This window comes from Mus caroli, unplaced genomic scaffold (genome assembly GCF_978045245.1).
Source record: "Mus caroli unplaced genomic scaffold, Mus_caroli_1 scaffold_9, whole genome shotgun sequence".
NCBI lineage: Eukaryota > Metazoa > Chordata > Mammalia > Rodentia > Muridae > Mus > Mus caroli.
The window spans coordinates 3007629-3151807 of NW_028227264.1; the positions used below are offsets into that span (position 1 = coordinate 3007629).

Below are 144179 nucleotides of genomic sequence, written 5' to 3' on the forward strand. Positions count from 1 at the left end.
TTTACAGAGAAACCCTGTCTCGAAAAACCAAAACAGCCGGCGTGGTGGCGCACGCCTTTAATCCCAGCACTCGGGAGGCAGAGGCAGGCGGATGTCTGAGTTCGAGGCCAGCCTGGTCTACAAAGTGAGTGCCAGGACAGCCAGGGCTACACAGAGAAACCCTGTCTCGAAAAAACAAAAAAAAAAACAAAAAAAAAAAAAAAAAGAAAAACCAAAACAACAACAATAACAACAACAAAAAAAAACCCAAAGAAATCAACCAGGAAATTTACAATGTTGCAGTGAATGTTGCTTCTTAAGTATTACCGTGGTTTGTTTTATACTCCTTATAGCAGTACTATAGTAATTTCTATAGTGGAATCTTCCCTGAGTCCTAGAACTTAGGGAAGTGAAGAAAAGGGCACTAGTGTGGGATGCAAGCGACTCAGTGCCTTGGAGATGGCTTTTGGATGTAGGGCCTCAGGGGACTTAAGAGGTAAGGGCAAAAAGGCCCAAACTTGGAACCATCTGCTTATCCCTTGTCTAAAAGCTTTGGACACCTTCCAGAAGGTGTAGGTCCACATACCTACTCGCTGAATTGGGAGAAAGTTTTCAGTTCCTGAATTTGGGAGGATACATTCAGACCACAGCGTATGGAGAAGTGTTGTAGGGTACAGATAAAAGGAGTCATTACTTCTATCTTGAGAGTAAAGTATCCTTTGGGATGGACTTTGACACCTATCTGCAGAAGTTTGAAGTTTCTAGATTTAGGCAGGTAGGAAAAGTGTGTGGCTCATAATGAAATGGTTGTGTAAACCATTCCAAGGATCTCAACATGTTATGGTTCTATTAGGCTTCTATTGCTTTTATACCGCTCTGCCTTAACTTTTTATTGACTTCCAAATCACATCTAAACAACTAGGGATTCCTTAGTGAATTCACAGATGGAAATCTGCCAGTTACTTTGCATGGGTTGATAATGCACGAATGGTATCTTACTTTTGTTTGTTTGTTTATTTTTGTTTTGTTTTTCGAGACAGGGTTTCTCTGTGTAGCTCTGGCTGTCCTGGAACTCACTTTGTAGACCAGGCTGGCATTGAACTCAGAAATCCACCTGCCTCTGCCTCCTGAGTGCTGGGATTAAAGGCATGCGCCACCATGCCTGGCTGGTGTCTTACTTTTAAATCTATTATTTTTGCAGTCCGGAGTATTGAGCTGAAAACCTTCAATATGATCATAAGCACACACAGTGCCACTGAGCTGCACCCAAGGCCTCTGACACATTTTATGCTTATATTGTTGAAATAGCTGCATAAGCTTTGGACAGTTCCTTTCTAACCAGCTATGATAAGCTATGATATCCTAATGCACAGGTAGTTTAAAACTTCATCTAAGTTTTTTTTTTTTTTTTTTGCTTGTAATCTATAGGTCTCATACCTTTCTCTTCCCAGGTACTCTTGGGAAGGTTAACTGTTTTTCCCTTGTTAATTGAATGAAATCCAACATTTGGTTTTGTTTTTGAGACTGGGTCTATGTAGTCTTGGCTGTCCTGGAACTCACTATGTAGACCAGGCTGGTCTCAATCTCATAGATCTGCCTGGCTATCCATCCAAGGAGTGTGCCACCACTGCCCAGTAAAATCTAACATTTATTATTCTTCACAATCCATCTTAACCGTCTTTTGGATCAAGGAGAGATTAGGTAAACTGTAATTACTTAATATAATTGTAATGTTAAGGTTAAAGCAGAAATAATAAAATATGGGAGACTCTGAATACAGTTTGAATAATCAGTCTTGAGTTGTGTGGGTTTTTGAAAGCTATTCACCATCTTAAAAATGTAAAATACGGCTCCTTTAATCCTAGAACTAAGTAGGCAGAAGCCAGCTTGGTCTACAAAGTGAGTTCCAGGACTATTACAGAAAAACAGTCTAGGGGTTGGGGTGGGCCAAAAACAAAAAACAAACAAAAACCCAACAACTGCAAAATAAGGGGCTGGAGAGATGGCTTGGTAGTTAAGACCAATGGCTGCTTTTCAGAGAACCTAAGTTCAATTCCCAGCACTCTCTGGGCAACTCACAACTGTCTCTAACTACAATCCCAGGGGTCAAGCACCCTAGTCTGGCTTCCATGGGCATAGTGGACAAACATACATGCATGAAAACCACCTATGCATATAAGAAGCAGATTAATATACACATCTGAAAGGTAAAGTCCCTTTCATGAGATTAGAAGGGATACTGTTCATATAACCTGGTTTATGCATTAAGCACTGTAGGCAGCTTAAAAATCCTTGCCTATCATTAATAGTTTTGTGCTACTTTCAAATAGTGAGGCAATAAATACTCAGTATAAAGTACACTGCAAATTACAAGCTGGGTTTTCAAGGCTAAGAATACAGCAGCATGGACCAGTCAAACCCTCCCTCTTTCAATACAAATTTTTGTGACAACAGTGCCAAGTCACAAGAAAAAATGGAGGTACTTTAAACTGGGCAAGTCTCATGTGTTAATGCCCCATAATGGCTGAACAATTCATAGTATCAATATCTACTTTGATTTTCATAGATGAAAATTCAGGTCTCTAGCTGCATATGAATCAGAAGATGGCCTAGTCGGCCATCATTGGAAAGAGAGGCCCATTGGTCGTGCAAACTTTATATGCCTCAGTACAGGGGACCACCAGGGCCAAGAAGTGGGAGTGGGTCGGTAGGGGAGTGGGTGGGGAGCGTGTGGGGGACTTTTGGGATAGCATTGGAAATGTAATTGAAATACCCAATAAAAAAATATGGAAAAAAAATTCAGTGCAGTGCCTTGATAAAGGGGATTAGAAGTCTATTAAGGGAAAGCCACTAGATAGTATGTAATTGGATATTTGTTTGAAGAAGCCAACTCTACCACATCTAGGGAAAAAGGAGAGAAATCTGAACTATTAATTTATCTGAATAAATTACTTGGGATTTACCATAAATTTTGTCATGCAATGATATTTAAGTAGGATTGTGTCTAAGTGCCAGATGATATGTATGAGAGTAAAATGTCATGTTTGTAATGTATTTCAGACATTGAATGTATGAAAACATCACTGGGCAGTGATTCTGGGTGTTTGATAGTTTACAGACATTAGCCCCATTCAGAAGGGACTCTGAAAAAATTAGTTGTGGGCTGGAGAGAGATGGCTCAGTGGTTAAGAGCACCGACTGCTCTTCTGGAGGTCCTGAGTTCAAATCCCAGCAACTACATGGTGGCTCACAACCATCTGTAACAAGATCTGACTCCCTCTTCTGGAGTGTCTGAAGACAGCTACAGTGTACTTATATATATTAAATAAATCTTAAAAAAAATTAGTTGTGACACTATATACTTAATATGATCACATTAGTACCACCTCAATTTTAGAGGGGACACATTCAAACTATTGAAGTCTTTGCTGGTAGCACATGAAGCTTGTAAGCAGTAGGTGGTGGAGAAACACTGGAGGTTTCATTTCTCCTCTTCCATGGCACAGCCTCAAGGGGTACTCCTGGACACCATAATGGTTAATTTTGTAGACTTGGCTAGCCTTGTGACTGTAATGGCTAGTTGTCAACTTGACTATATATGGAATGAACTACAATCCAGAAATGAATGTTACACCTTCTGGTTTTTGAGGCAAGAAGACAACATGCCTTTGGTCCAGATCTGAAGCTGGGAAGATACCTCTGATCTGGGGCCACACCTTCCGCTAGAAGCCTCTGTAAGGACAATGGATGAAAGGAAGTTTGGTTCTTTCCTGCTTGTCCTTGCCTGGCCATTACATCTATTCCTTCACTGGCCTTGAAATCTACTTCTTCAGATTCCCACATATCCCAAAGACCAGCTGAGGCACCAAGTCCTGTGGGACTGAGCAACTACTAGATTCTTGGACTTTCCATTCACATAGCCATTGTTGGATTTGCTGGACTGTAGACTGTTAAATCATTCCAATGAACTCTTTTTACATTTGTAGAGGTGGGGGGTGGGGGGTAGGGGGTGGGGATTCATTCCATAAGTTCTGTGACTCTAGAGAACCCTAATATTTGTTAACATTATTTTGGGTCTCCTCAAGGTTTGGAGGTTTCACTGTCATTTAAATCAGTGAAATATCAGTCATGGTAACATGTTTTATCCAACTGGAACAAAGGCCTGAGTAGAGAAAATCCAACCTCCTCTAACCAAAAGAAATTTCCCTAGCAAACTCCCAAGTAGAGTTAACCATGAACTCTTCTTGGTCTCCACCCAGCTGCATCACACATAGACTTGGACACATGGTTCTCTATGTGGGACCATCCTTATAGTGAATTTGTGTAGACACATCTTATTGGTTCTGTTTTTCTGGGAAACTGATATAGAAGCCCACCAGCGCTTACTATTCAGTAAAGCTCACATCTTGATAGGAGACGTTTGGCTTACCAGCTCCCATGGGCTTGAGGTTCTGTTTGCAAGGCCCAAGCTACCAGTTGCAGGGTAAGCCAGGAACATTTCCATCATTGAGGGGCTACCCTTACAACATGCCAGAGTCCATTCTAGGGAGGCAGCACCTCGTGTAGGTGCTCCCTTTCCCTAGAACTCTGTGTAGGCTGCTCTCTGTACTATCAGCCCTAAGGTGCTTGCCTGCATCGCTTCTTGTTAATTCCACTGTCAGCTTCCGTTGCCTTCCGCCATATTAACATGAACAGATCTGCTTTATATTTGAAATTTCTGATTAAATATTTTGCATAAAACAACTGTCTTCCTTTGTGTCTAATTTTTTTTTTAGAGAGAATTGTCCAAGAAACTGTTAACATTCCTCAAGAGAATACTGGTTAAGTATTTGCACACAATGGGTTTGCACTAGAATTTTCCTAGTTTACATAAAAATATATCTTTACAAAGCAGCTTAGTCTCTTCCGGAAATCATTTCTACTAGAGCTTCATAATCCGAACAGTCCTTCAGTGACTGTATCATGTCATCCAGAAGACAGTGTCCTTGCATGAAGCTCTCCAGGTCATGCAGTGACTTGTTTATTCTGTGATCTGTGACCCTGTTCTGTGGAAAGTTGTATGTTCTTATTTTCTCTGATCTCCCTTTAGTTCCAACCTGGGGAAAAAAAAAAAATGGGAGAGGTATAAGAGATGCATTTAGATCCAGAACAACTTAAACCAACAGCAATGCAAGAACCAAGTATAAACCCTGACACCCCAAATAAAATAGGGGTCTGCTTCAGAGAAGAAAGATTTTATAGTCAAGATAAAAGTATCTGAGTCCTGCCTCTGCCCTTTCAATGCTCTATGACTTAAGGTTAGACTCTAATTTCCAATCAGAAAAATATTGGTTACATAATGACAGAATCTGGCAAATGGCTGATATTTAAACAGTAGTAGCAGCCTATGTATGTATGCATTATGTATATTATGTATATGTTACCTCTAGGAATTAAAGTCATCCTTTTGTGGCGATAAGGTGATGAGTATAATAGTAAAGAAGTAATGGAAGGACTGGGTATGACATAAAATCTAATACACAGCAGGAGGTGTAAGCCTCTAGTACTTCTGCTTCTGTACGTGCAAAGGGTTAAAACCTGCGCAGGGACATGGTACACTTTCACACATCTGAGAAAACCCCCTGGGACTATAAAACACGGTAAAGTGTACACAGATACTGCCCTTACAATACATACATAACGAAGTAGTAATAACAAAAATGACACTGCCTATAAACATGCTTGTGCTTCTTAAATTGATTTGTACCTGGATCTTCCGAGCATTGTATCTTTTAGCAGTCTCTTCCTCCAGATGCATGCTATATAACCTTGCACGTAACTTCCTCATAGCCAGCTCCCTGTTCTTCAGCTGAGATCTCTCTTGCTGGCATTCAGAAATGATACCTGAGTAATGTTATGAAAAGTAAAGAGTTTTAATACAAAAATCTTCTTTATTACCAAGGACTATTTCTTTTCTTTCTTATCCTTTTCCTTCTTTTACAAGGCAATAAAAACAAGAATCAAACAGAAGACTTTAATTTTGTTTTTTGTTTTTTTTTTCTGAGACAGAGTTTGTTTGTGTTAACAGCCCTGGCTGTCCTGGAACTTGTTTTGTAGACCAGGCAGGCCTTGAGATCCACCTGCCTCTGCCTCTCAAGTGCTAGGATTACAGGCGTGCACCACCATACCTGGCAGACTTTAAATATTTTTAATACATACTTTTTTCAGAGCTTCACTTTTTAAGAGACTTATAGATATGAACATATATAGAAGCTACAAATCCTATTATTAGATAAACAGATTAGAGTTGAAGATTTCCTGTTTCAACCTATTTTTATTTATACACCCTGCTCATCACCGCAATATTTAACATTTTTCTATATTTAAAGGACAAAGTCTTACCTGACCACCAGACTTCATTACTCCTGGTTACCAGGAACTATGGTAATTTAAGACCCATGTGTGTGGTAGTCAAAGATTGCCTGAGCTGTATTAACTCGTTGTCCCTTGTCACTCACTCACAGCCATTCCAGTAATACTTCAAAACACAGGTCTACTAAGTGGACAGTTACTTTGCCCAATTCTCTAGATTTTAAAGTCTCAATGGAAAGATGCTCCTGAAATTGTATCAAGACTGTCCATGTGTCAGGCTTCTGTGTAGGAAGTCCAATGCTTTTATTGCCTTCAGGGCCCTTGTTACTATCTTAACCCTACAACTAATAACTGGTCATTTAAAACATTTTCTGATAAATAATTCATATAATACTGTCACTGAGGTTTTTTGGGAAATACAAAATCTACTAAGTATATATTCCATAGCTCAATTGGCAAGACTGTTCTCTTCATAATGACTAACATGGAGATTCCTGTGCCCCTCCTTCTTCCTGGCTTTGTAATTATCCTCAACAGCATCAGCTACAGAATCCAGTGGTTAGTTATGAGCTCTTAATGGCATAATTTGGTATCTGGAGATCTGCTTCAGTGGAAAACTAGTCAGCCCCCCAGAAATTCATCTTGACTCAAAGTTTCATGTTGAAGAAGGACACACATCCCTGTAAAGAAGCAAGCACATACCTGTAGGCAGATGAACTATCCGAACAGCACTGTCTGTGGTATTTACGTGCTGACCTCCAGCCCCACTTGCTCTTTTAGTATCGATTCTCAAATCTTTAGGATTGATCACCAGTTTAATCTATACACACACAAAAAAGGTGGAACTTTAAGAAACAATTACACACACCAATTGTTGTAACGTGAGACCCACACCATGTAAATGGATGTCACCCATAGAACTGCATAAAATCTGAAAGATTTAAGAATAGACCAGAGGTAAAATATCATTTTAAATGGTTTGCTTTTTCTTTTAAATGAATGGAGAAAGCAGCAACACTCCCTAATCCTCAAAAGCTGAGCTTTCTGCCTCACAACCAACAGAACTAGGGACTGTTAAAACAGGAAATTTGGGGCTGGACAGATGTCTCAGTGGTAGAGAGCACGTGCAACCCTTACAGAGGATCTCAGTGTGGTTAGCATGTCAGGTGACTCCCAGCCTCCTTGGACTTCAGCTCCAGGGCATCCTGGCCCTCTTCTGACCTTTATGGGCCACATGCACAAAGATGCACACACATAAATGTGATTAAAAAAACCCAGAAATCAAAGATTTTAGGAAACAAAAATAATAGCAGTCTGAGTACATGAAACTGTTTTGAGGAAAAAGGGGATACTGTTTTTAAAATAATATAACCATAATTTGGAGGCAAAGACCATAAAGCCAGGTTAGGCATTCCATGAACACTGGAATCCAACAGGGTGAAGCACGGTCCCAGGAGAATCCATGAGAAGCACTATGTTTAAAGATGTCCGTTCCATGAACAACTAGAGACTGCTCTCTATGGTGTGTCAATCACCCTGCAGTCAAACCCCCCTCAGAGTTGCTAAAAGAGCTAGACAGAACCTGGAGCATGCTCTATGTCTCAGGAGCTAGCAAGGCTCCTGACATCGACTCTCCTGCATTTCTTCTCTTAGCTCTTCTGATCTCACTCAGGTTCCCCACAGAAATTAAACCCATCAACCCTACCTACAACTAAATAGTACTTTCTCTTAAAATTACTAAGTAGAAACCCTCAAATCTCTCATATTTCACCTTTTGTCACTTTTAGCAGAGGAGAAATTAAATTAACAAAACAGGTTGTTTTCTTACACAATGAGGTCTTGCTTTGTGAGGCAAAGCACACACTCCGGGCCTTTCTAATACCTCTGGGTATTAGAGTATCATCTGTGCTGAAAGATCAGCCCTTTACTGATGGCAACTGGAGCACCCATCCTGCAATGCAAAGCGAGGCAGGCAACCAGTGTGTATATTACCTGCCACACTAGGGAGACTTACAATGTCCATTTCATGGGCAAAAAAAATATCCAGTGTATATCTAGACAGTCTAGAAACATTTTCATTCCTACTATCTGTTGTAGAATTACATTTCTTGAATTAAATATTCAAGAGCAACTCAAATTATGGAAGGAAGACCAAATGGTAAGGTTACATAGGTGCTGGGAGAGGAGCGGTGTGCCAGCCCCATTGCTAGGCTTTACCTCAGTCGGTTGGGGCAGAATCGCCACTGTCATGGTGCTAGTGTGGATGCGGCCTTGCTTCTCTGTCTTTGGCACCCTCTGGACTCTGTGCACTCCTCCTTCAAACTTCATGTGTCTATAGGCTTCCGGGCCTCCAATGCTGGCTGACGCATGTCGAAGGCCACCTAGAAAACAGAATTGAATGATTGTTATCATTTCTGCCATGCGGAAACAATTGACCATCACATGTCTGTAACACGTGATGCAACTTTTTCTCAGGAAGTTAAAAAAAGCTACAATGTAACTGTTAGTCAAGAGTGCAAGCACATTAAAAACTTTATGAAGTTTGGTATCTACTGTTTTAATACATAGTGTACATATGTGTATATATGTGCAACACATGTGCAACAGGCGCATATGGAGTCAGAAGACAACAGTAGATCCACTGGAAATGGATTTAATACCCGTAAGAGGGTAGTTGAGAGCCACATCTGGGTGCCGGGAACTGATCTCCAGTTCTCTGCAAGAGCAGCAAGTGCTGGGAACTGCTGAGCCGGCTCTCCAGCCCTTACTGTATAATTAGTTAACCTCACTTATTAATCACAGTGCTGATGAATTCACATGAGCAATAGCTGAAGACCACCTTTTTGGTTTCTTTTTGAGACAGGTTGTCCTGAAGCCCAGCCTAGTACTGAATGTAGTACAATTCTCTTGCTTTAGCCTCTTGGGTGCTAGGATTAAAATGTGAGGCCAGAGTATCCTAAAACTACTTTTTAAAGCTAGAAGTGCTTATCTTGGAACAGCTTTCCACCATACTTTACAGGGAATTTCAAAATTGTCATTGTATTTAAAATCATTAGGTAAATAATGAGCATATCACTACTTAGTCCTTACAAATAAGTTCTGATCATCAGCTTGCGAACCCTTTCCCCAAGACATACTGTATGTAAATCTATGCCTTACGAAAACTAATCTATTCACTTCCTGACTGTGCTGGTTAGAATATTCTAAGGAGCAACTTCAACTGAAAAATGACTACACAATAGTAATGTGTAGGGAAGTCTGGGAGACATTTCTTGATTGATGGATTGGCCACTGGATTGGGGTAGAGGGTGATGCTACCCCTGGGCAAATGGCCTTCGGGTACATAAGAGAGAAGGCTAAGCCAGGAGGAGGAATCCAGGGAACAGTTCTTCTGCATGACCTAGGTTTCAGTTCCTGCCTCCAGGTTCCAGCCTGGAGTTCCTGCCCTGACTCCTCTTCAAGGTACTGCAAACTGAAAGATGAAATAAATCCTGTCCTCCCCAAGTTGCCTTTGGTCATGGTGTTTGATCACAGCAATAGAAACCTAACTAAGACACTGACCTAGTTCACTGGGGAAATATTCCAGTGTTTCAAAATGCCATCTTTTAAATGCAGCGTACTGCTGGTACATGTCAAACATCTCAGAAGTGAAAAGCATGGCTTCCTGACCACCCACACCCGCAGTCACCTCCAGGATCAAGTCACTCCCATCCATTTCTTCCGAAGGAACCAACAGTGAGATGATCTGCAAACAAAAGACAACATCTTCCTGTAATTAACCACTACCAAGACCATTGCTCAAAGGTATGGATCAGGGAACTTAAATATAGAACCTAAGTTTCTCTAAACAAATGAGCTAATATTGCTCTTTGATACACTTTGACCATACTGCTAAGTAAAAATGTATAGTGCATAATTTCCAGTAAGGTATTAATGCTCCAGTATTATAAAATGCATTTACTTGTGATAGGTTTGTTTGTATTTCTTCTTGGAATTCTTAGTTTTGTATTTTCATGCTCCTGTCTCCACCTCCTCAGTGCTGGGGAACAAGAGTGTACAGCACCACAGTAGATCTTATGTGGTACTAAGGGCTGCACTCTATCACCTCCCTGATCAGGTAGCTGGGAAGGAAATGTCTGGGAGCAGGGCGTTACGCTACATGTCTTGAAGAGCAAGGCCCAATATGGAAGGAGAAGAAAGGTGCGCATCCTGCATTTGTTCACTTGGAAGAGGAAGCTATTGATTTTGGAAGTTGAGGACTGGCACTCTCTGGGTGCTAACATAAAATTATGTTCTCATCCCAGGAAATTCACTTTGGCTCCAGTCTACAATTGTCTATCCACAGTGAAAAGGAAAAAAAAAGAAAAAAAGAAAAACAAGAAAAAGAAAGAGCAGAGCTGTCTGTATCTGTCTGCCTTTGCAGTGAGAAGAGCTGGTACAGGAATTTATCAGTGAGACTTGCACAGCATGCAGCTCTTGTAGCCTGAGAAATTCAGATGGTAAGCAGCATGTCCTTTTCTGCTTTAAGATCCTCTCTGATGCTGGTAACTCCTGCATGGAGTGAACAGACAGGATGTGACGGGTCCTTCCTTCTTCTGGCCTCTAGAAGTACCAGGCATGCTTGTGGTTCAGACACACTTGCAGACAGAAACACAAATCAAAAGAAAAATCAACAGCAACAAAGAAGTTCTATGTCCGTAGCAACAGGCTCCTTCCCAGGACCCCCTGCTAAGCCTGCAGTGATGTGAGAAGGAGGACGGCAGAAAGGCTTTATTCTTCACATATATAACATACCTGATGCTTCAGCTCAGTTATTTCTTTTTGACACAAAGCTATTTCACTCTCTGCAAGTTTCTTTAAATCTTCATTCTCATCTAGGAAAAAAAGCAGCGGTTACATTTTGCTTAATTGCTATTGAATTGCTAATAGATTTTCAATTAGTGTTAACACAGCTGAAGGAAAAAGGAAAATGTTTTTCTTGTTCTTTTCATAATTGCCACTAATTAAAATTACTGATATAATGGTTTTTATAAGTATATAGCTATAAAAATGTTTTTTTCCTGAAGATGAAAGAAAGTTAAATTTAAAATATTCAATATAAACATTAAGACTAAAGTTCTCTATATTTTTACCTCTAGAAAAAGCAGTAATAAACAGACTTTAAAAGAAAAAAAAAGTTAAGAAATGGCTCAGCAATTAAGAGCACTTGATACCCTTGCAGAGAGTCTAGGTTCAGTTGCCAGCACTCACATGTTGGTTCACAATCATACAGTTCCGGTTCCAGGGGTTCTGTCACCCTCTTACTTTTCGGGCATCAGCACCAGACATGTATGCTGTGCATTCATGCAGGCAAAATACTCCTAAGTATAAAATTCGATTTCAAAAATGTTTACTGGTTGTACTTGCTGTGTATGGGCATTTACCTGCATGTGTATGTGTGTAGCACACGTATTTATGCCCTCAGAAGCCAGAATGGGGTGCCAGATCACCTATGACTGAGTTACAGTTGTGAGCTGCTGCTACCTGGGTGCTGGGCAGAAAACCTGGGTCCTCTGCAAGAGTGCTCTTCACAGTTGTGCGTCTCTCCAGCCCCAGGAAACACTTAGTTTACCAAGTTAGGTTTTACATCAGCAAATGGATGCATTTAACTAGTTAGAATGCCCAAGCAGGGGCACAGGAGGTTTAAACGATTAAGCAAAATTGAAACCTACAGTTGAAAGTTAGTCTTAGTGAATGTTTCCTTAGGATAAAGTATCCAACCCAAAACATTCAATGGAGTCTGTCCAATGTTTATATAAATATTCCTTTCATCTCTCTCTTTTATTAAAAAGGTTTACTTATTTTATATAAATACAGTGTAGCTGTCATCAGACACACCAGAAGAAGGCATCAGATCCCATTACAGATGGTTGTGAGCTACCATGTGGTTGCTGTTCTAGTCAGTGCTCTTAACCGCGGAGCCCCATCTCTGGTTTTATGATTATTTTATCTTTGAGTTTTCCCTTTCTCGTTTTTTCTCTATGGACATTTGCAGCCTAGGATAGACGGCAATTACATGCTGTTTTTGCTCTGAAACATCAAATGTACACAGAGCTCAAATGTGTGTGCTTATCTATTAAACCTTACGTCAATGGGAGGTGGGACAGTGCGCAAACAGGACCTCTCTTTGAGCAACATTTTACAGCTCTAAGTTCAATGGCTGCCCTGCTTCAGAGGGTTCTGTTCTCTCTGATTCTTTAGGTAATGGCTGTTGTCATCAATTCTCCACCCCAAATAAAGCACTAACTTGATAACTGGAAGTTATGTTTAGATTTCCAGATTACAATAATCAGACTTCTAGTTAAAATTCTCATTGGTAAAATTGCCAAATTTAGGGCTGGTGAGATGGCTCAGTGGGTAAGAGCACCCGACTGCTCTTTCAAAGGTCCAGAGTTCAAATCCCAGCAACCACATGGTGGCTCACAACCATCTGTAAAGAGATCTGGCGCCCTCTTCTGGAGTGTCTGAAGACAGCTACAGTGTACTTGCATATAATAAAAATTAAAAAAAAAAAATTGCCAAATTTAAATACGTTTTCCAGTATAAACTGAGAGAGTGAGCTTAGCCTTTCTAAGTATTGGCGCACTCTTGTTTCTTGCAACTGGTTTCTACAGGTTCATTTAGGTAATTCAGCCCCAGTCCCGTGGGTCTGCCAGTTCTTTCTGGAACTCATGGTTTTCTTCTCCCCTCCCCCCAGATATACTGCACTATGCACTCCTGCCTTGTTACTGTCTCTACATAGTTCCATCTGTTAGTACCTACTCTGATCTCTCTGACCATGCAGGCACAAGAGCTTTCTTCTACGTCAACAGTGAGCTTTCTCTAAATAATGCCACTTCTTTGCCTAAAATGTGAGGCGCTGCCCTCCCTCGGTCTATAGAAACAATGATAATCCTTCGTCTATCAGGTTGCCGTGGTTTGAATAGGAATGACTCCTCTAGACTCGTGTGTGTGTGTGTGTGTGTGTGTGTGTGTGTGTATGCTTGGCCCATAGTAAGTGGCACTTTTGGGAGGTGTGGCCTTGGAAGAAATAGATCGCGGTGGGGGTGGTGAGCTTTGAGGTCTCATATACTAAAACTATGCCCACTGTGACACCCAGTCTCCTTCTGCTGCCTGTGAATCAGCTCCATCTCCAGCACTAAGTCTGATGCATGCTGCCATGCTTCTCCCCTTGAGGATAATGGACTAAACCTCTGAATGTTTTCCTTGCTAACACAATGTTTCTCTTCTGTCGCCATCTCCCATACCTATTCTACACTTCCACCATACAGGACTTCTCAAGCTGTACCTTCATCCATGTTGGTCACTTCTGCCTCCTAGCCCTTTCTCTGATCCCACCTAACCACCTCTTCCTTGACTTAGTGATCCATTGTAAAGCTACTTTCTGCTTTTCAGCACTGCTTTTTATACTGAAATTAAAAGTCCTTACTCCTTATCTGTTTCCATTTTCGTACACATGAGAGTACTCAAGCTTGCAGATGTGTGAGCCAAGAGGTTGATCTCAGTAACCAACCTCAATCCCTCTTCCCACTTTCTTCCAGGCCGGGTCTCTGAATCAAGCCTTAAGTTCCCAAGTGTGTTCTACTCGGCAGACGTCTCTGGAGGCTTCAGGAACGCAGACACTTTGGAATCTCGAGGGAAAAGTGCTGAGAACTTGAATTTCCAGGTCTAGAGTTCTAACCATACAGTGCATCGCTCCTCTCACACTGCAGAGGGTCAATGCCATACACTCACCTGCGGCTTCAGTTCCTCTGCTGGGACTAGCGAGTCTTTCCTGTGCAGCTGAGCTGCCAGTGTGAGACCCCGACTTAGAGCGTTTCTCCCTAGAAGGTAAAGCCCCTGGATGTTCCCCAAGCTTGTTTTCCCTGATCTCTAAAAATACATCCAGAAAGAAGCTCTTTGTTCTCTGTAGCCAGCAAAAAGCCTTTTTGTTTCTATACTTTACAACCAGAGATGCCTACCTTCCTGTGCTGAGGACACCTAGATAAAAATTCAGAAAGAACTCACTCCCCACGCTTGCCTTATAAATTTCACCAAGGACACCCAGAAGAGAAGAACTCTCTTCCCAACTCCTCCCAATTCCTTAGCTAGCTGTTAAAAGCCCCCTACTGTCACTGGGGTCGAACTCCCCTGCCCGGCAAGGTGGAGGGGCTTCGTCCTCAGCTAGCTGATAAAACCTCTTGCAGTTTGCATCAGGTGTGGTTTTCTCTCCGGTCACTGGGGTGCTGGCCAGCTCATCCCGGGACTTGAGCGGAGGCCCAGCTTCGGGGGTCTTACACCAGGGGGTCGAGGATGAAACCGAGAACCTTAGTAACTTCTGAGGACTAACTTGGCAGAGCACCTTGCCCAGGGACTGCTCTAGAGAGCCCAATGGAGGATTATCAGCACCCTAGTGACAAGATCTGGAACGCAGATGGCTTCCGAACCCACTGGAGCGGGTGGCTTACCGTGCAGCAATGACTCCGTGTCCCGCAGCTCCCGCTCCTTCTCGTTCAGCAGTCGGGCGGCCGCGGCCAGCTGGGGGTACCCAGCGTCCAGACCACCGGCCTCCGAGCCCACCCGGCGCTCCAGGAAGGCCCGCAGGGGCCCGCCGCGGGCGAGGAGCTCCTCGGAAGGCTGCGGCGTGCGGCTGAAGGCGCGGCGGGCCCACAGGCGCCGGGCACCGCTCAGAAGCCCGCTCCGCATCCTAGCTGGGCCGCCCACCTATCAGAAAATATACAGACAACACTCTAGGAAGGACTCCCATGCAGAAATGCTCTGCCGGAAATGTTACGAGAACTTCCGGCAAAGCGTGGGACAGCGGGGAGGGCCTCAAAAGTCAAAAGGCAAGTGGGCGGGGAGATCTGGACGCGTTTGCCCCGCCTCCAACCCGAGCGCCGAAGTCTCCGCCCTACCTCAGGGCTCCGGATTCTCAGCTCCTCCTCCAAATGGGACAGGTCTGGGGCTTCAGCCCCACCTCCTCAGGGCGGAACTCCACTGTCTCAGCCCCGCCTCCATGGGGGCGTGGAAACCACCCACGCCTGATTCCCGCTTCTAGTGGGCGAGCTCCGCAGCCTAGGCGTGACCTTGAGATGGCGAGTACCTCCAATGCCTCAGCCCCGCCTTGAGACAGAACTCCACCTCCTCAGACCCGCCTCTAGGGAAGAGCTCCAATGCCTCAGCTCCGCCTCCTCGGCCCCGCCCCCCAAGAGAAACTCCAAAAGCGCGGCTCCACCTCCTCAGCCCCGTCTCTAGGGGAGGAGCTTTAATGCCTCAGTCCCGCCTTCTCGGGCCTGCTCCTGGAGGAAGCGCTTCCTCCGCCTCGTCTCTAAGGGTGGAGCTCCACCTAGCTCCGCCTACAGGCTGAACTCAGAAGCCTCAGCCCCGCCTCCAGACCGACTCCGCCCTCAGACCGAGCTCGGCTGCTCCCCAAGCCCAGTTCCGCAGCCAGCCAGGCTGGAAGTGAACAGCAGGTGTCTGCAGTCTGAAGGTGAAGGTTTGCTTCTCAAGGCTGTGGGGACTTGAAGAGACTTAAGGATAGTCAAGCGACCAGCAGACACAGAGTCCACAGCCACAAAAGTCATCTATCTCCAGTCTCTAAGGCTTAATTATAGGGTGGTCATCTGACATAGGTTCCTTTCAAGGGCAGGCATATCCTACAAAACCTCCCAGTGACGCTACAATATCTATGTTTTCCTATCGTCACCCACCGCCCCAAGCACTAGGTTTTTCCGTTTCCTGCCTCACATTCTGATCCATTCAATCCGACTTTCCATTGCTCTCTCACTTTCTTGCTCTTGCTCCCTCCTCCTCCAAATCCAAGTTAAAACTAACAAACTACAATACAATGAAGCATTTAAAAACTTTCCTCATTCTGCTCTGAAGTTGTAACTCGCGGGGAGTACTTGCTTAGCTTGCTCAAGGCTCGGTCTGCAGCCCTGCAGTTAAAAAAAGAAAGAGAGAAAAATCAAAGGCCTCCCTCTAGTGGACATCCACCCTCCTGACTACTAACGGATGCATTTGCAATTCAAAAGACCTAACCACTGCCTACCAGAGAAGTGGGTAACAGGATGTGAATAAACACAGACAAGCCACTCCTGAGGATGCAGAATTTGAAGCTTAGTCTACTTGCGAATTCTACTGGATTACTAGCTGTTTTTTGGACCATGGTGGTTCACTGCTGATCAAACTGTTCTCATTTTAGAATCAAATGGGTACTCTTATCATTAACACTAATCAAAACTATTAATTTCAAGATTATATAAAATGAACTTTGCATCCTATCTAATCAATCCTTAGCATCACATACAAGGGCACTGGCATGAAGAAATGAAGCGGCTCTTCAAGTGATAGCAAGGAGTTCCAGCATCTCAAATGTCCCTTCCCTTTTGGCACCCAGGTGACACGATATGCAAATGTTTAGCTATAAGATAGAGGTTGAGACCCGTTTTGTTTTGATTCTGACCCGAATATAGAAAAGAATTGTGGTGTGTTTTCTATCTCTACCAGGAAAAGTTATTTCTAACCCTAAACTCATTTTGAAGTTATTTTCCTGCCATAGAAATAAATGGTGAGGTACTTTAATTTTAGTGTGAGAAATCCCTCCACTGCACTTTTAAGACACCAGCAATTTCAAGAACATATTTTATTTCTTATAAAAAGATACTCTAATGTTACATAACAATGTGAAGACTCCACCCAGAAGTTGTAATACTCAGATAAGCATTACACCAATAAGCAAACAATAACTTGTCTAAGGATACATGGGAGAATTCTTTATTAGTTCAAAACATGTTAAGAAAATCAGTGTAATGCATATGCATTTTACAATAATACCCATAAATTGCCACAATATAGTCAAATGAAAACACCTATTATTTGATTTCCTTTGAAAACTCAGACATATTTAGAGACTTCTGTGTTTTCTTACAGTATTGTCATGCTCAAATCTATTACATGGTAAAAACTGTAGCACTTTCAGGAAGTCTACTATTGTACATAGGGAAATGACGAAATCTGTTCAATGGAAGAAAAACCCAGACAAACTTGAGCTGCAAGAAAAAGAATCTGGAGTATCTATTCAACTATGAGTACCCACAGGTATTTTGGTATTTTAAAATAGCCAAGCAGGGCTACTCTTGTATTCATGTACTCGGAACCTTTTTGTGGTCCACTAATAAATATATTGGTAGAATACAAAATATGGAAATAGATCACTAAATAGAATGAGCATGAAAGTAAGAAATTGTACATGTTCAAAATGATGTATTTCACAGAATCAAAATCATTAGAATACTTTTTTAGTATTTTGCAAACTCTTTAAAAACACACACAAGAAACACTATGACAAACGGGTTAAAGCTTGAGGAACAACATCAAATTTTCTACACTTCAGCATTGTATACATTGCTCAGTGGATGATATATAGAAAGGCATTAAACACGAGTAATAAATAACCTCTTGCTAAAATCGTCAAATCCAGCATGTGTGCAGGAACTAGATAAGTATGCAGGGTGTTTCAGGGAAGAGAGAGCAGTTGCACTTTTATTAAGTAACACTGCTTTGGACTGACTTCACTTCCTAATCCATTGCATTTTCTTTATAGTATTTATTAGTAATCCTTTAATGGAGCCTAGTATTCATGCTAAGAAATCGGCCAGAGTTGTTTTTTTTGGGGGGTGGGATTGGTTGTTTTTCTTGCTCAATGTAAATGCAGGATCTAGTTCCCTCTAAGACACCTTCTTTGCACGTGGATCACTTGGCAGCAGAGGCTGCACCCAACAGGCAATGCTTAAATCAGGTGACAGGGTGAACAGCAACAGCAATAGGAAGGAGGAGCCCACAGCAAGAGTACTTACCCTAGTGGCATGTCCCTTTGAGATATCATGTAATAAGGTTGGCTATTCGGGGCTGGACAGGTGGTTCAACAGTTAAGAGAGCTGAAGACCCTGATTCAGTCCCCAGAACCCATATGGAGGCTTAAGACCATCTGTTGCTCCAATTCCAGAGGACTCTCTGGTCTCAAGTGCTGCACACATGTGGTCACATACATACATGCAGACAAAGCACTCAATCACATAAAATAAAAACAAACATTTATGATAGAAAGAACAGAATAACATTATTCCTTCCAGAAACTAAAAACAAACAAACAAACAAACCCCCCACTCATATAAACAGGAGAAGACATCATTTCCACTCACAACTGTCAAGGTTTTGAAAAAAATAAGAACATTTAGAGAGAGTCACAGCTGAAAGAAACACAAAGAGAGGAAACAACAGGAGGTCATGTGGTTACAGGATGGGAAGGGCAGAGAGAAGACAGGAGGTAAAGGATGACGATGGAGTGGAACACAGACTCGATGGGTCAATTTTAGTTATTATTTGGAAAAATTGCTTCCCAGACACATAGAACACATGAGGGCATTCTGTACTGCCTTTATCATTTTTCTATAAAGCTGAGAATATTCAAAAGTTTGGTGAAACTGTTAATGAACACTTAGCCACTTGTATTCATCTTTCTATTAATAGTTTCATGATAGAATCGACAAAGTCACACGAATATTGAAGGAATTATTTTTCAATAATAATTTATGACATTGCTTTCAGCTCTGTCGCCCACTGGCATACTTGGCATACTGGTAACTAACTTGACTCTATAGTATTCCCATGCACAGGGATGGTCATTTTATTGCCTATGTTTCCACCTTTGAGTGTATATTTCTATATGTGTGTGTGTCTGTGTGTGTGTGGTGTGTGTGGATGTTTTAATGTGTCTGTGTGGATGTGTGCTTGTACATATGTCTGTGGGGGGTATATCTGTATGTCTGTGTCTGTGTGTATATGTGTCTCTGTATGCGTGCGTGTGCGTTTGTGAGTGTGTGTATGGTGTTTGTGCATACCTGTGCATATTTTAAAGTTTCAAGTATGTTTAAAAAAAATAAGCAAAGAAAGTAGAAGACCCCGGGAAAGGCAGTGAGGAACAAATGAGAAGAAGATATCATAGACATTGGTATGAAAATGTCATGATGAAACCCTCTTTGTGTGCTAACCTAAACTTTCCAAGGAAACATGAGGAGAGAGTACAGTGAAATGACACCAACTACAGACCTTCAAAAAATGTTATTATTACTAGGCTGAAGAATTCCGGTCAATTATTATTTGCAACATTACTGTTCCCATGGACACCCCATAGTCAATATTTTAAGACAAAGAAACAGATTCAGATTCAGAAAGGTTACATGGCTTTCCCTACCACATCTGGATATAAATACAACTCGAAATCAGCTGTCATTTCAAAAGGAAATTTGCCCACATCTTAGACAGTTTGTTTAATCATTGGTTTAAAGCTCACATATTTCTGTTTAAAAAGCTGAAAAGGCTGTGATGAAGGCACAAATCAATGGGAAACTTTGCAACAGAAGACACATGATATGAGACGTGCGGAGGGGACTGAGTTTCAGATTTCATGCATAACATTAAAATAGTACATGTGGCTGTCATCATGAGTGCTTTAGGTCATGGCTTTTTCTCAACTTAGAGCTTTATGTCATGAGAATCAGAGCCCACAACCCCATTTGCCCAACGAAGGCAACACTCCATCTCCCTGTTTTCTACAGAATGATGGTCTGGTAGAGTCTCTTCAACCAGTGGGAAAGAAAACATGTCCCTTATGGCTGCTTAGGACTTTATTTGTAAAAGAAATATTTTTTAACATCCACAGAAATCAAAGCCAGTGCTCCTCATGCACTGTGTGTGATACAAAGATGTTATGACGACATTATAATCTTGCAGACATGCTCTGAAGGAAGGTCTGGTAGGTTTTAGTGGTAAGTATTTGCAATTGTGGCAAGTGGAGAATTGCTAAGATTATTACACATGGTATGCTCCTTTCTAGGGACAGCATTTTATGATCATCAGAAATTTAAGAACAGAAAAGAGTACTCAAACAGACTTAACAATAGATACTTTGGAGATTGGTGATTAACTGCCAATCTAAATAGATAGGTAACCCAATCTTTTGACTGTATTTCCTATTCAAAATAATATGTCAATATATAAAAGCTGAAAGTATTCAAAAATTCACGTTATGTCGGGTTCTAGGTGTATCTTCTACCTGTTTAAAAACAAATTGATGGTTCTTCAAAAAGTTCATCTTTCTATGCTTCATTTTCATTCCTTCCACTTAAAAACCTTCACCAAAGCACCTGAAGTTTTTTATTTGTTGCAAGTGTAGTTTCCACAATTACAATATGACATTTTTCTGAGACTATTAAAAAATTCTAGAATAAAAGAATGAACTTAAATTAAGATTCAAGTATTTTAAATTAGCATAATGGGAAGAGATGTATATTTGTTTTCAACAGATAAGCCTTTATCTATTTCTACAGTCCTTTGACACTTAACTATCAAATAAATATAGCACATTCTGTATACTAGGAGACATTGAAGGGCACTAATAAATGTTCTAGGCACAGTGACACACTGTTAGAATTGGTCATATATAAATATTGTAAGACTGTTTTAAAGGCCATATTCTAATTTTTACTTTTACATTTATAACTTCAGTATCAAAATCCTGTTTTGCTAACATTCATATGCCCTTTTCATGCCATCAGAGCATCGGTGCTAACTTTGGATGATGTCATAATAAGCCAGAAAGAGAAGAGTCACCCCTTCAGCATTAGCATGTCTATGTGTAAGATCCACCTATGAAGATATCTGTCTTTGAGTCACCTCTGTATACATCACCTACACAAACTCCTTTTCTTTCCACAATAGATATGCCTATAGACAGGTACTATAGAAAGTGCGTTATCCTCTTGTGTGTGCATTAACAGATTCTGACAATATGCAAAGTTATCTTGGCAATCGTAAATATAAGGTGCTTCATTTAAAGTGCTAGGGTCTCCCCAGGGAGCGATTCACCCACGAGGAATTAAATCAAACTTGACTATAGCAAGTGTTGTGCTCTTGAAATGGTGGCAGACACCAGTTGTGGGCTTTTGTTTGTTTATTATAGTTCTGTGACTTAAACAGAAGAAACCACACCATATTTTAAAGACTGGAATAGTCACAAGTCCACAGACACACTCTTCAAAACTTGGAACATTCTCAAGTGAAATAAGAAGCCATCCCCCTGAAATATGAATTTAGCATAGAACTGCTCACATAGCAATGGCTAATGACAGGGACTGTGCAAAGCAGCTTTAGGAACCTCCTTTGCACACAGGTTCCAAAGACACAGCAACTTTGAAATCAAACACTGCAAATGCCTAGGTTAGAGATGAGGACTCTCTAAAGGAACCTTATCTCTTACATTTGGTAAAATATTAAATGCATTGTCAAACAGACAGCTCGCCCAATAGTCCAGAGCATATTGTAAAGATCACCTGTGACAGTAAGTCACTAGCATCCACGGAACAGGAATATAATAAAGTCTACATCGAAAACAATCATGCATGCACGGTGTGGTAATATATTACATTTTTCCTGGTCATGTGCACCAATTCATTGTGCCCCAAACACAGACCGAGGATGCTGGTATACTATATATGTGTATACATCCTATTAGCATAACCAACACTAATCAAGGACAGAATCAAACCATTCAGAACAGTGGGACTTCACAATAGAAGCCATGATGCTTTTACATTTTCTTGACTCTTTAGGAAAAAATAGGATTATATTTTTGTAAACATCTTCATAACTATCTTTTTTCTCAACAGATTACCAAAACTATTCAAATAGTAAATATCTAGGTGACATAAGCAAAGCATATCTTAAACACACTAACACTTTCAGGAAAAAAAATCCACAGGCATTTGTTAAAAGATGAATATTATAAATATCTTGCATTTAAACTACATTTTCATAAATAATGTATTTAAAAGTGCTGAGCGTGGTAGGATAGTCAGCGGCGTCAGTGTAAACACAACGTTTTGTTTTTCCACTCTGCAAATTGTTTTTTTAAAATCCCATTTTGTCAAACATTGCAACAGTTAAAATATTTGCATAGGGAATATGTAATAGCCCTTTGAATCATAGCTCCTGAATTCTATATAAATTAGAAAATCATATACACTTAAAAAACAATTCTTGAAATGTTTTAAATTTATGGAAAAAGAAACATGATGCCAACCTTTCAAGTAAAATAAAGTTAAAAAGAAAACTCCAAACTTGTGCTTTAAAAAAATATGTTTAATAAATTAAAAATATGAGAGGTAGTTAAAAATGACAAATAAAACCTATAATTTTAATATCATCCTTAATATAAGGCCTGTATTCTCAGTGGATATAAATCTTTTTAAATCTTTCATTTTTAAAGGTTACTCAACATATACTCATTGAGTTTAAGATTAAAAAAATAGGCTCCAGGGGATTTTGATATTGAAAGGTAAGACCTTGATATAAATATGACATTGATTGTAATTTTGGTTTTGTGTACAAGACGATACTGTTCAGAAGGTCAGAAATACATGCTGTGGTCAGGTATTTCATGAAAAGAGTTAATGTAATTATAAAAACATAATATTGGCAGCGAGAAGGTTTGAGCACTGTACTGCCTTTTAATTATGGATGAGGGTGAAAAGATTGTTTTTAACAATGTTAAAATAAGTCTTTCTTGAGAGACTATGTGAAAACAGTTAAGGTCTGACATTGAAGATTTTCTTCTTTATAATCCTTTGTAAAATGTGACTTAGGAAAACCTTAAGCTTTTCACTGGATTATACGTTCAAGGTGAATACGCCACGTGCCAGATGCAATTCCTCACGAGGTTTTTTGACAGTGCTACATGTAGGCATTCCTTTACTAGTTCTTTCCCTTTATATTCCCAAACTGGATTATTGAGCTTATTATTGTTTACCTGCAGACATTCATAGGTTTGTATCACTCTTTTAGAACTGAGGAGCCATTCTTTAATAACTCAATTATAGTACTGGACATTTGATATATACATAGACTCTTTTCTTCTTTCAGACCTAAAAACAGTATCACTCTTGGAATTTTCAATGAGACAGGATATCTGCAGATTGTTTTGTGCTTTTTAAAATTTTTCTTATCATTGTTAATTAGTTTTGTCTTCTCTCTCTCTTCTTTCCTTCTTTCTTTTCTCTTCTTTTCTCTCCTTTTCTTTCTTCCTTCCTTTCTTTCTTTCTTTCTTTCTTTCTTTCTTTCTTTCTTTCTTTCTTTCTTTCTTTCTTTCTTTCTTTCTAATATAGTAAACTCTTCTGTAACAAAAATGCCAGAATTTGGGCAGTGAACAACCAGAGGGCTCACACAGTAAGATCCTTTAACAGCTACTTTTTTTTAAAACATGTACAGAAAAATTGGCTTCAGAGTCGGTATACTAAACACAGTATGTAGCATGGTTAAATATCACTGTTACATGTTTAAAATAGCCTTTGTGTGTATTGGATTATGCTTTTAAAAAATGCAAACCACAGCCAATTTGTTGGCAATTATTTCTAAGAGACCATATTGCACAAAAGTCTTTAAATACAGATACAAGGTATGCTACTGATTTAATAGCAACAAGTAAAGGGTAGACGAAGCAGTTTTACTTTGCACATGCGGCCTGTAGAGATGCACTAGGGGATTATTCAGAGGACTAGGAACACAATTTGCTTGCAAGTAGAGCAAGTGTTGAATCAAACAAACTTAATTTGGCAATTCATTGTATCATATAGGCTTTTTTTTTGTTGTTGTTGTTGCCCCAAACAGAATCATGGATAACCTTGATAAAAATGGAGACAAGAGACCTTCCTCATTGTCTTTCCCCAGCAGCCAACCTGTAGTTTTTCAGGAACTCAATTTCTGATGGTATTTAATTACTTTTATTTCTCATCCCAGCCCTCTGAAATGGATTTTTTTTTTTTTTTTTGCCTGTCAAATGACAATTAGGATTCAGAAGTACAGCTGGTAGTACTTTCCACAAAAGCTTTATAGATCTGTGAGTTCAAGAATCTTGGGAAAGAATCTCTGTGCATTAGGGTGTAGATCTGAAGCTGGGCATCCTCATACATATGTGGGCTGGGGTCCAGCAGATTCCTGTTAATCACCTCTCTAACTCGAGAATCCAGGCTGACCTAAAAGGAACAAAGGCAGATATGTCCATGTGGTTTTTTCAAATAAAAGATATTGGTTAAGTAATCATGACATCTCAGAGAGATTTCATAAGTTCAATCTCACACTCACAACACTCACACCCATAACACTGGAGATGGGCCTTCCAAAGGCTAAATAATGCTTACTGATTCCCCCTCCCACTTCTAATGCTGAATTAAACAATGCGGATAAAAAGAAAAAAAAAAAAGAAACTAGAAATTTGGTTCACAGATATCTTGGCTCCTTTGTGTTGATCTTCTCAACATATTATAGAGTTCCAGAGAAGAATCAGGGGTTGGAGAGATGGCTCAGCAGTTAAGAGCACCAATTGCTCTTCCAGAGGTCCTGAGTTCAATTTCCAGCAACCACATAGTGGGAAGGGCTAGATTTGTCCAGAAATGAAAGTCAGCAATTAATTTCCTCAGTATGACCCAACCAACTTAAGCTAAGAAAAACGTATTCATCTTTTAACTGAACTATATATTCTTCTTTGTTGGGAATTCTCTTTTAAAAAAGATGATTTGGCTTCTGGTTTCCACCTTCACCCAGGAGCGGGCCCTGTTCTACAGTCCTCTGCACTCCAATCCCACCAAGAGAATGCTTGTCCTCCAAGAGTGCTTAACACACCCAAGCTAAGAGGTGAGACCACTACTACTGCCTTAATACCTGGCCCAAGTGTGACCTGCCTGGGGCCCAGTGGACAAAGAAGCCACAGTGCAGCTGGGGACACCATCATTCCAGTATCCTTCTCTGCGTGGGAACTGACCCAGTGTTACAGCCCTTAGCACCCTAATCCCACCCAGAGAAATCTTGACCCTCAGGACTGCTGACACACCCAGGCTCACAGGCTCACAAGACGGACAAGCTTCAGTCAGAACATAAGCAACAGAAACCAATGCTACTTGGCATCATCAGATCCGAGTTCTCCCATCACAACAAGCTCTGAATACCCTAACACAGATGAAAAGCAAAATTCTGATCTAAAATCACATGATGATTATAGAGGACTTTTAGGAAGGACGTAAATAACTTCCTTAAAGAAATACAGGAGAACACATGTAAATAGGTAGAAACAATTAAAAAGGAAACATATTTCCTTTTTAATATATTTCCTATATTAAAGAAATATAGGAAAACACAACCAAATGGGTAAAGGAATTGAAAAAAACCACCCAGGATCTAAAAATGGAAATAAAAATAATAAAGAAATCACAAAGGGAGACAACCCTGGAGATAGGAATCCTAGAAAAGAGAGCAGGAGTCATAAATGCAGTTCTCAGCACACAGAATACAAGAGATAGAAGAGAGAATCTCAGGTGTGGAAGATATCATAGAAAACATAGATACAATAGTCAAAATAGAAAGAAAAAGAACACTACCGAATTGGTTCTATGAAGCCACAGTTATGCTGATACCTAAACCACACAAAGACTCAACAAAGAAAGAGAACTTCAGACCAATTTCCCTTATGAATATCAATGCAAAAATACTCAATAAAATTCTTGCAAACTGAATCCAAGAATACTTCAAAACAATCATTCACCATGATCAAGTAGGCTTCATCCCAATGGTGCAGGGATGGTTCAATATAGTGACATCCATCAACATAATCCACTATATAAACAAAATCAAAGAAGAAAACCACATGATCATCTCATTAGATGCTGAAAAAGCATTTGACAAAATATAACACCCATTCATGTTAAAAGTCTTAAAAGTTGAAAGATCAGGAATTTGGGGCTAGAGAGATGGCTCAGAGGTTAAGAGCACTGACTGTTCTTCCAAAAAGTCCTGAGTTTAATGCCCAGCAACCACATGGTGATTCACAATTAATTATATGTAATGGGATCTGATGCCCTCTTCTGGTATGTCTGAAGAGAGCAATGGTGTACTCATATACATAAAATAATAAATCTTAAAAAAACCCAAAGAAATAAATATCAGGAATTCAAGGCCTATACCTAAACATAATAAAAGCAATATACAGCAAACCAACGTCAAACTAAATGGTGAGAAATTTGAAGCAATACAACTAAAATTAGGGACTAGACAAGGCTGCCCACTCTCTCTCTATCTATTCAATCTAGTACACCTAAGTTCTAGCCAGAGCAATTAGACAACAAGAGGAGGATACAAATTGGAAAGGAAGAAGTAAAGATATCACTATTTGAAGGTGGTATGACAGTATACTTAAGTGGCCCCAAAAATTCCACCAGATAACTCCTCCAGCTAATAAACAACTTCAGCAAAGTGGCTACAGATAAAATGAACTCAAATCAGTAGCCTTCCTCTACTCAAAGGGCTGAGAAAGAAACTAAGGAAATGATACCCTTCACTGTAGTAACAAATAATATAAAATATCTTGGTATGACTCTAACCAAGCAAGTGCAAGATCTGTATGACAAGAACTTAAAGTCTCTAAAGGAAGAAATGGAAGAAGACCTCAGATGATAGAAAGATCTCCCATGCTCATGGATTGGCAGGATTAACATAGTAAAAATGGCCATCTTACCAAAAGCAATCTACCATCTACCCATCAAAATTCCAACTCAGTTCTTCACAGAGATAGAAAGAGCAACTCTCAAATTTGTCTGGCATAACAAAAAACCCAGGATAGCAAAAACTATTCTCAACAATAAGAGAACTTCTGGGGGAATGACCATCCCTGACCTCAAGCTGTACTATAGAGCAATAGTGATAAAAACTGTATGGTAATGGTACAGAGATAGACATGTAGATCGTGGAATAGAATAGAAGGCCCAGAATTAAACCCACACACATATGGTCACCTGACATTTGACAAAGAAGCCAAAATCATTCAGTGGAAAAAAGACAGCATATTCAACAAATGATGCTGGCTCAAGTAGTGATTGGCATGTAGAAGAATGCAAATTGATCCATTCTTATCTCCTTGTACAACACTCAAGTACAAGTGGGTCAGGACCTTCACATAAAACTAGATACCCTGAATCTAATAGAAGAGAAAATGGGGAAGAGCTTTGAACACATCAGCACAGGGAAATATTTTCTGAGCAGAACATCAATGGCTCAAGCTCTAAGATCAACTATAGACAAATGGAATCTCATAAAATTGCAAAGCTTCTGAAAGGCAAAGGACACTGTCAATAGCACAAAACAACAACCTACAGATTGGGAAAAGATCTTTACCAATCCTATATATGATTGAGGGCTAATATCTAATATATACGAAGAATTCAACAAGTTAGTCTCCAGAGAGTCAGGTAATCCTATTAAAAATGGGGTACAGACAAGGAGCTGAAGGGGTCTGAAGCCCCATAGGAGGAACATCAATATGAACTAACCAATACCCCCAGAGCTCCTTGGAACTAAACCACCAATCAAAGAAAACACATGGTGGGACATGTGGCTCTAGCTGTATATGTAGCAGAGGATGGCCTAGTCATCAATGGGAGGAGAGGCCCTTGGTCCTGTGAAGGTTCTATGCCCCAGTATAGGGGAAGGCCAGGACTGGGAATGGGAGTAGGTGGGTTGGGGAGCAGGGGAAGGTGGGAGGGGATACAGGTTTTTCAGGGGGGAAACTAGGAAAGGGGATAACATATGAAATGTAAATAAAGAAAATAACTAATAAAAATGGGGTACAGAGATAAACAAAAGAATTTTCAATTGAGGAATAATGAATGGCCAAGAAACAACTAAAGAAATGTTCAACATCTTTAGTCATTAGGGAAATGCAAATCAAAATGACTCTGAGATTCCATCTCACACCAGTCAGAAAGGCTAAGATCAAAAACTCAGGTGACAGCAGATGCTGTCGAGGATGTGGAGAAAGAGGAACACTCTTCCATTGCTGGTGGAATTGTAAGCTGGTACAACCACTGTGGAAATCAGCAAGGTTGTTCCTCAGAAAATTGGACATAGTACTACCTGAGAACCCAGCTATACCACTCCTGGGCATATACCCAGATGCTCCAACTTATAACAAGGACACATGCTCCACTACATTCATAACAGCTGTATTTATAATAGCCAGAAGGTGGAAATAACCTAGATGTCCCTCAATGGAGAAATGCATACAGGAAATATGGTACATTTACACATTGTAGTGCTACTCAGCTATTAAAGACAATGACTTCATGAAATTCACAGGCAAGTGGATAGAACTAGAAAATATCATCCTGAGTGAGGTAACCGAGTCACAAAAGAACACACATGGTATGCACCCACTGATAAGTGGATATAAGCAAAAAGCTTGGAATACCCAAGATACAACTCACGGACCCTATGAAGCTCAAGAAGAAGGAAGACCAAAGTGTAGATGCCTACTTAGAAGGGGGAACAAAACAATCATGGGAGGTAGAGGGAGGGAGGGACCTGTAAGTAAGAGAGGAGCAGGAGTAAAGGGGGACTGGATCAGGTGTGGGAGGAGATGGGGAAGAAGTACAGAGGGTCAGGAACTTGAACAGCAGTGTATAGCAATGGGTTATGTGGAATGGGGGTAACCATTAGAAAGTCCCTGATGCCAGGAAGTCAAGAGGACCCCAGGACCCAAATGGGATGACATTAGCTGAAATACCAACAAGTGGAAGAGAGAACATATAGATACCATATCCAGAAGTTAGGCATGACCCCCAGTTGAAGGATGGGGGTCACCCATCTCAAAATTATTAACCCAGAATTGCTCCTGTCTAAAGGAAATGCAGGGACAAAGAGTGAAGCAGAGACTGAAGGAAAGGCCATCTAGAGACTGCCCCAAACCCCAACACTATTGCTGATGCCCAGAAGCACTTGCCAAGAGGAGTCTGGTACAGCTGTCCCCTTAGAGGCTCTGTCAGAACCTGACCAATACAGATGCTTATGCTTGCAGCCAACCATGGGTCTGAGCACAGGAACCTCAATGGAGGAGTTAGGGGAAGGACTGAAGTAACTAAAGGGGTTTGCAACCCCATAGGAAGAACAACAATATTAACAGACCCCCCCCCCCAGCTCTCAGGAACTAAATCACCAACCAAAGAGTACACATGGAGGGACCCATGGCTCCAGCTGCATATGTAGCAGAGGATTGCATTATCTGGCATCAACAGGAGAGGAGTCCCTTCGTCCTATGGATGTTCAACGCCCCAGCTTAGGGGAATGCTATGGTGGTGAGGCAGGAGTGAGTGGGTGGGTGGGGGAGCACCCTCATAGAAGCAAGGGGGAGGGCGATGACATAGGGGGTTTGCAGAGGGGAAACCTGGAAGGGGGATAATATTTGAAATGTAAATAAATAAATAACCAATAAAAATATTTTGTGGGGCTGGAGAGATGGCTCAGAGGTTAAGAGCACAGGTTACTCTTTCAGAGTTCAAGTCCCAGCAACTACATGGTAGCTCATAACTGTCTATAATGAGATATGGTGCCTTCTTCTTGTCTGCAGACAAATATGCAAGCAGAATTCTGTATATGTAATAAATAAAATAAATCTTAAAAAAAAAACTGTTGCATGGTTTCTTTAAAGAAACTTGCTTCCTAAATGAACTGTTTACATTTTTCATGCCATATGATGTCATCATAAACTACAAAATAATAAAGCACGTGCAGCCTTTCCCTAAGCCTTTTATCTTCTTCAAATACATCTTTGTCTATTTCTACCCAACCACATGGTGGCTCACAGCCATCTGTAATGGGATTCGATGCCCTCTTCTGGTGTCTGAAGGCAGCTCTAGTGTGCTCATATACATGAAATAAATAAATCTTCCATAATGATTAGCATTGGAGTTTCAATGGATTCATCTTATTCTGAAATGTCACTGTCATGTGACATCCTGCCACACAGCACACCTCCACAGTTTTGCTACAGTTCTCTTGCTTTTACACTTGAGAGAACTCTTTGTTTCTGTGGAGAAAGAAACTTAGGATTCGTGGCCAAGAGAGGTTTAGTTTCTTCCTAGAGGCAAAAATCTAGTCTATGAAATCTAGTCTAACAGATTCTAGTAAATCTAGTCTAGTATGTGAAATCTAGTCTAACAGTTGCTTGTGGGTTAGTTATTTATGTAATTGGTGTCATATTACTTACCTTAGGACTAATAAAATCACTTTGATAATTACATGGATCAAAACCTAACAATATATATATTTTTAAATTAACACTAACAAGGTAGTGTTAACAAGGTAAACACAAGACAGTCCAACATTTGGTACCCTGCAACAAGAATGTCATTTCATTGGTCTTTTGGGAAATGAAATATTTACCCTTTCCTCTCTCTGGTTGCTTTTGCTCAGTTTTTATGGAGAGCAACAGAAAAACAACTTGGATAGAAGGTTTATCAATTAGCAGAGAAAATGCTGCTGCAGGCTTCTGGGAATACTGGTAGCATTTCAATACAAAAATGGAAGTGACTTAAGAGGGGTTCATTAGAAGTGAGACAGTTGGCCACAGTTACAATTTAGGGAGTGGGAAAGAATCTACATTTTACATGTCTTGAAGAAGTGTGGGTAGAGAGGATGGCATCCCATGGAGGAGAGCTTGTCAAAGCACTGATGCCCACAGTCCTGTTCTAGGGGACTTTCGGCCAGGTAATGCTCAAGAGTCTAAACTCTGGGAGGAGAAAATACCAGGCCCAGACATTAAATCATGCAGGTGAGCATCACAGACCGAAAAGGCAAGACAGGGCAGTGAGGAGAAGGGAAAGCCTTCTTAAAGCCACCGTGTTTCTGGGGAGTCTGATACCCAGGATCCAGGGGACTGGGCTAGCACATTATTCTAATCCCTTGATGGGAATGTTTCTCAAGAGCAAATTGACATTTACAGATTTAATATGATGGCTAGAAGTTCCTATGGATAACAAGGAAAACAGGCTAGCACATCTTAGAAAGTGTACAGGAAGTAAGATAATTTCTATTGTCCATCTCTGTCTAAGAGTTAGTGGTAAAGAAAGGTAGGAGGGAGACTTTCAATATTGGGGGAAAAAATACCAGCCTAAGAGTCAACACTGATACCACAGGGTTTTATTTTTGTGTGTGTTTCTTTTGAGTCGATACCCAGAGAAATGTTTTCAAACGAGCATTTAGGCCAACAGCTAGATAAAAACAGAGAATCCTGGGCTCAGTTTCCAAAGGTCCAGATGAAGCAGTACTTGGTGGGGGTGCCAGTGTGGGGGAGGCTTAGCAGTTAAAGCGATTGCCTTGCAAGCATGAAGACTAGAGTTTGGATTCCATTTCCAGAAACTGATAGATAGAAAAGGAGAAGAAAGCAATTACGGGGGGGTGGGGGTGGGGGGACAAAGGGAAGGAGGGTTGGACCTGGGTGGGAGAGGGGACAGTGAGGGGAAGGAGGAAATATGATCAGGTATTGGGGGGGGGGCAGGACTGAAGCCCTGAGGGCCAGCAGAAAGAATCGAAACAGGAAAACTAGTGAGGTAGGAGGTGGGGGAACCCTCTAGAATATACTTAGAGGTGAGAGACTCTCAGTACTCAAAGGGATGGGACCTTGGATGAAATGCTTTACAGTGGGAAGGGGGAACTTGTAGAGTCTACCTCCAGTCAAAGGGACAGGACATCAAATGGAGGGATAGGGTTGACATCCCACAATTAAAATCTCTGACCCAGAATTGTTCCTGGCTGAAGGAACTGCAGTGACAAAAATGGAGAAGAGAATGAGAGAAAGGAGGTCCAGTGACTGGTCCAAATTGGGATCCAGCTCAATGGGAGGTCCCGGGGCCTGATACTGTTATTGATGCTGTGGTGTGCTTGCAGACAGGAGCCTAGCATGGCTGTCCTCTGAGAGGCCCAGCAAACAGTTGAAAGAGCCAGATGCAGATACTAGCACCCAACAAATGGATGGAAGCCAGGGACCCCTGTGGTTGAACTAGGGAAAAGCTGGAAGAAGCTGAGGAGGAGGGTGGCCTCATGGGAAGATCAGCAGTCTCAACAGACCTGGACCCCTGAGATCTCTCAGACACTGAGCCACGAACCAGGCACCAGCTGTCAAAGGCCCCCACACATACACAGCAGAGAACTGCCTAATCTGGCCTCAATGAGAGAAGATGCACCTAACCCTCCAGGGACTTGAGGCCCGAGGGAGTGGGGAGGTCTGGTGAGGTGGGGTAGGGGGCTGGCGACATCCTCTTGGACATGGGGAGGGGAGAGAGGGAGGGAGGGAGGAAGAGTTATGGGATGGAGGTCGTTCCAGGGGCAAACCAGGAGGGGGATGAAGACTGGACTGTAAAAAAGGATTAGATAACAATAATAATAAAAATAAAATAGAAATGCCTGCTGGGTGTGATAGCCCCTTGTGATACTAGCCCCAGAAGCAGGAGGCAGAAAATCCTCAGAGCAAGCAGTCTGGGGAGCTCTAGGTTTGATTGCAGGATCCTGCCTCCATGAACAAGGTGGAAGGGGAATTAAGCATGATTCTGAATGCACATGCACCAATAGGCATGTGTACACACACACACACACACACACACACACACACACACACACACACACACAAACCGAAAAGAAACAAAGAATTCCTGAGTAGGCTTCAAAGATTTGCCCTTTTAGACAAATGACTCATTCAGGTGATTCTCGGGCACATGGCCTGTGCATCTTGTTTTGAAAAGCATCGCCCACTTTAAAACATAGTAAGTTACTTACTTCTGCATGGAATTAATTATGGAGAAGAAGTACCTGTCACATACCATTTAGCCAGAGATAAATGACCGAAGCACAGTGGGGAGACCTAGCCTTTAACATGGCTGGGAAACTCTGAAGGGAAGTGCCCTCCGGCTTCTCACCTCTTTCGGTGACAGTATAGAAATGTAATCCTCATATATCATCCTGGCCTTTTCTTCAACAGCCTTTTTGTTCTGCTCTTTCTTTAAGTCTTCACAGGCTAGCCAAAAGAGTAGGTTCTCTTCACTGTACTCCGTTCGGAGGAACTCTCGGAAAAGGTTTCTTCCTGCAGGAGTCTTCATCATCTTGTCAAAATTCTGAGACCAGGACAAGACTTCATCTGCAGTGGGGTTTTGGCTGCAGAGAGAATGAAGCCATTAGGAGCAACATCTATGTGTACATGCTGGCAGAAATGTGTAGTCCTGTGCTGCCCTCTACTGGTCCGGGTTTTGCTATTCCGCCTAAGTGGTGATCTAAGATTGCTTTTCACCTTAGAAAGACTTAGGCCAGACAGTGGTGGGGCATGCCTTTAATCCCAGCACTCCAGAGGCAAAGGCAGAGGAGGCAGAGGAGGCAGAGGAGGCAGAGGAGGCAGAGGAGGCAGAGGCAGAGGCAGAGGCAGAGGCAGGACTACACAGAGAAACCCTGTCTCAAGTCTCAAAATACCAAAAAAAAAAAAAACAAAAAAACAAAAAACAAAAAACCCCAAAAACCAAAAAACCCCCAAAACCCCAAAAAACCCAAAAGACTTAGATGAAGTCTGTTCTGATGGTTACAAAACCAGGAGCTGGCTAACTGGGTGTTTTTATGTATATACCTGTGCATGTGTGTGTATGTATACTTGCCCATGTGCATGTATGTGCATGTGCACATGTGTGTGCCTGTGTGTTTATGTGGTGTTCAGATTCTTCTCCAATAAGATGAAGACACATTTTAAAATATTTCCAGTGGGGCTGGAGGAATAGCTCAGCAGTTAAGAATACACACATAGGCTGCTCTTCCAGAGGCCCCAGGTTCAATGCTCAGGACCTGAACAGCATGAACATGGTGCACAGACCTATATACAGGCAAAAGATGATTAATGCATTAGAAGTATTTTCAGCCAACAAAGGTAAAATCAAGGCTTTTCTGTGATAGTTCATGCAATAATCTTTATTTATTAGCAGAGAAAGATCAACTTAGGCAATGTACCAGCTTGGAAACCTAGTAAAAACTCATTGCAGCCACAGAAGAGACCTTCCAGGCTGAGTTGTTTTTCACGTCACAGAACCATTTGCGAGAGGACCATAGAGATGATGCTTGGGCACTGGGTGGACACACATGGCGTTTAAACACAGCAATGACTCTCCTTGCCCCGACACTCACCATTCCTCGAGGACCTGGATGCTCTCCATTTTGGTGGTATGTGGGGATCTCCCTGAAGAGTCGCCTCTTTCCTCATTCCTGACAGTGAGGCTGTAATGTAACACACTTTGTCAAGGGAATTGCAAATAGCCAAAGAAAAGCATCACTTTCGAAGGAGAAACATGTCTCGGGAGATTTCACTGTTGACCATGTGGGGTTATTCAACAGACACAGAGAAAGGAGTCACAGTTTTAGATGGTGGCAGAGAGTGAGAGTTAGTAAGTCTATACCAGCTTCTAAAAATCATAAAATAAATCAGAATCCTCAATGGATATCGCTGTCTACTCTGACTCCATGACTTAAGTTACCTAAATTCTTTTTTTTTTTTTTTTCCCGAGACAGGGTTTCTCTGTGTAGCCCTGGCTGTCCTGAAACTCACTCTGTAGACCAGGCTGGCCTTGAACTCAGAAATCCACCTACCTCTGCCTCCCAAGTGCTGGGATTAAAGGCTTGCGCCACCATGCCCGACACCTAAATTCTTTTATGTAGTTGTACCTTTATAGTTTCAAGATTGGACATGCTTTGATATTTGACATATTATTGTGTTACTTTTAAAAGTAGAGAGTCATTTTGAATTTTGCTCAGTTGTATTCATTTATTTTCATTTACTTTTCCCCTATTAATAGTTAAGGAGCTAGAATATATCAGAAGTCAATACAGACCTTAAGCCACATTTTTGTCATTAATATTATCATTCCTCCAGTCTCTAGAGATTGGGCAACTGGGTTCTATGTCAGTCAATCTCCAGTGTCTCCTTGGCAGAGACACGGAAGCAACTCCTCCCAGTCTGGGTGCAGTGGCAAGATGGCTGGTGTAGAGTCTCTGGGGACATAAACCTCCGAGGAAAGGGGCATAGTTCAAAGGCTCGAGAAAGCAGAACAAACAGTGAGCTGGTTCCAAGAGGCACCAATACTGCCAATACTCCAAGGAGAGCCCCGGGAGAGAGCACCACGGCAGGGCTAGAGAAACAAAGACTTTATAATGCAGAGCCAGAGGAGAGAGACCCAGAGAACAGCCAGGTTTGATTCAGTCTAAGCAAGGAGGTACTGTGACTGCACTTGAACTCTGGGGTAGCCTACGAAACCACAGCCATCTATACCTGCAATGCATTTAGGTATGGCATGTGTCATCGATGGGATTTGTCGGTTTCTCTCTGTGGCTTTGAGTAAAGGTATTTCACTGGAATTTGAGTGGGTGAGATACACGTTGACATTATGCTGTCAAACTTCCCCACATACATCAAATGCACTTTTTTTCTTTTTCTTTTTCTTAGATATTTTCTTTATTTACATTTCAAATGCTATCCCAAAAGTTCCTTGTACCCTCCCTGCATGCGGCTCCCCTACCCACCCTCTCCCACTTCTTGGCCCTGGTGTTGGTCAAGGATGAAATAAAGAAAGAAATGAAAGACTTTTTAGCGTTTAATGAAAATGAAGTCACAGCATACCCAAACTTATGGGACACAATGAAGGTGGTCCTAAGAGGAAAACTCATAGCTCTGAGTGCCTCTAAAAAAACAAAAACAAACACAAACAAACAAACAAACAAAACTAGAGAAAGCATACACTAGCAGCCTGACAGCACACCTAGAAGCTCTGGAACTAAAGGAAGCAAATTCACCCAAGAGGAGTAAACAGCAGGAAATAAGCAAACTCAGGGCTGAAATCAACCAAGTGGAAACAAAAAGAACGATGCAAAGAATCAACCAAATCAAATGCACCATTTGTAACTTTCACAAAAGCTCTTACTGCAATAGGAAGCCACTCATTTCCACTCAGTGTCCTAGAGAATGTACCACACAAAACCGAGGTTACCTCTCATCTCAGGCAACCTGAAATCCCTTCCCTCTGTGCCTCTGCTGTAGAGCAATAAATCTGGAGTCCACGGGCATGATTCACACAATTCTGAGCATAAAATCTGGCTCCTGTGTCTGTTCCTGTGATGTTTACAAACATCACAAATGCTACCATATTAGAGCCATCAGTATAAAATATTGGATTGTGTTTACATCTCTCGTTTCTACAGATGGTAAAATATGGGCACACATTTGGACTAAAACTAGTTATGACAGCCATTCAGTACATGCTTAACTGTTTACCACGGGTGCCGTTCTTAATTTACTATTGAGCACAGTCTTACCCTCCAATAAAAAAACTGAAATTAAGCAGTGGTGGCCTCAGAAAATAGGACAAGGATCCCCAGAGGCAGCTGGCTAGCAAAACTAGCCAAATGGGTGAGCTCTGGGATTGATTGAGAGGGTCTGTCTCAAAAAGTAAGTTGGAAACTTAGACATCTGACATCAATCTTGGGCTTTTAGTGTTCATACATGCAAGTCCTCTGTCATGTAAACAATGATGCACACATATGTGCACCCCTGACAGAGAGAAGGGGGAAAGGAGAGAAGAGAAAAAGATGAGGAGGGAGCAATCATACCTAGAGACTGAGGTGGAGAAGATGAGCAAGGAGTTGCTGCTGGTCTGCCTGCCTGATGGGATCCAGACCCAACGGCAATCACTTTTTCTTGGCGCTTTTCCAAGGATCCCCAGGCTTAGAGCTGCTTTTGATGGTAATAAGTTACAACTCCTATTGACTCTCAACATCACAAGCATTCTATGTGTTTGAAAGGTTGAAACTGAAGGCACCAAACATAAGAGTTGTGAGTTCTCAAAATGATATATGCCATCATGTTGTCAATTGTCATAATGTTAATTTGACAGAATTTAGAACCACTGGGGAGATGGGACCGTGGGCTTGCCTGTGGCGGGGTGGGTTGTATTGGTATTATTAGTTAGGATAGGGAGACCTGTCTTGATTGTAGGTGGGACTACTTTTGGGCAGGAGATTGTAGATTATAAAAAATGGGGAAAGTGAGTTGAACACTAAGACACATTCATTGCTTCTTCTTGACTGTGGATGTGATATGATCATATGCTCCACACTCCTGATGTCTTAATTTCCCTTCCATGATGGACTGTATCTTGGGAGCCAGAATCAACAGTTCCCTCCTTAAGCATGTTGTTGTTGTTGTTGTTTTTCTACTTTCAACCTAGGTAACTGTGTAACTTTCTTTCTTTTCTTTTCTCTTTTCTTTTCTGAGACAGAAATTCTCAGAAGTCCTCTGCAGGGTTTCTCAGGAATTCTCTCTGTAGACCAGGCTAGTCTTGAACTCACAGAGATCAGCCTGCTTCTTCCTCCAGTGTGGGGAGTAAAGGTAGGTAGGTAACATTGTAAGTGAACATTCCTATCTCCCAATCTAAGACACAAAGACAATGACACACATCCAGTGTTCACTCTGGGAATCTTGATCAAAGGCTAAACACTTTAGGGAGGAGAAACACCAACAACTCAGGCTAGAGTTAGCAAAGCAAGTGTGGAGATGCATTAGAGCCTGGTGAGATGAAGAGGGAGGAAACGTGTTTTGTCCATTCCAGAGAATAAGGACAGTGGGCTCTGTCTGTGGATGGTGGACTGTTTGTAGAGAACACTGTGGATTGTATCAGGAGAGAAATGTCTGAAGCCAATGATGGGTTTCTTCACTCATTATCAGAGCCAGTGCACAGTCCACTTGGAATATGGTCGATCGTTGTAAGAAAACAATCAGTTCTTAGAAATGTCACTAGAAGAGAGTGGTAAACAGCTCAAAACCTTTGCAGTAGCCATGGTGATGTGGGAGTAGCAGATGATATACTTATGTAACATACATGTGAGGAATCAGTAAAATGCACAAACTTAATCCATTTCAATGGCAAAACTCAAGAAAGGTACCACCCTCCTTGGGCAATAGGGACTAAATTACTAACCAGCACCATTTCATTTACAAAGACATAGAAACTCAGGTTGACTCATGCAGTGCCCACAACTGTAGCAGGCTGGGCCTGATCTCCTCTAACTTCTGGCCTCATGCAAGCTTTGCTTTGTAGCATGACCACCACCTCTTGTTATAAAAGCTGTCTGGGATGTTTTTGTCTTTTTCATCAGTCACAAAAGTGGGCTGATCTTAAAGCTCTGGGAGGAATACCTTTGATTTCAGACACAGAAAAGTCAGTTTCAAACCTAGGATGCAGATATCACTGTTTCCAGATTTTGGTAATATGACCTGGTTTTGAATGGCATCTATGCACCAAATAGTTTGTGGAATTTTTGTCTGGAAAATTCAGGCAACACAAATGTATATTTTTAGTGTGTTTAATGAAATGCTAAAGAAAACGAAACAGCATTCTGCTGGGATTGAGGGTGTAGTGCAGTTGAGGAATATGTACTTAAAATGCATGGATCCTTCAGTTCAATTCAGTGAACCTGCTCGAAACCACGTGTGCTGGAGCAAGTTTGTAGTCTCAGCACTGGGGACATGGAGGCTAGAGAATAAGAGGTTGAAAGTCAATGTTATTAGCAAGTTTGTTCAAGGTCATTCTGGGCTATGTAGACAAGGTCTCAAGAAAATCAACCAATTATACCACACCACATCACAAAGATTTGGGTTTTACAATCATATGTCAGGTAAGGAAATAAGAATGCATTCACTCTTTGTTAAATCCCTACAGTAAGAGAATCTGCTATTAAAGTTCTCTCCACTAGATGGCTGTGTTACCTTAGAAATACAAAGTTAAGTCGGTAGAAAGGCTGAAAAATCTGAGTATAATTATCCTTGTTTGGAAAAATAAATATTTTCTTACGTGTAACACATTTTGGAAATTCTGTCTTTCCAAGGACTTTGAGAATAGTTATCCAGTTTTTCTGTGGATCTACTAATCAAGGTGGAATGGGAGAGTGGATTTTCACCTTGAGCTATGTGCAAACCTGCGGTTATTTCCCTCTTTGGGTTTTGAGAATGAATACTCTCTGGCCTCCAGTCACTTGACTTGGGAAAACAAAGTCTTAAAAAACACTGACATTGCTGGGTGTACTTGTGCACACCTTTAGTTCCAGCACTCAATTTGGGAGGCAGAGAAACGTGCATCTCTGAGTTCCAGGCCAGCCTGATCTAAGAGTGAATTCCAGGACAGCCAGGACTATATAGAGAAACCTTTTCTCAAGAACAAACAACACCAAGAAGAATAAAACAAAACAAAACAACAAAACAAAAAATTATGCTAGCAAGATCTTATTAACATTATCAGTACGAGAATGATCTATCTATCTATCTATCTATCTATCTATCTATCTATCTATCTATCAGTGTTTTGAAAGAGCCATTGTGATAGTAGATTCTCTACTTTACTACTACATTACTACATTTTCAGCTTAGCTTGGGCAGAAAGATTTACTTTGTGCCAGGCATAGTAGCATATGCCTATAATTCCAGCACTTGGGAGGCAGAGGCCAGCCTCATCTACAAAGCTGACAACCAAAGCTACATAGTGAGACCCTGTCTCGAAAAAACAAAAACAAAAGAAACAAAAAACCATTTACTTCTTTTTAATACATGGAAAACAAAAATACATTTTTTTCCATCTTGATTCAATCTCTCTTTGTTCTTGACTTCCATGCATGCATGTATACATACATATGCTTTTAAAGATAGGTTCCAAAAAATATCCTTTTATTCTATGTATTAAATTTTATTCCCAACCCTAAAACAGGTATTTTAGGCTCATTGACAAGCTTACTAGTTTTCAAATTTCTAACCTTATTCAACAAGAAAGTACATGGTTAAAACCTAGACTTATTTAGGCTGATGTTCAGCTAGAAGATCAACATTTCTTTTTTATTTTATTGTTATTTTTTAACTTTTTATTAATAAGGAACCTATGTCAGCTCTGCTATGTAAACAATGACAAAGATCAAGGGAAACACATCAGGGATCGTAGACAGTAATATACCTTGTCCTTTATATAATCAATGTATAACAGTTAAAGAGAGTTTAATCATTATTAAGCAAACATTTTTTGCATACACGGCCTTCTCTTTATCTTCCTGTGCCTTTATCATTTGTTTGATTTTAAGCAATTCCTTTATCTCCTGGGGCTATCTCCTGTGCCTTCTTAAGATCCGCCAATGCTTGATCATATTCCTTCAATCCTTGCCATCCTTGCGCTTTTCGGTACAGTGCTTTAGTATTTGAAGGGTCCATTTCAAGAGCCTCCAAGCAACTGTCAATTGCCTCCTGCCAATTTGACATCTTCAGCTTACAAGCACCAACATTCAGCACACAACTTAAGGCTATAGGTTGCAGTCTGGATGCATCTGCTTTCTCAATGGCAGCCTTTGAACTAGCCACGTACCTCAAAACCTTCGCATATTTTTGATAGCCATCTCCTAGTTCTGAGACTTGAAAAAAGTATTTCCAATGTTTTTTAAGTCTTCAGATATTAATAAAATTTTATTTACATCCTTTAAATATATATCTGCAGCCTCGGGGAAGTCTGGATGACTATCACCAGAGCCATCTTTGGGGAATATTCCCCAGTCGTCCCCTTCTTTCAATTCTCCACATTCTGCAATAACACAGAGTTTGGCAGGTTTTTCACCATTCACTTCTACATTTTCAAGCATCCTTGCCACACCTAGTCCTTTTATGACTTGACCAAATACTACATGTTTCCCATCCAAATGAGGAGTTGGAACTGTTGTGATAAAGAACTGAGAACCATTCGTATTGGGGCCTCCATTTGCCATGCTCAGCAAACCCTCCCGATCATGCTTATAATGAAAATTTTCATCTTCAAATTTTTCACCATAAATACTTTCTCCACCTGTCCCATTCTGATTTGAGAAGTCTCCACCATGAATCATACATTTCTTAAAAATTCAGTGAAAAGGGCATCATTTAAAATGGTGAGGCTTCCCTGTTGTGGATCCAGTTCCTTTTTCTCCTGTACACAATGCATGAAAATTTTCTGCAGTTTTGGGAATGATATCTGAAAACAATTCTAAAACAATTCATCCAACTTGCTACCCGGCGATGTCCATGTCAAAGAAGCCTCATGGGTTCTTGGAGTTGGAGGGCTTGGATGCTGGGGATGGGTGGGACATCTTCACTGCAGGCACTGAGAAGTGGGACACGATTACCCCGTGTGTGAGACCAGATCAAACTCTACTACACCTCTATGTTATAAGCTGATGATGCCAAGATCAACATTTCTTATTTTTCAGGAAGAGGACGTCTTTGTTTTTCCTCAAAATGAAGAGAATTAATGGGACAAAACTACAGACAATATCATAAGATAAAAGCCAACCATTGAGCTCTTCTATTCTCAGAGTGGTTGGAAAGCTGTTTTGAGCTTCTCCTTCAACTTTGCTGTCATTTTCTTTGCAATTTATAAGGAAGTTAGTGAATGCTTTTGTAGAAAAACAAGTACCTTGGGTTGAGCAGGGAAAATCAACGCTGGCTTAGTGAACAGACGCTGTCATGGAAATGGAGTGTGCATAATCATCCTACTGTCTAAATGTACCCATTAGACTGTAGCTCAGGCTTGTGATTTAGATAGTGTTCCTGCCACGATCAGCAGGGTGGAAATGTTACTGTGCTAGCAGCTGACATGCAGAAATGTGTTTGATACTGGGCAGGGGCATTGACTCATCATTCCAGTTAGCATGAATGTGGTTTTCTGTGGAATGGAAGTGGGGGACACGTTTGGGGACACGTTTGGGGACATGGCTGATTAACAATAATAGTGTTAGGCTGTAGAGTGTAGAATATGGAATTTGCAAGGCTCTGTGGGTTTTCTGGCTGTGCGGCACACCCTTAGAGAAGATTCTACTTAGAAAATCAAAGGGAAAAAAATGCAATGATGGAGAATGCAGGAACCGTGTGGGTTACATCAACCAACAGTGTACTAAGGCACTGTTGGCACACATACAAATGGGCAAATCTTAAATCGTCCAGGAAATCCCTTGTGCACTGAGACTTGTGAGGAGGTCAGAACAACCACAGTTACGGATTATCCCTGTGAAGACCGTGGGTTAAAAGGTTTATATCTGCACTGGGAACTACACTCTTACTGTACAACCTTGTGGACCTGAGATCAAGTACTAGCACTCACATAAAAAATGTGGTACACAGGTGTAATTCCACTGATAGGGAGGCAGGGGCATCCCCGGGGTTCCTCAGTCTTCTAGCCTAGCCTCATTATTGAGCACCAGGGTTAGGCTCTATTTCAACAAACATGGTAGACGGCTCTTGAGGAAAGACAATTGAGGTTAACCTCTGGCTTTTGTATATGCACATGAACATACATGCAGGTTCACACACATGTGAACACGTGTGTGTGCACATGCAGATTACTTTAGGCTCTCAATCACATCTCACTAAGGGAGTAGCTGGAGGGCTTAAGTGGGTTGTCATCAGCTTCATGTTCATACTTGACATACTGGGACAAACCAGATTTGTCTAGTCCCAGGTTGGCTAGTCTTCCCCTATCTCAGGTTGCCTCCCAAAAGTCAATTTTATTAAGGAAAAAATATCATGAGTTTGTGTATGTTTGTGTGTGTGTTAGCCTTGAAGCATGACAGGTTAGCTTCTATTCACAGTGAAACCCATGGGGCTACCATTGTACTTCCACCTATAGAATGAATAATTGGAAAGTCTCCATATTTTGTGTAATATATATGGTTTTATTAAAAGAAAATACAACCCAATAATGGTAGGTATTTGGTTTCTACTTAGCAACAGATATTGCCATCTGTCCATGACACGTATGGCCATATATCCCATAGAGATATAAATAGAAATATGTATATGCTAATTAATATTGATTATGAATTTGACACCATCTAAGAATCACCTAGGAGACAATGCTCTGTGAATGTCTGTTAGGGAGCATATAGCTTAGGTCAAACTCGGGTCATGCTTGTGAGAGCATCTCTTAATTAGGTTGAGTCACATGGGAAGATCCATCCTAAAGGCAGGCAGTACCAGTCCCTGAGATTAGATCCTCAGTGGATAAAAGGAGAAATCCAGCAGAATGCCGGCATGATTCTCTCTATTCTCTCTTTGTCTCCTGACTGCACATGCAGTCATCTCTCTCTCTCCCATCTGATAGATTGTTATTGCATATTTACACATCGGCTGTATGTTTCTATATAGTTGGTCTCGTCTTCTACCACCTGGGAGATTGAACTCAGGCTTGGTGGCAGGTGCCTTTACCCACTAAGCCATCTCACCAGCCTATTGGACCAGGGCTCTGGGCATCTGTACTGGCAGGTGACATTTCAGACTTTCCTCAGAGAGACTACCTTTCCATGTCTTATCTCTTCTTTCCCCCCTGTCTTCAATGACCCTCCTCATGTTACTCTCCCTGGTACCCTGCACTGCCTCTCTAAGGAGCTTTACATAGGCTGCTTCTCCTAACATATGCCACAGGGCAAGGCAGTGGAGGGAGACCGCATCTTTCTTCCAAAGCCAATGATGAGGTGCCCTCTGACGCCCCTCTGGGTCCTTTCCTCTCATGGTACTGCCCACTGTACAGCCTTTTCTCTCTTCTTGTCTCCAACTCCTCTCATACCACATAAATCACTGTTGCAGTCACTCAGGCCAGGGCATTTTGTTTGTTCTGCACTGAACTAGCTAATGTATGTAGGGAGGTGCCTTAGCTCCCAAGATAGCTTCCCTGTTAGCCGACCTGATACAAATTAATCATTTTGTTCTTTTGCATTATTGCTTCTCCCTTTATTCTATTAAATATGCCATGCACAATACTTTTATCTGCTATTTTATTTTGTCCCTCTCGTACTTTCCATTGGAAATCTAAATTGTGCAATGTGAAACTTAGAAAACATATTCATTCGTAAATGAGTCATTTATTTTTTTATCGTGTGTGTATAGGATTGTTTTGTCTACACATTTGTAACTACACAAATTTGTGTGCCTGGTGCTCACAGAAATCAGAAGAGGGTACCGGATCCCTGGGACTGGAGTTATGGATGGTGGTAAGCTGTCAAGAGAGTTCTGCGTACTGAAAAGGATTCCTTTGCTAGAGCAGTAAGCACTCTCAACATCTGAGCCATCTCTTCAGCCACAGAAGAAATAGCTACGTTTTTTTCTTTTGTAAATTAAATTTCAAGAATGGCAGATGAAATATACTTGTGATAGACATAGGTCAATTTAACTTTTATTCTGACAGTGTCATAGTAGATCAGGAGCCTGTCGGGTCTGTTTTACATGTGATGAGAAGCAGCCATAGCACTGAAGTCTTTAAAGGGCTAAGCCTGGTAATTAAAACAAATACCGATGTTTGGATAGTCTAATGACTTTCTTCTCTGCCACCGTGGAGGAGCAGGGACAACTTGGTGAACAAGTGCTGAGAAGACAATGCATGCCAAAAGACAAAAGCCTTAATAAATGAATGCTGCAAAGGAGTTCCAGAGTCCTAATGCCCAGTCTTTGGTGCCTGTATATGGACTAGGAGACCTACCATGAATTGGTAACTAGCCTCTTGACTGCGTAAAGTTCACAAAGCTGCTAAGAGCTACTCAGAAAATTCCCCCACATCCTTGTGGGATGGAGTTCCAAGCCTCGACCTCTATGTAAGCTATGTTCATGATGATCCTGTTGTGGGTGCTTTAGAAATTCTGTGCAGAGCAAATCAGTGTTTATGAGTGGCTCACTCCATGCAAGATGAGTCAGCTCTCTGTGGGCTGTTGGGTACACAGGAGACACTTGGCTTATTTAGTTACCTCTGATGAGGTGATTCAGTTTGCACATAGTGAGTGTGATGGTTTGTATATCCTTGGACCAGGGAGTGGCACCATCTGAAGGTGTGGCCTTGTTGGAATAGGTGTGACCTGGTTGGAATGGGTGTGTCACTGTGGGTGTGGGTATAAGATCCTCACCCTAGTTGCCTGGAAGTCAGTCTTCCACTAGCAGCCTTTGGATGAAGACATAGAACTCTCAGCTCCTCCTGTGCCATGCCTGCCTGGATACTGCCATGCTCCCTCTTTGATGATAATGGACTGAACCTCTGAACCTGTAAGCCAGCCCCAATTAAATTCTGTTTTTTTTATAAGACTTGCCTTGGTCATGGTGTCTGCTCACAGCAGTAAACCCTGACTAAGACAGCGAGTATATGTATTTCCAGGGAGTGGTTTCTTCACCATGGCACAGACTTGGATATTTTGTTTTCTTTTTCAAAAAATATCCTTTGGCTTTGAAAGCATGCATCTTAGTGTTTGCATTGGCAGGGAGCTCAAGCGTGGCAGCATTGGAGGATAAAATAGGACATTCTTTTTGCACTGCTTTGAATTACAGAGGCTACAGCGCTTGTTAAAAAAGGAGGAGGGACAACCAAAAGCATGCTTATGAAGGTCCCAACATTTACTTAGCGAGATCTATCCCACGGTCTGGGAATTCTGGGAACTGACGTGTCTAAATGGAAGACAATTTTGGTTTCAGAGGACCAGTTAATTTACTAAATTTATTCTGTGACCAATTGTCCCTACAAAGAATCTAGTGTCGCTGGCCAAATCCAGTGAGCAATACCCCAAGTAGCATTCAAGATTGTGAGTTAGTCTACGAAAGCTGTATTTATCAGTAGCTCACATATGGAACCGGAATGCCACATTTGTAAGTGCCATGTTATGGGGACTAGTCAGTTCACTGGATATTAAGAGGCCTGCTATCTAAACCCACCTTTATAGCAGGCATGTTTTCAGAACTATGAGATTAAAATGTATATCCGTCGTCATCGTCATCATCATCAGCAGCAGCAGCATCACTACCTTCACCATCATTTTATTTTTTAGTGAAGGTAGCTTTGTTTCAAACAAAATGTTTTTTTTTTCTTTGTTTTTGTTATCTTTTGCTTTTTGGATTTTTCAAGACAGGGTTTCTCTAGGTAGCCCTGGCTGTCCTAAAACTTACTCTGTAGACCAGGCTGACCTCGAACTCAAAGATCTACCAGCTTCTGCCAGAGTGCTGGTATTAAAGACATGTGCTACCACCCCTGGTTCAAATGAAAGTTTCTATCTAAGTGTGTCAGTTACTGTTCCTGTTGCGACAGCCAAATACCTGACATAAGGAATGTAAAGAGGAGAGGTTTATTTTGACCCTCAGTCTCAGAGGACTTTAAATCATCATAGCAGGGAAGGCATGCTAGTCAAAACAGCTTCTGTACGGATGGGGACCGTCTGGCCAGTGTTCCCTCTAGTACAAGCAGGAAGCAGAGAGATAGGTAGACTTGAATCAGCTGCGCAATAGCCTTCAAAGGTCTACACCAGCCAGCCCCAACGTCTGCCAGCCAAGCCTTACTTTTTAAGGGTGATGCAGCATCCGAAATAGGGTCATTAGCCAGTGATGAAATATATGAGTCTTTAGGGAATATTTTATCTGCAAATCACACTAAGTCTAACACTATAATACCCAGAGGAAGGGCAACTCAGTGGAAAATGGAAACTGAAAATGGAAGCTCAGGAGGGCTTTGGTCAGGAGTCCCTCATTCATGTATTCCCTAGAGCCCTGACCTGACTGTGTCTTATGTCAATTTGATACAAGCTAGAGTCATCTTGAAAGAGGGAACCTTGATTGAGAAAAATCTCCTCATCAGATTGGCCTGTCAGCGAGCCTGTAGTACATTTTTTTTTTCTTTTTGATTGGTGATCAACATGGGAAGGTCCAGCTCATTGTGGGAGGTGTCACTGCTGGGCTGGTGGTCCTGGGTTCTATAAGAAAGCAGGCTGAGTAAGCCATGAGGAGCAAGTCAGTAAGCAGCACCCCTCCGTGTTCTGTGACTTCAGCTCCTGCCTCCATGTTCCTCCCTTACTTGAGTTCCTGCCCTGATTTCTCTCTCAGTGATGAACTGTTACCCAGAAGTATAAGACGAAGTACAGTTTCCTCCCCTAGTTGCTTTTGGACATAGTGCTTTATCCTAGCGATAGAAATCTTTGGCAAGACACTGATCATCACTCATTGTCGAACAGGGAGCATGTGAACGTCAGGTAGATTGTGGCTCTTGAGTTCTAATTTTTTTTTTATAGATATTTTCTTTATTTACATTTCAAATGTTATCCCCTTTCCTAGTTTCCCCTCTGAAAATCCCCTATCCTCTCCACCTTCCACCCTCCACCCACTTCCCAACCCACCCACTCCCATTCCTGGTCCTGGCATTACCCTATAATGGGGCATAGAGCCTTCACAGGACCAAGGGCCTCTCCTCCCATTGATGATGGACTAGGCCATCCTCTGCTACATATCTAGCTAGAGCCACAAGTTCCAACATGTGTTTTCTTTGATTGGTGGTATAGTTCCAAGGAGCTCTGGGGATACTGGTTAGTTCATATTGATGTTCCTCCTATGGGGCTTCAGCACCCTTCAGCTCCCTGGGTATTTTCTCTGTTTCCTTCATTGGGAACCTTGTGCTCTGTCCAATGGATGATTGTGAACATCCACTTCTGTATTTGCCATGCACAGGAGATAGCTATATTAGGCTCCTGTCAGCAGGCTCTTGTTGGCATCTGCCTAGTGTCTGGGTTTGGTGGTTGTTTATGGGATGGATCCCTGGGTGGGAGAGTCTCTGGATGGTCATTCTTTAAATCTCAGCTCCAAGCTTTGTCACTATAACTCCCTCCATGGGTATTTTGTTCCACATTCTAATGAAGTATCCACACTTTGGTCTTCCTTCTTCTTGAGTTTCATGTGTTTTGCAAATTGTATCTTGGGTATTCTAAGTTTCTGGGCTAATATTCATTTAACAGTGAGTGAATATCATGTGTGTTCTTTTGTGATTGGGTTATCTCACTCAGGATGATATCCTCCAGATCTATCCATTTGCCTAAGAAATTCATAAATTCATTGTTTTTTAATAGCTGAGTAGTACTCCATTGTGTAAATGTACCACATTTTCTTTATCCATTCTTCTGTTGAGGGACATCTGGGTTCTTTCCAGCTTCTGGCTATTATAAATAAGGCTGCTATGAACATAGTGGGGCATGTGTCCTTATTACAAGTTGGAACATCTTCTGGTTATATGCCCAGGAGAGGTATTGCTGGATCTTCCAGTAGTACTATGTCCAATTTTCTGAGGAACCACCATACTGATTTCCAGAGTGGTTGCACCAGCTTGCAATCCCACCTTGAGTTCTAATTTTTTTTTGTAGTGCAAATTCTTTTATTTATTTATTTATTTATTATTAGATATTTTCTTTATATACATTTCAAATGCTATCCTGAAAGTTCCCTATACCCTCCCTCCACCCTGTTCCCCTACCCACCCACTCCCACTTCTTGGCCCTGGCATTTCCCTGTACTGGGGCATATAAAGTTTGCAATACCAAGGGGCCTCTCTTCCCAGTGATGGCCAACTAGGACATCTTCTGCTACACATGCAGCTAGAGACTCGAGCTCTGGGGGTACTGGTTAGTTCATATTGTTGTTCTACCTATAGGGTTGCAGACCCCTCAGCTCCTTGGGTGCTTTCTCTAGCTTCTCCATTGGGGGCCCTGTGTTCCATCTTACAGATGACTGTGAGCATCCACTTCTGTATTTGTCACGCACTGGCATAGCCTCATACGAGACAGCTATAACAGGGTCCCCTCAGCAAAATCTTTCTGGCATATGCAATGGTGTTTGCATTTGGTGGCTGATTATTGGATGGATCCCCAGGTAGGGTAGACTCTGGATAGTCCATCCTTTCGTCTTAGCTCCAAACTTTGTCTTTGTAACTCCTTTCATGGGTATTTTGTTCCCTATTTTAAGGAGGAATGAAGTATCCACCCATTGGTCTTCCTTCTTCTTGATTTTCTTGTGTTTTGCAAATTGGGTGGTCTATGTTTCTGGGCTAATATCCACTTATCAGTGAGTGCATATCTAAAGACTTCTTTTGTGATTGGGTTACCTCACTAAAGATGATATCCTCCAGATACATCCATTTGTCCAAGAATTTCATAAATCCATTGTTTTTAATAGCTGAGTAGTACTCCATTGTGTAAATGTACCACATTTTCTGTATCCATTCTTCTGCTGAGGGACATCTGGGTTCTTTCCAGCTTCTGACTATTATAAATACGGCTGCTATGAATGTAGTGGAGCACGTGTTCTTATTACCAGTTGGAATTTCTTTTAGGTATATGCCCAGGAGAGGTATTGCTGGATCTTCCAGTAGTATCATGTCCAATTTTCTGAGGAACCTCCAGACTGACTTCCAGAGTGGTTGTAGAAGCTTGCAATCCCACCAGCAGAGTTCTAATTTTTAATCTCTCCTGCTGGGTGGACACCATTAAAAACAGCCACGCATTCAAGAGATGATTAGCACCCAGTGACTTTGGGGTGAAACTAGCCCGAATTATTACTTTTATTATTTTCATTCATTCATTCATTCATTCATTCATTCATTTTACGTCCAGAAGATGGAGACCCCCATGAGTATTACCCTACCCTGGCACATCAAGTGTCTGAAGGGTTAACCATATCCTCTCCCACTGAGTCCTAACAAGGCAGCCTACGTAGGGGAATGGATTCCATGGACAGGTAATAGTTTTAGGGACCACCCTAACTCCAGCTGTTGAGGAACCCACATGAAGACTGAGATGCACATCTGCTACACATGTGTTGGGGTCCTCTGCCAAGCTCCTCGTGTATGCTCTTTGGTTGGTAAGCTTGCATTATTTTAATGAAACCTCTGCTATTGTGAGAGGGGTTTTACGGAGCATTTGGATTTTAGCTTTAAGGTCAGAAAACTGTTTGAAAGCTTTACTGTGTGACCTTCTTTGTGCCCCTTATGTGAGCAAACACAGAAGTTTCGAGTCCCTGGTGCACTTGTACAGATGCTATCTTAGGTGCAAGTTTCTCAGCAACTTCTATATTTCACACTGTGCTGACCGCTGGTGGGGAGGAGACTGCAGGTCCTCAGTTCAAAAAAAAAAAAATATTATTCTAGCTGAAAGAGTAAGTTAGGGCTAACCTCGAACCCCTTCAGATGAGTGGTTCTGTCAAGGTTCCTGCCCCACCTTTTTTTTTTTTTCTTGCAGAAAAGGCTCCGTTCATGTGCAGATTCTGTTCACTGTACTTAGGGCATTTGTGGCACATTTATAAGACAGTTGAAGGACAGAAACCTCATTTTCCTGTCATTCCTTCTGGAAATGGAGGTCACAAAGGCACAAAAGAAAAAGACTTCATTAAGGAAGAAAGTGGATCTTTCAGAAGGAGACAGACAGTTCATTGTGATCATGACGGAGTATGCCACACTCTGGACTTGGGGGAAGTGGGAGTGATAGCTAGCAGGTGTGCACACTGCTGCATCAATCTCTACCGTGTAGTGCTGATGATTTCACAAGGAGGAATAAGTTAAAAACTGAGGGTCGGGCTGTCAGTGAAGTAGGATGACACATGCAGACTTGAAAGAAACGCAGTGTGAAGCTACAGTAAAGTGTTTACATTTATTCCTAGACATAGACATTTATTTTTCAGTCCTTTATTTCCTTAAAAGGAAGTGAAACTAGCTACATGACAACAGTCCCCGTCCATGGTGACAGTTGTTTCAGATTTTGATTCCTAACGCTTTTCAGGCTCTAAATCACTTTTTTTTTCCCCATAGTGCTTTTTGTTCTGCTCTTTTGACCTAGCCTGGGAATTTTAAAGAACATTTCTTTCTTTCTTTCTTTCTTTCTTTCTTTCTTTCTTTCTTTCTTTCTTTCTTCCTCCCTTTCAAGTTTCTCACTCAAAAAAAGAGCCCTTATAATGTTCTTTCCTAAATTCAAAGTGTAAAGATGATAAAATTCTAAAATAAAATTAATGGGTAAAGAAACAATGCTTTTATCTGTAATTATGTAAACAATTTTATAATTAAACTCTGTAGTACAAGGCAATTGGATTTTTGCACTTTTTGAAAACAACAAGCTGCTTATATCTGGAGGGATAAATATGACAAGGGGTGGGGAGAGCTGAGAAAGAGAAGGTGAGGGGTGAATATAGTCAAGCTATATGTTGTACTTGTACAAAAAGGTCTTTAAGGAATTTAGCACTATGTACAATAAATACAAATGATAAAAATTTCATGTAAGAACAGAAACTCCCTGTCACGTGTCTTACACTGTTTGTAAATGTATAGAGTATAATTTTAAATCCTAGGCTTAGGTAATTATGATCTGTTGCTGACAAATACAGTTTTTAACAATCAGGCTCTAGTTTCAGACTAGCCAACAGAATACCCAGGCAAGGCATCATGTCTTTGGGGTGGGGGTGTCTAAAATATGGTCCCTCAAATGGTGTTGACGGCTGATGCAGCTTCTCAATGCTGCTACCTTGCTCTTAATCCTTTGTCTGTGTTTTGTGGCAATTTAATGCTTTTGAATGAGTTGAAGCGTTTGATTATTCGATACATATAGTCACATAGATGTCTATATGGCAATGGAATCAAATCTTGTGGTGAATAGTTACATACTAAATGATTCAGTCAGGGAAAGACCTTAGGTAACAGTGGTCCATGATTATAATGGAGCTTAAAGATCCCTCTCTTAGTGACATCATACCTACTGTTGTGCTGTGGTGGAACACATTATCCACTCATCTGTGATGATCCTGATGCAAACAACCACCTGTCCTGTAGGTCACATGGGCACACAGCCCATGGAACTACGTGTAGAACACACTTCCTAATTAATAACTATGCTGTTATCAATTTTTTCATATTTACTCAATTGTACTTTTTATTAGTAGAGTACACTAAGACATATAATGTCATGGGGCAGGAGAGAGAGGTGGCTCAGTAGGCAGGAGCACAGGATGTTCTTTGGAGTCATCCATGTTCACTTCCGTGCACCCATACAGTGGCTCACAACCATCTATAACGCTAGTTCAAAGGGAATCTGGTGCCCTTTTATGGTTTCTGCAGGTACTGTATGCATGTGGTACATAGCCATACAGACAAAACACTCACATAATTAGATAAAATAAAAATATCATTCATCAAAACAGTACCAGGAGCTATCATGGCAGCATCTATCTCTTGCCTCCCAAGTCCTCAAAGAGTAACATGGAGTGATTGTCCTACACCATCTAGGTTTGTTCAGGTGCAAAATATAAAGCTACTTCAAGGGAGAAGCGGCCCTAGTTATGTTTTTCAGAATACATCCTTGTTGTTAAAATGACAAATGTCTGTACTAATTAGACATCTAACAGAGTGAAATCCAACTTCAAGATTATTGTACAGTGTTTGAATTCTGAAAATATTGAAGAACTGGGGAGCTGGAGAGGTAAAATAGTGATTAAGAGCACTGGCTGCTCTTCCAGGTGAGCACCCACACCCACATCCATTCCTCAGCTCACACCATCTGTAACTCCAGTCCCTGGGGATCTGACACCATCTTTTGGTTTTTCTGGGTACTAGTGAGTCACATGATGCATAGACATACATGCAGGCAAAATATCCACATAAAAAAAGTAAAAAAAGCTCTTCTGGTCCGACCAGCACCGGGATAGCTAGGGCGCAGGGTCGGCTGACACCCGCCAGCTACCCACGACACCCGCCACAGGATCTTGGGACTTCTGGTGAGTGGAACACAGCTTCTGCTCCGGTCCAGTTGCGCCCGGGACCTGAGACTGCATTGGTTAGGGAAGCAGAAGACCGGCCTGAGTGGAGCCACAAGCCTCTTCGGGTCTGGCCAGCACCTGGGTAGATGGAGCGCAGGGTGGGCTGACACCCGCCAGCTACCCACAACACCCGCCACAGGATTTTGAGACTTCTGGTGAGTGGTACACAGCTTCTGCTCCAGTCCAATCTCGCGGGACCTGAGACTGCTTTGCTTGGGGAGGCAGAAATCCGGCCTGAGTAGGGCCACAAGCCTCTTCCGGTCTGAACAGCACCGGGGTAGCTAGAGTGCAGGGTCTGCTGACACCCACCAGCTACCCACGACACCCGCCACAGGATTTTGAGACTTCTGGTGAGTGGAACACAGAGTCTGCTCCAATCTTTAAACAGTGACAACAATAACAACTAATCCCAGAGATTACCAGATGGCGAAAGGTAAACGTAAGAATCTTACTAACAGAAACCAAGACCACTCACCATCATCAGAACCCAGCACTCCAACTTCGCCCAGTCCAGGGCACCCCAACACACTGGAAAAGCTAGATCCGGTTCTAAAAGCATATCTCACGATGATGGTAGAGGACATCAAGAAGGACTTTAATAACACACTTAAAGAAATACAAAAGAACACTGGTAAACAGGTAGAAGACATTAAAGAGGAAGCACAAAAATCCCTTAAAGAATTGCAGAAGAACACTGCTAAACAGGTAGAAGACATTAAAGAGGAAGTACAAAAATCCCTTAAAGAATTGCAGGAGAACACTGCTAAACAGGTAGAAGACATTAAAGAGGAAGCACAAAAATCCCTTAAAGAATTGCAGGAGAACACTGCTAAACAGGTAGAAGACATTAAAGAGGAAGCACAAAAATCCATTAAAGAATTGCAGGAAAACCAGACCAAACAGGTGATGGAATTGAATAAAACCATCCAAGACCTAAAAAGGGAAGTAGAAACAATGAAGAAAACCCAAATTGAGGCAACACTGGAGATAGAAACACTAGGAAAGAAATCTGGAACCATAGATACGAGCATCAGCAACACAATACAAGAGATGGAAGAGAGAATCTCAGGTGCAGAAGACTCCATAGAGAACATTGGCACGACAATCAAAGAAAATACAAAATCCAAAAAGATCCTAACTCAAAATATCCAGGAAATCCAGGACAAAATGAGAAGACCAAACCTATGGATAATAGGAATAGATGAGAATGAAGATTTTCAACTCAAAGGACCAGCAAATATATTCAACAAAATTATAGAAGAAAACTTCCCAAACCTAAAGAAAGAGATGCCCATGAACATACAAGAAGCTTACAGAACTCCAAATAGACTGGACCAGAAAAGAAATTCCTTCCGACACATAATAATCAGAACAACAAATGCACTAAATAAAGATAGAATACTAAAAGCAGTAAGGGAAAAAAGTCAAGTAACATATAAAGGCAAGCCTATCAGAATTACACCGGATTTTTCACCAGAGACTATGAAAGCCAGAAGGGCCTGGACAGATGTTATACAGAAACTAAGAGAACACAATTTCCAGCCCAGGCTACTATACCCAGCCAAACTCTCAATTAACATAGATGGAGAAACCAAAGTATTCCACGATAAAACCAAATTCACACATTATCTTTCCACAAATCCAGCACTTCAAAGGATAATAACAGAAAAAAACCAATACAAGGACGGAAACCACGTCCTAGAAAAAGCAAGAAGGTAATCCCTCAACAAACCTAAAAGAAGACAGCCACAAAAACAGAACACCAATTCTAACAACAAAAATAAAAGGAAGCAACAATTATTTCTCCCTAATATCTCTTAATATCAATGGACTCAACTCCCCAATAAAAAGACATAGACTAACAGGCTGGCTACAGAAACAGGACCCAACATTTTGCTGCTTACAGGAAACTCATCTCAGAGAAAAAGATAGACACTACCTCAGAATGAAAGGCTGGAAAACAATTTTCCAAGCAAATGGTATGAAGAAACAAGCTGGAGTAGCCATTATAATATCTGATACGATTGATTTCCAACCCAAAGTCATCAAAAAAGACAAGGAAGGGCACTTCATTCTCATCAAAGGTAAAATCCTCCAAGAGGAACTATCAATTCTGAATATCTATGCTCCAAATACAAGGGCAGCCTCATTCATTAAAGATACTTTAGTAAAGCTCAAAGCACACATTGCACCTCACACAATAATAGTGGGAGACTTCAACACACCACTTTCACCAATGGACAGATCATGGAAGCAGAAACTAAACAGGGACACAGTGAAACTAACAGAGGTTAGGAAACAAATGGATCTGACAGATATCTACAGAACATTTTATCCTAAAACGAAAGGATATACCTTCTTCTCAGCACCTCACGGTACCTTCTCCAAAATTGACCACATAATTGGTCACAAAACAAGCCTCAATATATACAAAAATATTGAAATTGTCCCATGCACCCTATCAGATCACCATGGACTAAGACTGATCTTCAATAACAAAAGAAATAATAGAAAGCCAACACACACGTGGAAACTAAACAACACTCTTCTCAATAATACCTTGGTCAAGGAAGGAATAAAGAAAGAAATTAAGGACTTTCTGGAGTTTAATGAAAATGAAGCCAAAACATACCCAAACTTATGGGACACACTGAAAGCATTTCTAAGAGGAAAACTCATAGCTCTGAGTGCCTCCAAAAAGAAACTAGAGAGAGCACACATTAGCAGCTTGACAACACACCTAAAAGCTCTAGAACGAAAGGAAGCAAATTCACCCAAGAGGAGTAGACGGCAAGAAATAATCAAACTCAGGGGTGAAATCAACCAAGTGGAAACAAGAAGAACAATTCAAAGAATCAACCAATCGAGGAGCTGGTTCTTTGAGAAAATCAACAAGATAGATAAACCCTTAGCCAGACTCACTAGAGGGCATAGGGAAAGTACTCTAATTAACAAAATCAGAAATGAAAAGGGAGACATAACAACAGACCCTGAAGAAATCCAAAACACCATCAGATCATTCTACAAAAGGCTATACTCAACAAAACTGGAGAACCTGGATGAAATGGACAAGTTTCTAGACAGATACCAGGTACCAAAGTTAAATCAAGATCAGGTTAATGATCTAAACAGTCCCATATCCCCTAAAGAAATAGAAGCAGTCATTAATAGTCTCCCAACCAAGAAAAGCCCAGGACCAGATGGGTTTAGTGCAGAGTTCTATCAAACCTTCAAAGAAGAACTAATCCCAGTTCTTCACAAACTATTCCACAAAATAGAATCAGAAGGTACTCTACCCAACTCATTCTATGAAGCCACAATTACTCTGATACCTAAACCACATAAAGACCCAACAAAAATAGAGAACTTCAGACCAATTTCCCTTATGAATATTGATGCAAAAATCCTCAATAAAGTTCTCGCTAACCGAATTCAAGAACACATCAAAACAATCATCCATCCTGACCAAGTAGGATTCATCCCAGGGATGCAAGGATGGTTCAATACACGAAAACCCATCAATGTAATCCATTCTATAAACAAACTCAAAGACAAAAACCACATGATCATCTCGTTAGATGCTGAAAAAGCATTTGACAAAATCCAACACCCATTCATGATAAAAGTCTTGGAAAGATCAGGAATTCAAGGCCCATACCTAACCATGATAAAACCAATCTACAGCAAACCAGTAGCCAACATCAAAGTAAATGGTGAGAAGCTGGAAGCAATCCCACTAAAATCAGGGACTAGACAAGGCTGCCCACTCTCTCCCTACCTATTCAACATTGTACTTGAAGTCCTAGCCAGAGCAATTAGACAACAAAAGGAGATCAAGGGGATACAAATCAGAAAAGAAGAAGTCAAAATATCGCTTTTTGCAGATGATATGATAGTATACATAAGTGACCCTAAAAATTCCACCAGAGAACTCCTAAGCCTGATAAATAGCTTCGGTGAAGTAGCTGGATATAAAATTAACTCAAGAAAGTCAATGGCCTTTCTGTACACAAAGGATAAACAAGCAGAGAAGGAAATTAGGGAAACAACACCCTTCTCAATAGTCACAAACAATATAAAATACCTTGGCGTGACTCTAACTAAGGAAGTGAAAGATCTGTATGACAAGAACTTCAAGTCCCTGAAGAAAGAAATTAAAGAAGATCTCAGAAGATGGAAATAACTCCCATGCTCAGGGATTGGCAGGATCAACATTGTAAAAATGGCTATCTTGCCAAGAGCAATCTACAGATTCAATGCAATCCCCATCAAAATTCCAACTCAATTCTTCAACGAATTGGAAAGGGCAATCTGCAAATTCATCTGGAACAACAAAAAACCTAGGATAGCAAAAACTCTTCTCAAGGATAAAAGAACCTCTGGAGGAATCACCATGCCTGACCTAAAGCTGTACTACAGAGCAATTGTGATAAAAACTGCATGGTACTGGTATAACGACAGACAAGTAGACCAATGGAACAGAATTGAAGACCCTGCGATCAACCCACATACCTTTGGTCACTTGATCTTTGACAAGGGAGCAAAAACCATCCAGTGGAAAAAAGACAGCATTTTCAACAAATGGTGCTGGCACAACTGGCGGTTATCAAGTAGAAGAATGCGAATTGATCCATTCCTATCCCCTTGTACCAAGGTCAAATCTAAGTGGATTAAGGAACTCCACATAAAACCAGAGACACTGAAACTTATAGAGGAGAAAGTAGGGAAAAGCCTCGAAGATATGGGTACAGGGGAAAAATTCCTGAATAGAACAGCAAAGGCTTGCGCTGTAAGATCGAGAATCGATAAATGGGACCTCATAAAGTTGCAAAGCTTCTGCAAGGCAAAAGACACCGTCAATAAGACAAAAAGACCACTAACAGATTGGGAAAGGATCTTTACCTATCCTAAATCAGACAGGGGACTAATATCCAATATATATAAGGAACTCAAGAAGGTGGACTCAAGAAAATCAAATAACCCCATTAAAAAATGGGGCTCAGAACTGAACAAAGAATTCTCACCTGAGGAATACCGGATGGCTGAGAAGCACCTGAAAAAATGTTCAATATCCTTAATCATCAGGGAAATGCAAATCAAAACAACCCTGAGATTCCACCTAACACCAGTCAGAATGGCTAAGATCAAAAATTCAGGTGACAGCAGATGCTGGCGAGGATGTGGAGAAAGAGGAACACTCCTTCATTGTTGGTGGGATTGCAAGCTGGTACAACCACTCTGGAAATCAGTTTGGCGGTTCCTCAGAAAATTGGACATAATACTACCAGAGGATCCAGCAATACCTCTCCTGGGCATATATCCAGAAGATGCTCCAACCGGTAAGAAGGACACATGCTCCACTATGTTCATAGCAGCCTTATTTATAATAGCCAGAAGTTGGAAAGAACCCTGATGCCCCTCAACAGAGGAATGGATACAGAAAATGTGGTACATTTACACAATGGAGTACTACTCAGCTATTAAAAGGAATGAATTTATGAAATTCCTAGGCAAATGGATGGATCTGGAGGGCATCATTCTGAGTGAGGTAACATATTCACAAAGGAACTCACACAATATGTACTCACTGATAAGTGGATATTAGCCCAAAAACTTAGGATACCCAAGATATAAGATACAATTTGTTAAACGCATGAAACTCAAGAAGAACGAAGACCAAAGTGTGGACACTGTGCCCCTTCTTGGAATTGGGAACAAAACACCCATGGAAAGAGTTACAGAGATAAAGTTTGGAGCTGTGAAGAAAGGATGGACCATCTAAAGACTGCCATATCCAGGGATCCATCCCATAATCAGCTTCCAAACACTGACACCATTGCATACACTAGCAAGATTTTGCTGAAAGGACCCAGATATAGCTGTCTCTTCTGAGACTATGCCGGGGCCTAGCAAACACAGAAGTGGATGCTCACAGTCAGCTATTGGATGGATCACAGGGCCCCCAATGGAGGAGCTAGAGAAAATACCCAAGGAGCTAAAGGGAACTGCAACCCCATAGGTGGATCATTATTATGAACTAACCAGTTCCCCAGAGCTCTTGACTCGAGCTGCATTTGTATCAAAAGTAGGCCTAGTCGGCCATCACTGGAAAGAGAGGCTCATTGGACTTGCAAAATTTATATGCCTTAGTACAGGGGAATGCCAGGGCCAAGGGGTGGGGGTGGGTGGGTGGGGTACTGGGGGGGAAGTGTATTGGGGACTTTTTGGATAGCATTGGAAATGTAATTGAGGAAATTACCTAATTAAAAAAAAATAAATAAAGTAAAATAACAAAAAAAAACATGAAAAAAAAAGTAAAAAAAAAAAAAAGCAAAACAAAACTAAGCTTTACTAGGTAAATAAAATAATAATCTCAGGGGCAAAGTGAACATGAGAAATAGAAACACAACTTTCCGCTGCGCAACTGTATTCCCAATGTTTATACAGAATTGTGTGTGTATATGATGTGCATGTGTGCATGCATACATGTATGAAGACATGAGTGCACATGTGTGCATACGCAGGCATGGGTGAGCTGGGGCAGGAATGTCTGCTCTCTATGGCTGCTCTGCTCCTCTTCCCATGTTGACTCCAGGGATCAAGCTCAGGTCGTGAGGCTCACATGGCAAGTCCTTTTGCCTGCAGAGCTATCTTGCTGGCCCCACATGCTGGTTTTGAAAATTTGCACTACACTCTCTGAACATATTTTATTATTCCCACTTGCAGCTTTCCATTGCCTGGGGAGCAAAATCACATTAACTGCCTATTCCATGTCATTTGCTCCCCTTAGCGCACCACACACAGCATCTCATTTAATTTTATAGCTTTATGAGGTATGGGTTCACATTAGTTATTTGACGGATAAGGATTGTGAGAACCAGAAAGATGAACTAACTTGCTATTAGTCACGCAGTTGGGAACAGTTAAGATACAGTATGATCTTTGGCAGTCTGACTTGAGAACTCCCATCCTGCCTCACTAAGTCTTTCATGGGGTTAAGACTTGTGCTTAACAGTCTCTGTAGTGTGTACAAAAAACAAACTTTACCCAACTATGACAGAGACTTGCAACCTCACCTAGAGTTTTCCTTTCTCCATCTGAAATTGAAATTTGAAATTAATCATGGATGACGTTCCCTAGCAGAGACTCGTCATCTAGAAAACCAATTTTATACTTACAAAAACGACCATTCTGAGCCTTCCTGGTATCTGGAGGTTTTCTGAACTGCAGTATTCTGAGTGGCAGCTTTTAGAAACCATCAACATGCTACGATGACATTCTCTATTCTCTCTCTACCCTGGCAACAGCAAAGACCAACTCAAGAGACATGGGGAAAACAGGGGAAGCCATGTAGAAGATGACTTAGCCACTAGGGATTTTGTCCGATTTTGAAATAGGCCAGGGAGACCCAGTAGCCACTGCTAAGCTAGAACTTCTACTTATAAAATTGGGTCTTGAAAGACCCCCAAACTTAGGGCTGGAGGGAAAGTTCCAGTAAGTCTAGTCTCCTCTCAAAATATCTCATTCATGTAACCCTTAGGATTTCGAATTGACTGATTGTTTCATGAAGTACACTTTGGCAATCTGGGCCTGGAAAGAGACCTGGATCATGGAGACTTAGCATAAGGTGGGGCCTTGGTGACCAGCTTGTCTTTCTCAGTATGGACTGAGGAACCAAAAGATTAAACAGACATCTTGCAGCTTGTCAGTGTTCGCTTATAGCAAAACTCAGACCCATTGGCTCCAATATCAGAGATTTTAGTTGGCCGGCTTGATCTCCCTTCCAAGCACAGCGTCTGACCTTTTAGATTGGTGGTCTAAGTTCCTCCCTCTTCACTCTATGCCTTTGTTGGCAAGAGTGCTATGGCTGAAGCTACCATTCCAACTCACAGAGCCCTGGCTATGCAACCAAGTGACCAACCCCTATGCATGTAATGAAAAAAATTAAAAATAAAAACAAAAATCCCCACCACACTTAACACTATATGCAGTAGTACTGGGTATTTCCTTAATATTCCAAGTTCTTGAACCACCAGTACACCGCAGTTTATTGATAGGCAATCCTAAAATTATAATTTTATTTTTTACCCATAGCCATAAGATGCATACACAGAAGAAACCATGAAATGAAACAAATTTCCATCCTTTACCTGACTATCATTTTAAAGGTAGGCTCTGAGGGAGTTAATTTTGCTTTTGGAGATGTGTGTCTTACATCAGTGATGGTCTACAGCAATTTCTATGTACACCATGGGCAAATAGAACAGGTTGAGAACTTTCTATGGGATGGAGGTTTGGCACATGGGCTCATATTGGATCTAGTATCGACCTACCAGGAGCAGCTGCAGCAGCAGCACCAGCAGAAGCAGCAGGTATTGTTGGGCCTTTGGTTTCCAGGCGCTTGAGACACAGCCTGTGTTCCTTCATTTTGTGACTGCTGCCGTTTTCTCATGTCAGCTGCTTCAGAACCCAACTGGCTAAAGGGAGACAGAAAATATTAAGTCATGAAGAGCCTTGGTAAAGGCAAGTGAAGAGAAATACTGTTAGACACAATGCAACAGGAATGGAAAACCCAAAGCAAGCTCAGTAGTCAGAACCACTGGCTGCTCTTGCAGAGGACCCAGATAAATTCCCAGTACCCACAGGGGACTCACAAGCAGCCTGGAACTCTAGTTCCAGGAGATATCAGATGCCATCTTCTGGCCCCTGTGGGCACTACACACAGATGGCACACATACTTACAAGCAGTCAAAACACTCATCACATAAAATAAAATAAATAAATCTAAAATAATATCTTTAAAAATCTACAAGAAATAAGTCATAGTGCCAAAGAATATATAGAGCATGCAGTAAAGATAAAAGCAAAAGATTAAAGCATAAGAAAATGGGCCCAAGTAGAGGAGAAACAGAGAGGCCCCAGAATACAACTCAAAAATATTTTTAGCCCGAAGGTAGAAGTAACGGACCATCAGTGAAGTGATATTTTAAGGAGAGTTGGCTAGCAACTTCTCAGAAGAAAGCAAACCAGAGACTCAAAGTGAAAGAACACTGTACATGCTGAGCAGGATGAATGAAATCAAACTAAGCTCACACTTATACATATTACAGCAAAACACCAATTTTTCAAAGCTGAAGGGGATACGGAATTAGCACGGAAATATGAGTTTGATTGACAGTATGCTGTTAACAGGCATGGTACCAGGGAAGAAAATAATGCTTTCCATATGCTGAGAGTATGGCACGCCGTAATTTTATATTCACCTAAACACAGCTTCGGGAGTGGAGATTATTTCTGACAGATTCACTCAGTGTGTTACTCTGTGTTGTAATACACTGTATTGCTGGACTCAAGTCAGAAGCAAACAAAGTCAGAGGGAGGGAGCCACGGCATGCTAACAATTAAGCATTGAACTGGAAAATAGGACAGCAGACTTAACGACTAGCTATGGGAAGCCCCCAAGTTTCTCTACTTAGAAAGAATGAGAAGTAAATTTAAGACTACATCAATCAGGAGGAGGGGACACTGTCCTTCCCTGGAAACTGATTTTGTAGACATGCCAATGTCCCTAAGTTTTGTTTTGTTTTAATCCAGAAGTCATTTCCCCTTGTTTACTGAATTGTAGTGGGTTGCATGTCAGACTCTCCCAGGAAAACTCATGCTGAAGTCTAACTCTTCAACATGGTAAGTAGCAGTTGTGAAAACCCCTATGAGCCATTGGCTTGTGGTGGGTCCACTCTGGTGAAAGTGTTAATGTATTTCCAGTGAGACTGAACTAGCTAAGAGAAAGCCACAAGAGTGAATTATTTTAAGTCGGCTTTCCCGAGTCCACTCCTTCATATATGACTGCTTGCTATCTGTTCTTTGCCCTGTACTGAATTAGCATGTGGCCTGCATTAAAAAAGTAAGCACATGTTGGGCCCTAACTTCTAATTCTCCAGACTCTAGAATGGCAAGGCCCAAAGCATTCTTCTTGTTATATGCTGCTGGGCTCCGGGTATTCTGGGATAATGTGATGGAATAAGTGAAGATACAACAGGCCTATCGGTTGCATCCAGCATTAGAATGAACTGAGCTTATCATCCTCAAGTCCATAAATGGAACTCCTTGTCTCTACTGTGATAGTACTAAAAGGTAAGGCTTTTGGACGTAACTGAGTGAAGGCAGATGGAATCCATGGGAGTGAATTTCCTGTCTTCACATAGTGGACCCCAGGTTACTTTCCTGCCTTCTCCCATGTGAGACTACTGGTAGAAGTCATCAGTTCATCAGAACCTGGCCACGTCGGACCCAACACTCAGATTCCCAGCTAATGAAACCACCATAAACACACCTCCCTGGTTTATAACCCCCCCCCCCCCCCCACTGGACATTTGTTATAGCAGCCCACGGTGAAGAAGACAAACACCGACCAACGACTCTTGGAAATACTGATTATTCTTGCTTGCTCTCCTGGGCACAACCCTCATATGTTCTTTCTATCTCATGTGTCCCTTCCAGGACACCATTGGTGTTCTTGAACCAGCTTAACAAATATTTATGCCTGCCTCCTATATGCTGCACATTGGCAAAACAAGGAAAGGGCCATGAGGTGTTTTACACCCAACATTATTATACCCAATATCGATTTCCTAGGCCTCCGCTGCAAGTGTATAAGAAGCGGTGAGGATGATGGAAAGGGAAGCATATGCTTGCTGGTTCATGTGGTGCTTCTTACAGAAAAATTCCAAAAGATTGAGGCAATGCTTCATCAAAGACAGCTCAAGAGCCAGTCGTGTAGAACTTGTTTATTTCCAGGATACTAGGGCTAATCAAAATAGCAAACTTTAAAAAGTACTATATCTAAAAATATACATAGGTGCTTGATGGGAAACTATAGATATCTACAAAAACACAGGGCCTGCACTGGGACGCGTTATTTTCTCAGATAATGGCATCAAAAGTTTCTTAAATGTTCATTGTTATAAAATTATTTTATAAATTCAGTGTGTGCATGATAAAAATATTAGTTATGCCACTCTCAGAACTTAATAAAGGATTCAAAGGCATTAAAAATAAACAAATCCCTGCTACATTTGTGCTGGGGTCTAGGTCCAGCCTGTGTGTGTTCTTTGGGTGGTGGTTTAGTCTTCGGGTTCAGGTTAGTTGCCTCTGTCTGTCTTCTTGTACATTGCCTATTCCTTCTGGATCCCTCAACCCTTTCCCCAACTCTTCCACAAGACTCCCTGAGCTCTGTATAATGTTTGACTGTGGGTCTTTGTATCTGATTCAGTCACCTTTTTTGGTGGAGCCTCTTAGAAGACAATAGATGTGTAGGTTGGTCTTCATGCAGGTCTCTCAACAACTGGAGATGGGCCGTTCCTGACCCTATTGCTGTCTGTGGATTCTGTTCCCCTAACTGGGTTGCCATGTCTGGCCTCAGTGGAAGAGGGTGTGTTTAGTCCTGCAATGACTTGATGTGCCAGGGTGGATTGGTTTCTTGGGGGAAACTCCCCCTTCTCAGAGGAGAGGGGGAAGGAGGTGTGTATATGGGGGGACTGGGAGAAGAAGAGCAGCTTTGATTAGGATGTTAAGTGAATAAATAAGATAATTAGTGCAAAAAAAACCCAACTAACAAAACAAAAACAAACAAAAAACCCAAAGACAATTCATAAGTCAGGCACTTCTGGAAGAACAGAAGGGTGCTTAGCTTACTTATTAACATAAGACTATGATATTATAAACATGTATTTATTTTATGTATATGGATGTTTGCCCATACCACAATGCATTCCTGATGCCTGCAGAGAGCAGAAGAGAGCATTAAATCCCCCAGAACTGGAGCTGCAGATGGTTGTGAGCCACCAGGTGGGTCCTCTGGAAGAGCACTAAGTGCTCGCTTAACTATTGAGCAATCTCTCCAGCGTCTGTAATTAGGATAATTTTGGTGGTGAAGCAACGGAATAGATAAGTGGATTGATAAACAGAGTCAAACCCTCTTGAAATCATGGCTAACAGCAGGATGTTCCCGTGTCCTTCAGGGCACACACCTGAAAATTCAACACCAGTGTTGAAGGGAAAGGGGTGGAGTTTATCAGCACATACAGAAGCAAAATCGGCACAGCACAGATCTTTATCTTCTCGTCCTCATTAATCTCAGTTTTTAATCAAAACAAATTTTAATGTCATAAATAAATCATAGAAGAATTATGTTAATGAAGCATAATTCTCAGATACTTTTGAACATGTGGAAGCTGATTCTTTTCATCCTTCTATCCTTGAGTCTTGGGGTGGGGTAAGAAAATAGAGGAAGCTGCTCTAGAAGAATCATGTAGCTGCTTCAAGCTCGGAATTCACATCAAGCTCTCTTAGAACCGCCCAGGAGCTGGAGCAGAGCAGAGCAGAGCAGAGCAGAGCAGAGCAGAGCAGAGCAGAGCAGAGCAGAGCAGAGCAGAGCAGAGCAGAGCAGAGCAGAGCAGAGCAGAGCAGAGCAGAGCTAGCAAAGTGTCCAGTTTGCAGCCTTAAATGTTTCCCTCCCACCAGCCACATTCAGAAGTGCATCATTTATAATAAGATGCTGGGAAGGCTGCAATGCAATTGATACCGATGGTCCCAGCTTCACAATTCCATCTTCCAAGACTACACAAATGAGTTAATAACGAAAACCCAGAAATTACATACAATGACCAGAGAGGGTTGATCCTGTTATATAATATGTGTGACTTTCAAGGGAGGCTAATGGAAGTCTGATCTCATTTCCAGCTGTGAATAATTTTACCCTTTCATTTCTCCTCCTTTTCAGGTTCCCTTTGGATCAGGTGCAGTGATCAAAACCATTTTATAGACTGAAGACAGAGCCATATAAGACAAGATAAAATTTTAAAAGGATAAATTTAAAAGATGATGATTTTAGGTCTCAAAGTAGCTGTTTAAAGCTAGGATGGGAAACACACAGCTTCACGGCAGCACGTGAAAACACGTAGGTATTTGCAGGAGTATATTAACCCTGTGTGTTGTTCTGAGTAAAATAGTTAACAGGACTGACATTACATTACCACTGTTCCCCAAACCTTCCCCATAAAGGATGAGTGTGAACTTTGGTATGGGTCTTAGAGAACTGTGTGTGTCTCTCTGTATGTGACTGTGTATGTGAGTGTGAGAGGCACACACAAGGGAAACACTTGGATTATATCTAAAAACTTATACAAAACTGGATGTTTTGATCTATATAACATATAACTATGAGAACAATGAGTTTTGCGTTTCCTTATTTTGAGAGAAAAAGAAAGCCCTTACATCTTTAATAGTTATGAGGTTGTGATAAGGAGGTGATCCATTTTGGAAATTTAGGAAGACTTGGAGAAGAACTGATTCTGTACATCAAAGTTAGTTCTTGGGCAAGGAAGATGGTTCAGCAGGTTAGAGGACCTGCTACAGAAGCATAAAAACTTGAACTCATATCCTCAGAAGTCATGGTAAAAACTGGGTCTGGGCAAGAATTGCCCATGAGCCCAGAGCTGTCAGGGAGGCAAGGCTAGAAGCACAAGGCCCTCTGGGTATTGTGGGATGCAAGACTAGATCTAGCCAGGTTCTATGGCACGCTGAAGTGTGGTGTGTGAACAAGCTCCCTGTTCACATTGCTTCTGTCTAAGTCTTGTGTCTATCGTTTACAGGAAGACCTTTGGGTAGTTACTTAGCTCTCGTTTGTGGCAGTTTCCTCACTGGCAGATAGAAATTAACAATAGAGTACATCAACATTCCAGCATCACTGTGGGGGTAAAAAGAATTGGACCAAATCCTGCACTCACAGTAAGTACCTGGCAAGTGTCAGCTCTGTCAAGGGAATACAGAAGTGAGTTGTTATCCTCATGTGCCAGCAAGCTGGATGCTGGTGTTTCTAGACTACAAATGGCAAAGATTTTCCTTAGTATCTTTTTTCTGAAGATCATTTCAGTTCCTCTGTGATGGGCTTTTATGTGCACTGGTTAGGATTTTCCTGTCTCAAGGGATCTACACAAAAGCGTACTCAGTGAAGAAATAAGACTAAAGAGTTGGCTCTTTTCCTTGCACTTCCATGCTGTAATTTTTATTGCATGTAAATGAACCGAGTCCCAAGTGACTCATCATCATACCCACAAGCAGCTCGTTATCCAACGATGCACAGCATGATCATTGTGGTCATCTTGTCAAGTATAGGGGAGGCATTCTACTCAATTACATCCTTACTGACTCAGTGTCCAGCCTCCAAAAGGTACTTGCTAAACAAGCCAAAGCTGCGAGCGAGCCTCTCTGGCTACACAGCGGACAAGGGGAGCAATTCACCACACGAAGGTATTTACTTTTAGTTGTGATAGACCCTCTCCTCCTTGGAGAAAAGCAAATCCTCAATGCAAATTTTCTCCCCAGTCCTCTGCTTCAGCTAGGTCAGCATGCCTTTCTAACTGAGCAAGGAAGATGCTAGATACAACTTCCTATTTCATGACATATATACACCTAATATATTATATATGTTATATATAATATATCTTTATATAATCATGTATAGTATAACCATATATAATCATATATTATATAACATATACATATATGTATACAATATATTTTGTGTGTAAAATTTATAATATAACCATATAATATAATATGCAGTATAATATCATATATTACATATATAATATATAATAGTTGTACCCAAATGAGAGGGTACATATTTTAGTGTTGTTTTTAATATATATATTAAAAATATATTATATACATATTTTTAATTCTATTCATTTATTGTGTGTATCTGTGTACACTCATGCCACAGTGCACATGTGGAGGTCAGACAACAGCTTGAACTTGGTTCTATCCTTCCAGCATGTGGCTCTAGGAATTGAATTCAAGTTCTCAGGTTTGGCAGCAAGTGCCTTTACCTGTTGAGCTAAATCACTGTCTCCCAACACCAATATTTTCCTGAATGTATTAAAAATATCAGCACTATGTAAATAGATTGGTTAGCAAAGGGCTTCCTCACAAGGGCCTGAGTTTAATCTCAGCACTCATGGAAGAAGCTACCTCAGCATTCTGAGGGCAGAATCTGGGTCTGCCACCTCAGTGCTCTTGCTGCCCACAAGAGAAGAATCAAGGACCCCACTCAGCCCCGCTGAGCACTGAGTCTTTGTCAGCTGCAGCTTGCTTTTCTCAGAGGCAAAACAATTTGATTGAGAAAACAAAAATCTCAAAGTGATTCCACAATTTTTATAATTTTAAGTGACTACTAATATTTGTATATTATAAGGTAGTATAATTTGGTATTTAACTTTCACATATAAGTTTTTTAAAAATTAAAATATAATTACATAATTTCCCTCCATCTCCTCCCTCCAGGTCCTCCATTTCCCATACCCTTCAGATTCATGCCTTCTCTTCTTATTGTTACTGTTACATAGATCCACATCTGCATGGATATATAAATATAATTATATGTAATATATCATGTAAATTATACACACATATACATACATACATACATACATACATACATGCATGCATGCATACAACCTGCTGAGTCTGTTCAGGCACGTATATTTTAACATCAGCTATTTTGACATTCTTGCTTGCTCTATGACTTCATTTAACTGGTGAGCTTGGTTGTTGTACTGTTAGTTAAAGGAATGAAGCAAGAGTTTCTTTCTAGCCAGGCAGGCATCCTCAGAGAGGCCAGGTTTACACAGATAAGGCAAAGGTGATCCCATTGCGGAGACATTTAGGAGCAGCTGGAAGATCAGTTAGACAAAATAGCATTTCTGGGTTGCTTGGCTTGCCTTGGTTTTAGAGATAAGTTTTTACTGTCTAACCCTGGCTGGCCTGAAACTCATTATGTAGACCACTCACAAAGATCCCACCTGCCTCCGGAGTACTGGGATTAATGGTGTTTGCTACCAGACTCCACTACAACAGTGTTTTTAAAAGTATGATTTTTATAGCTAGGAAAATTGCTCAGTTGGTAAAATGCTTGTTCTTTAAGTATGGAAACCTGTATAAAATATTCAAGGACTCACATAGAACCCCAGGCATAGTGTCTCACTCACTCCTATGATCCAGTTTTGGGGCTGTGGAGATAGGCTGGTAACTGGGGTTTACTGGCTAGCAAGCTCAGTCCATTCAGTAAGTTCCAGAGGGGTGAAACACATTGCCTTCATAAACAAAGTAGAGTGTTCCTTACTTTTGTTCAAGGTTGTCTTCTGACCTCTACATACATACTTGTACATCCACCAGCACATATATATGTGTAGACAGCAGACAGGCAGGCAGGCAGGCAGGCAGGCAGGCAGACAGACAGGCAGGCAGGCAGGCAGACAGACAGGCAGGCAGGCAGGCAGACAGACAGGCAGGCAGGCAGGCAGGCAGGCATGTGTGTGTGTAAGCATACAGTAGCATACATTCTGATTTTTACCTGTCTTGTTCAGAATTTGTTTTTATTTTGGAACACCAGCATTACATGGGGGAAAAATACACTGAGAACTACTTTAGTTCTAGACACTGGATGGTAACAAGAATCTATTAGCATGGCCTCATTGTAAAACAGAAAAATATGTTTCTATAATTCTATATGTTTAATATAGAACCACAATGCACTTATTTAGGAGAGTACCAAAGGGGACACTCACCCGTACGACACGGGCATTTCAGTAAATAGAAGTCAAAGCAGGTGTGTTCTTCGTTTCCCTCCTCAGAAAGACTATGAGCTAAGGTTACAATAAGCTGAGGAAAGCCACCTTCAGATATGAAAAAAATGAAAGAGAAAAACAACCCCCGAGAATGAAAACATGGGGCAGAACCATTTTCTCTAACAGTAACGTTTCATGTGGTTCTTCATGGTCCTTGTTCAAAGAGAGAAGTTGCTATGGAGACGATGCATACCAGTGCCTAACTGTGGAGGTCAGAACGTTACCACTATGGGAAACTATCCATGGAGAATGGAGCACACTGGCTGGGTCCCTTGGTGCCCATGTTTGATGTAATATACCTGAATGTGATCGTTCAATGCGGTTTCCTTTGATGCTCTCTCTCAGGCTACAGCACCAGCTCTGCTTTGGCATGCTCTCAGAAACATTCAACATAGGAAGGGCCATGTGAGCAAGTCTTACCGAAACTAAATAGTGTCTATCTACACTGATAAGATGTGATCAGACAATGAGTAGCTTTCAGAAGCCTGTGTTCCACTCTGTGTAAAATCAGCTCTAAAGGATTTATGCATCGTTCCCTGCATCTCACACCCTACAGTACATTGAATCAAAGTACTGTGCTTTTAGCAAAAACGTCTTTTCAGCATCCTGGCCCTGATGAGTTATAAAGTTCATACCAGCTCAACCACGTTTTATAAAATAAACACACTGACTTCAAGGAAGTACCTAAGTGATTGAACTCATTTAATCAGGTTTTTCACACACATTGCCAAACATTTTTATTCATCCCAGGAGCAGAGGGCAGTGGCTATCAGATGCTGTGCTTGCCACGGAAAGAGGAAAGATTCCACTTGAAGGCCAGACAGCATTTACCAGACTCCCAGGAAAATACTCTCTAAATACAGACATGAAGATAAAATGTAAAATGGCACACCCCTACTCTTTTCTTGGATGGTGAGGAACTATGAGTATTTTCCAGTGTGGAGGAGCTCTGGTACGTGTACATGCAAGGGAGCCTTGGTCATGGTGGGTCTACCTCTCAGCAAAGCATAATGTGGGGCAAGCTGGGAGAAGTGGGTCTTAGCAGTAACATTTGAAACTTGTAGAGAAACTACTGAAAACAGCCTAGATGCTCTAGAGCTGTTGCAAATGGACCACACAATTCCTATACAACTATTAGGTAGACAATGCTCCAGCATCACTAACTCCTCAAGTTACCAACATGAACACCTCATCTAGACACCTTGACACTTCTCAGTGTCTGGGTTAGAGAGTCACGTTCATACTATTGCCTATGAAGGGTCAGGGTTACAGGAAGTTGTTTTATTCTGCAACCACCCATAAAACAAGACTTCCATCAACTACCCTAACAATTAATAATACAATGCACAAAATCATGAAAAATGCAATCCCTGATTAGTTTCCAAATGATATTTAATAGATATAAATTTCCTCTACCAAATATCTGTGAAGTTTCTACTGTATTCTCCTACTACTGTAGTGTATTTTTGTTGTTGTTGTTGCTGTTGCTAGGCAGTGACCTCCAACCTTCCTAATGCTGTGACCCTTTAATATAGTTCCTCATGCTGTGGTGACCCCCCCAACCATAAAATTATTTTTGTTCCCACTTCATAACTGTAATTTTGCTACTGTTATGATTTGTAATGCAAATACCTGATACACAGGATATCTGATGTGTGAATCCTGTGAAAGGGAGGTTTGGACCCCCTCCAAAGGGGTCGGGACCCACCAGTTGAGAACCACTGTTGTAGATCTATAACAGACTTTTGCCAATGAGAACAGATAACAGAAAGTAGCTGTGTCTCAGCATTTGACTATCAACCAGAACTACCACGTTTATGGAGCACTGCTATACTCCCTTATGGTCCGCTTGATGTTTTGGAAACCATGTTGAGTCCTAGGTCAAGCAATTATAAAAATCAAAATAATGGCATTAGCTAATTCATGTGATTCTTCTAAGGATGAGATGAAACACTATGCAGTAATTAGCACAGCACTGGGCCCATCGTGACCTTTTGATTTACGCAAAACCTCTGTGTCTTTAAGCTTTTGCACTTTCTCTCCATGTGATTGGATGATTGGAAACTTTTAAAATTATTATTTATATCCATAGCATCTAAGGCAGTGCCTAACTGCCAGTGGAAGATCTATTAATGCTGGTGATTTCTCATGGAGAGACAGAAGTATGTCTAATGCATAGGGAATGTATAAACCATTCACACACAGCTGGGAAAGTGCCAGGGAATGGCTTCTTCCATGGAATTCAAATGCTGGGCTTATTCCATGGAACTCACAGCCGTTAAAACATTAAGCTCACACGCAGACCCCGTGAAATCAGCACTGGTCTCAGCAAGAGTCAGCCTTGCAAACCGCACTGGCGGTGTCACAGGTCGCTAGAAGCAAGCTGAGTAACTAAACAAAGTTGGGGTGCAGAGACCACTCTCGCTACTGAGGACTTTGTCATATATTCTCACGTACTCTCCAGAGTTACCGCATGAAGCACACGTTGCTGTTTTATCAACAGGAAGCCAGACAGATCACCCAGCCACTGGTTATTCTGCTAGCACCAAGGTTAAAATTAAAATGCCCGGTCTTCAGAATCTATGATCCTTCTTTCTGAGTGGACAGAGTTCTGGAACAAACCTCACGGAGCATTAAAGAAGTGATTATAGCAAAAACATAACAAAAAATGGGAACCCTCTTGAAAATGTCTTTCTAAGTAATGGGCATATTTCAGATGTCTTGAAAGGCTTGTTGGCTGTGCGCATCCATGCTTGCAGTTTCAAGTGGGCTAGGCTTCAGTGCCTTGCCACTCACTGTGGTTTGGAACCAACCAAGTTAGTTATTTGGGAAGTTAAAAGCCTGTGTCACAAGGAAGCAGGAGTGGGTGGGTTAGTGTGCAGGGAGAGGGGAGCTGGGATAGGGCATTTTCAGAGAGGAAATGAGGAAAGGGGATAAAATTTGAAATGTAAATAAAGAAAATATCTAATAAAAAAAGCCTATCTCACAAATAAATATAGTGCTGGGTTTCTATTTCATATGAGTTATGAAGCATTTGATCTAAATAAATAGCTTTGCAAGTATCAGAAACCAGAGAAGACCCATGGATGCTTCCTTCATACAGCTTCCATGGGGCCTGAAGATGGCATCTTGTTTTCCACATTAATAACTGTCTACATGGGTCCACAATGAAGGAGCATCGTTTCTCTACAAATGTTTCTCTACAGGGATTCTGCAGTATTGCCGAGAACAATGCAAATGTATTCATTGGACTTACCCTAAGGGAAAGTTTCTTTCTCTATTTTTTTAAAAAAATATTTATTTTGCTTTTATTTTGGTGTGCAGGTACACATGCCATACTGCACAGGTGGCCAGAAGATAGCTCTCTCTCCTTCCATGATGTTCCAGGCATTGAACATGAAATTGTCAGACTTGGTGGTACATGCTCACTTACTGAGCCATCTCCCTAGACCAGGGGAAAATAACACCTATTCCTGTACTGATGGCTTGTTCTGTCAAACCCTCTTTCTCAGACCCTCGTCAACCCAGCCAGAAGATGCAGGAAAGAGGACTTGCTTCACTTGAGGCAGTGCTCTGAACACCCACTGCTCTTCTCCCCTCAGCTTCAGGTGGCATTGCTGTGCCTTTGCAACCACCAAGATACTCTGAGAGCTTCACAGGGCCTGGTGGTCACGATTGCCCAACGTAATTGATGATACAGTTAAATTTAAAAAATAGTTTTTTAAAAAGTAGGTGTGGCAAATCCAGGGAACGCCCAAGGTATGGCATGCCACAGAGGAACTAGGTAATAGGTGAGAAATCAACTGACCTGAGTCACAGGCACGGAGAGCCGAGGAGTGACAGGAGCTAGGGTCAGAGTGGCCTGCATAGAGGCCTCCACTCCAAAGAGCCTTAGATTGGGAGCAGTGGCCTGCCTCAGGGATTGAGCGTTACAGACAATGAACCCCAGCTCCTTGCAGTGGCCTGCCTTTGGTCCATGACAGTGCTCGCTGCTGACTTCACCTACTGAGGTGACCTCTTCTAGACCAGGCTACCCAGACAAAGGGGAGCAGAAAAAGAATATCCTGGAGGATCAAGTATTGGATATTGAGCCACGAGGATGGCTCTGTTCCAGGACTTGTGAAAGAAGGCTCCTGACCATCACTGTTATGGTGAGTGTTAATTGTCAGCTTGACCCAATCTACAATCACCTTGGTGGGAGACTCAGTGATGAACTTTGTACATCAGCTTGGCCAGTGAGCATATCTGGGGGATGGGGTGAACTGTCTTGGTCATGTTAATAAATGTGGGACGTCTCTGCACACTGTGGGTGGTACGGTTCCCTGGGTTCATGTCCTGGACTGTGTAAAAGTAGAGATCACGGTGAGGTGAGCTATGGGCACATTCTGCTCATGACTGTGGATGTGACCAGCTGCTTTAAACTTGCCATACTCAGTATTTTTATCACAGCAACAGAAACAAAAGCAGGACACTAAACAAGAGTAATACATGGGCCTAAAATAAGAGGGAAATAAACCCCAGATGTTCCCAAAGGTGCGTGCGAGGACAGGGCTTGATTAGGTTCAATAGGTCATTTACATGTCACTTATGAAATGTACCAGGAGATTTTTTTTCCCTAGCATTAGAGAAAAATCTTTTTAAAAATAAGCCTTGATCTTGCTTTATATATAGCCTGGCTTGGTCTCAAACTCATTTTGCATCTAAGGATGACCTTGAACTCCCGAGTCTCTTGCCTCTACTTCCTCAAGTGTTGGGTTTACAGGCATACATGCTTGATTTATGTGGTCGTGTGATAAAACCCAGGGCCTTGAGAATGTTACTCACTCTATCAATCAAGCTGTATCTTCAGGTCAAGGAGAAGTAGTTCAAAAATCTCACAGGAGTTTAATTTACTACACTTCCCAAACCATCTTATTTACTAACAGTTTACTCCTGGCTGTTTATTTACCCATAAACAGCTGGGCCAAAAGTCAGGCTCAGGGAAATGGATCCCAGGGCAGCTTTTGAGTTTTGATGGTGGGCAAAATCAATTCGACACCAGTCTATTTCCCTTAATAATAGATGGTCTGCATATTTTTGGCTCTGTCTCCCTTGTTCTTAATGAGACACATAAAATACATTATTAAGAACACTATCTGTCTTCAACAGCTTTCTCACTAGAAATCCTGTTAAAACAGGATGGATGCCAGACACAGGGAACCCTGAAGCAGATGAAAGACACTTTTCTTTAATTCGCTACAAAGCCTCATGACCTGAGCTGTTTCCCTGGGTCCTACCCAGTGAAAAGAAGAGAAGCAACCCCTGGAGGTTGTCTTCTAACCACCCATACATGCCTCAGCATGTACACCCGTCCTGCATTCAAATAAAATGCAATTTAGAAAAAGAATCTAACCTTGTATACAAAATCAGTGCTCACAAGAATTCACTGAAGCACCATATTTTTAACACCAGATGCAAGAATCAAGATTCTGACAACACACCCTTTAAAAAAAACTGGAATAAAGAGTATATTTTACAACTGTAGGAGAGATGGCAAACCAACCCCTGCAAGGGGAATAACGTAGTGGGTGTGGATCCTTTGATACAGCCAATCCCACCTCCAGGAATCTACTGTGAGCACTCATCACTTGCTGTAAGTGTGAAACAGCTTAGTCCAGTCACACAATGCAATGAAGGATTGGAAGGAACCCAGATGTCCATCAGTATGAGGCTTGGTTGAATAAACTCTGGTAGATGTTCTGTGGGTAGTGTTAGCCAAATCATTTTGCCTTCTATGTGGGGATTTATTTAACTGTCAGTCTGTACTCCTGGCAACTCCACAATGTTAGAATGCTCAGTCTAACCAAGTAACACTGCCTGTGATATAAACGACCCCAACTTATAAAATGCATCTTGACTGGGAAGGTAGTAATAAATTGTATATGCCTCCACATAAGATGCCCAACCTTTAACCTGGGCATATGACTACTATGGACAGTTAAAATTATGTTTGTCATAGACAGATATAATAATAGTGAACATCTTCAATCTAAAACACTCAGTAGGTGGCAGCAGGCAGAATCTCTATGAGTTCAAGGCCTGCCTGGATTACATTGGGAGTTCCAGTACAGTTAGGGCTAGAGAGAGCCTGTCTCAAACAAAATAAATGTGTGTGTGTATGTGTGTGTGTGTGTTTATGTGTGTGTGTGTGTGTCTGTATGTGTATGTCTGTGTATGTGTGTCTTTGTGCTTATACATATGTGTGTATGTATGTGTCTGTTTATGATCTATGTATGACTGTATGTGCATGTATTATGTATATCTGTATCTGTGTGTGTCTGTTTATGTATGACTGTATGACTTGTGTGCATGTATGTATGTGTGTGTTTGTATGTATGTCTGTTTATGTATGTATGTATGACTGTGTGTGCATGTATGTATGTGTGTATGTTTATATGTGTGTTTGTATGTATATGTGTCTGTTTATGTATGTATGACTATGTATGTTTGTGCATGTTTGTGTGTGTGCATGTGTGATTTATTACTAGAAGAACTGGCTTCTTTGGGAGCTAGGAGCATCCCTGCCTTCCCCATCTCTCCCTTGCCTGTCTGACTTGGATCTCATCTGCTAGCTCCCGAGTCATGGCGCTTGAGGGACAGAGCTCCTGAGATGCCTTCTGGGCTGTGGACAGCAATCTGACTCCCGCATGAACTGCTGCTGAGAGTCACAGCTGATGCTGCCCTCAGGTTCCTGTTGCATTTGCTCATCAGCAGCTGGATAGACTTTTGAATGAATGGTTAGCAAAGCCTAAGAACATTCCCAGAGGGCAGTGCTCATTCACAAAGTAGGGAACTGTGCACCGTGAAAGAAGAGGAAAATGAGGAAGCTCCCTCTGAGCTGGTGTAGAATAATTCATAGCATACGTGGTAATGCAAAAAAGGCAAGGCACATGTCTTTCAGTGTGTATACATGTCCTTGAGAGCATGTATACCATGAGAAAATGGAAAGGAAAAACATGTGCCTCAGACATGTAAATACACATGCATGAATGTTTGCTGACTTTTATCAAAAAAAAAAAATGACACAGAGAAGAGAAAGCAGATGACACAACGGTTACTTGTAGTAGAACTGAAGCAATGAGACAAGAACCCTAGTTCTCAGAATATAACTGTTCATATTCATTTTATTTTTGAGCCCTGTTTCTCATGTTCAAAGAAAACAAAACAAAACAAAACAAAAAACAAATAAAACCTACAAAATTAAATAAAACCCAGTGCTGCTGGGCATAGTGACACATGCTTTGAATTCCAGCACTTGGGAGGCAGAGGCAGGCCTCTCTGAGACACTTTTCAAAAACTTTCTATTGTCTGTCTTTTCACCCATGCACATTGTCAATTCTCGTTTATGTCTCTTATATTAATACACTTCTTCAGATTGCTTATAGTTATTTGTTCCACAGTGAACCTTCCTTAATACATTCGATCTTTATCTGTGTTGTTGAAATGCTGATTTCGCTGCCCTAATATCTTGTTTCAATCTCAACTTTGTATGGAATGCCTAGGTTTAGAATCTTCTGTCTCAAGTTTTTGTAAACAATTCTCACCTTTTACTCTTTGCCTTGTCAAAAAAAATGGTTGAACAAAAGAGAGAATGGGGCAGAAACTTCTACCAACTAGGAGAATAAGAGAGAGAGAGAGAGAGAGAGAGAGAGAGAGAGAGAGAGAGAGAGAGAGAGAGAGAGAAAGTCATTTAAAGATAAGGTTAAGAAAGCGTTCTTTATGAATTTTTAGGATGTAGATTTATGGAAATAATTTTAGCTGCATCATATATTCAAAAGTTTTCTTTTGTGAAAAATGCTAAAACAAACCAATATCTATGATCTCTGAAATAAATATTTTCTAGTTTTGATTCATTTTGAAATTGATGGTTCATTTCCTATAGAAAAGCATACAAACAGAAAAACTGGCAGAATGGTGAGTTGTTTTATGAAAATAAGGTCATTAGTAGTAATTTAATGAACACAATCCATTAACTTTTGACCCATATTGACGAAGTAGGAGAGAAAGAGACAAACCAGAAAGGACTCGGCAGTTGCTAGTCTGTGCTTTTGACCTGACTGCCATAACATGCATTAAATTTCAACAGCAAAAACCTATTCTAATAAGGTAAAGTAGAAAATGACAAAATAGACCCGCTTGACTAATTGAGGCTATGGACTAAAACTGTATCCTCATCTTGGCAAGATGATGTTAGTGCTGGCATTACAGAAGTGTGTCACTGTGCTGGCTCTTTATTTGGTAGTGGGAATTAAACTCAGGGCATCATACTTAAATTAAAAACACTTTTTTAAGCATCTCTAGCCCCTTATTCAGGAGTGGAAGAGAGAGGAAAACATAGATAGATAGATAGATAGATAGATAGATAGATAGATAGATAGATAGACAGACAGATACATGAGATACTGAGATATACACAGAGACAGTCAAAGATGAGATGGAGAGAGAGAAACTGTTTGTGTGTTCATGCAGATATGGATACACATATCATTGTGTGCACATGGAGGTACAGAACAACCTTAGGTGTTGGTCCTTGTGCTCTATCTTGTGTGATCCAGCATGCCTACCCACTGCTGCATACACCAGACTAGCTGGCTCATGAGCTTCCAGGCAGTCTCCTGTCTCAATCTCTGATCATGCCTAAGGAGCATGGAGATGACAAATACGTTTACTATTGTTCCTGGCTTCCTATGGGTTCTGGTGAACTGAACTCCGGTCTTCACACTTGGTGTGCAAGGATTTTATGCACTGACTGTACAGCTTGTTTTTGTGTCAAATTGACACAGGCTAGAATCATCAGAGAAGAGGGAACTCCAATGGAGAAAATGACTTCATAAGGCTGTAGGCAAGCCGGACAGTGGTGGCACATGCCTTTAATCCCAGCACTTGGGAAGCAGAGGAAGGTGGATTTCTGAGTTCAAGGCCTACAAAGTGAGTTCCAGGACAGCCAGGGCTACACAGAGAAACCCTGTCTCAGAAACAAACAAACAAACAAACAAACAAACAAACAAGGCTGTTGGCAAACCTGTTTTCTTAATTGGTGATTGATGTGGGAAGGCCTGGTCTATTGTGACTGGTGCCATCCCTGGGCTGGTGATCCTTGGTTCTATAAGAAAGTAGGCTAAGCAAGCAATGAGGAGCAAGCCAGTCATCAGCACCCCTCCGTGGCCTCTACATCAGGTCTTGCCTCCAGTTTCCTGCTCTGTTTGAGTTTCTGTCCTGACTTCCTTTAGTGGTGAACTAAGGATGTGGAAGGATAAATCAAATAAACCCATTTCTCCTCAATTTGCTTTTGGTCATGGTGTTTTATCATAGCAATGGTAGCCCAAAATAGGACACTGACTGATTTCCCAGCCTCTATTCTGTATTTTATTAGCCAATTTAAACCCAAGAAATTGTTTGAAAACACAGTATCAGTATTCTATTAACAAATATGAGATCGCTTGTAATTGTGATGGTTTAAGTGAGTTTACTTAGAGGGCTCTTCTGGGAAAATGGAGATTCAAGAGGCTTTTGCCTTTTGCCTTAGTCTCTTTCACTCTTGTAAAACTCAGTGGAGATCGTGGGATACATGTGCATCGCTGTGAGTCTGGCAGAAAGTGACCCTTGTAGGATAGTTATGACCCCACTAAGTCATAGGCTTCAATTATTCCTCTGACTACCACTAAAATAATTGTTTCAAGAATGATTTTATGGGTTTAATCATCAAATGAACCACTATAATTCTGCTCTGTTTTTCTTTTTTTTTAAAACTTATTGTTAATTTTTTTTAAAGATTTATTTATTTATTATATGTAAGTATACTGCAGCTGTCTTCAGACACTCCAGAAGAGGGTGCCAGATCTCGTTACAGATGGTTGTGAGCCACCATGTGGTTGCTGGGATTTGAACTCTGGACCTTCAGAAGAGCAGTCGGGTGCTCTTACCCACTGAGCCATCTCACCAGCCCCTGTTTTTCTTAATTAGGAGAAAAATGACAATACAAAAATAGAGGATGTCAGGATGGGGTGATTCCTTGTACTCATGGTGTCCTTTCTGTCTTTAGTTGGGAAATACTATCTTTTCTAAAGGATAATAATATATGTAATGTAAAATAACCTACAGAAGGAATAGAGAGAAGAAAAAACATAAAAAAGTAATAATATAAAATTTAAGACAAAAGAGCTAACTTGACATTGTAAGACAGGGAACTTCCAGCAATGCCCTTGACGTTTTTCATCATTGTGAATATTTGTGTTTGATGATGCTGTCACATCTCCTACAGATCTTACAAAGCAGACTATGAATTATATGTCTCCTTTTAAAGTCTAGATAAACAGTGAAAGTTTTACTAGGTATGTGTCTGTTTGCTGTTAATACTCATTTTTCATACACATTGTAGTGTGTGTATGTGTGTGTGTTTGTGTATGTGTGTGTAATATGTAGAGGTCAGAGCGCAACTTGCAAGAGTTGGTTCTCTCTTTCTGTCATGTGAGTCTATTGTAGCTGCGAAGACTAAGGTATCATTTCCTTAGGACAATTAAAACTGTTCGTGCTGACTTTAAACTACCAAGTTGAGGGAGACTTAGAAATGCAAGAGTCAAGACACTGCTCACAAATTTCACATTTGATATAGCTTATGAATGTCTGGGAGTTATGCAAATTGTGTCTGTTGACCCATATAATTCATACTTGAATATCTTGTGCATTCCTCGGGAGTCCCTCAAAAGACAAGTGTCCCAGGTATCCCAGTCAGTCATGCTTCCAGTCTCCATTCAGGATTTGTCTTCATTTGAAAACCCATAAAAGGGGACACAGAATAGACTTAGCAGCTCCTGGACTCTGGGCCCTAGAGTAATGAATTTCTATTCTCCCTGTGTCATGTGAGACACTGACAAAGTGGACCAATAACTTGAAGAATCCAAACAACATTAACATTATAAAAGAAATATTGTCAATATTAGTTAATCTTAGATCCTATTATTAAATCCTGGAAGACTTTTTAAATAAAAAATATTGCACACCTCATGTCATCTTTGGTTCCAGGTCTGAATGTTAAATATCTGTTGATATTTTAATTATATGTTCACCCTATTTGCAGATAACTGAACTGCTATAGGCTACTGGGGTCATCTGATTCTTTCTATACCTCTGAAATCCATTGTTCCTCAGGTACAACTCTATGGTTTCAGGGATGGTAAGCTTTTTCCTAAGCTAATGCAGCATATACCAGTTTTATTCAAAATACCATTTTTGCTAGTAAAGTTTACTTTATAGTCTATGAGTTCCTTGACTACCAGGCAAGAGACACACTCTTAGTTACATTCATTCTTTATCTTTAGCCAAAGATGAGGAAGAGACAGCCAGATGTGTGGTGAGGATCCTGGAACCCATGTGAGAAAGGTAATTAAAGGTTAAATACATAATTCACATAGGCAACGAAAAGAAATGAGCTCCCAGAATGGCACCTGCTCACCATGCTTTTGATTTGAATGTTAAGGGGATAAAAACATGGTAGTTTCTAGATTAGGGCTTTCTGGAGACTCAAGCAGATCTAATAGAAAGATCCTTAGTGTAAAGAACCAGCAATCCAAGACCACAGCTTTACCTGGACAGAACAGAAACCACATGGACAATTGTGCACACCAACTAAATTTACCAAGTCTTCATTTCTTTATCTATGACATGAGGATGAAACCAATACCATGATGAATTATTCTGAGCTTCAAAGTCATAACGTGAAATAAAGGAAAGTACACTCTGTAGGGACAATTATGTAATGCAGGCATCATCAAGGAGCAGGGCTTTGAAGGCAGTCTTCCAACAGGTGTCAGCTACATCTGTGATTTACTACTGTGAGCTTAAACTATGTAAGAGATATAGATATAGATACAGATACAGATATAGATATTGATACAGATATAGATACACACACACACACACACTCTTGAAGTTAATACTTGGAGAAAAGTACTTCTACTGTACTCACTCTGTAGACCAGGTTAGCCTTGAACTCAGAAATCCACCTGCCTCTGCCTCCCAAGTGCTGGGATTAAAGGCATGTGCCACCACTGCCTAGCCTGTTAAGAAATTTTAAATCATTTTTCTAGCACAATTTGGGGATTAATAAATGCTTCATGGGTAATCTAATATTTATCTCTAGAGATTACAATATTATCAAGGTGAAATTTCAGATACATTCATAGGAATTTAACTTAAGAATTTGATGTGCAGAAATTCCTGAGTTAGTCATATTTTTTAAAACAATATGGAAAAAATGGAAATTTAAATGGCTTATACCTTATGAGTATAAATGCCATTTGTAAAGTTTAAATGGCTTGTACTTTGTGGATGCCATTTGTAAAATTCAGTTCTTATCAATTGTTAACAGATGATTTAGATACCCAGAAAGACAGGGAGAAGCCATAATGAGATTCTCTGGTGTTAAAGATAGCCATTAAGAGGGGGTACCCCAGGTAGATTTTGGCTACCTCATTGTCTATATTTATAAAAAGGAAACACAGACACAGCAAATGAATGCACAGTGGCTAACAGGCAGCAATGACATTACAAAAATAAGGTTGTGTTTGTTTACAACGTTAAATATTTCTACTCTGCATTCTGGGAAATGTTGCAATTAAAAGAACTATTTTGAAATTTAATGCCAGGTATATTGACTCTAGGGAGATAAACTCTTGTAGTGATTCAATCTGTAGTATAGCTGAATATTACACACACTGGATTCCACAGATACAGAATTAAGTTTCTATTTTATTAAGTCATGTATTTATCTTATAGCCTGATTGCAGCTTCCCCTCTCTCCTCTCATCCTAACTCCTCCCTCTAATCTCACTTCCCCGTCTTTCTCTGAGCCTCCTCTTCTCACAAGAGGTTCAGAAAAAGGGAGGTTTCCCATAAAGTTAAATTTCCGAAACTGTAGAGAATTCTCTGAAACATAATATTTAAGAGAAAGGATCTTAATCTGGATCAGAATACCATTTCCCAAATTTTACTGTTGGATCAGGGAAAAAACTCCTAATTAAATACATACATACTGTTCATATTTGCTGAGCCACTTAAAAGATACATATATAAGTCATCATAAGGGAAGACACCTGATCACTTGGAATCTAAAAGAAATATTCATATCTTTATTTACAAACACCAAGCCCTGCACACAAAACAACAACAACAAAAATAACTTAGAACCCAAACTGCTTTAATTCTTAATATTTGAATATAACAGCTGTAGGCCTCTAGAACACTGGTTCCTCATAAGGATCTGTCACAACCACCCAGCTAATGTCACAGTCACACAGCTAATACTTGCTAGATGTATTCTTTGTCTTAGAATGGTTTGTGTGCAAGAAATACAAGGGCAGACACAAGACAATAGTCTTCATGGAACCAACAGCTTTGTGTGAAGAAATGGACAAGGTGTTGGTGGGTTACTGAGTCCATTAGGATGCCCCCAGCCCTCACACTCACATTCCACAAGTCACTCGTTTCCCCTTTCTCCTTTTAAGAAACAGGAGATAGCATTTGAAATGTAAATGAAGAAAATATCTAATAAAAAAAAAGAAAAATGCTGCAAAAAAAGAAAGAAAGAAACAGGAGATGAATAAAATAGAAGTTTCTAGTTTCTGCTATGTCACAGATACATGAATGCCATTGCTAAAGCAACAGAAGTCTGCACCAATTTCTAAAATTTAGAAACATTTTTTATAGAAATGCCTTAATTACAAAATTTTAATATGTCAAGTTTGATAACTTAAAAAAGGTCACAGAACTTGCTTTCATTTCTTCAGATTGGATGGTTCATGTGGAACTGAACTTTTTTTTTTTTGTATTTATTTCAGATAAATGAACTTTTTTTTTTTTTCAATTGATCTCAGAAATGTCATGGAGAGCATAACTGAAAAACTTGGCTAAAATTGAGTACATCCCTTCTGTTTTTATTCCATGACCTCCTCTAAATACCACACTAGTGAGTGACAAAGGACAATCTACAGCCTGGCTGCTATGTCTGTTTTAACTCAGTGTTGTATTTGGTTGCATCTTAAGGTATTGTGAAATGTAATGTAACAGGCACCCGGATTAATTTGTTCTTTAAAAAACCCGTAAAAAGCAGGGAACTTGCCCGTTACTATTTGTGACTTTTCTTCACTATTTGGAGAAACATCCACACTTTGTTTTTAAGTTTTATTTTACTTGCTTGGGTGTTTTGCTGGCTTGAATGTCTGTGCACCATGCATGTGCCCAGTGCACACTGAGAGTTGATAAGGGCATCCAAGCCCCTGGAACTGAGTTAGATTCAGTTGTGGGCCTCTTTGTGGCTGCTAGGAATCTAAACTGGGTCCTCTGCAAGAGCAGAGAGAGAGAGGGAGAGAGGGAGAGGAAGAGGAGAGGGAGAGGGGGAGAAGGGGAGGGGGGATGGAGGGGGAGGGAGACAGACAGACAGACAGAGAGACAGAGAGACAGAGAGAGACAGAGACAGCGAGAGCGAGAGCTCTATTTGTGCCTTTAGTACAATATGTATCATAGATTTTTTTTTAAAAAATAAGAAAGCAAGCATTTATGAAGATAAACCCAATAGGAGTCATTCAGATATTTTGACTTGTTTAATTCCATAATGGTTGGTTACCATGGATCTGTTACATCTATGCATTTCACTAAATTCTTTTCAACATTGTATCTCCCTATTTTAGCATATCCTATTCTTAACCCCAAATACCTATCAAACACATTTATTGCTCCAGGATGTTATAGCATTATAGCATGCTAGGCACTTTGCTTCTATAGATGATGAGAATCTTCTATATATTGATGTTTTGGTCTTCCATCCCCACATGATGTTCAGCTTCTATGACCCTAGTCAAGTCCTGGTAGTGTTTGGTGCCCCCCAGTGAGTTATGAACCTAAGAGGTTTCAGAAACCCCCAAGTATTCAAAGTAGACAAGGTCTAGTCAAATTGATACCCAGGTAACAACCCAGCTTCAAGGAAGAGCAGATAAAGACAAGTCCCAGTGTTATATGGCCTGCCAAACTCTCCATCCCACTACAGATGTTACTCTATGACCTCCAAAGATGGAACTTCAACTTGGAATCAATGTGACAAATCTGCATATTTATCTAGGACCAGATACTTGAAAAATAAGCCTGAGAAGATGCGATCAAAAGAAAATTAGAAACAAACACAGCAGGATGTAAGCAGGGTTCATAGGAACCTGCACAGAGTGGAACTTGCTTGGAATTACCATATCCACACAGCTGAAGACCTCATGTAAAGGTTTCTGGTATTGCCTTCTACTTCCTAAAATGACCCTGACTTGACAGGTTGGGGCTGTGACCATGCTAGTGATACAGGATTGCACATACATACACATGACAATTAGTTAGAAGTACAGTTTGGTCACCCGTTACCAGGAACACACACACTTTAAACAGAAGCAGGGTTTGCTCATTTGTCTTTTTCTCTTAGCAAAAATGGAGTTTAGGGAAAGTGTGACCCTTTCTCTTATTTTTGATAAGTTAATTAATTAATTGAGCTTCTTTTTTTTCTGTTTTGAGGCAGGGTGTTGTGTCTCAGGCTGGCCTTGTTCTTTGATGTAGTCGAAGGAAATCTTGAATTCCAGATGCTCCTGTCTCTACCTCCCAAGTGGAGATTACCCCTACCATCAGTGATATTTCTTTATTTCAATATCTACTTTTTAATTTACAACGTCATGCCTTTGATATCTTTAATTCTTTTTTTATTAGATTTTTTTATTTACATTTCAATAAAATCCCCTTGATATCTTTAATTCTTGTTCAAAGGTTTAACAGGAGAGATTTAGACTCAGTTTTAAATACACCTGGGTTAAGATGAAGTTCAAGTAAGTCTAACTTTAGTTTAATTTGAATTAGTTTTCTACTTTATCACATCTAAATAAGAATATCAGAAACAAGCTATTATCTAGCATTTATTCAGGGAGAAAAAGGGAAGAAAAATGTTGCATGTATTTTACAGGAAGCCAGCACTCTGCCTGTACCAAGTTTCCCTCCTGCTGGTATCTAAATGGCTTTGTATATGATAAATGGCTTTGCATATAATAAGAATTGTGTACACGTGAGGCTATGCCAGTGCTTGGCAAATACAGAAGTGGATGCTCACAGTCATCTATAGAATGGAACACAGGGCCCCCAATAGAGGGGGTAGAGAAAGTATCCAAGGAGCTGAAGGGGTCTGCAACCCTATAGGTGGAACAACAATATGAACTAACCAGTACCCCCCAGAGCTCATGTCTCTAGCTGCATAGGTAGCAGAAGATGGCTTAGTTGGCCATCTTTGGGAAGAGAGGCCCCTTGGTCTTGCAAACTTTATATACCCCAGTACAGGGGAATGCCATAGCCAAAAAGTGGGAGTGGGTGGGTAGGGGAGCAGGGCAGGGGGAGGGTATAGGGAACTTTTGGGATAGTATTTGAAATGTAAATAAAGAAAATATCTAATAAAAAAATAAGAATTGTGTACATGCATGCGTGCATGCATTCCTGTGTGCACATGTACATTTGTATGTGTATTTTTTTGTGTGTATGTGTGTGTTATATGTGTGTGTGTATGCATGTGTGTGTGCCTGCACACATGCTATGGTATATGTGGAAGTCAGATTCATGCAGATTCTAGATACTGAAGTTAGATTGCTAGTCTTGGCAGCAAAAGCCTTTACCAGCTGACTCATCTCACTGGCTATAATTTATGTAATAAAACAAAAAACAAAACTCTCGGATTTATGTGAAAATACTGCCATGTTTTTCTTACTTATATTACAGTGCTCCCAACAGTGTGTGTGTGTGTGTGTCTAAGGGGCAATAACAATATATTACAGTTTATCTTTCTTTTAAAAACTTTTTTTATTTTTAGTTTTTTAGGAAGTTGATATAATATTTATTTTCTGTATGTCATTTTTTTCAAATTAATTTTTTTAATTAGGTATTTTCCTCATTTACATTTCCAATGCTATCCAAAAAGTCCCCAATACACTCCCCCCCCCACTCCCCTACCCCCCCCCCCACTCCCACTTTTTGGCCTTGGCATTCCCCTGTACTGGGGAATATAAAGTTTGCAAGTCCAATGGGCCTCTTTCCAGTGATGGCCGACTAGGCCATCTTTTGATACATATGCAGCTAGAGTCAAGAGCTCTGGGGTACTGGTTAGTTCATATTGTTGTTCCACCTATAGGGTTGCAGATCCCTTTAGCTCATTGGGTACTTTCTCTAGCTCCTCCATTGGGGGCCCTGTGATCCATCCAATAGTTGACTGTGAGCATCCACTTCTGTGTTTGCTAGGCCCCGACATTGTCTCACAAGAAACAGCTATATCTGGGTCCTTTCAGCAAAATCTTGCTAGTGTATGCAATGGTGTCAGTGTTTGGAAGCTGCTTATGAGATGGATCCCTGGATATGGCAGTCTTTAGATGGTCCATCCTTTCGTCACAGCTCCAAACTTTATCTCTGTAACACTTTCCATGTGCGTTTTGTTACCAATTCTAAGAAGGGGCACAGTGTCCACACTTTGGTCTTCATTCTTCTTGAGTTTCATGCGTTTAACAAATTGTATCTTATATCTTGGGTATCCTAAGTTTTGGGCTAATATCCACTTATCAGTGAGTACATATTGTGTGAGTTCCTTTGTGATTGTGTTACCTCACTCAGGATGATGCCCTCCAGGTCCATCCATTTGCCTAGGAATTTCATAAATTCATTCTTTTTAATAGCTGAGTAGTACTCCATTGTGTAAATGTTCCACATTTTCTGTATCCATTCCTCTGTTGAGGGGCATCTGGGTTCTTTCCAGCTTCTGGCTCTTATAAATAAGGCTGCTATGAACATAGTGGAGCATGTGTCCTTCTTAGCGGTTGGAACATCTTCTGGATAGGTATTGGAGAGGTATTGCTGGATCCTCTGGTAGTATTATGTCCAATTTTCTGAGGAACCACCAAACTGATTTCCAGAGTGGTTGTACAAGCTTGCAATCTCACCAACAATGGAGGAGTGTTCCTCTTTCTCCACATCCTCGCCAGCATCTGCTGTCACCTGAATTTTTGATCTTAGCCATTCTGACTGGTGTGAGGTGGAATCTCAGGGTTGTTTTGATTTGCATTTCCCTGATGATTAAGGATGTTGAACATTTTTTCAGGTGCTTCTCAGCCATTCGGTATTCCTCAGGGGAGAATTCTTTGTTCAGTTCTGAGCCCCATTTTTTAATGGGGTTATTTGATTTTCTGGAGTCCACCCTCTTGAGTTCTTTATATATATTGGATATTAGTCCCCTATCTGATTTAGGATAGGTAAAGATCCTTTCCCAATCTTTTGGTGGCCTTTTTGTCTTATTGACGGTGTCTTTTGCCTTACAGAAGCTTTGCAACTTTATGAGGTCCTTAAAAACTTTTATCACATATATTAATAATACACTAACATAATTATTTCAGATTTGGAATAATCTTCAGTGTTAGAACTGAAATTGAGATTCACACAGCCAAAGGATAAGGATACTAACAGACACTGGACTAGAAGGAATCACAGTAGGATACTAACAGACACCAGATGAGAAGGAATCACAGTAGGATACTAACAGACACCAGATGAGAAGGAATCACAGTAGGATACAAGCAGACACTGGATGAGAAGGAATCACAATAGGATACTAACAGACACTGGATGAGAAGGAATCACAGTAGAATACTAACAGACACTGGATGAGAAGGAATCACAGTAGAATACAAGCAGACACTGGATGAGAAGGAATCACAGTAGGATACAAACAGACACTGGGTGAGAAGGAATCACAGTAGAATACAAGCAGACACTGGATGAGAAGGAATCACAGTAGGATACAAACAGACACTGGGTGAGAAGGAATCACAGTAGGATACAAACAGACACTGGGTGAGAAGGAATCACAGTAGGATACAAACAGACACTGGGTGAGAAGGAATCACAGTAGAATACAAGCAGACACTGGATGAGAAGGAATCACAGTAGGATACTGACAGACACTGGATGAGAAGGAATCACAGGATACAAACAGACACCTGATGATTTTGCAAGTTCTACCTTGACTCAACTAATTCCTTATGACTCTATCAGGTGAATATTCTTTCTACTTTAGAAATGAAATCCAGGTTTCAGAAACTTTAAGCAAATTTCCTATGCTCTAAGCAATACAGTTAAATTTGCCTTGCTTTTCATTAATAGAAGGTTTCCCTGGATAGTACAGGGTGGCTTTGAGTTTGCTATGTACCCAATACTGGCTTTGAGCCAGTGATCTCCTCCTAAGTACTAAGATTATAGCCATAAGCCACCATGTCCAGCTCAGAAGCTCATTTAAACCTCCTGCATTGCATTTCAAAGTATGAGTCCATTCTACTACGTATTCTGTTAGTAACCATTCCTACCAAGCTCAGCTAAACTTGCTTCCATGCTCAACTGTATACCATAAGCCCTTATCCTCAATTCTGATCTATAAACTAAATATGCTGAGTTTCTGGGTTACTCTTGTGTAGCTGGTACTCCTCATCAGAGTGGGCATAGCCTACGTGGTTCCAACTTTTATTCATATCTTTCTGTCCTTTATTTATTCCCTCCTGATCCCAGTAAAGCCAATTGGTGAGGCCATGCAGAGTGTGGCAAAAAGTAATGGCAGATGCTCTTGTATTGTCAAGAATACTTCTTTCTAAGCCACTTCCTGCATTTGCTACTAGTGGTAGCTTCCTGTGAATTTGCAGTTGCAAATTCATTATCCAGCACTCATGCTACACAATGGGGTGTCTTTCTTTAGATCTGAAGGCATTTTGCTCTTTTTTCTGTAATAGGAAGTGATAAGCCTGATCACTTAGCTGCTGCTGCTTCTGCTTCTGCTTCTGCTTCTGCTGCTGCTTCTGCTGCTTCTTCTTCTTCTTCTTCTTCTTCTTCTTCTTCTTCTTCTTCTTCTTCTTCTTCTTCTTCTTCTTCTTCTTCTTCTTCTTCTTCTTCTTCTTCTTCTTCTTCTTCTCCTCCTCCTCCTCCTCCTCCTCCTCCTCCTCCTCCTCCTCCTCCTCCTTCTCCTCCTTCTTCTTTTGGTTTTTCAAGATAGGGTTTCTCTGTGTAGTCCTAGCTATCCTGGAACTCACTCTGTAGACCAGGCTGGCCTCAAACTCAGAAATCCACCTGCCTCTGCCTCCCAAGTGCTGGGATTAAAGGCGTGTGCCACCACTGCCTGGCATCACTTAGCTTCTTCTTCTTTTTTTTTTAAATTTTTTATTAGGTATTTTCCTCATTTACATTTCCAGTGCTATCCCAAAAGTCCCCCATACCCTCCCCCCGACTCCCCTACCCACCCACTCCCACTTCTTGGCCCTGGTGTTCCCCTGTACTGAAGTAATCACTTAGCTTCTTTTTTTTTTTTTTTTTTTTTTTTTTTGCCAATGCCAGATCAAGTTTAATGACAAGTGTGTTTACTCACTGAGAAGTAACAATGGTACCCAGAGCTAATTTTCTTTTTATCACAAACTCTCAAAATCTGCAACATTATTCCCTAATGCCACTTCTATTAATCATATTTCAAAATAAATACAAACCCAAAAGAAAAAAGGGTTCTGTGAAGAGCAAAGACATGGACAAAGACCCCATATTAACTTCATAGAACTTTACATTGTTGTCAGTTTAGTACTAAGAATTATTTCTTCAGTAGAAACTACAAAAGTTTACTCCCATTTTTTGCTATGTGAGGGAATATATTTCTTTTTTTTTTTTATTACATATTTTCCTCAATTACATTTCCAATACTATCCCAAAAGTCCCCCATAGCGCCCCCCACTTCCCTACCCACCCATTCCCATTCTTTTGGCCCTGGCATTCCCCTATATTGGGGCATATAAAGTTTGCAAGTCCAATGGGCCTCTCTTTCCATTGATGGCCGACTAGGCCATCTTTCGATACATATGCAGCTAGAGACAAGAGCTCCAGGGTTCTGGTTAGTACATCATGTTGTTCCAACAATAGGGTTGCAGATCCCTTTAGCTCCTTGGGTACTTTCTCTAGCTTCTCCATTGGGAGCCCTGTGATACATCCAATAGCTGACTGTGAACATCCACTCCTGTGTTTGCTAGGCCCCGGCATCGTCTCACAAGAGACAGCTATATTTGGGTCCTTTCAGCAAAATCTTGCTAGTATATGCAATGGTGTCAGCGTTTAGAAGCTGATTATGGGACGGATCCCTGGATACAGCAGTCTCTAAATGGTCCATCCTTTCATCACAGCTACGAACTTTGTCTCTGTAACTCCTTCCCTGGGTGTTTTGTTCCCAATTCTAAGAAGGTGCACAGTGTCCACACTTTGGTCTTCATTCTTCTTGAGTTTCATGCGTTTATCAAATTGTATCTTATATCTTGGGTATCCTAAGTTTTGGGCTAATATCCACTTATCAATGAATACATATTGTGTGAGTTCTTTTGTGATTGTGTTACTTCACTCAAGATGATGCCCTCCAGGTCCATCAATTTGGCTAGGAATTTCATAAATTCATTCTTTTTAATAGCTGAGTAGTACTCCATTGTGTAAATGTACCATAATTTCTGTATCCATTCCTCTGTTGAGGGACATCTGGGTTCTTTCCAGCTTCTGGCTATTATAAATAGGGCTGCTATGAACATAGTGGAGCATGTGTCCTTTTTACCGGTTGGGACATCTTCTGGATATATGCCCAGGAGAGGTATTGCTGGATCCTCCAGTAGTACTATGTCCAATTTTCTGAGGAACCGCCAGACTGATTTCCAGAGTGGTTGTACAAGCTTGCAATCCCACCAACAATGGAGGAGTGTTCCTCTTTCTCCACATCCTCGCCAGCATCTGCTGTCACCTGAATTTTTGATCTTAGCCATTCTGACTGGTGTGAGGTGGAATCTCAGGGTTGTTTTGATTTGCATTTCCCTGATGATTAAGGATGTTGAACATTTTTTCAGGTGCTTCTCTGCCATTCGGTATTCCTCAGGTGAGAATTCTTTGTTCAGTTCTGAGCCCCATTTTTTAATGGGGTTATTTGACTTTCTGGAGTCCACCTTCTTGAGTTCTTTATATATATTGGATATTAGTCCCTTATCTGATTTAGGATAGGTGAAGATCCTTTCCCAATCTGTTGGTGGTTTTTTTGTCTTATTGATGATGTCTTTAGCCTTGCAGAAGCTTTGTAGTTTCATGAGGTCCCACTTGTCAATTCTCGATCTTACAGCACAAGCCATTACTGTTCTATTCAGGAATTTTTCCCCTGTGCCCATATCTTCAAGGCTTTTCCCCACTTTCTCCTCTATAAGTTTCAGTGTCTCTGGTTTTATGTAAAGTTCCTTGATCCACTTAGACTTGACCTTAGTACAAGGAGATAGGAATGGATCGATTCGCATTCTTCTACATGTTAACAACCAGTTGTGCCAGCACCATTTGTTGAAAATGCTGTCTTTCTTCCACTGGATGTTTTTAGCTCCCTTGTCGAAGATCAAGTGACCATAGGTGTGTGGGTTCATTTCTGGGTCTTCAATTCTATTCCATTGGTCTATTTGTCTGTTACTATACCAGTACCATGCAGTTTTTATCACAATTGCTCTGTAGTAGAGCTTTAGGTCCGGCATGGTGATTCCACCAGAGGTTCTTTTATCCTTGAGAAGAGTTTTTGCTATCTTAGGTTTTTTGTTATTCCAGATGAATTTGCAGATTACACTTTCTAATTCGTTGAAGAATTGATTTGGAATTTTGATGGGGATTGCATTGAATCTGTAGATTGCTTTTGGCAAGATAGCCATTTTTACAATGTTGATCCTGCCAATCCATGAGCATGGGAGATCTTTCCATCTTCTGAGATCTTCTATAATTTCTTTCTTCAGAGACTTGAAGTTTTTATTATACAGATCTTTCACTTCCTTAGTTAGAGTCACGCCAAGATATTTTATATTATTTGTGACTATTGAGAAGGGTGTTGTTTCCCTAATTTCTTTCTCAGCCTGTTTATTCTTTGTGTAGAGAAAGGCCATTGATTTGTTTGAGTTAATTTTATATCCAGCTACTTCACCGAAGCTGTTTATCAGGCTTAGGAGTTCTCTGGTGGAATTTTTAGGGTCACTTATATATACTATCATATCATCTGCAACAAGTGATATTTTGACTTCATCTTTTCCAATTTGTATCCCTTTGATCTCCTTTTGTTGTCGAATTGCTCTGGCTAGGACTTCAAGTACAATGTTGAATAGGTATGGAGAAAGTGGACAGCCTTGTCTAGTCCCTGATTTTAGAGGGATTGCTTCAAGCTTCTCACCATTTACTTTGATGTTGGCTACTGGTTTGCTGTAGATTGCTTTTATCATGTTTAGGTATGGGCCTTGAATTCCTGATCTTTCCAAGACTTTTATCATGAATGGGTGTTGGATCATGTCAAATGCTTTTTCCGCATCTAACGAGATGACCATGTGGTTTTTGTCTTTGAGTTTGTTTATATACTGGATTACGTTGATGGATTTCCGTATATTGAACCATCCCTGCATCCCTGGGATGAAACCTACTTGGTCAGGATGGATGATTGTTTTGATGTGTTCTTGGATTCGGTTAGCAAGAACTTTATTGAGGATTTTTGCATCAATATTCATAAGGGATATTGGTCTGAAGTTTTCTATCTTTGTTGGGTCTTTTTGTGGTTTAGGTATCAGAGTAATTGTGGCTTCATAGAATGAGTTGGGTAGAGTACCTTCTGTTTCTATTTTGTGGAATAGTTTGTGAAGAACTGGGATTAGATCTTCTTTGAAGGTCTGATAGAACTCTGCACTAAACCCATCTGGTCCTGGGCTTTTTTTAGTTGGGAGACTATTAATGACTGCTTCTATTTCTTTGGGGGATATAGGGCTGTTTAGATCATTAACCTGATCTTGATTCATCTTTGGTACCTGGTATCTGTCTAGGAACTTCTCCATTTCATCCAGGTTCTCCAGTTTTGTTGAGTATAGCCTTTGGTAGAAGGATCTGATGGTGTTTTGGATGTCTTCAGGATCTGTTGTTATGTCTCCTTTTTCATTTCTGATTTTGTTAATTAGGATGCTTTCCCTGTGCCCTCTAGTGAGTCTGGCTAAGGGTTTATCTATCTTGTTGATTTTCTCAAAGAACCAGCTCCTTGATTGGTTGATTCTTTGAATAGTTTTTCTTGTTTCCACTTGGTTGATTTCACCCCTGAGTTTGATTATTTTCTGCAGTCTACTCCTCTTGGGTGAATTTGCTTCCTTTTGTTCTAGTGCTTTTAGGTGTGTTGTCAAGCTGCTAATGTGTGCTCTCTCTAGTTTTCTTTTGGAGGCACTCAGTGCTATGAGTTTTCCTCTTAGAAATGCTTTCATTGCGTCCCATAAGTTTGGGTATGTTGTGGCTTCATTTTCATTGAACTCTAAAAAGTCCTTAATTTCTTTCTTTATTCCTTCCTTGACCAAGGTTTGTTCAGTTTCCACGTGAAGGTTGGCTTTCTATTATTTATGTTGTTATTGAAGATCAGCCTTAGGCCATGGTGATCTGATAGGATGCATGGGACAATTTCAATATTTTTATATCTGTTGAGGCCTGCTTTGTGACCAATTATGTGGTCAATTTTGGAGAAGGTACCATGAGGTGCTGAGAAGAAGGTATATCCTTTTGTTTTAGGATAGAATGTTCTGTAGATATCTGCCAGATCCATTTGATTCATAATTTCTGTTAGTTTCACTGTGTCCCTGTTTAGTTTCTGTTTCCATGATCTGTCCATTGGTGAAAGTGGTGTGTTGAAGTCTCCCACTATTATTGTATGAGGTGCAATGTGTGCTTTGAGCTTTACTAAAGTTTCTTTAATGAATGTGGCTGCCTTTGTATTTGGAGCATAGATATTCAGGATTGATAGTTCCTCTTGGAGGATTTTACCTTTGATGAGTATGAAGTGTCCCTCCCTGTCTTTTTTAATGACTTTGGGTTGGAAGTCAATCTTATCAGATATTAGAATGGCTACTCCAGCTTGTTTCTTCATGCCATTTGCTTGGAAAATTGTTTTCCAGCCTTTCATTCTGAGGTAGTGTCTATCCTTTTCTCTGAGATGAGTTTCCTGTAAGCAGCAAAATGTTGGGTCTTGTTTGTGTAGCCAGTTTGTTAGTCTATGTCTTTTTATCGGGGAGTTGAGTCCATTGATATTAAGAGATATTAAGGAAAAGTAATTGTTGTTTCCTGTTATTTTTGTTGTTAAAGTTGGCATTTTGTTCTTGTGGCTGTCTTCTTTTAGGTTTGTTGAGGGATTACCTTCTTGTTGTTTCTAGGGCGTGGTTCCTGTCCTTGTATTGGTTTTTTTCTGTTATTATCCTTTGAAGGGCTGGATTCGTGGAGAGATAATGTGTGAATTTGATTTTGTCGTGGAATACTTTGGTTTCTCCATCTATGTTAATTGAGAGTTTGGCTGGGTATAGTAGCCTGGGCTGTAATTTGTGTTCTTTTAGTGTCTGTATAACATCTGTCCAGGATCTTCTGGCTTTCATAGTCTCTGGTGAAAAATCTGGTGTAATTCTGATAGGCTTGCCTTTATATGTTACTTGGCCTTTTTCTCTTACTGCTTTTAGTATTCTATCTTTATTTAGAGCATTTGTTGCTCTGATTATTATGTGTCCGGAGGTATTTCTTTTCTGGTCCAGTCTATTTGGAGTTCTGTAGGCTTCTTGTATGTTCATGGGCATCTCTTTCTTTAGATTTGGGAAGTTTTCTTCTATAATTTTGTTGAAGATGTTTGCTGGTCCTTTGAGTTGAAAATCTTCATTCTCATCCACTCCTATTATCCGTAGGTTTGGTCTTCTCATTGTGTCCTGTATTTCTTGGATGTTTTGAGTTAGGATCTTTTTGCATTTTACATTTTCCTTGATTGTTGTGCCGATGTTCTCTATGGAATCTTCTGCACCTGAGATTCTCTCTTCCATCTCTTGTATTCTGTTGCTGATGCTCGTATCTATGGTTCCAGATTTCTTTCCTAGGGTTTCTATCTCCAGTGTTGCCTCATTTTGGGTTTTCTTTATTGTGTCTACTTCCCTTTTTAGGTCTAGTATGGTTTTGTTCATTTCCATCATCTGTTTGGATGTGTTTTCCTGTTTTTCTGTAAGGACTTCTACCTGTTTGATTATGTTATCGTGTTTTTCTTTAAGGATTTGTAATTCTTTAGCAGTGTTCTCCTGCAATTCTTTAAGGGATTTTTGTGCTTTCTCTTTATTGTCTTCTGCCTGTTTAGCAGTGTTCTCCTGCATTTCTTTAAGTGTGTTATTAAAGTCCTTCTTGAAGTTCTCTATCATCATCAGGAGATATGCTTTTAAATCCGTGTCTAGCTTTTCCGGTGTGTTGGGGTGCCCTGGACTGGGCGAAGTGGGGGTACTGGGTTCTGATGATGGTGAGTGGTCTTGGTTTCTGTTAGTAAGATTATTACGTTTACCTTTCGCCATCTGGTAATCTCTGGGGTTAGTTGTTATCGTTGTCACTGTTTAAAGATTGGAGCAGAAGCTGTGTTCCACTCACCAGCAGTCTCTAAATCCTGCGGCGGGGGTCGTGGGTAGCTGACGGTACCCCGGTGCTGGTCCAGCCGGAAGAGGCCTGTGGTCCTACACAGGCCGTTTTTCTGCTTCCCTAACTAATGCAGTCTCTGGTCCCGCGTGCAATTGGATTGGAGCAGAAGCTGTGTTCCACTCTCCAGAAGTCTTAAGATCCTGTGGCGGGTGTTGTGGGTAGCTGGTGAGTGTCAGCCGACCCTGTGTCCCAGCTGCCCCGGTGCTTTTCTGACCGGAAGAGGGTTGTGGCCCTATGTAGGCTGGATTTCTCTCTCCCCAACCAGAGCAGTCTCAGGTCCCGCGTGATTGGACTGGAACAGAAGCTGTGTTCCACTCACCAGCAGTCCCAAAATCCTGCGGCGGGGGTCGTGGGTAGCTGGCGGGTGTCAGGCAACCCTGCGCTCCCGCTACCCCGGCGCTGATCCGGCCGGATGAGGCCTGTGGCCCTACTCAGGCCGGTTTCTGTTTCCCTAACTAATGCAGTCTCAGGTCCCGCACAATTGGATTGGAGCAGAAGCTGTGTTCCACTCACCAGCAGTCCCATAATCCTGCGGCGGGGGTCGTGGGTAGCTGGCGGGTGTCAGGCAACCCTGCGCTCCCGCTACCCCGGTGCTGATCTGGCCGGATGAGGCCTGTGGCCCTACTCAGGCTGGTTTCTGCTTCCCTAATTAATGCAGTCTCAGGTCCCGCGCAATTGGATTGGAGCAGAAGCTGTGTTCCACTCACCAGCAGTCCCAAAATCCTGCGGCGGGGGTTGTGGGTAGCTGGCGGGTGTCAGGCAACCCTGCGCTCCCGCTACCCCGGCGCTGATCCGGCCGGATGTGGCCTGTGGCCCTACTCAGGCCGGTTTCTGCTTCCCTAACTAATGCAGTCTCAGGTCCCGCGCAATTGGATTGGAGCTGAAGCTGTGTTCCACTCACCAGCAGTCCCAAAATCCTGCGGCGGGGGTCGTGGGTAGCTGGCGGGTGTTAGGCAACCCTGAGCTCCTGCTACCCCAGCGCTGATCCAGCCGGATGAGGCCTGTGGTCCTACTCAGGCCGGTTTCTGCTTCCCTAACTAATGCAGTCTCAGGTCCCGCGCAATTGGATTGGAGCAGAAGCTGTGCTCCACTCACCAGAAGTCTTAAGATCCTGTGGCGGGTGTTGTGGGTAGCTGGTGAGTGTCAGCAGACCCTGCGTCCCAGCTGCCCTGGTGCTTTTCTGACCGGAAGAGGGTTGTGGCCCTATGTAGACCGGATTTCTCTCTCCCCAACCAGAGCAGTCTCAGGTCCCGCGTGATTGGACTGGAGCAGAAGCTGTGTTCCACTCACCAGCAGTCCCAAAATCCTGCGGCGGGGGTCGTGGGTAGCTGGCGGGTGTCAGGCAACCCTGAGCTCCAGCTACCCCGGCGCTGATCCGGCCGGATGTGTATCACTTAGCTTCTTAATAAGGTCTAAGAGCCCAGCCCCAGGCCACACTGGGAGAGGGGCTAATGAGACACAGTCCAAGGTCACAGAATAAGTCACACTTTGTTCTGTTCACTTAACCGCAACCCCTCTACATCACCATAGGATTCAAGTGGACAAAATTAACATTTCATGAATGTCAAAACAACTGCACATGCACACAAACAAGAAGACACACATAGACCTGCCTATGAAAGTGTCACCACATTCCAAGATGAGACCAGGCTGCAAAGGAACAGACTAAAATCAGACTCTTTAGGACTTTTTACGGGACCCATCTTCAATCCTTAGGAATTCCATGTTAAGTCTTACACTGGGTTGTAGCCACATCTTTCTATAACCTACTTCCATTTTTGCTTGCATGGAAGTGCAGTCATATGAAAGGTAACATCCTCACTTATGAATGTTCAGATCAAAGGAAAAGGGCACTGCAAATAGACAGCTTACCTTCGGGAGTTAGAAGAGCCTCCCAGATGCTAATCTGGTTAATCAGTCTTTCAGAGAAAAGAAAACCTACAGGAGCCAAATATTAGAGATTCTTTGACTTGTAACTCCATGACCCCCAAGCATTTGGGATGCAAGAGACACACACTTGGGTCACATACATGACCAGAACATGTTTAGTATATAATACAAACAGTTTAGAAAGAAACCCCTTGCTTTAGTGGAAGCTTCTCAACATATTTCATGGATGCTCTTGGAGCCCATATCAAACCCCAGATGTCACTGATGGAGACAGTCTCTTTGTATTGCACATGTGCATGACAGCTGGCCTAAGTGAATAGTCGCTAAAACATTTTTCCAGAATATTATTTTCTTTCAAATGCTAATATTTACAAACTCCAGAGTGTTGTGTGCCCTCTTGATATAGGGTAAAACCACAATGTAAACAAGAAACAGTCTGCTTTCATTGTAACTGTGTCTTGTTTGGTGTGTCCCTAAAATTACTTATTTTTAGACCCTTCCCTGATACACTGGGGTTGACATTTCATAGCCTGTCAGCCACAACTGCTGAATGAATAAAACAATGAACAATGAGATTTTATTATTAGAAATCATTATGGAAATGTGATACAACCATCTCAGAATGTCTAATTTTCATGGAGAGTGTGTTTAGACTTCCCTCCAAAAACCCATCTGGCACTCTGGTTATTCTTTGCCAGCTTTATTAAGTGCAAGCCAGCCCCAAGACACAGAAAGACAAATTCTGAGTAAGGACCTCTTGTTAGAGGGCCAGTTGCTTCTGTTTAATAGATGATTGCTTAAGAAATTATGAATCTGAAATATCACATTATCATTATGATCTCTAGTAACTGGTCATTTTGATTCCTCTGTCTCGGCAGTTTGTTTAAAAGAGGCCACACAATATTGACACTGATTGACCGAGGGCATGATAAGATAGCTGGATTTCCAGGAGCTTTGGCAGAAGGCAGGGCAGGTGGAGACGGCTGCTCTGAGCTCATGCCTTCTGCCACAACCCGCTGCCCTCCTCCAGGACAGCAGAACCACACATCCGCCCATGTGCTGTGCTATTCCCCCCCCCCCCCCCCCCCGCAACCATATTATGCTGAAGTGTAGCTGCTGGGGTTGCCAGGATATTCTTCTATTCTTGTCCTCCATAGCCAAACCAGAGAGTTCAAAGCAGATGAGAGGGGAAAACACAGGTGTCAGCATGGCAAAGTGCTTTCTAATTAAAAGGAAATGAATTCATCAAATCATTTTGTTGCTGATGCTTTCAAACTTTACCCTTTCTTTAAAACCAGACAGACCAGATTTGGGGTGGGGGTGGGGATGGGGGTGGGGGTGTGGAGAGCTACAGAGATCACAGCTATTAAATGCTGTAAGACAGAATTCACCACTTTATCCATTAGAAACCACTTTTTCCCAATAGAGAAATGTAGACAAATGTCTTGCCATTGTCAGTCTGACAAAAGATTCTGAATTGTAATTACTGCCCTGCTCCACAACTAAATCTCTAAAGTAGATACCACATACTATAGAGCCAAAGAGAGCACTGATAATCAAATGGCAAAGTGTATTTAAAAATATGTAGACTTAAAAGGCTAGCACTCAGCAGGAAGAGGCAGGTAGATCTCTGTAAATTGAGGCCAGCCAGGTCTGCAGAAGGAGTTTTAAGAAAGCCAGGGCTCACAGAGAAAAATCCTGTCTCAAAACAAAACAAAACAAAACAAATAAAACAAAAAATTGAATCATGGTTTCTTATCTCATTTGATACCATAATGGATTCTGTGTTTAAATGTCCCCCTGGTTTATAGAAAAGGAGACCTACTAAGCTTCTTAGACTCTTACAGCCAAAAAGAAGACAGACCTCAGAGCCTTTATCTGTTTTACACTGACATCCAACTCCATTACGTCATGGTGCCTAGTTCCTTACACGGCTGATAGATAAAAACTGTCAACTGACATGCTTACAGAGTCTCTGAGCTGTTGATGTGTTTGTACAGCTCTGAGCCATTCAGTAGGTGTCTTTGTCCTGCTTTACAAATGGGGAGTATTGCTACCAGAATGACTATATGACTCACCAAGGTCATGTAACTAGAAAGTTGAGGAGCTAGGAATGAAGCCCAAGACAAATGACGCTTAATGGAGAACATGTTTGCCTAAGGTCAGACATTAACCATTTGATCTGATATTGGATCATGGAATAAAGATAACTCAGAGAGCATGAACTTCCTTGGATACGTAAGAAGGCCCAGTACACAAGTCTAAGGGATTCATTGATTCCTTCAATAAATATTTATTGAGTGACTGTTTTGGTACCTGGGATAAAGTAGTGAGCAAGAGAAAAACAAAAGCGCATAGAATTTCTAAGCTGAGTACACATAAAACACATGTGTGTGGGGGGAGTGGGGAGTGCGGAGTAGAGATTTTAAATAATGGAACACAGCCCTCCAAATGTGCTGTTTAAGCAAGACAAAGGGAGATAAAGTGAGCCACATGGATATCATGGAAGAGGATGAGCTGTGGATGTCCTGGCCCTATTGGAGAAAAGAGAAGAGATGGTGCGGAGGGCAGGTGAGAGGACCATTGGAGATATGGTCACTTACAGTCAAGAATGAGGGGACTGAAGATTGACCAAGGTCAGGATGAGAATTTACTCAGGGCTGACTTGTAATTCTAAACCAAGCATCCTTATAAAATTTAGCCACCATAGTATCAATGAATCTGTCCTAGGATCCTACCTAGGTCTATGTCACCAGTCCAGTTTGACCTTTGGTACCTGGACGATAGATGTCATTTCTTCTGTTTTGTTATTGTGTTATGAAATAAGATCTGCTTTAGCAAGTGACTGGAATTTTCTCAGCAAGATGGCTAGCTACTAAAAATGTTGGACATGGTATCCTCACCACAACAAAAAGATTGACTCCTATTTATCAGTGAGCTTATAACTTAGTTATGAAATCATAAAGTTCTACGTGTCCATTTGTGGAGGAGTACACACGGGGTTATGGTTATACCAAGTTGCATCCAGAGACCATGTTATTGAGCATGGCATTTGAGGGGAACTTTAATGATAATATGTATTGTGAGGTTGTCCAAGTAGGTAAATATAGGTAAAATATTCTGTACATGGGGCTGGAGAGATGACTGATCAATTAAAAACCTCACTCTTATTAGATCTCTTAGAGAGGACCTAAGTTTGGTTCTCAGCACATGGTGGACCACAAGCATCCAGAATTCCAGTTCCAGATATGTGACATGCTTTTCTGACCTCTGAGTGCTGTAGGCATGTACACACGCACATCCCTCCCCTCCCTGAATGCTGAGTGGAAGCTGTCAGATCTCCCCACTCACCGCAAATGATTAAAATGGATATATTATGGCATGGATTTCTAAGTTTCCCACCTGGCACTATAGCTACTGTTAGAATTCTGCTCTCTAGATCTCAGGATAAAATGTGGTAGGAGGTTAGCCCTCGTCCACCGATGCCATGCTCTCCCCAGCTGACTGCTGGTGTGGTACATAAATACCTGAAGGCAAGTTTAACAGCTTTTATCTGATTTCCACATTTCATCCATCTTTAATTTTTTTCAGTATAGGGTAAGCTCAATAAGATCTATAAAGAGTGTTTTATACTTTAAAAAATAATTCTGTGTGTAGCATAATAAGTTTACATGTTTACAGAACTAATGGGACTCAATGGGTTTAAAAGAGGGATGTGGGTATTAGGAGGGTATATAATGAGGGTAAATCTAGGAGGAGATGGGACAGGTATAAATCTGAACAAAATACAGTATATGAAAGTGTTAATAAAACATTTTAAAAGTCTATATCATTATTATTATTTTTTGGCGATCATCAAGTTTAAATTCTATCCAAATTACATGTGACATTTTGGAAACTATCCACCTTTAAAAAGTCTTGACTATGAGTAAATTGTCATGTACTATGCTTAGCCTTAAACAATTGCCAGGCAGTGGTAGATGCTCGTGGTATCTTCTCTACACCAATCATTTCCAAACAAACAGAAGACCAACTAGGGCATTAGCTATCGCTCCACATTTTCCTTGAATATGTTCAGGTTCATTCCCTCTATTTCCCTTGGCAACAATCAAACCCCTAGCTGCTTCTAAATAACACATTTCGTCTTGCTTCAGTGCTACTTTTGAAGATAAAGCAATTCTGTTTTTTCTGTATATGCCCTTAATGAACCAGAAGGGGAGAAAAATAAAGTAAAAGTGAGTTCAGATTGCTCTGAATTTATTATTATTATTATTATATTATTATTATATTACTATCAGTATCGTTACTATATTTTGGTAAAAATTGCTTTCATAGTGGCTGAAAATTTGAGTGCATGTCACTTAAAAAGGATTCTGAAAACTACATGCATCCATTCTCCAAAGGAGAAAACACCGTGTTCCTGATACGTTAAACTGCCTCTTCTCTCAATTCGTCCCACCATGCCTCTGTGCACTGCACAGCCTGTGAGCTTTTGACAATACAAAATCGAATCACTCTCCTCTCTCCTCGATATGCGTTACAAGAATATATTCCTGCTGTGTTTTCCCCCTTTCTTCTGTTGTATATGATTTTCATTTTCTGATGCCTTACTTATGGACTTTCTGCTTTAGTTAATTATGGTGTGAATTTTCTGGAAAGCTCCTCCAAGCCTAGAGCACTTGGAGCCAGGTTTGGCAGGCAAATGCAAGAACAGTTAGGTGATGGAGATAAAACATGAAGCTTGTTCCTAGGAAATTCCTGGAGGGAAGTCAGATTTCTAGTCTGAGAATAAATAAGCTCACTTCTCCCCCTTGTGCCCAGAATGTTGGATGCTACCAGCCATGCATTTTATGGAGAGAGAGGGAAAGGGCGAGGAGGGGGAGGGGGAGGGGGGAGGAGGAGGGGAGGGGAGGGGAGGGGGAGGGGAGAGAGACAATGTGACATGGCAGAAGGTGAACTTAGCTTCTGCTTCCTGTTGGAAAGATATGTTGCTGTGTTCCAATTTGGTTTTGTCTTTTAATTTGAATTTCCTTCTTTCTTTGTTTCTTTGTTTCCTTCCTTCCTTCCTTTCTTCTCTTTCTTTCTTTCTTTCTTTCTTTCTTTCTTTCTTTCTTTCTTTCTTTCTTTCTCTCTCTCTCCCTCCCTTCCTCCCTTCCTCCCTTCCTCTCTCTTCTTTCTTTCTTTCTTTCTTTCTTTCTTTCTTTCTTTCTTTCTTTCTTTCTTTCTTTCTTTCTTTTCCCCTCTCCCTCTCCCTCCCCCTCCCCTCCCCCTGCCCTCCTCTTTCTTTCTTTCTTTCTTTCTTTCTTTCTTTCTTTCTTTCTTTCTTTCTTTCTTTCTTTCTTTCTTTCTCTGAGCTTCTTCTGTGATGTCCTGTCTTTCCACCTTCTTCTGGATAACAGCTTCTCCTTGTGCATGAGAATGAGTGCATGGGGGAATGTTCCCTTATCTCAAAATAAGAGCATTTTCCCAGTGAGCTTTTGAGGTCTTTTTCCCTGCTGACTTCATTCATTTCCATTTTGAAGAGTACATTGCTTCCCTGCAGAAATAGGAGCTTCCCTTTGCCTGATGCACGAAGATGATCTTCTTGAGGAACAATTTAACAGATTCTAATGAGGAAGGTCTTGGCTTTTTATAACAAGAAGCTAACTTGGTTTTAGTGACTTACTAATGCAGTTAACATTAGGATCAAACCTTGATCTGCACATAAGCAATAGTATATTCATAATGTTCTGTCTTTTTCTAAGCTGAAAACTGCAAGGAGTGAGACTCAGATACCTCAAATAAAGCTACTGGAGACACATCAGTTCATAGTATCTGTCCCACCGCATCTTTCTTTGGGCTATCAGTTGAATTATTAGAGATAAGAAGGTGAATGAAAAACTCCATTATTTCTGCTGACTTAGATGTCAAGGTGGCTTTGGAACTTATCATGCTCTGTGATTCTAAACTCCCTTGCCTGTCCTCAGCTTTGGGGAAATTCCATTATTTCCACTTTGTACACCATGGAGCCTAGAGCCAAAGTCCCATAGGATGCCAAGATTATCAGAAGCGCTTCTTAGTACTAGGTCTAAGCCAATGCCACCAACAATCCCCATAAGTACTGTGTACTATCTCCTAGCGTATGTTTTTACCTTGATATAAAATATTGTAAGTTTCAAGAATGGCTGCAATCCAAGCTCCAGGATATCCCTTGACATTTTTCCTGATGTTTCACCATTGAAAATTTTGCTTCTCACAGCCATCAAGCTTGGGGCTCCCCTCTGATAAATATTAAAAAGTTTTCTGTGCTCTGTGTTATACCTCCATTTGCTGCTTCTCCACTAGTTGGTCCTTCTCTTCTAGTTCTTGCAAGCACAGTGTTCTCTGCCTCACCTCCAGGTCTCTCTCTGCATTGTCAGCTCCTGATTCTTCTTCATCTTTAATTCTAAGGCATTTCATCCCCCACTCAATTTCTGCTTCTGTTTGCCAGCAATTTAACTTACCTTTTAGGCAAGATTTGAAAGATAGTTTTCATAATTTTAATGGGGATCTGGGGGAGACAGCTTAGTCAGTAAAATGCTTGCTTGGTGACCATGAGGGTTTAAGTATGGTCCATAGATATGGATATAGATATAGATTAGATATAGACAGGTATGGTGGTGCCTATTGTAATCCCAGTGTTGTAAATATATAGATAGGTGGATTACAGGTGCCTGCTGGTCAGCCAGCCTAAACTACTTAGTGAACACCAAAGTCAAGTGAGAGTTGTTATCTCAAGAAAATAAGGTGCTGCCCCCCGCCCCCACCAGAGACAACACTAGAAGTTGCTCTCTGGCCTCCACACAAATCCATGCACATACATAAATGGGTAAAATGATACACTTTTATGTAATAAAGAAAATGGCATCGGTACAAACGAGGGCTCTTCCCTTCTTCCCACTTAGGTCCTATCCCATATTACCACTGTCAGTTAATATTCATGATTTTCCCACTGCTATTAAAAAAAAACCAGCCCTCTGAGTGGATAACAAAGTGTGGACACAGTAAAGTGTGTCTTTCCCCTGTGTTCTTCTGAAAGAACTGCAGTACCACTACAGTCATTATCTTCCTCTCAATGACACATCAGGGACACTCTGTTCCAGTCCTACCTCTACCTCCTCACGTCAACACAGAGCCGTTCTCTCCTACAGGGCAAGCCCCCATCCCCCCAGCACACTAAATACATACTATGTGTCTGGTACTAGCTTACATTTTACTGTGTAGGAGGAGGGAGATGCAGTACAGAAAGCAATCAACAGAATAGCAAATACCTGAAATACGGAAACCCTGGTGTTAGGGGAGAAGAGCAAAGAGGAAGGTAAAAGATCGCCTTAGGCAGAGTCTGACCAAAGTCTCCTTGGAGCTGAACTGAAGGACAGTTCAGATAGAGGGGTGGCAGGGTTCTGATTTACCTTTCTTTTCCCCAGAGGAAGCCCTGGAATGACCCCAATGCTCATTTATCTCCCTTTATCACCAAGGAGTGTCTGGAAGCCTAACTAGTCCTTGCCCAAGGGAATCGCCACTGCAATACTGGAATCTAAAAAGGGCTTCATCTTCCTCCACACACTGACCTTAAAAGGCTTCAAGGAGAAGCAGTGATTCTAACCAAGGCTTTATCTCCCAGGTCACTGTCTGTATCTAAGAATCCATGCCATACACTCTTACAGAACTGAATGCCAGGAAAGAAAGCTATCATTTGAAAACCAACTTCTTTCCTTAACTAGTCAGTTAGAGACAAATTGACTAGGTACCTACCCAGAAGCCTTAACTAATATGCCCAGGTCCTATTACAATGAGTCTTAGATAAGTTTTGTGGTCCCTTCCCCACTTGCCCGGATAATTCCCCTTCCTTATCTTGGCTCTGCTTCATTTCCATTACTCTGAATGAAAGAGCTTCAATTTGAGCTGCTTTCAAAAAAGATAGTGTACGAATAAATCCTTCAATACACTGGATTTTGACACCCTAGCAAATGGTACCCTCATAGCAAAATCTGATAATTTACCTTGTTTTTGATGTTATTCAAACTTTTGCTGCATGATGTGAGTTACCAGCTCCTCCTGGCAAAACTGTCTTGGTTTTAAACTCTTTTCACAAGATTTATACATATATATTATTTATTTGTATGTCTCTATGTAGACACATGTATACATATTTGATTAAAAATCCTCTCTTCTTACTTGTCTTGAGCACAATGTAGCATCATTATCCTGTCTTTAACATTTCTTGTTCCTTCTTTCTGATGATCTCATGCATAAGGGTGCATATGTAGAATATAGGTGTTTATATGTGCATACACTCATGCCCCCCCCCCTTTTCTCTACACCTTCATTTAATTCAAATAAGGCTCAGGTTCCCATTGTAAGTCTGTCTGTCTCTCTCCCTCTCCCTCTTCCTCTTCCTCTCTCTCTGCATATGTAAGAGATTTAATTTTTTTTTTTTTATCTCTAACCCCAGTCTTTCTGTTGGAAAGACCCATCCAATTCTTAATTGCTGTGAATCCTCTGAAACTCCGAATTAGAAGTCACTTGTGGCTCCTGTTAGTTTGTTTGTTTCCTTCCTTCCTTCCTTTCCTTCTTTTTTTTTTTTTATGGAGAAAAGCTGTTTTTAAAGAGCAATGACTCCATATTCAGTAAAGTATCAATAGATTATGTAAGATAATTTTTTAAAATTTTTTTTCTTTTTTTTTATTAGATATTTTCTTCACTTACATTTCAAGTGCTATCCTGAAAGTCCCCTATACCCTCCCCCTGCCCTGCTCCCCTCCCTACCCACTCCCACTTCTTGGCCCTGGCATTCCCCTGTACTGGGGGCATATAAAGTTTGCAAGACCAAGGGGCCTCTCTTCCCAATGATGGCCGACTAGGCCATCTTCTGCTACATATATGCAGCTAGAGACACGAGCTCTGGGGGTACTGGTTAGTTCATATTTTTGTTCCACCTACAGGGTTGCAAACCCCTTCAGCTCCTTGGGTACTTTCTCTAGCTCCTCGACTGGGGGCCCTGTGTTCCATCCAATAGATGACTGTTGACATCCACTTCTGTATTTGCCAGGCACTGGCATAGCCTCACAAGAGACAGCTATATCAGGGTCCAGGACAAATGGTCTAGGTGCCTATTTAACTATCAAAGTGGACCTGGTTGCCAGGTTCTTCTTGCATCCCTCAGTGCCTACCTGTTATAGGGCCTTCCTGGCTGGCACACCCCACTTCCTACAGTGAACTCTCTAGCCTCATGAGGCTGGGCTGCACTTCCATACATAAAACTACCATTTTGGTTACACACTCTTTTTGTACCTTTGGACCTCCTGGCTATTGCACATGGTTCCCCTCTCCCTTCCTCTCCTTCTCCACTTGGACCGGCTCGGTCTGGCTATGTCCACTCTGGACTGTCCCAGAGGTCCATCTCTGCCTCTAGCTCTGCTCTCCTACGTACCTACAATACATCTCCTCCAGCACACCTAGTGGCAGTCCTGCTGACTTGACTTTCCTCTTCCTTCCTTCCTTCCTTCCTTCCTTCCTTCCTTCCTTCCTTCCTTCCTTCCTTCCTTCCTTCCTTCCTCTTTCTTTCTTTCTTTCTTTCTTTCTTTCTTTCTTTCTTTCTTTCTTTCTTTCTTTCTTTCTTTCTTTCTTTCTGTTCCCACTCCATAAATCTCCTCCATCATACCTCTGCCATTGTCTATCTCTAGCTCTCAGGCACAGCTAACTCAGGGCTCAGCACATTACATTTCCAGGCAGCTCACCTCATTAGCAGACTGGGATCCTTACAAAGCTACTTCCAATAGGACAGCTAAATCTCTCACCATGCTGTGTGTCCGCTGGTCCCACTGTTACTCCCAAGAGTCGCAACACAAAGATGGACCAGTAGCAACTATATGCCAGGCCATTGCATATATGTTATCTCTGATCCAGTCCATCATGAGGTTTTATTGCTTCCATTATGCACTGTGGTTATTTTGATAGAGTCTAGTGATTTCCCCTTGCTTTACTCCAGGGAGTGAAACACACCCATCTGCCAGGGGAACCACTCTACTCCAGTCTCAAAATATCACAAGTTCCTCCAATCCTGTCTCATACGAGCTACTTCATTCTGACTTTGTGCATCACCCCTGACACAGCCCAAGATCATGCTTGGTATTCCTGTGGCTTTTCAGTTAGAGTGTATTAATCACCTGGGAGAATTCTGATAGACATGTCAAACCGTTTCCCAAATTTTGCATCATTTTTAATGCTTCCTCCATTTGTCCTTGCATGAAGGGATGGTGTCTTATTTCCCAGACACTCATGCTTGGATCCTACCAGTTAGTTTTAAGGCTCTGATTAAATCTTCTAGGCCTCTATTGATGAGAACTCCAAGCTCCAAATGTCTTTTCACCATGCCCACTTTGCAGAGGTCAGGCTTTGTTGACGCTCACCTGGAGGAAGTTATGTCTCTTCTGCCCAGTACACAGACCTCCCTGCTGGCATGCCCTTCCCAAATCCTCCCTGAAACCCAAGATCCCTCCTTCAACAAACAGTACCTGTTTACCCAAGAAACAAAACTTTCCACCCTGGAAGGGCCACAGGCAGTATAGATCCACTTCCTCCCCATCCTACAATTTCCTATATGTCTTAGGTCTCTCTCTAGCTCTGTCTGTCTCTGTCTGTCTGTCTGTCTCTGTCTGTCTCTCTGTCTCTGTCTCTCTCCTTTCATAATTCTCCCTATAACTCTAAGGAAAAAAAACCTCATATTAAAAAGTTTACAATATCATTTGACCTAAATTTAAAAGTCTCATCTGAAAGCTGAATAACAAAGAAAAACTTTCACTCAGGGCTGAACTCTCACCTGCCTTGAACATGTTTCTAAGCAACCAGTATTTTAAGCTTGTATGTTTTAATCCTCAGTTTCAGAATTCAGTTTCAGCATAGGACTCTATGAGAGCATGACAGTGTCAGTTTTGATGTAATTTTGATTTTATTCTCTGAAAATTGAAAACAATATTGTGACATGAAGCCATAGGATTATTTTCACTGATTTAAAACAAGAACTGAATTTAATTTTTAGCTATCTATTTCTGAAGAGTTCAATGTCATGGAGTTGGAAAATTATTATTGAAGCAAATTTTTTAATATGTCAATCATCTGAATATATATATGCCTTAGTACACTTATAATTGATGTTATGTCTTAGAAGATAGATTATACCATTAAAACAATAACTTCAAGTAAACATGTTAGCACTATGCATTGAAGGGTAAGCATTCTATTTGCCTGGAAAGGGTAATGGGTCAATCATTATATGCAACTGAGTTTTATTTCTTTTCTAAATATTCTTTTACTAAATTTTTTCACTTATCTACATCTCCAGGCACAAGGGTTCCTAACAGTTTTTAAGTTCCAAAAGGTATTCTGTATTTCTTCTATTTAGACCACCAATATTAAAATATTATTCAGCAATGTCTTCCTGAGATACAGGACCAAAAACAATTAAGACCTCATCGCAAGTCCAATACATAGTGTCATACAGAATGGTATTATTATGAGGTCTTTGGGATTAAAAAATAATAAGTGCTATCTATGGTTCTGTGGCCAACTTCCTTTCTGGTGTCAAAATATGTGTTGGGACCTTTCTTGTTGGCACTTGATAAGCAACATTCTGTCTGCAACATGGACTTTCAGCCAGTTAAAATACTCCTGACTTTGCCAAGTATGTTACTGTCTCAACAGTTATATCCAACTAGGAATTTGTCCATCACCAGTCCCCGACATCTTCCCCAGACTTCTCTGCTTTAGAAGTGGTGGACACTGTGTTGTGGCCCCAGTCCATTGCCCATGGGACAATGCGGTCTCTAGGACATAAGTACTCAGAATCTTTGTATTACTATTTTTTTAAAAGATTTATTTAGTTTATGTATGTGAGTACACAAGTTTTCAGACATACCAGGAAAGGGCATCAGATCTCATTACACATGGTTGTGAGCCACCATGTGGTTGCTGGGAATTGAACTCAGGACCTCTGGAAGAGCAGTCAGTGCTCTTAACCACTGAGCCATCTCTCCAGCCCTGATTGTATTACTCTTGAGTTAGATAAGCCTGTATAGCTAGCTGCACTCTCCGTGGACTGTCTCCCCCCGCACCCCCCCCCCCCCGCCATTCTGGTTTAATTCTCTCGAATGATCTCAGTTCTTGAATTTACATGGAATCTCATTTCTCTCCTAGACTATTTTAAAACAAGAAACGTATCTTCTCTCTTCAACTCATCCTCAGGCTCCTTGAGACTCAGCCATGTCTTATTTAATTTTCATATTCCCAGATGGAGATCAGAGCTTCTATTACATAGCACATTAATTAAGAATAAGGAGGAAGGACACAGCAGAGGTGAGACTGGTAAGGAGATGAGCCCGAAGGAACCCATGGAGGTGGGATGAAAACACTGGGAAACTCAGACCAGACTCCTCTCTCTTCCCATCACCGCATCTGCTTTTAAGATTGTATTCCATGAGTTCAACTCACAGGCAGGTGGTCTCTCTTTTTTCTCCTGAAATCTAACCAGACTAGAATTCTTTTGGGGCTAAGTGGTCAGAGGCTAGCACACCAAGTCACAAAGGTGATTTCAGTTCTAAGCAGCAGCTTCACTGAGTGTCCACTTTCGGCAATCCTACTAAGCCATAAGTACTCATTCTTTGCAAAATAATCTTAGGGGCAATAAGTGCAAGGGCTTCTCCCCCACTCATTTGTCACTGCCTCAGAATCTTAATAAATACTGCAGACATTCAGTCATGGAATGGTCCTGTTATTCAATAAAGAAAAAGCTTAGCTTGCACATTAATTTATCACTACTATTTAAATATACAGATGGGCATGTTTACATCATAAAACCAGAACTGATCTTACCCATGTCAGACACACAAACAGTTGCATGGAAAAAGAAACACTTGGCATAGTTATTTTAATAATTGTGACTGAACTTTAGCATCACTTATAAAATTTCATCAACTATTTCCAGTAACCTGATGTGTACATCAGGGCAAGAAGTGCTTTGTGATTTTTTTCCCCCTTCCTGGAACTGACATTTATTTAATGGGATTCTACCTCATGACAACCTCTTTGCTTCACTCAGATGTTTAGTCAACGAAAATTACTGAATTAATGGAGGAAAATTACCTTCTGAAGACTGGGTTGCATGAATTCTCAAAACTGGCAGTGGTTACATAACATACCAGTTATATAATAGCATAGTGAACAGCATTTTAAAATACAGTGAATTTTAGCTGGGAGTCCTGTTTGCTGAGTGTAGCCTTGCTTCTTTCTACCTGAGTTTCCGTTACCTCCTCCGCGCCATCTTTATATTTCCTAGGGACACATCTTTTTGTTCCCCAAATGCTAAGGTATGATCATACAAGTGTCATATTGGTTGTTTGTCTTTCCATTCATGAATAAAGACACACGCACATCCATGTATTGACACATGAGTCATCTACTCCAGGTATTACACTTTGGACATAATCCCAATCTATAAAAGGACTTCCCATCTCTTGGCTTTCAGTATTACATGGCTATATAAGTTACAATATTACATATTTTTCAATGAGGTCACTCAATTTATTTTATGAATATTGGTAAGCCATAGGGCACTGGCCTTACTGAGGATAATTTCACCTAAACAGTTTCTTCATCAGTAAAAATTGAGACCACTTGACTTCTATAGCTTGAATAAAATAGCCAATATTAGTTACTTATAACTTCACAGAGATGGGACAAATGGGCAGTTTATAGTCAGACCCCGAATAGATAACAAAATAGTGTTTTGTGTTTGATTTTAATTTTTGCTGTTGTTTTAATTTATTCTCATAGACTGAAACATTTGCGTTTAGATAGGCTGAAGCATTGATACGTTTAAATTTTCTGATTAAAAACTTATCTTACCATCCCCCAAATAACATGAAATAGGGTCTATAAGATGGCAGAGCAGGTTACCACATAAACACTTACCTCATAAACCTGATAACCTGGGTTCAAGCTCTGAAATCCATAACAAAGGAGAGAATCCACCTGAGAAAGTTGTCCTCCCACTTCCACACACACAATATCAATAATAAATTATATATATATATATGTACATATATATATATATATATATACATATACACACACACACATATAAAACAGTAAATGTCAGTGTTTTCCTGATAGGCTAGAAAAATTTAAAAAGAATTTATATTCCTTCTTCTGCAATTTATGTATTTAGAAATAACCTACACAAGACGCTGGGGAGATGGCTCACTAGGTACAGTGCTTTCTATACATATTTGAGGATCTGAGTTCTAATCCCCAGTACCATATAAAAAGTACAAATCTTGGCTCAGCCATGCACATCTGTAACCCCAGTGTTGGGAAGGCAGACACCAACAGGTCCTAGGGGCTCCCTGGGCCACCCAGTCTCCTCAGAGCTATGAGGTCCAGCCTGGGGGAAAGGTATCCTGGAGAATCTGGTGAGGACATTGACTGAGGAAGAAATCCACTTTACCTGCACATGCCAATGGTGAGCATACTGTCTATACACAATCAAGTCACACTTACTCAACTCATAGAACACACACACAACTTGCACATACTGAACTCATACATCACGTGTACACACAACTCACAAACACACACACACAACTCACACACACTCAAACCATACAACACATACAACACATGCACACAGATATACTCTGGTCTATACATATGTATGACCAACAATACTGACAAGGGGTGAGGGAGTCAAATGCTAAACTTCGCTAAATAGTGGGTAGGAATGTGTGAATGTTATTTCTCTTGATAGAGTCTTCAATACTGTGACTTCTGGTCTTGAACACCGATTCACAGAGCCTCCGGGCAGTAAATTGTGCCAGTTTGTAAATGGCACAGTTACTTTGTATCGATTTGTGCCTTAGGGCCTTTATGAGAACCACTAGGTTTTCCTTTGCATTTACCTTAACAATCTTGGCCATGCAAAGCTCAGATGTTACAGGTAAAATGTGTGGTACAGTCAGGCTGAGCAGTGATTTCAGAAAGAAGTAGCTTCAAACTTCAAATTAGTACACACTGTTATTTGCTAAGAGCCCAGGGTTTCTCTGTGTAGCCCTGGCTGTCCTGGAACTCACTTTGTAGACCAGGCCGGCCTCGAACTCAAAAATCCACCTGCCTCTGTCTCCCGAGTGCTGGGATTAAAGGCGTGCGCCACCACCGCCCAGCTCCAGGAGAAGGTTTAAGGACAAGCACATTAAGTCTGGTGGCTGACAGAGGTCCCACTCATCTCCAAGTTCATTCATTCCTACTTTGGCCATCCTTTATTACCACAAGTAAGCAAACCAATGGTGTGTGTATAACACTGCCAAAGAGGATTCCATCTTTACCATTCTACAGGTAACATAAAATCTTTGTAGATCAGAATAAATCTGGGTAGTAGGTTTACAAATCACTCTAGTGATTACAACAAATCAATTTTTAAAGTTTTTTTTTTATGTCTCCCAAATCAAAAATTTCTTTCTCAAAGGAGTATTCTGGTTGAACAGCATAGCAAATACCTGTAATTCTAGCCTGCAGGTACATGGGAGCAAAAGCATCAGTTGGTAAGTTATCCTCTGCTACCTAGTGTGTTCAAGGCTAGCCTGTGCTAAGTGAGACCTTGCCATACACAGAAAGCTGATTAATTAATCCTGGCTTTGGGACCTCGGTTCCATTTTTTCAAAGAGAGTTTATTATCAAAGATGGAACTGGAATAGCATCAAGGAATGAGTGTAGAACATTCCACTTCATAAGGGACACTGCTCCTAGTATCCGAGGATGCCAGCACTTCAGGGTATCACCCAGGGACCGTCATCCCAAAGGCACTTTTAAGTAGAGGGTGGCCAACACAAAATGAGCTCAATGGTATTTTTGTACATTTCTTTGGTCATATATATATATACATATATATATATACATATATATATATATATATATATATACACATATATCTTACTGTTCTTTTTCATACAGATTATAGTTTCTGGTTTCATGTTTTAATGATGTGTGTGTGCGTATTTCTCATGCCCTTTCTTTTCATTCTTTTTTTATTTGCATGTTGCTTTTCTAGAGAGATAAGGATATATTGTACAAAAAATACTTTCAATTAAAAAAAAAGAAAAAAGTGAGTTGGAAATAGAGATAAGGAGTAGATTTCTTGCATTAAATTGACTTAATAATTTAATAGACAGGGTCTCATCATGTATCCCTGGTGGCCTAGTACTCACTATGTAAACCAGGCTAGCTTCAAACTCACAGAGATTCCTTTCTCTCTGTTTTCTCAGTGGTGGGATTAAAGGCGTGCACCATCATGCCTAGCAAGACTTTTTATAATATACCAAAAAACTAGCCCATTCTTTCATCAAGACAGAATGAACTGATAAAGTGTGGGCCTGGTGAAGTTTCCACTGTGTAAGAAAACCAGAGCCAACTGAAGAAACAGAATAAACCCTTGCTCTGCCCTGTCACTGATGCCAAAATGTCCCCCTGGGCTGTGCCTGTTTTATTATGATGCCACAGATCTTGAATTACAGCCTATGTAATTCAAGGGCCAATCAGAAGCATTATAAAAAAAAGCCTTTGGTCCAATATAAGGAAGTAAATATTTGTTTTGTTAACCACACTCATTGCCTATAATAAAATTATATTTATTGATAAAGGGATTTAAAAGAAAATATCACATGCAAAGTTTAAAGAAAGTCAAGGAGATTTTGGATGTCAATACCTCTTGTTAGAATTCCTAATTCAAGATACTTGTATGATTTTTATGAAAACTTTGCACATCTGCATAAGTAACAGCTCAAATCTAGCTCTATTGCAAAGAGGATTTTATATCCCATTTTGTTCAGAAGGGCCTCCCACCCATCAGTAGAAAGTCTAGGCTCACTCTCAAATCGCCCCAATTTGACTACATTGGGTAAACAGAAATACGTTATGATTATAAAATTCTACACTCAGTGGTTTGTTTAGTTTTTAGAGAATGACATAGATTGTCCAAGGTCTGCAATCAAACTTTGAGAACTAGAATGATCAAAAGTCATAAAACTTCAATAGTCAACACTATAAACTCAGATGGCCATTGCTTTGTTCAGGTGAGGTGTCTCAGCTATTCAACTTGGAGACCATGCAAGGGTGTATGGCAAAAATTGAATTCAAAGTTAACCTTTGACCTCTATACACATGGTGTGGCAAGTTCTCTAAATATCTCCCCTGTCTCATACACATATTAATACAGGCATTCATAAAATTAATTAAAAAAATAAAAACAAACCTCCCACTCATTCCTGAGCACACGATGGTGGTTTGAATGCGACCTATTCCTTGCAGGCTAGAGTGTAGTTGAACACTCTAGCAGGCTGCACTGCTGCTTGGGAGTTTGTCAGACCTCTAGGAGGTGGAGTCTTGCTGGAGGAAGTACTTCACTGGAGAGAGCCTTGAGACTTTGTAACTCACTCCACTTCTGGTGCCTGCTCCCTCATTCTGCCATGCAGTTGTAACAATGTTGCAGTGGCTTACCCCTGCAGATACTCCTCCCTGACATTCCACATATCTTCAGAGCTGGAACTACAAGCTAAATGGACACTCTTACTTAGGTTACTTAGGTTGCTTTTGGTCATGGTGTTAGCTTAGAGTAACAAAAAAACATACCTAATAGATACTCGCTGGAGATATATATAAATCACTAAGGTAATAAATAGGTCAGACATTTGCCTCTTAAAATATTTAAATTTTATATGCAGCTGAAATTTAGGGATAGGAAATGACACTAAGCTGACTTGGTGTTATAACTGTTCAATGATTTTATTTTGATGAAAATTTGACTTAAACCCCTCATAGGATCACTATTGTGCCTCTTTTCTTTTTAATTCCATTAAAACTGGAAACTTCTCTCTATGATGTCAGCAACTGGTAGAACAATCTACAAAAGCCAGGGAACCCTTTTTATGGAACCATTCAGAATGAAGTGTATGCTTGAAAACCAGTTAGTGATTGGGGCTTCGAAAGGGAACTGTGCAGGCTGAAGGCAAAGCCAGACACCAGGACTTGAGCTCGGACTGCCTACCTTCCATGACTCCCCAGTTGACTAGGCTAGGTTCCCTTGGCTTTAATCATGAGAATCTCTAATCTTTACCACCCCATAGTCTTTACCATTGAGCTTTTCCTTTCCTTCTTTAGGTTCCCTTTTTTAAAAAGAGCAATATTATCACTCAAGGTACAAAAATGCATTTGAATAGTATTACATACACCTAGGGGTAAATGATACAAACAAATCACAGTTGAAAAGGATGGTTACAAGCATGCCACAAAGTGATTTAAATCTTCCTTAGTAAAATGTGTACATTTTGAAAAATATTAAGTTCACCTACCATCTTAGCAATAATTTTTTGGAGAAGAACCCCATATCTTGATGAGAATTACGTAGTGTATATAATAAACCTAAAGGAAAAAGGTATACATAAAAATAAGAGAATAAAGACATACATCTGTTAAAAATAGGCAGACAGTAGAAAGAACATAAAGGTTCACAAATAAAGAATGGCTAATAAATTAAGTCATGCATCCTCTGAGTTACTTTGCAGTCACTATCTCACACTAAAATACAGAACCGGTAACAAAGTAACAGGAACTTTGTAAAGAGCAAGAATACACATTAATTATTCAAATGATGGTATACCTATGCAAATGATGAATTGTTGGTAAAGTGTATCTTCTGTACAGTGTATTCTATCTGTGCTTAGAGGTATCCCAGGATCTTCGAACTGAGGGAAACTGAGGCTGGGCAGATGAACAAGTCACTAAATGGTGGGATCAGTAATCAACCAAATCCGTCTTGACAAAAATATTTGTGTTTATTACAGTCTACATGTGTCCTCATTTCATATAAGTTCCTGTTCTTGACGGTGTAAAATAAATATGAATTCATCACCCAGAAGCAAGCCAGCACTCTAAGTGTTATATCAGGAGAGTGCATTCACAGTTCTAAAACTGGCTTCCTCCGAGATGCAGGACCATGGTCATAATTTCAATGAGGGTGCTTGGTAAAGAGCATTGTGTGTGTGTGTGTGCATATGTATGTACACGTGCTCATGTGCATAAGAACATTTTCTGGTTTTACCTTAACTTTTTAGAGAGGGTCTCTCACTAACCCTGATGTCAGCCCCACCAGGTTGACTGGCAGCAAGTTCCTGAGCCCTTCCTATTTGTCTCCTTGAAACCCAGTGTTGAGGTTACAAGCATTCAGATGTGGGTGCACGGGATCTGAATTCATGTCCCCTTGCTTTCAAAAGCTGTCTTAGCATAGTGTAAGCCATATCTCCTCATCCCTCCACTTTCCGTTTTGAAACAGGTCCTGGAGCCCACATTTTTGCTGAGCAGGTCAGAAGCCTTTTCTGTGCCATGTTAGTTTTGCAAAGTTAATTCATTTAGAAATTCCCTTTCTTAGTGACTGTGTCAGGTGCTGGCACAGTGCCAAGAATAATAATTGAAGTGGATTTTTAAAGTTACGAAAGTGTCTTTAGAGGATGGTTTTGAGGTGAGGGGATGTAGGAAATATGGAGAGTGTATCCATCAATCTCACACGAAATGTCCCATTAGAGGAAATGACATATTTGTTTTAAGCTCTCCATAAAACCCCACAGTATACTCTGTAGTAATCAGGAGACAAATTCATTGGTCCTCTCATTCTTTCTCCTGAAGAATGAAGTATCTTCATTGATCTATAGACAGAACTAGGGTATGGGAAGAATCTCCTGCAGAAATGGATTCCCATCCCTCTTAGCTCTGCTCTTCTCTGCTGGTGACCACTTTTCCAGGGAGGACCGTGCAGTTCAGCAAATGGACTTTGAATGTGGGACCCACTATCTTCCCAGCAGAGCATTCACACCTCGGTTCTTCCTGACTCTCTTCCCTGGGTGCGTCAGCGGAATGCTCATCAACTAGGATGGAGATCATCCACTTTTATGCAGCTGTATAATAAGGCTAAATAAATAAGAGCCGAGTTTTGTTTTGTTTTCTTTTGTTTTGTTTTGTTTTAAGTATCTAGCTCTGGGGTACGAAATTCTAATGAGACTTATTTATTATGAAAAAGTATAAGAAGTCCTTGGGAATGAAGGTGGATTTAGAACATTAACAGTATGAGCTTAAATGAACTAAATCCTGATAGGATGGTCCTCCAAATACAAGAAGGGAAGGCCATTTATTTGCTGTAGAAATCAGCACAGACCCCAAAGTAGGGACTAGCCCAAGGAGAAGTTGAGGCACCACAACAAGAAAATAGTGGAAATGGGCAAAATGAACACTTTGCACTGCTGGTTTTAAAGTGAGTGGATTTCTTTATCTTCCAGAGACAATTTCCCAGAGCTAAGAAGGCTGCCGGGGATCTGGGCTCAGTTATCACAAGGAGAGGCGTCTCGCTTAACAAGGCGACTCCTGATCCTTTCCTGTAATAATAAACACTTGTTTTCTTAGTTCCAAAAACCACCAATGAACCTGATCTGTGGGCCTTAAATACAGACCTTAAAATTAAATAAATCTATGTCGTCAGGGATGGGCTAATTCCTGGTTTAGTTCATGCTAACAGAAGAAATGGCTTCATAATAGTAACTTAAGAGAAGGTCAAACCTCTCAGTTATGTGTCTTGATGAGTCTGAATTACCCTTTGATTACTTATCAGGGTTATAGTGCATGATTTGTACACACCTGCTGTTACTACGACAGACTTCAGACATGCATACGAGGAACTTAAGAGCTTTGCAGTTTGCAAATTCTTTAATACATACAGCATCTAGCAGCTCTGAACCTATGAGGGAAACATCGTCTTCACTGTAGGAGTAAAATTTATTTCTCATTTTATCAATTAAATGGTTTGCAGAAAGGTTCAACACCCTGAAAAACAGTGTGCCTGAGTGCCGGAAATGCAGAAGGAATCCAGTCTCAGAAGTGTTTATCAACTGAGGTTTCTTTTTATCTGTGATAGCCAACCCATGATGGACAGAATCCAGCTGTAACACCCTCCTCCCCCTAAAAGACAGAAAGAGACAGCTAAAAGCTTGCAAAGTTCTTCAGACAAGACTTAGAAGGATGAATTTACTGAAGGGTCTGTAGGGAGTGGGGCGTGTTGGAAACACTATGCCCAGAGCCAGGGGCAGGGTTCCTGGGTGACCAGGATCTCCCAAGTGAGCGAGCATTCTCATCTCTCAGTGGAGGAAGAGAACACAGGGTGGTCTTGCGCTAGCATCTTTTAGACCAGGTGACCCCTGCTCAGTCTGTTTTCTGAGTGAGCTGCAAGGACTGCCTGAGACGCACAGCAAGCAGTCTCCCGCTGGCCTGGAGCAGGTCCCCACCCACTGCTCACTGCTCTGTCCTTCCGCCATCCTCAGGTCCTCCGACATTTTCCACTAAGACACAGAGGTAGGATGAAGAGGAAACAACAGGAAAGTGTGTCTGCACCCAGCCTCTGCGGCAGCCAGAGAAAAGAGAGAAGGAGGCAGGCTAGCGAGGAGGCAGCTAGAAGCTGTGATCCGTCCATAATCAGGAGAGCTAGATCTCACAGCAAGGGAGTCTGTAATGCACCCAAGCGGGGCAGCGCCTGGGGGCTGGTAGGCGTTCCCGGTCTTCACCCCCTTGGTTGCTGTAAAACCGACCAGGTGCGAAGTACACAAGAACTCGCTTTCTCTGGACTAAAGGGGGTGGGGGAGAAACAAAAGAGACTCTCACCTCTGCACCACACACACACACACACACACACACACACACACACACACACACACACACGTACGCGCGCGCGCACACACAGCAGCTGTTCAAGGTATTTGTAAAGCCATCAATTGCACCTGAATCTTTATTTTCCCTAAAGGCACCAAAAAATAAAGGGAGAAATGAGACCATCGAGGCGGTCCGCGGCTGAGACCATCTCGATTTTTCACCATCGATTCTCTACTAACCAAACAGCTATGAAAAGCCTGGGGACCCCGAACCCCTGAGCGCTCCCCCACCCGCCACCGCAGCGCCCTCTCACCTCCTCCAGGTCCCCGAAGGTGCTGAGATTTCTCCCCTCGGGAGCAGGGACAACCGAAGCCGTGACCCGCAGGAGAGCGGTCCAGTCCCTCCACAGAGCCCGGGGACGCGAGTGGACCGGGCCCTGAAGCGGACCACGCGGGATTCAACTTCACGGAGCCGCGGGGCGGTGCTGCCCGCCGAGACCCGCGCGCCCCACTGCTTTATCAGCCAGTGCACAGGCAGCGGGCGCCCCCTCCGCCCTCTCTATCCTACCTCCCCCTCGCCGTGGGGGTGGGGGAGCAAAAGAAGAGAAAAAAAATCAAGCCCACCCATCAGTGCAAAGCAGACATTTTTATGTTATTTTTTTATCCTCTCCGGGATTCAGAGGTCGCGTCTTACCGGTTAGACTTAGATGTGGACGAGAGCTCCGGGGTCCGGGTCCGAGGGTGCTCGAGACTGGGCTGCTCAGTCCTCTAGCGGAGCAGGCTCCGTGCCATCCGCCCAACTTCAGCACCCGGCGACGGAGAGAGGGAGAGAGGCCAGGATAGAGCAGAGAGGGAGGAGGCTGGGGTGGGCGGGGAGGGAGCGGAGCAGCTTGCAGCGCATGCGTCCGGGAGACAGGCGCAGCCCCTCGCCCCGCGCTGCCGGAGGTGAGGCGTCCTCCCCTCCCGCGGGCACTCGGATGCGTGAGTCACCGTCGCGTCCCTTCCCGGCGTGCCCGCCCGGCGACAGAGCTCACGGTGTCAGTGTCTGTGCCCAGGCGGCTCTGGCGACACCAGTGGAGGAGGTTCTGCGGTGAGGGTCGGGGTCAGGGGTGCTTTTTGGAGAGAACACACTTTGTGGGAAGGAACCTCCTCCCCCCACCCCCAGTTCACTTTTACCCAAAGCCCATGTTTGTTCACCTAGTCCCTGGGACCATGCTTGCAAGCCTTTCAGGCTTTCAGGCTCCCTTAGCCTCGGGCTTGCTTCAACCCTCTTGCCTGGGGGATTCAAAGGAAGGTAAAGTTAAGTAAGTTGTAGACTCTGCTTTATTGATGGCTTACCCAGAAATACCCAGGAATCCCTCCAGGTGCTCTCTGGTCTTAGGTATGTGTACCCTCTGGGCCACTGGAGCTGGGGATTTCAGCGAGAGAAACCTAAGGCAGAGCAGGGGTCAAGAACTCTTAGTCTGCAAACTTTATATGCCCCAGTACTACAGGGGAATGCCAGGGCCAAGAAGTGGGAGTGGGTGGGTAGGGGAGCAGGGCGGGGGGAGGGTATAGGGACCTTTAGGGATAGCATTTGAAATGTTAATAAAGAAAATATCTAATTAAAAAGAAAAAAGAAAAGAAAAAAAGAAGAACTCTTAGCCTGGTTTGGAAACCTGGGGCCTAAAGCGTCCTTATTGGACCACTTGGCAGTCACAGGAATTGTCAATCTTTGTGCTCACCAGCAGAGCGCAGCTTGGTGGTGAAGGAGCCTAGGATGCTTATTGCATTCCAAATTCTAGATTGTGCCTCCTGTGATTAGGCTGAAGTGTTTCTGAGGGGGAGCGAGGAAAGCAGATATCTTTCTCTTTAGATTTCACATCTGTGGAGAAGAGGAGAGAGTTCCCGCGGGAATGACTAGGCTCTTCCCTGACAGCTAATTAGAACTGATTGCTTGTAGATGTCATGACACTCCCCTGCCAGGGGTCCTCCAGTGTGCAAATACTGTTGGCATTCCAGCCCACCTGAGCAAGCCCCACAACTTTCAATTAATATAACGCAGGGTCTTTTTTTATTCAGCTACATCTACTGCTTTGGATACTAATACCCTGAAAGTGCGCTTTCTTGGAGCCTGTCTACAAGCTATTGGTCTGTAATGAGAAATAAATACAGAAGCAGAGAGTGAAATTTGGAAACATTTCTAGCGATTTACCAGCACCACGGCACCTGAGTGCTTTGCTCAGTTATCCTTGGCAGCCATATTTAAGGGTAATTCATTTTTGTTGTTGTTGGAGATTATGAGAGTTTATCTTAGTCCATTATGGCTGCTCTAAAAACTACCACAGAGTGGGTGACTTACAGGCCACAGAAACTAACTTGTCATAGTACTGGAGAGTGGAAGGTTGGACACTTTGTGAGGGGTGGAGTTTATTTTATGACATATGGACATGCTTTCTCCTCACATGCTGGGACACAGGACAGCCTCTGGGGTGACACTTATGAAGACCACTACAACCACGTACGAGACTTCATCCACTTGATCTAACCACTTTCAAAGCCAGCACCTCTCACTACAATTACTTTGGGAGTTACACAGGGATTGAAAAAAGACAGATGTTCTATAATGTTAGTCTTTGCAACTATCATCCTCGAATATCTGCATCTTTATTCTTAATCTCTAATGAGCTTTTGCTGACCCAAGTTAAGTGAAGAATTATAGCTATTAATGATTCTTGAGCAGCCATTTTCACTTCAACAGCTATCCTTGTTCATTTTTATTGAGCAATTACTTCCTGCTTGACACTGGCCTAAATTCTTCTCATGTGTTTCCTATTTTCTCTTCACGACAACCTCACAAGGTAGCTACTATTATTACCTCCTCATTTACCAGGCATCTCAGAAGCTCAGCAGCGGAAATCCACCCCCTCCAAACCTGTTCCTCTTTGGACTGTTCAACCCAGTTATCCAATCCAAAAATGGAGAAGTCATCCTTACTTTGCCTTCTTGTTTCATCCTCATCCAGTTAATTAGCAAGTCATATTTCCTCTACCTTAAAAATATATGTCCAATTGGAACACTGTGCTCCCTCTCAGTGCATGTAGCCTCCGTCCTGCCCGTGATCGTCTCTCACCTGGACAACTCAAAGCCTCCCGTTTGGATTTCTTGTTTTTTTCCCCCAGACACTCCAAATAGCAGCTTAACGATCTTCTAGAAGCATACACATCATGCCTGCCTAAAATCCTCCCGTAGTTTTTTCCTTGCCTTTGAAATACAGCCCAGGATCCATCCCCTAGCTTAGAAGGTTCTGTTCAATATCCTTCAGGATGTATTTGTTGTTATCTTGCTTGTATGGGCCATAGCTCTGAATGTTCTCGCTGTGCAGAGCTGTCACATGATGCCAATCGCTCTTCCTTCCTAGGAATCCCATGCATGTGGTTCCTTACATATCAGGTTATTTAGCATCTGCTCCTACTAAAGGCCTGATACAACCATCTTATAAACTGTCCTAATGAGGCAAGCAGTTCTTTTCTACTTAGAAGGATCCCCTTGTCTTGTTTTACTTTATTAAGGAAATACTTTTTTCAGTATTGAAATAAGTTGTTCCCATCCTATACTAGGATGAGGTCTTCCAAAACTTTACTTTCACTGTCTCATCTATGGGGTCCAAAAGAAGATTAACTTGGTGAATATCTATAGATGAATAAATGAATGATTGAATAGATCACAAATATAGAAAAAATGCTTTTTGTGTTTACTAACAGTTCTTCTCAGATTTTAATTGCTTCTCACCAGAGTCTGTTGTTTCTTGATGTAGATAGGTAGAGTACACTGTTTCCTCTGCCTAGCCTGTGAAAGATGGTTCTACATTTCACATGATGTCAAGACAGTTGCAGATATTTGTCAATACCAAGATATATTCAGAGACTGAAAGAATCACAGGCTGAAACACTCAGATCAGCACACAGGTTTCATGAAGGTAGCCACTAAGGCTTACAGAATGGCACACACAGGCAGGCTGGCGAAGGCGTGGGCTCAGGTTGTAATACCTCTGGCCCCAAGATTTATGTAGAATGTACCTAAAAGTGGTACTCCAAAAATAGTTATAGAGCAGATTATATCACTGGTTACTTGGGGTTAGCTGGATATTTAGTTTCAGCCATTTTGTGCTGACTTTACAACTCCCTGCTTGTCTGACGTCAGCCTTGTTTTAGCTAACTTATTGCAGATATCCATATTAACACGACGTGGCCTAAGCATAAATTGCTCTTAAGACCTTTTGTTCCCAACAGAGACATCTGGAGTAGCTTCAGAAAAATACTCAGCTGATAGACTCTTCAACTTTACAGTCTATTTGGTTCTGTTTGGTTCACTACTCTGTCCCTTGAGCCAGATCTTTGCTCCCCCACAGTGATGAAGCATCTTTTCTGTGTGTTTACCTCATTAAGAAATTTTGGAAACTTTCAATTCGTATGGTCAGATTCTTGAGAGACTACCAAATCACAGCAGCTAATAGTGAAGGGTATGTTATCTGGAGACTCGAAAACATTCCTACATGAGTTGCTGGTGTGTGGAGCAACCTTCTCCCTTATCAGATCTCCCTTCGGGCCGGAAGGAAGTCAAGATAGGGGAAAACTATGTTTTGATGTTCTTGCAGGGTTTTTGGTATCTATTAGGCTTTTTCATGGTAAAGGAAGTTTGTAAAGCGGGTCTTTGAGTGCCCACGTGTGAGAAAATTAGCACATTAAAGATATTCAACACGGAGAATGGTCCATGTGACTGGATTTTGAAATACACTTAAGATGCAAACAAGGAATGTAGACTCACATCACTGTACAAGACAAGCCTTGGTAAAGACTTCCTGGTTTCCTGATTTTCCCGTGGACTAGTCTCACGGTGTGAAATATGTTGGAGTGGTATATGAAAATACAGAGTCTTGCCTAAGTCTTTATGTGCGAATAGTGGTAGAATTTACCGGATTTGTAGTGATTGCCTATTCAAGTTCCATTCACTCATTCATTCTCTCTCCCACTCATTTGAGTGCTCTTAGGCAGCATCTGCATGGCATTGTGGGGAATGAAAATTCATAGGAAAATAATCTTGAGGCCAGGTAAAGTAGGTATTGCGTATGTGCTGTGGCAAAATAATCAATGTGAATCAGATGCTGCATGCATTTACAGGTAGTCCGTCAGACTGTGAGATGAAAGAATTCAAGGAACCAAGAAGACTGCATTGGGTTTAATGTTATGACTGAGACTTTCCTTTGATAACAATGAGTCTTCCTTTCTGGGCTAGTACTCGCTGAATCTCGTAGTTGAGGGCAATAAATTACCACAAACACCATTTACCAACTCCCTCCGTGTCCCTTGGCGTAAAGAGCTGGAAGAGTTGTAGATAGCATAAATGAATATAGAGAGGTGGGCCGTGACTCTCTTGTCACCTTGACATGAGTCAACCTATCAAATTAGACCGTGCTTGCCTTCCATCCTGGCTCCAGATCCCATCTTTCTTGGGCTTTGTGCTTCTGGATGTCTGCTTGTATAGTTCAAGGCAGGAATGCCATTCTATCCCCCAAAGTCCTTCAATGCAACGAGTTCTGCTGTGTTTCATTTGCCTGTACCTGCCATCTTGTTCCATAGTCTTTGATGTCAACTATCTACGTGTCTGCTGCCAGCTGCTTTATGTGTTGATAAATCTGTTGAGACAGACCTTGCCAGCCCATCAAAAGTTCTGTCTGTTGCCCATGGTGTGACTTCTGTGATGATGATATCTTGCCATCCTGGTCCAAATCTTCTGTATCACCCTCTGCCACCATCCCCTCAAGCTTTATGATTGTTGCCACCTGTTTAACACTGAGCAGCTAAATTACTGAGTAGCTAAATTAACTCATTTGAAGTCCCATTCATTCCCATCTGGATTGATGCACCACTAACTTTTGCTGAATGGTGCAGGTTGTCTACCTGTTCAGGACTAAAGATAAGGGTCCTAGATAATCTCCTAGAGTATGGGTAGACAGTCATCCTTAGTGAACTGTGCTCAATGCAACTAATGCCTATCAAACTCTTAGAAAGCAAACACTATTTATAGGGATATGAAGGTTGTAGAGTGTTTTACAGCCTGAAGTGGGAGTGGAAGTTGGTCCCTAGCCCCCAGCAGCAATATTTCTTTCCCTTGACAGTGTGTGTGTGTGTGTGTGTGGGGGTGAACATATATGGGCATGTGTGTGGAGGACAGAGAACAACCTCAGGTGCCATTCTGAGACAGGATCTCTCTAAATGTCGTGGAGCTCTGTAGCTCACTATGTAGACTAGGGTAGCTGGCTGACAGGTCCCTGGTATTTATCCATCTCCTACAAGCATCTGACATTACACTCAGCTTTTATGTGAATGCTAGGATCAAATTCTCCCCCCCCATAATCACTTTATTGACCCAGCCATCTCTCCAGCATCTCCCTTTGAGCTTCAGGAGCCTGAGTCATTAAAGTTCACAGGTCAGGCAGGATGGCTAAGTGTTTGTTATTTGTCTTGCTCCTCTCTTGAATCAATCCTGTGACAAGGTCTTGCTTTATTATCTTTTTTTTTTTAAAGCTTAAACAAACTGACTGCACTTTAAAAGGGATTTTTCATTTTGTAGATGAGCAAACCTGAGCTCAAGCGGTTGATATGGAGAGCTATGCTTTCCATGGTCTTTGAACATGAACATTCCCTTCCTTGCTTAGATAGGATCATATGGCCATATATGCCCCACAAATAAGTATGTACTATTTTATGAATCTAAATTGTCTCCATTTTCTCTTTTCCAATTACAGTTCTGAAACATCCTGTGTCAAGCCACCCTCCCCCCTCTTTCCTTGATGATAACTTTGTAATATTACAAAAATTATCTTGTCACTTTCTGTTATCAAATGCTAGTGTGGTTTATAATTCTAATTTATCATTTTCTTGAAACATTTACTCTTCCTAATTGCAGGGCAAGTTTCTGGTTCAAGGAACTTGGAATAAAGACTGGACACAGATCTGTTGTTCCCTGCCCCCTCCTCTCCTGACTGTGATTCAGCTCCTACTGGGTTAGAGGTAAGCAGGCAGGAGAGATATAGAGAAAAGGACACGCATCTCTACTAAACTGGTCTTGGTCACAGCTCTTCTCTGGCTGTTTGTGCTTAGAGACAGACACCAGAGGCTGCCATTTGCATGGGTGTAGCGGGGGAGCAGATACTGGTGAACTGTGAACAGTCATGGGGTATTCAGATGACAGGGAGTGGTCTCTTACCATATAGGTCCCTAATCCTTGAGAACCTGCTTCTGCCACAGAACTTCTAGAAGCTTCTCTTACAACAGTTTCTGCCACTGGGGCTCTTCCCCATCAACTCTTGGAACTAGGATCTCCTTGCTAAGTGGGCAGTCACTCTAGTTGGGACTCCAGCAAATTGGCTTACATATAGATAAGTTCCATGCTAGACATGCAATGTACGCTGGACTCATCACACAGTCAGTCTAGATGTTGTAAAGGATAAAGAGTTAGAGGAAGCCACTCTGCTTGTCTCTGTCTGCCCTGCTCATAGTACTTAGTAGTCCATGGAGGGACATTACTTATGTGTTTATTCCACTGTCAAGAAAAATTCTTTTGATTTAAAGCGGTCTTCAGATCTCCAAATTCTTTTTCATCTTTGTTGACTGCAACAAACTTCTTTCCCCTGGGCTGGTTCCACTCCTTGTTAGCAGCTTTCCTCAGGAGATAGCCCACAGCTCTGGCATCTGGAACATCTTGGAGTCTCCAAGGCAACTTCACTGCTACAGCTTCATGTTTCAATATCTGTGATCCATATTTGATCTTCTGGGCTCTCCCAAAGGCCTGGTGTCACTTCTCCAGCTCTGCCTCTGTTGCACTCTAAGTTCAGGATGGTCCATCCCCACTGCCACTGCTGTTCTTGGTGATCTTCCCATGGTACTTGCATCTCCAATACACTGGGGTCTTCCACTGCAAGTAGGCTTCACTTACAGCATCTCATAGGCTCTCTTCATGGTGCTAAGCCTCAAATCCTTTGCATGACCCCTTCAGAACTGGGCCATCAACTGCAGCTGAGGTTGCACTTTCACCAATGGCCTTCCACTGCCTCTCACAGTGCTGAACCTCAGCTGCTCTTCATGGCCCCTTCATGCCTTCAAAACCAATACCACTTGGGTGACTCTTACACATTACCAAGTCCAGCTGCAGCATGAGGTACAACCTTGGAGATCTCTGAAACACAGCTTCTTTATGCTCTCAGAAAATATTTCCCAGAAGATTTCACCTCAGTGATGCTGTTCTCTTCTTAATCACCACTAATGTCTTAGCTCCAGCTAACCAGCATCAATTGTCCTAGTAGTCCCTTCTAGTCTGGACTAAAGCCAGAGCCACGTGGCCAAAGCTGCCATGTTTTGCTGTTTGCTGGAGCTAGAACTCCCCCGCCCCGACCCCTTATTCTATTACCAGCTTTCTGTTTTCCAACTCCCTCACTACCTAAGCTTGGCTATCCTGGAACTTGCTCTGTAGATTGACCTTGAACTCACAGATCTGCATGTCTCTGTCTCCCATGTATGCCACCATTCCTGGATTTAAGCTTTTCTTTACCTAGAACTTGCTCTGTTCCAGGCTGGACTTGAATTCAGAGGTCTGCTTGGTTTTGTCTCTTGGGATTAAAGGTGTGTAGCATCATGCTTGGACCTAAATTCAGCTGGATGGGATCTTACCACAAGGTCACCACTCCCTTAATTCAACTTATTATCTTGGAACACAGGACTCAGCTCTATTACACTTCTTGGTGCCCGTTTAATACTCAAACTATATATTTTATATTTTTCCTTTCTAAGCTTGCTATGTTTATTCAAAATGTTCTTCATGAGACTTAACCGGAGAACAAAGTCTATGATGGGTGTTTCTGAGACTTCCTTTGTCAATTCAATTAATCTGAGTCTCTTCACCTTAGCCTCAGGTAGACTCCAGACGAGGGCAAAAAGCAACCTTGTTCTTCAGCAAAATACCACAGAAACAGTCTCTAGTCCACATACTGAAGTTCTTCTCCACTGAAACCTCTTGGGCCAGGTCTGCACAGTTCAAATCAGTCACAGCAACAAAATCTTCCACATTTCTACTAGGATAGCTCATTAAGCCCTACTTAAAACATTCCATGACTTTCTAAATCCAAAGTCCCCAAATCCACATTCTTCCAAACAAAAACATGGTCTGGCCTATCATAGCAATACCCCAGTCCTTGGTACCAACTTTTGACTTAGTTAGGGTTTTACTGCTAACTAAGGTTTTGCCTAGGGTGAACAGATACCATGACCAAGGTGACTCTTATAAGCACATTTAATTGTGGCTAGCTTACAGGTGAGCCCATTATCATCAAGGCAGGAGCTTGGCAGCATCCAGGCAGGCATGGTACAGGAGGAGCTGAAAGTTCTACATTTTCATCTGAAGGCTGCTAGTGAAAGACTGGTTTCCAAGCAACTTGGATGAGGGTCTTAAAGCCCACACCCGCAGTGACACACCTACTCCAATGGGGCCAGAACTTCTAATAGTGCCACTCCCTAGTCCAAGCATATAACAAATCATGACAGTGGGAGATAATACAATGGCTGTACAATGAGGTTCAGTTCAGTTTGGTGAGCAATGATATTGTAACATGAAGTTAGGCTTCCATGCAAGTAATCCTTGAACACAAGCACCACAATACCTGGAGCTCACTCTGTAGACCAGGCGGCCTTCTCACTCACAGAAATCTGCCTGCTTCTGCCACCCCCCCCCCACACACACGTGCTGGATTAAAGTGTAGCTAACTCAGCTAGCATCTGGATTCTTTTAATGATTTTATGTGGCAGAAGACAGGGAATGTTATGTGTTTACCTGGCAGATAAACAGTGGGCAGGTTCTCTCCTGAAAACCTTCATAGCAGCATCCATCATCTACAAGGACAAAACTTTCAAAACCTAAAGGCTCCTCTTAGAGCCTGATTTCCAACTCGGTTGAAGTGGAGACTATATTACCCATGAATGAGGGTGGGGGAGGGATTCCAGATTTTAACAGCTGAGTAGTACCATGGAATCAGAGGCAAGTTAAAATACCAGCAAGCTCACAGCTTCGCCCTTTCAGACCTTGAGTTTTGAAAACAAATTCTGACTCTAATAATTTTTACTATTTTTGTTGCATTTAAAAAAAACTGGCACATATTTATCCTTTTATACTTTGGTTTTTTTCTTTATTGGTTTTTAGTTTGTACATATCTTAATTTTTCCCCAGAGCATTTCCAAGGAATGGCAATGCATAGTCTTAATTGATTTTGGCTTATCACAAGTGAATCTTACCTATGACCTCATCTATACTTGGAGAAGTTTGGCATAGATTTCTGTTGGCCTACACCCCACTTTCAGCTATTTTTATCAAATGTGTCATAAACCTCATGATTCAGACTTTTCTCTTAGATTTAAATAACCAGATGTCCTTTAAATAAGTCAGAAAAATAAAAGACATCGGCTTTCCTATTAATTGGCATATTTACTGCTGTTCTAGACATTCAATCTTTCAATACCATTTTTTCTTTTACGTTCTGAGAAATGGAAGAGACACTAGAACTTAAGAGCAAAACCTAGTTCTTGCAGGGGAGCATTTCAACTCCGAATCAGATCAGTTTTTATGTACATGAAGGTGTCTCATCTCATCCTTATATTTTTCAGATGATCAAAATTTGATTTAAAAAAATAAAAGTTCTACTCCTAACAGCATATTATTATCTCAGACTTAGCTCAAGCCAGGAAGTTAAGGTTGATCTGAATGAAGTGGGGCTAAACTTGTTTCCTTGCTGCTTTCTTATATTCTCTCTGGGTTTTGATATTATCTGATGAATCACCATGTGGTCATGTAGGTGTTTCTTTGGATTTATGTTATTGAATTGTGTTAAATGTGTTAGATCTCTGGATTGCAGTTTAGCAAAACAAACACACCACAGTGGGACTTTTGGTACTATTCATAAAAAAAAAAAAAAATCTTCCCTGTTCTGTTCAAACTGTACAGGGAATCTAATTTTATGTATGTGAAAGGCATGCGCCACCATGCCTGGCAAAACCAAAATTCTTAAATTTTCTATTGGGTATCTTTGATTTCTTCTATTTTTCTGTTGAGTCACTTGTGTCCTACTCCCTACGTTCACAGCTACATTTTTTTTCTTGTGACATTTTCCAGATACTGTGATTTTTTTTCAGTGAACTTGTCTGATTCTAGTCACGGCAGCTGTGCCTTTCACCTCTGCTCCCTATACTCAAGGCTCCAGACACTGGGAGCATCCTCAGCCTCAGCTGCAAGCCTTCTTTCTGCTTTGCTGGCTTCTTCACTTTCCTCTGGAAACTCAGTAGTTCAGATACAGAAGAATCCTTAGCTTGAAAGAGTAGCTATAAAATAAAAATAAGATAGAAATCAGGGAAATAAGATGATTTATTTAAAAAAAAACAGAAAGAATAAAACATGCCAAATTTAAAAAGAAAAGTAAAGGACTAATAAAGCCCAGAGAAAAGTGTAGGAGACACAAAATAGTACAAAAACCCGTCAAAGCAAAACCACATTTAAGAGTGATTAATACTGTTAACATTCTGTCAAATCTTTAATTAAAGGAAAACAAAAAGAAACATAATTATCAGAATTTACAAACATTTAAGAAAAGACCCAATTCTAAACTTGTTAGCTCATTTTACAAAGTTTTAATGAAATTACTTATAGGTCCTAAAAAGCATTGTTATTAAAAAAAAAAAGAAGAAGAAGAAAGAAAGAAAAGAAAGAAATGAGGGGCTAATACTGCTAATTTAAGTTCAGGCAAAAATTCCTTGGAAAGGAAGAAATTTAACCAGTCACTAAACACTCCGAAGGCATGCTTCATAAAAACAAGTTTGTCCTAGGATACACAGTGATCATTGAGAAGAGTATTCTCATGCATCCTCATTACTGGTCTAGAATAGATTAGGAAATGTATTCAACAAAAATTTATCACTATAAAAACTCTATGAAAGAGTCTGCATAGGTGAGAGTGTGGATTACAGAAGCTACACAGCTTCTGGGACAGGCAGAAGCCACACAACTTCTGGGGCAGGCACTTTTTGGGTGCCAGACATCCAGGTACCTTCCCTGCCAGAGGAGAGGTGTCCACTCCACCTGGAAGGGCTTTGCCAGAGCACCTGGGGGAGACATCCAGGTTCCCAGATCCCTCAGAGACTAATCTGCACAGGTGAGAGTGTGGACTACAGAAGCCAACAGCTTCTGGGACAGGCAGATGCCACACAGCTTCTGGGGCAGAAGCCATTTTGGGCCCCAGACATCTGGGCACCTTCCCTGCCAGAGGAGAAGTGTCAACCCCGCCCGGGAGGACTTTGCTGGAGCACCCAGGGGAGCCATCTCTGGTCTGGAATCTCTCAGAGACTAGACTGTGTAGGTGAGAGTGTTGACTACAGAAGCTACACAGCTTTTGAGACAGGCCCTGATTTGGGCCTTCATCTTCTGCCAAGACAAAAGTCCAAATGCTAGATACTTGTGCACCTTCCCTGCAAGAGGAGAGCTTGCCTGCAGAGAGTACTCTGACCACTGAAACTCAGGAGAGAGTTAGTCTCCCAGGTCTCCTGATAGAGGCTAATAAAATCATGGGAGGAACAAGCTCTAACCAGAGACAACTATAACAACTAACTCCGGAGATTACCAGATGGCTAAGGGAAAACGTAAGAATCTTACTAACAGAAACCAAGACCACTCACCATCATCAGAACCCAGCACTCCCACCTCAGCCAGTCCTGAATAGCCCAACATACCTGAAAACTTAGACCAGGATTTAAAAGCTTATCTCATGAAGATCATAGAAGGACTTTAATAACTCACTTAAAGAAATAAAGGAGCACACTGCTAAAGAGGTAGAAGTCCTTAAAGAAAAACAGGAAAACACAACCAAACAGGTGATGGAATTGAACAAAACCATACAAGTCCTAAAAAGGGAAGTAGACATGATAAAGAAAACACAAAGTGAGGCAACACTGGAGATAGAAACCCTAGGAAAGAAACCTGGAACCATATATGTGAGCATCAGCAACAGAATACAAGTGATGGAAGAAAGAATCTCAGGTGCCATTCCAAAACTGACCATATAATTGGTAACAAAACAGGCCTCACCAGATACAAAAATATTGAAATTGTCCCATGCATCCTATCAGATCACCATGGACTAAAGCTGATCTTCAATAACAACATAAATAATAGAAAGCCAAGATTCATGTGGAAACTGAACAACACTCTTCTCAATGATACCTTGGTCAAGGAAGGAATAAAGAAAGAAATTTTTGGAGTTTAATGAAAATGAAGCCACAACATACCCAAAATTATGGGACACAATAAAAGCATTTCTAAGAGGAAAACACATAGCTCTGAGTGCCTCCAAAAAGAAACTAGAGAGAGCACACATTACCAGCTTGACAACACACCTAAAAGCTCTAGAAAAAAAGGAAGCAAATTCACCCAAGAAGAGTAGACAGCAGGGAATAATCAAACTCAGGGGCGAAATCAACCAAGTGGAAACAAGAAGAACTATTCAAAAAATCAAACAAATCGAGGAGCTGGTTCTTTGAGAAAATCAACAGGATAGATAAACCCTTAGCCAGACTCACTAGAGGGCACAGGGAAAGCATCCTAATTAACAAAATCAGAAATGAAAAAGGAGACATAACAACAGATCCTGAAGACATCCAAAACACCATCAGATCCTTCTACCAAAGGCTATACTCAACAAAACTGGAGAACCTGGATGAAATGGACTAGACACATACCAGGTACCAAAGTTAAATCAAGATCAGGTTAATGATCTAAACAGTCCTATATCCCCTAAAGTAATAGAAGCAGTCATTAATAGTCTCCCAACCAAAAAAAGGCCAGGACCAGATGGGTTTAGTGTAGAGTTCTATCAGAATTTCAAAGAAGATCTAATCCCAGTTCTTCACAAACTATTCCAGAAAATAGAAACAGAAGGTACTCTACCCAACTCATTCTATGAAGCCACAATTACTCTGATAGCTAAACCACAAAAAGACACAACAAAGATAGAGAACTTTAGACCAATTTCCCTTATGAATATTGATGCAAAAATCTTCAATAAAGTTATCACTAACCAAATCGTAGAACACATCATCCATCCTGACCAAGTAGGATTCATCCCAGGGATGCAGGGATGGTTCAATATACAGAAATCCATCAACTTAATCCACTATATAAACAAACTCAAAGACAACAACCATGTGATCATCTCCTTAGGTGCTGAGAAAGCAATTGACAAATTCCAACACACATTCATGATAAAAGTCTTGGAAAGATCAGGAATTCAAGGCCCATACCTAAACATGATAAAAGCAATCTACAGCAAACCAATAGCCAACATCAAAGTAAATGGTTAGAAGCTGGAAGCAATCCCACTAAAATCAGGGACTAGACAAGGCTGTCCACTCTCTCTCTACCTATTCAACATTGTACTTGAAGTCCTAGCCAGAGCAATTCGACAACAAAAGGAGATCAAGGGGATATAAGTTGGAAAAGAAGAAGTCAAAATATCACTTTTTGCAGATGATATGATAGTATATATAAGTGACCCTAAAAATTCCACCAGAGAACTCCTAAGCCTGATAAACAGCTTCAGTGAAGTAGCTGGATATAAAATTAACTCAAACAAGTCAATGGCCTTTCTCTACACAAAGGATAAACAGGCTGAGAAAGAAATTAGAGAAAGAACACCCTTCTCAATAGTCACAAATAATATAAAATACCTTGGTGTGACTCTAACTAAGGAAGTGAAAGATCTGTATGATAAGAACTTCAAGTCTCTGAAGAAAGAAATTAAAGAAGATCTCAGAAGATGGAAAGATCTCCCATGCTCATGGATTGGCAGGATTAATATAGTAAAAATGGCTATCTTGCCAAAAGCAATCTACAGATTCAATGCAATCCCCATCAAAATTCCTACTCAATTCTTCAACGAAGTGCTGTAAGATCGAGAACCAAGAAATGGGACCTCAAGGCAAAAGACACTGATAATAAGACAAAAAGTCCACCAACAGATTGGTAAAGAATCTTTACCTATCCTAAGTCAGATAGGGGACTAATATCCAATATATATAAAGAACTCAAGAAGGTGGACTCCAGAAAATCAAATAACCCCATTAATGTATGGGGCTCAGAGCTAAACAAAGAATTCTCACCTGAGGAATACCGAATGGCTGAGAAGCACCTGAAAAAATGTTCAACATCCTTAATCATCAGGGAAATGCAAATCAAAACAACCCTGAGATTCTACCTCACACCAGTCAGAATGGCTATGATCAAAAATTCAGGTGAAAGCAGATGCTGCCAAGGATGTGGAAAAAGAGGAACACTCCTCCATTGTTGGTGGGATTGCAAGCTTGTATAACCACTCTGGAAATCACTCTGGCGGTTCCTCCGAAATTGGACATAGTACTACCGGAGGATCCCGCAATAACTCTCCGGGGCATATATCCAGAAGAGGTCTCAACTGGTAATAAGGACACATGCTCCACTATGTTCATAGCAGCCTTATTTATAATAGCCAGAAGCTAGAAAGGACCCAGATGCCCCTCAATAGAGGAATGGATACAGAAAATGTGGTACATTTACACAATGGAGTACTACTCAGCTATTAAAAAGAATGAATTTATGAAATTCTTAGGCAAATGGATGGACCTGGAGGGCATCATCCTGAGTGAGGTAACCCAATCACAAAGGAACTGACACAATATGTACTCACTGATAAGTGGATATTAGCCCAGAAACTTAGGATACCCAAGATATAAGATACAATTTGCTAAACACATGAAACTCAAGAAGAACGAAGGCCAAAGTGTGGACACTTTGCCCCTTCTTAGTATTGGGAACAACACACCCATGGAAGGAGTTACAGAGACAAAGTTTGGAGCTGTGTCAAAAGGATGGACCATCTAGAGACGGCCATATCCGGGGATCCATGCCATAATTAGCTTCCAAACGCTGACACCATTGCATATACTAGCAAGATTTTGCTGAAAGGACCCAGATATAGCTGTCTCTTGTGAGACTATGCCGGGGACTAGCAAACACAGAAGTAGATGCTCACAGTCAGCTATTGGATGGATCACAGGGCTCCCAATGGAGAAGCTAGAGAAAGTACCCAAGGAGCTAAAGGGATCTGCAACCCTATAGGTGGAATAACATTATGAACTAACCAGTATCCCGGAGCTCTTCACTCTAGCTGCATATGTATCAAAAGAGGGCCTAGTCAGCCATCACTGGAAAGAGAGGCCCATTGGACTTGCAAACTTTATATGCCCCAATACAGGGGAACACTAGGGCCAAAAAGTGGGAATGGGTGTGTAGGGGAGTGATTGGGAGGGTATGGGGTAATTTTGGGATAACATTGGAAATGTAAATGCGGAAAATACCTAATAAAAATATTTAAAATATATATATATATAAACAAACAAACAATAAAAGAACTTAATGTCTCTGAAGAAAGAAATCAAAGAAGATCTCAGAAGATGGAAAGATCTCCCATGCTCATGGATTGGCAGGATCAATATAGTAAAAATGGCTATCTTGCCAAAAGCAATCTACTGATTCAATGCAATCCCCATCAAAATTCCAACTCAATTCTTCAAGGAATTAGAAGGGGCAATTTGCAAATTCATCTGGAACAACAAAAAACCTAGGATAGCAAAAACTCTTCTCAAGGATAAAAGAACCTCTGGTGGAATCACCATGCCTGACCTAAAGCTGTACTACAGAGAAATTGTGATAAAAACTGCATGGTACTGGTATAAAGACAGACAAGTAGACCAATGGAACAGAATTGAAGACCCAGAAATGAACCCATATACCTATGGTCACTTGATCTTTGACAAGGGAGTTAAAACCATCCAGTGTAAAAAAAGACAGCATTTTCAACAAATGGTGCTGGCACAACTGGTGTATCATGTAGAAGAATGCGAATTGATCCATTCCTATCTCCTTGTACTAAGGTCAAATCTAAGTGGATCAAGGAACTCTCCATAAAACCAGAGACACTGTAACTTATTGAGGGGAAAGTAGGGAAATGCCTCGAAGATATGGGCACAGGGGAAAAACTCTTGAATAGAACAGCAATGGCTTGTGCTGTAAGATGGAGAATTGACAAATGGGCTCTCAGTAAATTACAAAGCTTTTGTAAGGCAAAAGACACTGTCAATAAGACAAAAAGCCCACCAACAGATTAGGAAAGGATCTTTACCAATCCTAAATTAGATAGGGGACTAATATCTAATATATATAAAGAACTCAAGAAGCTGGACTCCAGAAAATCAAATAACCCCATTAAAAATGGGGCTCAGAGCTAAACAAAGAATTCTCACCTGAGGAATACCGGATGGCTGAGAAGCACCTGAAAAAATGTTCAGCATCCTTAATCATCAGGGAAATGCAAAACAAAACAACCCTGAGATTCTACCTCACACCAGTCAGAATGGCTAAGATGAAAAATTCAGGTGACAGCAGATGCTGGCGAGGATGTGGAGAAAGAGGAACACTCCTCCATTGTTGGTGGGATTGCAAGATTGTACAACCACTCTGGAAATCACTCTGGTGTTTCCTCAGAAAATTGGACATAGTACTACCGGAGGATCCCACAATATGTCTCTTGGGCATATATCCAGAAGATATTCCAACTGGTAATAAGGACACATGCTCCACTATGTTCATAGCAGCCTTATTTGTAATAGCCAGAAGCTGGAAAGAACCCAGATGTCCCTCAACAGAGGAATGGATACATAAAACGTCGTACATTTACACAATGGAGTACTACTCAGCTATTAAAAAGAATGAATTTATGAAATTCCTAGGCAAATGGATGGGCCTGGAGAGCATCATCCTAAGTGAGGTAACCCAATCACAAAAGAACTCAAATGATATGAACTCACTGATAAGTGGATATTAGCCCAGAAACTTAGTATACCCAAGATACAAGATACAGTTTGCAAAACACTTGAAACTCAAGAAGAATGAAGACCAAAGTGTGGACACTTTGCTCCTTCTTAGAATTTGGAACAAAACACCCATGGAAGGAGTTACAGAGAGAAAATTTGGAGCTGAGACTAAAGGATGGATCATCTAGAGACTGCCATACCCAGGGATCCATCCCATAATCAGCCTCCAAATGCTGACACCATTGCATACACCAGCAAAATTTTGCTGAAAGGATCCTGATATAGCTGTTTCTTGTGAGACTATGCGGGTGTCTGGCAAACACCGAAGTGGATGCTCACGTTCAGCTATTGAATGGAACACAGGGCCCCCAATGGAGGAGCTAAATTAAGTACCCTAGGAGCTAAAGGGGTCTGCAACCCTATAGGTGGAACAACAATATGAACTAACCAGTACCCCCAGAGTTCATGTCTCTAGCTGCATATGTAACAGAAGATGGCTTAGTCAGCCATCATTGGGAAGACAGGCCCATTGGTCTTGCAATCTTTATATGCCTCAGTACAGGGGAATGCCAGGGCCAAGAAGTGGGAGTGGGTTGTGAGGGGAGTGGGGGAGGGAGTGTTTGGGGGACTTTTGGGATAGCATTTGAAATGTAAATGAAGAAAATTCCTAATTAAAAAATTTATTTTGTTTAAAAAAATACTCTAAGAAAGTATTAAGATCGTGATCACCTTTTAAAGACACTCTCTTTTGGACAGGGATACCAAGAGACTCAACTAACCTGGACTTTTGAGGGTTCCCAGAGACTGAAGTACCAAAGAGCATACATGGGCTGGACCTAGGCCCCTGGACCTATGCAACAGAGGAGCAGTTTGGTCTTCATGCAGTTCTTGCAACAACAGGAGTGGAAACTATCCCTGAATCTTGCCTGCCTGTGGATCCTGTTCCCCTAACTGGGTTGCCTTTGCTGGCCTCAGTGGGAAAGGATGTACCTAGCCTTGCAGTGACTTGATGTGCCTGGGAGGGCAGCAGGTGGGATGGGTAGGAAGGTGTGAGGGATTGATTGCTATATTCAAAGGAGAAGGGAGGAAGGCATGGGGAGGGAAAGAATCTTCGTGAAGAGGAGAAGAGGGGGGCTGATATTGGGATGTAAAGTGAATAAGTAAATTTAATAAAAAAAGACACTCTTAAAAACTTACAAAGTATATTTAGTGGGGAAATAATAAATATTTTCTTCCTAAGATAGGGAAATCACTTCTACCAGGCTACTCTACATTAAAGTCTCTACTTGTTTTATTATGAGGTGGAAAAAAAAAAACCCAGACATAATGATAGGGATGAGTGTAAAAAAATTGTTTTATTTAGGTGACAAAATTTTAAATAGAAAAATTTGAGGACTCACTCTCTACCAAATACTACAGTCAATAAGTATATTTAGTAAGATGTAAGGACATACTTTGTAAATTGTGTCAGTTACTTATCTTATAGGGAGATAGATTTATTTTGACCCAGGTCTCATAGGATGCAGTTCATCATGGTGGGAAGGCACAGAGGCAGAACAGCTGCATCCTTAGTGGTGGGTCCTCACACCTTGGCAGAGAGGCAAGAAAGAAGGCACCAGGAGTGAAAGAAAATGATCCTATCTCTAGGCACATACCTACTCCTGCCAAGTCCCACTTCCTAAAGGTCCTACAAGTCCTTCCCTACTACCCCAAGTCCTGCTTCCAAAAGGGCCTACAGTCCTTTCCAACTTCCCAAAGTCCATATACATAGGGATGTCAAGGAAAATTGAATCAAAACCAAAAACACTACAGGCCAAGTACTGGCACCTGCAGCACTATATTCAGCACCTGGTGCTCTTGATGGAATCACCTGGGCTCCAACAGCTCAGGAGGCTCTGTCCCTCCAGATCTGACAAGTACAGTCCACATGGCCTTTTTGTCACCCTGGTTCTCTCTGTTCCTGCTTGACTTTCATTGGCAGAAATGACATGATCTTGGCATTTTCAGAATTCTGATGTCTCCATTGCAAAATTAGGCATTACTTTTCTATAGCAATATATTGGCCCTTTGGGATGTCCTTGTAGGTTGAATGTAGCATTTTGCCTATTTTCCTCCCATTAAAAAATTTTAAAACAGTGTTCCATTTTTTGTTTAATGTGTATGACTTGAGTTTTATTATTGTGATAAAAGACTTAGACAACTTTTAGGGTGGCTTTTCCATTAAAAATGTGTATATGTAAGTGTGTATATGTGTACAATTTTCTGTGTACCATATACATGCAGAGAGCAGAAGAAGGCATTGGATCTCCTGGAACTAGAATTACAGATGGTTGTGAGCAAATGGGTCCTCTGGAAGAGCAACCAGTGCTCTAAGCCACTGAGCCATCTTTCTTTCTTTCTTTCTTTCTTTCTTTCTTTCTTTCTTTCTTTCTTTCTTTCTTTCTTTCTTTCTTTCTTTCTTTCTCTTTTTTTCTTTCTTTCTTTCTTTCTTTCTTTCTTTCTTTCTTTCTTTCTTTCTTTCTTTCTTTCCTTCCTTCTCTCTTCTCTTCTCTTCTCTTCTCTTCTCTTCTCTTCTCTTCTCTTCTCTTCTCTTCTCTTTCTTTCTTTCTTTCTTTCTTTCTTTCTTTCTTTCTCTTTTTTTCTTTCTTTCTTTCTTTCCTTCCTTCTCTCTTCTCTTCTCTTCTCTTTTTCTTTCTTTCTTTCTTTCTTCCTTTCTTTCTTTCTTTCTTTTTGGTTTTTCGAGACAGGGTTCCTCTGTATAGCCCTGGCTGTCCTAGAACTCACTCTGTAGACCAGGCTGGCCTCAAACTCAGAAATCCACCTGCCTCTGCCTCCCAAGTGCTGGGATTAAAGGTGTGTGCCACCATGCCCGGTCTGAGCCATCTTTCTTACAAACAACTTAAAAGAAGTATTGTGTTTGCATCATGGTTTCAGATGGTTTAGCCTGTGGTCCTCTTGCCCCAGTGTGCTTGGACAGAATATTGTGGTGAAAGCAATGTATAGAGACTCTTCTTTCCTTCCTGGCAGGAAGAAAGTAGGGGGACAGGAATACAGGGAATGGCTAGGATATGATAGAGGCCTCTGTTGGCCTACTTCCTTCAGCTGGGCCTGCCTCCAGCATCTTGAGACTGATTCAATTCCATGGCTCATAGCTTTGCTCAACAGCTTTGACCTCTGCATCTATTGTACCCCTGTAGAGCACCCCTCATGAACTCACATCCAGAAAGTCCCTGTACAAGGCAACATTTTTACGTGTCTTAGGGATTAGGTTGGTGACATCTTTGGAAGTCATTATTCTGCCCATTGCAGAGAATTCTCAACTCCTTCTTTTTCTTAAGGTTTCTTCTGTTGATTTTCTTCTTTCCTTTTTCAGTTTCCTTCCTGTGACTTTTACAGTCTCTCCTGAACCTTTTACTTTTCTAATTTATCCTTTTAAAAATGAAATATTGTTTTCTACGTTTTGCTTTTTTTTTTTTTCCACAAATCTCGATTGATTTGTTTGGAATGTTTTCATTTCTTGTTCAGTTCTTTTAATGGAAACTAAAATTAATGTCTAATACTTAAGCATTGCTTTGCAGTTTTCATCTGATCCATGACTTTATTTTTCTCATGAATTCTCATTGTTTGTCTTAATGTCATTAAGGTTTTATTTAGAATTTCCATGTAATAATTTCCTAAGGTGTTATACAACATTTCCCTGTTCCCTTTGTTCGATGAGGAACACAATAAAATGAGATTTGTTGAGTTATTTTGGGACTGGCAAGGCATGATGGCTTTCTCTGTAGCATAACAGAGTTTAATGATTTCTGCTTTCTGTGTCTACCAGGAAGGATTCCAGACCTGGTCTGTCTCTCCTAGCCACATATGCTTCCTTCAACTATATCTGGTTTGGAAGAACTTTCAGTCACCATTCAATGACCAATTTTTGGTCAGGCTAACAGTATCACTTGACAATAATGATGGCTTTTCTGTTTTATCTTATATTTATACCTTATCACATTCTTTTCTTGTTTTATTATATTATCAAGAGTGCAGGGATACACCTAGATTTCAATATTTGATGTGATTATTTTTGCTTCTGTGACTATTAAATTCTCTCATCAGGTAAAGGAAGTTAAGTTCCATTTATTTCTGGCCAAGGGTTTTGAATCAATTATGATAACAAATTAGTTTTTACAAGATGAACATTTGTGCTTTTATTGAAGAAAAATTTTCACCAGATTAAAAATGTTAAGCTGTATTTCTGTTTGTTTTTTTTTATATAAATCAACCATGAATATAAACTAGTTTTTATGTAGGATGGTAGTGTTTTCCTGGGTTGGAGTCATAGGAAATTCTATTTTCATTCAGTTAACGTGCTTTAGGAGGTTGAACTCAAGTAGGGGTGGGCTGTGATTCCTATTGAATGAATTGGTACACAGGGTTAATGGTACTATACTGTTCCCTTGCCAATAATTTTCTCTGATTTATCTTCCTATAACTGAAGTTCCAGGTAGTGTCACAGAACCTCAGTGTGTTAGTGTTACATGTAACACATTCACTGTGGTACTATGAAAAAAAAATATGGGTCATTATAGCTCTCATCTGTATAGCAACTCAAAAAGTCATATTTGAAAAATAATCATTTTTGGCTCACCTGCTGATTAAGTGCATCTTTTGCTTTTAGACAATACAATTTCTTACAGGTGACTGGCATAACATTGTTTTGGTAATAAGTTTGCAGCTTTGATTACCCTTCCTAACTAGATTGCTGAATTATTATTTTCACTTGGACATGGTGTCCTAGGAAAGACCAGGGACAATGGCCAAAATGATAGACATACTCTCCCTATCTGTACTCATGTATCAGCAACCTTATGCAGCTTAACAGAGCCCAGTTTAGTATCCTGACTTGAACCTATTGAGTGCAAAGCTGTCAACTATAGTTTGACGGTGTATTGTGGAATTTGGAAAGCTTTTATGCTGACCAGAGGTGTAAGAACCTGGAAAATGTTATCATAGACAGCTGGTAAGGAAAGGCTTTTGAAACTTGGAGTTATGATTAATCTCTGTGTGTGAAAGTTGATCACACAGATAAAAGCAAGGTATTCTCTGTGACTCTAGGAAGGGATAGATTCTCGGTAAGAATTTCAGGTTTCCTGGTGTGTGTGAAGTGCCTTCCATGCTTTTATTTCTATAGTGAAACAGGTATTACTTGCCTTTTTCCTGAAAGCAGAGAGGAGAGATGAAAATCAATCTTGCAGTGTTAATTCTAGCAGTATATTTGAAACATAACATGAAGTACAGTACAGTGAAAGATATATAGTCATTACTATACATGTTACAAGACGGGCTTACTGAAGTCATTGCTATACCCGTTTCAAACTCGAAAGCAATCAAATCACATGAATATAGTTCTGTTAGCAGCATCCATGTAATTTAGCAAGATGGGAGATGGCAGCCTGTGTGTCCAGCAGATGCTTCGAACCTTTGAGTTTTGAGTTTTGATTTGACTGTTTTTTTTTTTCCAATAAGAAATGTACACAGTGTACTATGGCTAAATATTCTATTCTTTGCTCTTTGACAGAAGTCCGCGCAAGTATTCCACAGTGGGCTGTGTCTTTATCACAGTTTTCCAATAGACTTTTAGCATGTATCTGTGAGTAAGTCTATACTATCTCAGATTCCTTTGGAACGCCCACACTTAGCTAAGAGCAGTACCCCTTGGGTCACTGAAATGCAACTAAATACCCATGAAAGGAGTTACAGAGACAAAGTTTGGAGTTAAGACGAAATGATAGACTATCCAGAGACTACCTCACCTGGGGATCCATCCAATAATCAGCCACCAAACCCAGACATTATTGCATATGGCAGCAAGATTTTGCTGAAGGGACCCTGATATAGCTGTCTCGTATGAGGCTATGCCAATGCCTGGCAAATACAGAAGTGGATGCTCCCAGTCATCTATAGGATGGAAAACAGGGCCCCCAAAGTAGGAGCTAGAGAAAGCACCCAAGGAGCTGAAGGGGTCTGCAACCCTATAGGTGGAACAACAATATGAACTAACTAGTACCCCAGAGCTCTTGACTCTAGCTGCATATGTAGCAGAAGATGGCCTCGTTGGCCATCACTGGGAAGAGGCCCCTTGGTATTGCAAACTTTATATGCCCCAGTACAGGGGAATGCCAGGGTCAAGAAGTGGGAGTGGGTGGGTAGGGAATCAGGGTGGGGGAAGGGTATAGAGAACTTTTGAGATAGCATTTGAAATGTAAATAAAGAAAATGTCAAAAAAAAAAAAAAAAAAGAGGCAAGAAAAATAATGAAGGGCTGGCGTGTGTATTACCTGACT

General features: G+C 41.2%; 2 protein-coding genes and 1 pseudogene across 3 annotated transcripts; all 3 read right to left on the minus strand.

Annotated features, from left to right (window-relative positions):
• Positions 1–3980: 3980 nt before the first annotated feature.
• Mtrf1l (mitochondrial translation release factor 1 like) lies at positions 3981–15147 on the minus strand. Its single transcript, XM_021174749.3, has 7 exons — positions 14817–15147; positions 11125–11204; positions 9892–10075; positions 8548–8711; positions 7033–7150; positions 5726–5862; positions 3981–5075 (listed from the first exon to the last, which is right to left on the minus strand). The coding sequence occupies exons 1-7, from the start codon at positions 15052–15054 to the stop codon at positions 4875–4877; spliced, it is 1122 nt and encodes a 373-aa protein (XP_021030408.1). The 5' UTR covers positions 15055–15147; the 3' UTR covers positions 3981–4874.
• A 1885-nt stretch (positions 15148–17032) lies between these two features.
• Rgs17 (regulator of G protein signaling 17) lies at positions 17033–120706 on the minus strand. Of its 2 annotated transcripts, none has more exons than XM_021174753.2 (5): positions 120568–120706; positions 61267–61410; positions 34438–34527; positions 33195–33429; positions 17033–24437 (listed from the first exon to the last, which is right to left on the minus strand). In XM_021174753.2, the coding sequence occupies exons 2-5, from the start codon at positions 61383–61385 to the stop codon at positions 24249–24251; spliced, it is 633 nt and encodes a 210-aa protein (XP_021030412.1). In that variant the 5' UTR covers positions 61386–61410; positions 120568–120706; the 3' UTR covers positions 17033–24248. The 2 variants fall into 2 exon arrangements, with proteins under 2 accessions (XP_021030412.1, XP_029338150.1); XM_029482290.2 differs by lacking the exon at positions 120568–120706 and adding an exon at positions 116538–116602.
• On the minus strand, positions 40312–41448 carry LOC110303373 (peptidyl-prolyl cis-trans isomerase D pseudogene; annotated as a pseudogene).
• Positions 120707–144179: the final 23473 nt, after the last annotated feature.

What these genes read in the sequence shown, in the direction of transcription:
- Mtrf1l (XM_021174749.3), bottom strand. Translation starts at nt 15,054, where the DNA reads ATGCGGAGCGGGCTTCTGAGCGGTGCCCGGCGCCTGTGGGCCCGCCGC. An exon ending in TAACTGAGCTGAAGCATCAG is followed by an intron (nt 10,076 to 11,124) that starts GTATGTTATATA and finishes TTTTGTTTGCAG; the next exon opens with ATCATCTCACTGTTGGTTCC. An exon ending in TTCTGCCCCAACCGACTGAG is followed by an intron (nt 7,151 to 8,547) that starts GTAAAGCCTAGC and finishes GTGTGTGTATAG; the next exon opens with ATTAAACTGGTGATCAATCC.
- Rgs17 (XM_029482290.2), bottom strand. Translation starts at nt 116,572, where the DNA reads ATGGGGTTCTTCTCCAAAAAATTATTGCTAAGATG. An exon ending in TGCTGCTGCAGCTGCTCCTG is followed by an intron (nt 34,528 to 61,266) that starts GTAGGTCGATAC and finishes GTTACATTACAG; the next exon opens with CCTCACTGTCAGGAATGAGG. An exon ending in ATCCAGGTCCTCGAGGAATG is followed by an intron (nt 33,430 to 34,437) that starts GTGAGTGTCGGG and finishes TTCTCTCTGCAG; the next exon opens with CCAAAACCCCACTGCAGATG.